We start from the raw sequence: 134,502 nt of genomic DNA on the forward strand, positions 1-134,502 counted from the left end.
CCTTGCTGGCGATGGAAGCAGAGGGAGGAGAGGGCCCCTTCCAGATGATCCTCTCTCCACCTCCGTTCTTCAAGCACACTCCCCTGAGCATGCCCACCACAAGCTGAGCTGAGAGGCACCCAGGGCACCACAGCCATCTCCTTTTTTCCCAAGTCCCAGGGGAGTGGTCGAGGGCCAAGGTCAGGGAACGTATGGCAGGTAAGTCCTGGCTATGAACTCTACCTTCCTCCACCTCTGACCTGTGTTCCAGCTGTGACGTGAGTGGCTTGGCTGATGCGTGTCACGTGTGTGGGATTAGAAGTTTGCCCTCACTCCTCAAACATTTTGAGATCAAATCTGTCAATCGTTAGTGAGATTAACCATTACAAATTCTTCTTTTTCTAAACAAGAAGCTGAAAGCAAGGCGAGCTGGCAGCAGTAAGCTCTTTATTCCTCACAGGGGAACAGACCGATGATACCTTGGAATATAAACTCACAGAAGCCAAGGCCCAGGTCCCGGTTGTCTTGATGTCCATCACAGTCTGGCCCCCTGGCACACTTGACATTGACTTAGTGTTGTTGATTTAACTTCAATTAATTTTAGTTGAATTTTTACTTGGCTTGGGGGAACTCTTGAGAACCTAGTGATAGTTGGTTTTGGATTTCCATCTTTAATCTTTTGAGAGACAGGATCAAAACTGGAAAGCAATCTCAAATGAAATATCTTTTAGTTGGCTTTGGTCCTAGAAGATGGTGAGGTTTTTACCTTTACAGGAAATTTAAAAAATGGTAAGGACAGACTTACGGAAGCATCTCTCCACCAACACAGAACTTATCCCAAAGGCAAACTTTAAAATCTTTCTTACCTACTTGACCTCAATGGAGTCCATCAAGTTGCTTAGGACTTTGAACCCCAAAGCTGAATGATTTTTATGACGTTTATTAATAGGAAAATCCACAACATGGGCTACTGAGAATAGTTTTACAGCAGGGTGGAGTTCCCCTGAACATAGCCCCGAGGAAACATTTATGCTATGGCCACCAGCAGCCTAAACGCTGTTTGCTGTGTAGGAGGCCACAGTGATGACCCACGACCAGTGTTCATCTGCTGGACTCCTGAGAGCATGACCCCCGTAGGGTCAAAACCTCTGATACCCATGCAGGGCGCAGAGTCCAAATCCCACTACCCGCACAGAAGCTCCCCCAGGGTGAACTGACTCGGCAGGCTGAAAGTGGCTCTCCACGACCATGCACAATGCCATGAATCTGCTTTATCAAAGTGTCTGGTCGCCTATGGAGGTCAAAGTGGGTCAGAGAAAAAGTCCACAGGATTCATTTAGTTTAGAGATCTCAGGACAGTCTCTTTGCTCTGTGCCTCTCCCACAGGGAGACCTTGAGATAAATCCAGCCATTTCACTTCTCAGGTTAAAGAGACGGCGAGGGACAACAAACAATCTCTTGGAGTAAGGTAGAGTGTCATTGATGCTTTATTTACATGCGTCACCATTGCTTTTACAAACTAGATTACGGTTTTAAATGGAATACACAAGGCAATACCTACAAACACCAAGGAAAGTTAAGTACTGCATCTCTATTTCACTTGGAAAGGAGAAGATTCCCAAATCAAACTGGTTTTGGATTCTTGAGACAAAAGGTGGTAGAGATATTTCATGGTAACATATGGACAGACAAAATCCTCAGTAAGAATGCAATATGATAGTGTTCGCTTTGAAAGAAAGGATGAGGTGCTTCAAACCAAAGGATCAACTGCATGACTCTCAGGTGTTTGAATACAGCCATGCACCACACTGAGTTCTAGTTTGTATGGGGTATGAGCAAGAAATTGAAACAGATAAGACAGTTTTACAGATACTGTATACAGATTTTTTTTCCATTCATGCAACTTTTTTCTTAAAAAAAAAATGTTAAACATGTGAAGCCAAAACATACATTTTTCTTTATTATCAACTTTTTTTTTCTGGTCCTCCTTCACATCTGTTTACATTTCCTGTGTACATAATGTGCTAGGACAACTATATTGAGAGAAGATTGATTGCCAGGCAATGAGATAATTTTAGAGAAATAAGTGACCAGACACACAGCTTTTTTTTTTTTTTAAAGCAGCCACACAAGTATTTCTGGAGTGTGGCAGAGGCCTCGGAACCAATCATTCATCAAAGTAAAATACATACAAATAAAACTAAACAAAAGGAAAATATTTTTATTCATTCAAACTGCATAAAATGTTACCCACTAAAGATCTAGGTCAAATATAATACACAGTCACCCCCGGTATCCGTGGGGGACTGGTTGCAGGACTCCATCCCCCCGCCTACATCCGCGAATGCCCAAGTCCCTTATATAAAAAGGCAGTACAACTGGCCCTCCGGACCCGCGGCTGGCTGACTCTGAGGATGTGGAGCCCGTGTGTACTCGGGGCCAGCTGCACTCTTCTCAGTCCCTGGGCTCTGACAGACGGGATTTCACAAGGACTGCTCTCTCCCCTTGCTGCACCCTGCCACCCCTGGTCTCCAGGAGAGGCTGGCTGTTTGTACCTCTTTGCCAGCGACTGAATTTCTACAAAAAATTTTTGCTTTTCTTAATTTAAAAAAATACGTTATACATAATCAACGGTTCCCAAATACACCAAGAGGAAATCACAGTTCGGACCTGTCAGGATTTTGTTTCTGCTTTGAGAGAGAAAAGGTAACTTATTTTCCTTCACCAGCCCTTGGCATCAGCACAAAAAAACATGGGCTTTCCAAGAGATTCTAATATTCCTTATTCTTTAAGTTGGGGTTCATGAGATAGACTCCCTTCCATCTTTAACAGGTTCAGAAGCTGCCTGAAATGACACCCTGAGACTGGGCATACCTGTCCTGAGTAGTGGGCCATGAGGTCTTCTCAGAGTGGGGAAGCGACACACACAGGGCTGAAACCCAACACCAAGCCCTGGCCCCCCCACAGTCCACCGGTACACGTGTAAACACGCTCCACCTGCTAACAGCAAAGACGAACTTCTGAAATCTTCAAAGAATGTGTTTCCGCAATAAAGGGAACTGACCTCAGATTCATTCACAGTTAATAGGATACTCTTGAGTCTGGCGGCCTCATGCCAGGACAGGGAAGGCTTGTGATAAAGCTCTTTTCTAACTTTGGTAAAAGGTTTCTGGTTCTGGAACCTTGAAGGTAACAACAGAACCCCAGAGTTCAGGTCATGTTTTCAACATTGTTACTCTTCTTTCTAAATTTCCCATCAAAAAGTGGAAGGCTCCCTAGAGCAGCTTAATGAGAGGCTGAGGGTAGACTGTGCGAGTTTGCATCAGGAAGCAAACATTATGACTGCCAGACCCCCGGAGGCTACTGAGTATTCCACTGAGACGCTCCAGGTCAGAAAACTTCCTGTGAGACTCAAAACTTCACATGGTGGCCACTAGTGGCCCTTCCTGAAAGCAGGGTCTTAACAGAAGATGGCACCTCTACCCTGCCTCGTCTGACTGTGGCAGGACCTGGTTAGTCTAAGGGATCCTGGCCTCCAGGTGAGTGGCCAAGGGTGAGAGCAAGGCTGTGTGATCCTGGACAAGCCTAACTATTCCATTCTTGCCTGACCCTTTCTAGACTGATGCTGGCACCTGACTTTGCCCTGATCTCAGCTGTCCATGATACTCTACATGTAGATGCTGAGTTACTTTTTAAAAAATAAAAAGTAAAGAAAAGATTCAAAGCCCCCCCTCCCTCTCCATTTTCCTGATCTGTTCCATGGCTGTCTTGCTCTCACACCCCAGCTCCATCCCTCCCTCAGCTGTTTTCAATTAAATTATAATCTGGTTCTAGGACATTTTATAAGACATTCTGCCTGAAATCTAACAAACATTGGGGCAGGGGGGAGAATAAATGAGATGCCACAGGTCTGAAAGGAATTCAACATTTTAAAGTTGAAACACATTTGAGGGTTGCCTTTCTACTCCCAAAGTAGTTTCCACGGTCTAGAAAACTGCAAAGGCAAATAGCTATTTTGTTAGTTTTCTTGTTTCTCTGAGCTCAGGAGAGAAAGTCTCAGGGCCCTTGTGTTGGAAGCACTTTGGATTCTCTCCTGAATCCGATACCCCCTGGTCCCTCCCGTCCCTGACCAAACTGTGTCTTCACCGAGGGCAGCATCACTTAGGAACCCAGAGAGCAGCCCCCTCTCACGGACAATGGACAGTCCTCATGAACAGCAGACCACCAAAGACTCGAGGAGGGGGCTAGCCTTACTACAGAGGAATATGGTAAGCAAAAGTCTGTCTCACTGAGAAGCAGATTGCGTGAATAGAATACATATTTTCAAAAATTATACATACTTTCAAAATGAAGATTATAAACTTGGAGCAGTTCAGAAAAGGCAATAGGCTACAGGTCTACTATAACCACAAACTGCACAACAATTTACAGATTCAGTAAAAGGCAGGGTGAAATCAACGGGGCCATCACTCAAACATGACAACCTAAGCGAGGCGGGAGAGACAAGTGACAACACCAAATGGAACTTTCATTATGCTAGGAGCTGTTATCACCACCACCGTCACCCCCAGAGGAATCAGGAAGCAAAGATGCGCAAGGGGGCCCCTGGTGGCTGGTGGTGGGTGCAGGTGGTCGGGTGGCATGTCTGAGTTGGTGGGGGAGTCAGCGCCCACTGCATGGTGCAAGTGTCTGCGAGAACTCATGCAGGGAGGTCTGGGCTGAACTACGAGCCTGGATTCCTAACATCCATGCAGAATGTTCCGTTTTTGTAACTGTACATGATAAAATATATTTATACATTTGTATGCCTAATGCTTTATATGCAAGAAAAGAGTCTTCATATACCTTTTTGGAGAAGTATGCATATGCTGTGCCAATCAGAGCTTCATTGTCCCAGTTTCATATGTACCAAAGGTGTTCCCAACTACTCTGTCTACCAAAGAGGGCAACTAATATAATCACACTTTCTGGGTTAAACAGAAAGCACCTATACAGCACCATAACTTTTTGAAAAGAAAAAAATGAAATCCATACAAGCAGGAAAAGTGGGAGGAGGGAGGTCAAAACGGCCCTATCTTGTACTTCCATTGAGTCACTTGTATAATTAACAACCTAAGCTTATTTATATTAAAAAAAAGAATCAGTTTGTATGCTATTGCCTCTCCTTCATACACGTCTACTAGATCAGATTATACAGAGCAAGGCTAAAAGTAATCAAGGGTGTGCATTTAGAAAAAAGAGTGACTCGGGTTTGTACTTTCCACACATTTCTCACTGCAGGCTTAATGTTTACCTGTAAGTTCACTTCTGCAAAGCAAAACAAGACTACGTTTTTTTTTTTTTCCTTTTCTTTTCTCCTTAAAACTAAATCCATTAGTGGCCTTTGGCAATGAGTGAAGAGCTGAGCAGATTTCTTCTCGAAGAGATCCTAATTTTTAACCAGCGTATGATCACTGTGACTGCGTGAGCTGAGGATACTGACAGGAGACCGCAGGCCAAACCCATCTGGCAACTGCAGGCCAGGGCCAGGGTACTGTCGCCCGACCGCCCTGACTCAGGACCAGCACTCGGGGGCAGACGCTGGGCACCCTTCAGTTTGCAGATGCAGGGCTCTGTCCTGGGCCGCTGTGCACAGCCAACACTCGTGCCACTGTTGACTTTTTTTTTTTAAGAAAACAATAGTTTTCTACCAAAGTAGAGAAGACAGAAAAACCTCCTCTAGTTTACGTAATATGTTAGTTTGGGGAGTTCTACAGGTTTGGACGTTTGTGACACCCAAAGCCAGCGCAGTAGCTGGTACATTTTCTGTTTGTAAATGTGCCAGGGGAAGGATGGTTAACACTTTAACATAAAAAGACTCCAAGTCAATGCATGTGAGAAACTGAAAGTCAAAGGAAAACGAACACAAAACAACGCTTAACACATCCCATAAACCATCGCGCTATTAAAACACCAAAGGATGGCCCGCCGGCTGACGGTGTGCTCTGAACGGGGTGGGCGGTGCTGGCAGGTGCTGTCCTTCGCTGGCAGGTGGCTGTCACCCCGTACAAAGAAGGTTTTGCATACATTATAGAGAGAGTTCTGTGCGAGGGTAAGTGCTTCACCCAGGGGAAGGGGCCGATAACAGTCTCTGCTGGGGTGGGAAACGCGCGGGCTCACAAAGGTGTTAAGCTGTAAACGGTATCACTGTCCACTTGCTGAGAGCAGATTTGGCAAAGGGTTTTCTCGGTAGGTCTTGCGTCAGTTTGAGGGTCTACAGGAGGAGAGAAGAAAACCAGAGACGGTTAAGGACATTCAAACAGCAGCAGCAGGCCCTCTGGGTCACACCTCCTGAGCCTCCCCGGTCTCCTCACCCACCGCTGGGCTGGGGTGCTCCAAGTCAGGCTGTTTTGCTGCACTAGATTCAAAGGTCTGAAAACCTAAGGACAAAAGCCTGAAGATTACTTACCTTACTCCTGTGCTTGATAACAAAATGCTCTCAAGTTCAAATGCCTAGAGGAAATGGGGCCATTCACCTGGGGAGGTTAACGAAGCCAGGTAAACCTGCTGTGTCTCAGCGGGCCCTTCCAAGTTAGGGAGGGCCGGGCTGCGGATGGGGTTTTACTCCAGATTTTTGGACTGAAGGGCTTCCTGGGACATAGGACTTTCATGCTATAAACCAGAGAAGCTGGTCACCCCAAACAGACCAGTTATGCTTCTCTAGTTCTCCCCCGCTGGCTCTGTGGACTAAATAACTTGCTTACCACCCTTTCCATTGATAGCCCAACACCAGAGGAGGAAATGGCCACTTTCCACAAATGCTTCATCAGTCTGCACAGATGGCCAGGGGTAATCTTGACTTCCCTCACCAAAAAAACAAGCAATCTCTAAGTAGACTGTCTTGGGAAGTAGACTTTGTCTTGCCTAAGTAGACTTTGCTTTATATATTAAAAATCTACAGAGGAAATAAAATTATATCACACACAAATGGCTCAAAAAAACCTCCCAAAGAATACCCTTTTAACAATGAATAACAACATTACTGTTGGCATTATTATTATGCCTCCAAGAAATCTTCAAATCGTAAGTCCTCTCAAAGCATCTGAATTTACACAAGTCTTATCAGACATCATATGACCACCAAGCCAGGAAAAGTCAGAGAATTAAAAAATAAACTTATTATACAGACACACACATATATATTTATCCACACACTCAAGAGATGTAGCTAAATGAACTGATGTGACAGGCCTCAAGACCACTTGTTTACGGAGACAGTGTCAGCTGTCATGGTTTAAAAAAAAAAAAGGCTCTAGGCCAAGAAATGGATAGAAAGGTGGGAGGGAAGTAACATGAACTCTGGATCGTCTCACCAGATAAGGTGAACAAGTAATGAAAAATGCATCAATAAGCTCCCCCCTCTCTTACTCATACACATACGTTATTTACATCTGCTTCTCTCTCTTGACTGGACTGCTTGGCAATCTTCCTTTTCACTACCCCTCAGAAAGACAGCAGGGCTTAGTATTTGTGACATTACACACCCACAGTCATAGCTACCCTTGCTACAGCTCCAAAAAGAAGAGCTTGGGTTGTTTATGAGAGGCAGAGATGATAAAGCAGGAAAAGGCCCCTTCTTTCCACCCCTTCCCCAAGTATTGTTTCCCTAGCTGATGGCTTTTTTGGAGGTATTCTCTGCTCTGTAAGGATACTAGATAATATTATCCTGGACTATAAAATAACAGCTTGCTGACTTCAAAGGGAGGAAAGGTCTGACGGGTATCAGCACCCGTGAGACATTTAGCCTGCTGGAACCGGTACTGTTCTAGTGGCTCCACCTGGGACCCCTGAGGCCCGAACAGACAGGGTGCGGATATGGTTCTTTAAGGGGATTTCATTCTTCCCTTCACAATAACACTTAAACCACCATCTAAGATCACTATGCAGTCAGTCATTAGGGGACTCTGGTCCCCAAGTCTGGACCCTGACTTACTGCAAGTGCCAAGAGAGGAGCTGTGAAGTATTTCCTAGCCCAAACCCCATCCCCCCATTCCCTCTGGTGTTAATTACTCAGCCACAGACACCAGTGCATGCTGGGGAGTTGACACACTTCATTCCCCAAGTACAGCGGCAGAGCACGCAACTCGCTCTGATGCTGGCACCGGGTCAACACAGGAGGGAAGAAGGCAGGAGGCACCTATAAGCCCGTAACGTGGCATCGTTCAAAGCAAAAGAGGGCATCGACCTGCCCGCTTTCCTTCTTTGCAGAATGGGCCTGGGGCCCCTCGTGGCACTCTGTCCTGACACGCCCTTGAGGTCGCAGAGCAAACAGCCTGAGCCTAGAAGTTCAACTGGCAGAGGCCAGGCCCAGGCTGAGAGGCGGCCCTCACAGAGGACAAACTGAGCAGAGAAGCCCCGACTCCACAGGATGGAAAGGCAACTTGTTCCTCTGTGGTAGAAGGCAAACAGTTTGTAAAATACCGTGAACACAGAAAGGAAACGCAATCACCCTTCTAAGAGGAACGCTAGGATCAGTATTCACGAGGAAGACCTTACAATTACAATTCATCACAAGGAAAGCAGCCTCTCTAAGGCCCCCGCCTTAAGATTTTTTAACCTCTCTCTGGTGGCTCGATGTTTACACATATTTATCTGACACCATCTGGAAAAATGACTGACTGGAAAAATGAAAGGAGCACAGTAAATAACCGGATTTAACGATACTTGGTTTGGACACAAATTCCCTGCGTTTGAATGGTGCTCTCACTAGTCTTACATTCTTTAAAGTGAGATGCTTCAGTTAACTATGAGGTTTATGTGTGTTTGTGGATGGCCTTATGAGTCTAAAACCACATTAGATTAGGCAAAACTTCAGGAAGGAAAAGGAAGCCTACAGCTGAAGGGGATTACAGCCATCACTTTGCAGTTTCTAGGCAGTGGGCCAACTAACAATAAATAGGAAGACGCTGTCCTGTCCCATCCAGGACTTTCATTAACAGGGAGAAAATCTCCGCCCTCTCCCTCCCTGCCCAAGACTAAGTTTGAAATCAGGCTGTTGATGCAAAGAAAATGAAATAGGGAAACCAAATGATGAGGCCCCTTCTAAAAATATCTGTGGATGCTGTCATCTGGTCTCTGGTGAGAGTAAGTCCCTCTCTAACCTTGGCATCTGTAGGGAAGACAAGTTTCTAACTAATTATCACCACTAAATCACATGATGTTCTAAGAAAGGGCCACGCCTCCAAAAAACTGTACACAAAACATAACCCCCATCAACTTTAATCTGGGAATAAAACATAAACTGTTCCTGCTGCTGTCCTCCCACAACTAACTCCACTGTGACAAATCCGGATTTCTCAGCAGTGTTTTTATCTTCCTGGCAGAAAGGAGAAGAACAGGGCCCCAATTCCAAATATGACAGGGAAGGAAAAAGAACCACGGGGACAAAACTCTCCCATCTGCAAATCCACGCAGGTTAGCCACGCTTTCCTGGCCAAAATTAAAAGACGCTTGGTGGAAAGTCTGCCTGAAACACAAAATTATAGTGAAATACCACTTTCTTTACTCTTTAAACATAAAGATAATTTAAGCCAAACTTGCAACCCCTGAGGCGAGTGAGGGACTACATGTAGAACATTTAGGATGGAAAAGAAATGAATCCATGTTTGCTCAATGACAGGGAAACTTCAGGTGGATTTCAGCGAACAGGTGTGGGTTTCAGAGAATGAATGCTTCTATGCTATGCTATGCTAAGTCACTTCAGTCGTGTCCGACTCTGTGTGACCCCATAGACGGCAGCCACCAGGCTCCCCCGTCCCTGGGATTCTCCAGGCAAGAACACTGGAGTGGGTTGCCATTTCCTTCTCCAATGCATGAAAGTGAAAAGTGAAAGCAAAGTTGCTCAGTCATGTCCGACTCTTAGCGACCCCATGGACTGCAGCCTTCCAGGCTCCTCCATCCATGGGATTTTCCAGGCAAGAGTACTGGAGTGGGGTGCCATTGCCTTCTCCGATGAATGCTTCTATCTGAGAGCAAAGAAACGCCTGCTGGCCACCATCTCTGCTTCCCCCCAAGGAGGGTCTGAGGGACACCCAATCTATCACAGGCCACAACCATATGACAGCATCCAAGGCTTCTGATGGTATCACCCCAGGAGAAACAGCAGGGCTTGGTAAGGTGGCCATGTCCGATGTTGGAGAGTAGAAATGTCAGCAAGTCTTGTGGAGCTCATCTTTAAGGCCCAACTATGAAGCAGCTCAAGAAAACACCTAATGGTGTTGAAGCATAGCATTCTGGCTTAATTTGGTAATTTCTTAGTCTCTTCTGGGTTGGAAGAGGGCAGCGCATGAAAACCAACGTGGTGTTCAGGGACCACAGAGGCCTGGCTGATTAAAATGCAGCCCTCTGCCTGTGAGGCTGGCTGAAGAGAACCACCCTCCACAGCTGCCTGAGAAGGGGAATTATAGGAGGTGCAGCGCTATAAAAACCGTTTGGCAAATGCTATCAACTTGCCATTTTAGACACTGAATAGTTTATGAGGGAAAAGAAAACAGGTATGGAAATTCTGGCCAAATCTATACTCAGTTGAGGAGCCTCCCTAAAGGAAAATCGGGTTTCCAGGAAGGGCAGCCCATATAATACTCCAAAGCTGTGGCTGGCAGAGACCTGGGGGGTTTGGCTCTGCTGACCTCATTCCAGCTTTGCCACCTGATCCGATGCGCCAGGGTCAGTGCCTTGCCTGGCCTGCTCTCCCGATCCAAACATCCAGACAGATCCTCCAGCCCCACCCGCCCCAGGCTGTCCTCTGCTTAACTCCTAAGCCACACCTGGCACTGCATCATATAGTGCCCGGAACGGTTACTTTTTCACACATATTGAATTCCCAGTATACTGAGAGCAGAGCAAAGCCTTCAAATCAAACCACTTACGGACCATCTCATTATCTCAAGAGCACTGTCTTAGACGTGGTATTCACCCACGAGAAGTGTACATTCCAGCAGGGACACATTTTCTTGATGTCCCAAGCAGCCTGCAAAGCTGAAACAGAGGAGAGGCGCACAATAATTGCTGGCTGAATAAGTGAACGAACGTCCTCCTGAAACAGCCCTCTCTTCCCTCTGCCAGTTGAAACACTTACCGCTCTTTTAAGCCTTACAGCTTCCATGAAGCATTTCAAACCTACACCTGCTAAAAGTTAATCTCTGCTGAATCCAAGCAGAACCTACTGCTTGTGGACAAGACCTAGAACCTTAGATTAAGTTTCTAAAACTCACATTTCTTGCAAGATGAAACTTCCTAAGGATCAATACAAGGTGCAGTTTTAACATCCAAATAATTTAATTTTTATAATAGTAAAATTTTAAATAGTAAGCATTTAATGAAGAATTTACCTTCTCCCATCCTACTACACCCACTCTTAAGTCCAGCTCCCTGAATTAAGGGTCATGCTACTCTAGCTCTCAAATTGCTGTCACAGCTAAAGAGATTCACCATTTAGAAACAAAAGGGAACTGTAGTCCAGGAGGAAATCTTAGACCCATAAACCATGACCTGAACATCACACTGTTTATGTTTGCTGGGCAAACAGGAGTCACCCATCCTGTGTGACTCCTCACCGCATTCACTGGCCAGAGGGGTGGGGGGACAAGTGGCGGCATGCAGCTATCCTGCTGGGCTGGGATGCCGCACCTCCCTTGGGGCCGGAGGCAAGAGTAGCTGCGATGCTCCAGCCCAGCTAAGGTTTCGGCCACCGAGCACCGAACAGTAGGGTCTCCAAAGGCTTCTTTCCCTGCTTTAGCTATGCAGGATTTTGCAGACAATCTAAAATTTTCCAAAAGTGACTCTGAAACTGACTGAACAAAATCAGCTATTTTAGTTTCACAAACAGTCCAAACCCCTCATTCACCTATAAGACATGACGAGGACATGCAGGTAACACAGATGGTGGCCAAGAAGCAGCACCCACGTCAGTTCAGCAGAGGAAGGAAGTGAAGGAGGAACCCAAAGGAGGGTCTCCAGGGTGGCTCCAAGATGGACAAGAGGCAAAGGCCCATCCGTCCTGAGGGCGCCAGTCTGGTGGGAGGACAGATCCAGGAGTCAGGTGGATCCACAAAGTGGGCGGCCTGGGTGGTCCTCCTCTCCCCTGACCAGCACTGCAGTGGTACGTGCCGGGAGCTGCCCACCTTGGTGCCCCACCCCAAATAGCAGGACAGCCTGAGATGACCAGGGCCAGTGGGAGTGCATTCTGGCCACAGGGCCACCACCACTAGGGGACACCTCCTAACAGATCTGTCAGTCACACCATGTTTTCTGATTACTGGGCTCCACTGCTTCCCAATCATTTCTGAACATACAATTGACTAATGGAAGTTACAATTAATTACAGTGGCATGTACACAAGTAGAGGCCCAGTGGAAATTCAAAGTTCAACCTCAGAACTTCTGGCCTCTTCGTGGTCATTAATTTCCATTAAGGAGTCAAACTGAACACTACACAGACATGAATACTTAAAAAATGTCACAGTCCAGGCTAGTTTCATCAGAGAGAAAGAGAGGAGAGACGAAAGGGGAGCGGAAAAGAGGGGAGAGGAAAAGAGGGAAGGGGAGGGAAGGAGATGGACACAGAGAGAGAACAGACTGTGGATCAAACCAGGACTTTGCAGTTCAAAGTTTTACCCTTAGAAACACTGGAATTATGCTCTGAGGGCTTCATGACTAAGTATTTCTCGTCCTTTAATAAATGAATATCATAGATTTTAGCAAGAAAAGAGGTTGTTTAAAAAAATCAGAAATCTAGAATTAGAGTAGGGTTCACATTTGTTACTGGGAAGAGAACAAAACACCTGCAGCCTCATGGCAGCAGCCCTCCCAGCGGAGTGCTTCGGCTCTGGGCTTGGTCCTGCTTCTCTGGGAAGAAAGCTCCTGGAGGAGAACAGCCTGATTTCTCTGGGTTTTCACTGACCTTAGATTTGGGAGATCTTAATGACACATCTGACCATATTTCCTGAACCCCAAAATGGGTCACGTTAGCCAGAATGGGGGTAAATCCCTAGCTCTTGGGAAGGTGGGGTCCACGGCCAGGCCCCTGACAGCATCATGCCATTTATTGTGTGGTGATCTTTCTGCTTCCAAGAAGTCCTAGGAGAGCTGAATCAGCTCTTCATTTCTCTATGTGGCTGAGGTGGCCCGGCATGGAGGGGGAAGGTCAGATTTCCAGGCTCCCACCTGACAGGAAGGGGCTCCACTCCGAGGAAGCGGGGAATGGGAGGGTGAGGCTCTCCCTCAGCACAGAGTAGGTATGACAGGCCCCCTAAGGAAAGAAAGCAGAAGCCAGACAGCTAGGATTTCTCAGTCCTTTAAAGATGCTAATGGAACACTTTGGGTACCATGTACAAAACTTCCCTAATCTACCTATGGCAGGAGGTCCTTCCTAGTGAAAAAAATAGCCTTTGTCAGGGACCCCTAAATTGGCAAGTAGGACTTCTAGGGGACATCAAAGGTTTCATACAACAGCAAATTGCTGTACCTTTTTAATGAAAAGAAACCTGATCGATTCTATTTTACCGAGGAAAGTAACTGCTCTTTGTGCCAACAGTGTTAAGACTGGCTTGGGAGTTTCCTTAATTTTGCATTAACCTCTGGAGCCATTTTAAGTAACAATAAACATCAAGGAACTTTTAAAAATGTTGCCAAAGGATATTAGGTCATCTCACAGGTAGTCCTTTCAAGAGCGTCTGTGGAGTAGGTTTCCACTTTAGCCCCATTTCACAGACAAGCAAACAGAGAAATGGAGTGACTTGACTCAATGACACATAGCCATGAAAATGACAGCCTTCTGCTACAGATTCATAGGTTCTCTGTTGTACCACACAGACATTATTTAACATGGGATGGGCTGCAGGGAAGGCTTTTTAAATCTGCAGGTCTCTTCAGAGCAGAGCCCTAGGGACAGTGAGCTTGGAGCGAGTGGCTGGCTCACATCCAACTGTGATGATGAACCAATTCTAGAAAACAAACATAAAAGCAAGTATCCTGCAGAGCTTTCAACAGGAACCAGGATCTGGATTTAGTCTGAACTCTGCCCGATCAGCATGGAGCCTATGTTTTTATCCCCCAGCCAAAGACAGGTGAAATAGACCATATGATAACAGAACAGGACATCTGAAAGCAGGACTGTCCCAGAAAACCAAACATGCAAGGTTGCGACTGCCCAACGGGGCCTTCGCTCCAGTCTCGCATGAAAAGCAGTCTTCCTCCATGACAATGGTCACCGACACCACTGCCCCACATCCCCAGCCAGGGACGTGCCTTGAGGGGAGACCCTACTTCCCCTTCCCCTCTCCACAGTGCCTGGAGTACTGCAGGTACTCTATGAATGAATCCTGTCTAATGAACAGACTGGAGCACCTCCACCAACATGTAGCCTACCCTTTCGCCAGGCAGATAGCTCATTCAAGAGCAGAACCCACTCTGGCTGAGAAAAGCTTGGTATGTGACAGGGTCGAAAAAAAAGCTCCAGTAAGAATCAAGAGGGAAAAAAAGCTAAGAAACAACTATGGCTGATTCATGTTGATGTTTGACAGAAAACAACAAAATTCTGTAAAGCAATTATCCTTCAATTAAAAAATAAATACATTAAAAAAAAAAAAAAAAGGGCAAAGAATCCCCAGTTCTCAGGAGGTTGCTGACCTCTTTCAGGATTTCTTTAGGGGTTTCCTTAGGACGCTGGTCCTATGGTTTCTAGAATAAGGATTTAATTAAAGACGTTGAAAAAACCCGGAGAAGGCAATGGCACCCCACTCCAGTACTCTTGCCTGGAAAATCCCATCAGTTACTTGAGGAGCCTGGTGGGCTGTAGTTCATGGGGTCGCTAAGAGTTGGACACGACTGAGTGACTTCACTTTCACTTTCCTGCATTGGAGAAGGAAATGGCAACCCACTCCAGTGTTCTTGCCTGGAGAATCCCAGGGACGGGGGAGCCTGGTGGGCTGCTGTCTATGGGATCGCACAGAGTAGGACATGACTTAAGTGACTTAGTAGTAGTCGAAAAAACTTAGGAAACGATGAAATCTGATCCTAGAAAGTTTATAACATATATTAAACTTCTAAGGCTCTGAGAAGTCCTACAGGAAACAACCCTATTTCATTTTATTTCACACGGCAGTCCTCAAACATTTGGTCACAGGATCTATTTTCTGCTTAATAACCATGAATATCCTGAGGATCTAGTGTTCTGTGAAACATCTTGAGAAACACCAATCCATGGGACCTCTAAATACCTGCAGTGTCCTGAGTTCACAATACAATGTTTTAATTCATTTTAGTTTTTAAAATTTTAAATTTCAAAACACTATGGAAGATGGAGGAGGCAGTATTTTCAAATCAAATGAACACACCAACAAAACCAGGGTGAAGCGGGTCAAGTCTCTTACAAGGTGGGGAATCTCCATCTTGGAATGAAAATCCAGCGTTAAGACCTGCATCCCCCAAGTCAAGAGGAGAAAGCAGTGTCGGCAAGCATCCTACCAGCCCCGGGCCCAGGCGGACCTCTGACAAGCCAATCTCTCTGGCTACAGCACAGAGGTGGGTCCCAACCCACCGCCCCACCACCCCCATCTCTATACAGAAAGGTACGTCTCTGAGAAGCAGGCCCCTGGGGGAAGACTCCACTCATAGGAAACAATATTTATAAGAAGTTGAATACTGAGCATTATGAACACTCTGAAAAGAAGCACTTAATGGGAACTTAAGAGTGTACAAGAAGTTCCAGGAGTAATTCTGGTGATTTTTACTCCACTTCTTTAGCTTCCGCACAAGCTCTGTGGCCAGAAGACACCTTCCAAAGGCCATATATACATGCTACTGCTTGAAGGGCCAGGGTCACTCAGGCTCTGTCCCATGCTTAGCAGGCTGGTCAGAGGTGAGCAAAGCTGTGCTGAAAACCCAACAGGCCCAGGAAGAGCAGCCTTAGCGCTGGTGTCACTGCTTTCCAGGGAGAAGGGTATGTGCAAGGAGTATACCAGCCTCTGCACAGAAAACCTCTTTCCAGGGCTCTGACAATTTTCTTTCCCTGTTGTCAACATTAGAAAGATCCAGACAGCCATTCTCTCCATGAATGACAGTTCAGACTTCGGGTGTTATAAAAAAGTAAGAATAAAGATCCTTGCAGAGGCATAATTCTTGAGGCTGGCACACCATAACCAAAGACTAGACAACAGTTCACAAGTGTAAGTAACAGGGCATGTTTTCCATGTAATACACACCACGTGTTGCATTCCCTAATGGGAATATCTATAGCAAGAAAAAATGTCACATAAGTAGCCCTGTAATATTGCCTATATTTGGTCAGAATTAGTCCTACATGAATATTTAAAGATATAATGGAATCGCAGCACTTAAACATTAGTCCAACAAGTATCAAAGACTTGCTCCTTCAGAGAAGTAGCCTAAATTTAAATTCTAAATGACCTCCAACACTGGAGCCTGCTGTTTCTACACTGTTATACCACTGTTTCTTTATAGTTCTATATCACTTACCCTTTACTGGGGCCACTTCATGGACAGAATGTTAGGTTTCAGGTTCAAAATTATACATCCTCTGTACCCTTAACATTCTATGATTCTGCTAAAAAATACAACTAGTGAGCATAAGAAAAAAGACGCAGACTCACACATACAGAGAATTAGTGGTTATCAGTGGGGAGAAGAAAGCAGGTAGGGGCCAGATAGAGGTAGGGGATTTAGAGGTACAAACTACCAGGTATAAAATAAGCTACAAGGCTGTTCCGTACAACACGGTGAATACAGCCAGTATTTTATAATAACCATACATGGAGTATAACCTTTAAAAACCATGAATCATTATATTGTACACCTGTTATAAAATACTGTACAGCAACTAAACTTCAATTAAAAAAACAATCTTATTGGTTAAACAAACAAAAAACAGCTCTCTGATTCTGTCCTCTTTTGACAGATGAGAAAGCTACTATTCTAAGAGTCATCTGTGATGTGGCCAGTTGGCAGAGACAGGAAGAGAACTCTCTCTCTCTTCTCCACATGTGCTCTTCCTGGTTAGTATTTTCCAGTCCTTATCATTAAGTCCATTCTGAAGGAGATCAGCCCTGGGATTTCTTTGGAAGGAATGATGCTAAACCTGAAACTCCAGTACTTTGGCCACCTCATGCGAAGAGTTGACTCATTGGAAAAGACTCTGATGCTGGGAGGGATTGGGGGCAGGAGGAGAAGGGGACGACAGAGGATGAGATGGCTGGATGACATCACTGACTCGATGGATGTGAGTCTCAGTGAACTCCGGGAGTTGGTGATGGACAGGGAGGCCTGGCATGCTGCGATTCATGGGGTTGCAAAGAGTTGGACACAACTGAGCGACTGATCTGATCTGGTCATTAAGTTGTTTAAAATGCAACTAAATATGAGGCTGCTCCCTAATGGGGTCTCCAAATGCCAAAAGATGTAGATGAACAAAAGAGCATGTGAATTTAGGCATCTTTTGACATCAAAACTACAGTGAAACTGAAGCTGCTTTCCTGTTGAGAAGAGACACATGACAGTCTCAGGAGGGCTTACTGGAAGCTTAGCCTTGCAGCCAGCAAACTCGCTCACAGACATGCCAGCTGCCAGCCTGTAAGTATGTGCACCAAGCTCCACCAATGCCTAAGAGAAGAAAGTGTCCTTCACACCCCAGTAGCTGGCACTCATAAAAAAGGTACAATTATTTTTTCCTTTTCCAGATAGATCCCTAGGTCAAAGGATTTCACACATGGTCTAAACTGAATGATTTGTGTGAAACACCCAGCCCTCCAGAGAAGCATCTCACCACAGTTCTCAAGCAAGACTGTCTGTCAGCCAGACAGGCCTGCTCAATTAACTCCACAACCAGACAGCACCCACTCGGGCTCAGGGGACCTTCAGCTACCAAGGCAGGGACAGCATCCAGAGAAATACGACGACTACTGGCTTAAAAAAAAAGTCAAACCAAGAAAGTCATCATAGAACAAGTCTTGGGAAGCTGGGGGTGCTTAATTTTGGAAAAGTGGGTTCTCAGATTATACTGAGGCCTGTTTTGTGAATTCAAGAGCATCTTCAATAAAGTGACAGCAACAAGTTAAATGTAAAAGCAAAGCATACATGTCAGGCCACACGTGACCCTGGCTGTTTAGAGGAGCAAATCATTCCAAAGCAAGATGGAAACTCTAAAGCCCTGAAACCAGACGCTCATAGCCCCTCACTGTCTTCCGTATGTTTCTTCTCTTGCTCTGGTCATACTGAGCTGGTTTACTTTCAGGAAAATTTACTTTCAGGTGACTAGTTTTTTTTACTGAAGAAGCTATATTCTCAAAAAACTTCCCCCAAAATGTTTTGAGAAAAAGATGACTAATGGCCCTAAGATTCTAATATAATCATAATAAAATGTGTAATCTTAAAAGTAGTTATCGAAATAAGAATGCTTTAAATATATTTTTAAAACCTAAGTATTTAAATCTCCCTTAAAATATTTTTATATAATCTTTCAGAATTACACACATGCACGTGCGCACACACACACACACACACACACACAAGGAAAGGTCTGCTATTCAACCAAAAGGAAAACATACACTTGAAATATCAGGAAAAAATTGCTACCACATTTTCTTCTCATACTCTTCTCAGTGATCTAGAAAGTAGACTTCTTACAACCAAACCAAAATTAAAACCTACTTGAGTCTTGAGAAGCCACAATCACATTCCTCTTCTTAAAGGAAGACAAACTATCCTTCTAAAAGCCAAATATCTAAATTTCTCAAGGCGAGTCTTCACCAGTCTGAGTTCTGGCAGCATGAAAGTGTGTCAGCCTACTTAGCTCTGTTGCAGTCTTTTTACCATCTCAAGGGCTATTAAGTGACTGGAAACAGATGTCTGAGTGCCATTAGGGGCCTGCTTCTGCCTGGGAAAGTGGAGAAGTTGAGTATCACAACACTCTCGACATTCCCCTTTCCACAACTACCCATGAGCTGGATGAGCTCACCATAGGAGGCTCCTGTGATTCCTGCACCAGGGCAGAGGGTTAAACAAGGCTCAGTTTTTATGGCTTTGAATCTCATTTCTCTTTCACACCACTTAAAAAGTGTTAGTAGCTTGCTGATAGTACAAAAAAAAAAAAAAAAAGGAACTGAGACACAGAACAGAGCCCCTAAACATGGGAGCATCTGGGGGTGCAAACCTGTTACAGCAGAAGACCCCAGGGCTCTTTCTACTACTTGAAGAGGAGAGTTTAGGGGCAAGCTTGTGTATTACCTGCTACTCTGGCTCCAGTTCAGAGTGCTTCCCATTTTTATTATCTAGCCATGATGATGATAAGAACGATGATGGTTCCAGCCATTCCAGAAACAGAGATTCTGGGTTCAGCTGTGTGACCTTGGGCAGACCACTTAACCTCTCTGGGCTTCCTGCTTACTCATCAGTTAGTGTGTGTACCTAGATACACTGAACATAGCCCACTGCAGATTGCAAAGCACTTTCACACCCTTCAGTGTATCAGATTCTAGCAGTAACCCCATGAAGTAACAGGGGCTGTTATCCTCATTTTATAAAACTGGAAACTGAAGCTCAGAGGCTAAGTGATACACTCTAGATGGCAGCCAGAAAGCAAAAGAAGTGGAACTGAGCCCTTGACTTCTGATTCTAATCAAATGCTTTTCTTGCCACATCATGTTGTTGTCTTTTTGGTTCCAAGAGAATTAAAATGCCACAACTTAAAAAAAAAATCTGTCACCATTCACAAATCATGTCACTATTTGGAACCTGACATCATTTATACATTGGGAAAAAGAAGCACATGAGTAATGCTCCCTCACATAAGAGCTTCTGTTTTCAATTTAATTCTTCTGCTTTTTAAAATTGCTTAGATGCTGAGTGCTAATAAAGATGCTTAGTACTACTAGTGAAAAATTGAACAGATGTTGCTTCTGGTGGAAAGAGTCTAGAAAACATAGCCTACAGTGAAATTAGAAGCACCTAAACATTGTTTCTTTGTTGGAATAAAAGACATAGAAACCATCGAAGATGGACCACGGCAGTGCTGGACCAGACGGTCTAAGAAAGTCCTCTGGCAGGGCCCTGAACCGAGGCTTTTGTGTGGCCTAGGGTTCCTTTCCTCCCTGCCCTCCTATCCTCATCCATCCATCCAGTAGCGGGGTCTGCGTCACAGGTCAGCGAGGGTGACCGGATACAAAGAAAAATGAGACCTCTGAATGTGTGTGTTGGTTCTACTGGCGGTAAAAGTCCTGAGCTGTCAGCAAATTGTGGAAAGGGCACCTGACAGCCCTATTTGTTCTGCAGGTACAACTCGGAATGAAGTGGTTGGGAGCCAGGTTACTGCACCATGTGAATAAAGCCAGCATCCCCCACCACCCGCTCTGTTAATACTATGCACTGACCTGCTCTGCCCACTTCCCCTTTCCTCAGTGAGCCTTCAGCCTGGCACCCAGCTCTGAGATGAGGCCTGCTTAGCACCAGTGAAGCTCCCCACGTTCAAACCAACAACGTTCTGTGTGGAGATGAGGGAATCAAAGTTAAAATCCAACCCATCAGCATCCATGAGTTCGCTACGGATAATGGACTCCATGTCACATTCCAAGCTCCCATTGAACATGTCCAGGTCCAAGTCGCTGGGGAACTTCTCGTGACCCATGACTGGAAGGTTCGCACTGGTTGAGTACAAGGAGGAGCCTGAGACAGAGTCCGAGAGGGTTTGCATAGACTGGCTGACGGGAGACTGTTGCTGGTGTTTGGCTGACCCGAGGCTGCTGGAGTCGCTCAAGCCCATGTTGCTGACGGAATTCGACAAGGCACGGCTGCCACCGAGAGCGCCCTGGGTTTGGTGCTGGTGGTGGAGCAAGTTCTGATTGACCAAACTCCCCTGGTTAGGCTGGGCGGCAAAGGACATCATTGGGTCACTGCGAAGCATCACGTTCCGGCGGGAGTTCTGGGCGGACACAGCGGTGCTGGCCTGAGACATCAAGGGGTCCGACTGGGTCATCATGACATCGCTGTGGCTGAGTGAGTCCGATGTGAGCAGGTCCTGGAGTGTCTGGTTGCCGTAGTGGGACATGGAAGAGAAGGTGGCTGGCTTGTTCTCTTGGATGGTCTGCATGGGAGACTGGCGCAGGGAGTTCAGAGACGAGGGACCAAATACCGCGCTGCTGAAGGAGCTGGTGGGGGAGCCCAGGCCGGAGCCCTTGGTGGTGTACGGGAAGCTGGAGCTGCGCTGCATGAGCCCCCCCGGGGGCGATGGCTGGGATGCAGGGAGCGCGATATTGTCCAGCAGGTCGTCCATGAGGTTGTCGGCCAGCCCGTCGTTCAGATTCATGGTGCCCGCCATGTCGGTCAGCCGGGGCAGCTCCACAGTGCACGGCTTGCTGACGGAGGGCGACAGGCTGGCCGAGCTGCTATAGAGCATGGGGGACAGTGGTGCATCATCGTCCTGGACGTCGTCCAGCTCCGTGCTCGCCAGGATGGGGGACAGGCGGCCGCTGACTGTGCTGGCGTTGGAATTGGTGCGCGAGCGGAAGTCGGTCCACGCGTCCAGCTCATCGCTGCTGCGGGATGTGGGGCTGCCGGGCCACTTGGAGAGCTGGGAGGGACTGTCATCTGCTGACTCGGGGGCGGTCTGCAGGGCTGCCTTCTTCTTGGCTGCACGGCCGCGGCTCTTGGTGTACTTGTTGCTGTTGTCCATGGAGACGGCCCGCCGCCGGGGCGCCTTGCCACTCTTCCCGCCGTCAGGGTTGATGATCCACCACGAGCTCTTGCCGGTTCCCTCATTCTGGACCCGCATGAACCGGCTGTGCAGTGACAGGTTGTGCCGGATAGAGTTCTGCAGAGAGAGAAGGGACAATGCAGATGAGCCGCAATGGTCCAACTGAGCACCCAGGAGAAACAGTTACTAATCCGACGCAATTTTTAAAGCAGCCTCAATTTCAGAGGCTTTAAAAATAAGGCATTTGCATGAGTCTCCTTGGCTTGGGATTAAATGACAATACTGTAGATGGCATTTTCATAGTCAGGGTGTGGGAGATGGTTTCATATTCAGGAGATGCGGGGGACTGTAGGACTTCACTGACATTGTTTTTCTTAAATCCCCAGGTTTCGTTGTCCTTTCTGTAATTGTACTTCCTTTACTGAAGTTTGCACTTACAATGTATTACCACATCATCTCCCCCTGCATTGTGCAACAAACTTCCCTGGCTCTCTAAGGGTGATTCATCACCTACAGGGCTATTTTATTCCATTTTGGCCCCTTGCTCCTCTAGTACAGAGGCAGCAGCTACCTTTTCTGAGCCACTTCTATTCAGAACTGGTGTGAATTTTTACCTATCTTTTCTCTGACTCCATCTCCTCCTGCCACAATTTCACACCTGTCTCACAGGCATAAGAAAAAATGGCAGAGTAAGATTTGCTGAGTTGACAGAAGAAGTAAGGCAAGTCTCCCATTCAGAAAAATTCCAGCTAATTTATGCAGACACTCCCTCCTCAAGGCAATGTGATCTGAGCACAGTAACTTCCTTCCAAAGAGCACAGTATGGAAAGGGGAGGTGGAGGAGAGTAACTTTACAGTGAAGAAACGTGACAGCTCAGCCCGGTGATCAAGGTCAACATCAAAGGGCAAAGTCAGATTGATAATGTGCACTCAAACCAACGTGATGAAAACGGCACCCTCCCCTGTGGCCTTCCTTCCAAAACCTATCACCTCATTCTAATCGTGAGAAAAAGAGCAGACAAGTCCCAAATAAGGAACAGTTAAAAATGCTTGTCCAGTTCTCCTCAAAACTGTCAGACCCACAGGGAGCCTAAGAGAAACATGCTGACTAAACACACTGCGGAATCCTGGATGGGATGCTGGACAGAAAAAGCAAAGTACGAGGCAAAAACTAAGGAGATCGGAATAAAGCACAGACCTCAGTTAATACTAATAACGTATCAACATTGGTTTATCAGTTGGGACAAGTGTATCAAACTGATATTGGACATTAATAACAACAGGGGAGACTTGATGTGGATAGCCAACATCAAGAACTTTCTGGGCCAGTCTGGTAACTTCTCTGCAAATCTAAAACCATTCTATATTAAAAGGTTTATTCTTAAAAAAAGGAAAGATGCGGGCAAAATATCCTCAAAACCCTAACAACTGCTCCCATCTTACAAGAATCCTCCTCCTGATTTAGGGAAGCCCAGTTAACAGAGATGACCCTGATCCAGCCCCATCTCTCTCACCGACCAACCATGAGACCTGAGCAAATCATTTAGTCTATGTCCAACAACTTCAGTTCTCCATCTTCATTATAGTCATAGCATTTGAAGCATCCCTCTCTGATAGGGATGACGTAAGGAGGATATATGATAATATACTTCAAAAGCCAGTCACGCTACTAAGTCAGGGTGTTCTTACTGCCATTATAAAACACAGAGTACATGATGGACAGAGCTCATTGCCTGGGGAGGTCTTCTATTCTGTAAAATACCTCGTGTGCTGTGAAAGAGAGAAGCTGATGATGGCATCTGCCACATCTGGAACAGCACCTGCAGGTCAGATGAGTTTTTATTTGCAAGTTAAAGACAAAAGATATTGCCTGCTGCTGTCTATTAAATGCAAACCATCCTAAAAGTTACCGTAGTTTAAAAAAAAACTGGCAATCACCAACTGTATTTATGTAGAAGATACAAATACATGTGTTCTACCAGAATGTTTTTAAAACACAGAAAGTCAGTGGGATTTCACCATACATAAATAACCCAAAATACTCAAGAGTGTTTCTGTGTATATGTTCCCATGCAAGGAAGTCCGACAGCTCTGGCTGGGCAATGAGCGTCACCAACCATGGGTCATAGCTCAGCATCTCTATGACAGGCGTAAAGACACGTTTGAGAGGACATGCTGAGTATCTGATGAGCCAAATGGTGCCCAGGAGACTATATATCCAGCTTCCCTTTCACTCTTATGGTTTTTTAAAGAATAATGGCATCTCTACTCATGGTTCAGAAATTACATTTCTTTAAAAAGTAAAACACTTTCTCCATAAAGATATGAAGCATGCTCTTAAAACTCACTCCACAGGGTTCAAAATGCAGGCAAGTGCACGGTGATTCTATTACTGAGTACCCAGGAGACTAGATATATGAACCACAAATTTAAACTCAAGCTTCTGATTAGGAAAAAAACAGGCTTCAGTTCCTGAAGCCCTGTGGGGGTGATGTGGACACTGACTGAACCGCCCCTCCCATGGCCAGCCCCCGCTGCTCCAGATTTCGGAAAGAGTTCATTCATACCAACACCCAGCAACAACAATGACCAGTCATAAATATCCAGTTATCCACCCTTTAAAAAGCATTTGTGGACAATTTTTTAAATGAATTTTTAGTTTCACCAATTCCAAACCAAGCAGAAAAGAAAATGTTAACCCTTTAGAGACCTCCAAAATGTCCTATATGGATAGTCATCTATTCTACAACTCTAACCCTAACAATGTATGTGTGTAATTTTTCAAAATTATAAGCTACCATTGGTTAGAATTTGGAGAGAGAAGCTAAGCTTCTGTAGGGCCTTGTGATAAAGGGGCTGGAACACCCTCACGGAGGACAGAACCAAGGACTGTCAGACCCGGGCCCTAATTGCCAGGATGACGAACGGAGCCTGACTGACTACAGGAGTCAGTTCCTGGGTCAGCGCTTTTAGATTCCTCATCTCTAATCTTCCTAACAAACCACAGAGTCGATGCCCTCATCATATATATGAAGCCTCAGACTGAGAGAGATTAAATAACTTAGAGAAGGTCACACAGCTTTAAACTGAAATTTGTTTTTCCAACTCCACTCCAATGCTTTCTCTCAACCTTTCCCGGATCTGTCACCAAATTATACAGAAGTCATCATTTAACTTCTCTGAGCTAACATCTAAAGAAAGACATTTAAGAAAGACGAAGGATACAAAGGCATAAACTTATGACTATAATTTTGTGAAATAATTAAGAGTAATAATTTAGTAGGTCTTTCCTAAAAATGTTTTTAAAACAAAGTCTTTACAAAGAGTAATCCTATAGCCTGCATTTGCATTTCTTTACTAAGGTGGCCATCATAGCATTCATCCTAAAGAGAGGGTAGTGGTTACCATACAAACCCATATAAGCTACACTTAGATTCTGAACCAAAACCCAATTTATTAAATGGATGATCAGCTTCAGTGTCAAATCTGAGTTCAACTCTTGCTTTAGAGGTTACTAATGACAGAATACATTCCCTAAGGCATATCACCTACGCGACACTCAGACAGGATTTTCCTCTAAGACAGTGCAAACAAAACTATGTCACAATCATCCTCATGGTCCCTAGCCTTCCATTTATAAAATCCATAATCTGAAGCGGTAGGGGGACATTGACAAAGACCCATCAGTATGGTCCCCCTGGTCCATTTCCAGCTCAAATGCCCCTCACCCTAACGAGGTCAGATATCAGAAATGTAGTCTGCTTTTTTGCCTCACAGGTCATGATTCTAATCACCAGGTTCTCTAAGTTTTGGTGAAACAGGAAAAAGTAAACACAAATGCCAGAGAACGTATCAGAATTGCAGTGTTTCCCCAACACGTTCCCTGATAATGGAAATTAATGGTGATATAATTTCTGTAAGATTTCAAACTGCCCCTCCCTCACCTCAAACCCAGGAATAAAGTGGAATTTATAAAAAGAAACCAGCCAATTATAAAATCCTTTTATAAAGTGCAGTTTAAGTTCTCTGAAGACCTCTTCAGTCGGGGGCTCTAAATTAAATTTCCAATGTATTTTGTGCATGTTAAACTATAAAACTGCTGTTAAAAATATTCTATCCTTTTCCACTAATTCATCTATCATACCAAATAGTCTAAATTTGTAAGATATAACATTAGTTTGAGGGTTGGGAGCTGACAGAGAAGGAGGAACGGTTTGATAGGACAAGAGAGATTTTTCTAGTCACATCTAAACGCACATTTTGGAAAACATTGTGAGGTCCTTAAGGCTAAGGTGATAAGGTAATTATTACCAACCAGGACTCCCGCTGCTAGATCTCAGGCCATTCTGTCATCACATCTGTTTACTAGAGGAGCCAATAAATTACTATAACCCCAACCCAAAACCATGTGAATAGTTCTGGTTATTTAAATCCTCTACTAAAAATTTTTGTCTTCCCTGGTAACTCAGACAGTAAGGAATCCGCCTGCAATGCAGGAGACCCAAGTTCAATGGGGAAGCCCCGTGGAGAAGGTAATGGCAGCCCACTCCGGTATTCTTGCCTGGAGAATTCCATGGACAGAGGAGCCTGGCAGGCTGCAGTCTATGGAGTCACAGACAGTTGGACACAACTGAGTGACTAACACACAACACAACTAAGAAATTCAGAGATTGATGAATTACAGTAAACGAAACATTTCTAGGAACAAACTTTTGTCAGGGACAAAAATATCAGCGTTTCCCCACCAACCCCCAACCAGGGCCCAGAGATGTAGAAAACGCTGAAATCAACTGTAGCACAAGTTGTCTGAACAGAGCAGAGATTAAGAATACCTTGTGATTCACTTTTTATGTCAATCTTCTCTTTTACAAAGCAATTTATACTGAAGCAAGGCCTACTCTGGGGCAGAAAAAAATAGGTGTAGGTAATTAGTAGCAGAGCTGACACAGCTGTCCCGAGTGACTGCAGCTGCCATTGGTGGCCTAGCCCTTCAAGGAGGGGTGCGCAGGTGTGTGGAAGAGGAAGGTGCTGACATTTCACAGTCACGCTGACTGGCCGTGTGGTCCAGAGCCTAAGGTTCCCTTGGCTTGGCCCTCCTTGAAGAAATCAGCATAAAGGTGACTATCCTCATCCGAATTTGGTCATTCTTGTTCTTGCTATAATGAAGACAGTGTTCTAATGCAAGACACATTTATCCTTAATGCTAAAGTGCACAGCCACTGCATTTATGCCAACTGGCTGTGAAGATAGATGGACCCCAAACAGATTAGATTAGATCAGGTGTCACAGAGAAGCTGCCTGAAACAAGTAAGTATTCCAGCAATATTTACAAAGTGGGTAATTCACACATGCAATTTTTTAAGGTAGCCAACGGAGGCAGGTAGGCTTCGATGTCAGCCAGGTCGGAGCTAGAATAGTGGCCTAGGTGTGTGTCCTGCGACCCTGGACAATTGAGCCAACTTCAGTTGTCCCTTTTATAAAATGAGAATAAAACCACCCTCTCTAACTCTAGGATCTTTGGGACGATTAAATGAAAGTATGCATGCAAGTTACTCATCCAGTGCCAAGCACAAGAGCAGCTCTCAACTGTCAAGATTCCACACACGGAAGCAGTGACATCACAAACGTTCACTTACTGTTTTCCGAGCATCATATGCTTTAAACCAGAAGGTGAGAGGGCGGCTCCTTCCAGGAAAATATTTCAAACTTGTAAAAGTATTTCAAAGTGCCGTGCTGCTCAGGAGTAGCTGGTAATTTCCCAACTGTTGCTACCCTGTGTCCGCTCCAACCCCTTCCAACCCATGTTTACCTTGTAAAGACTGTCCACTAACCCAGACACCAGCTGCATGTGCTTCCCCTGGAACACAGAGAGGGTTTTGTCTGGAAGCAACATGTGGTATCAATTTATCTTTCTCAGCAAGGGCAACAAGGAATCCACTGACTTTAAAAATAAAAAGGGAGTTGTGTAATTTAACTCTTAAAGGCCTCTACCTTTCTCAGTCACTCCCTTTTTTTGGTTATCTCAAAATGAGTTATGGCTGTCAACTTCCAAGCCAGACCCACTGATGCCCACCAAGCAGACTGCAGGCAGTGCCCTGGTCCTCGTGAGAGATTTCAGTGGGGATGATCTATAAAGGACTGCTTTTAAATCCAGTGCTCATCTACGCAGCACACAGGACCAGCATTTCAAGTAGGTCCCCTTGCTTTGACTTGTCACTGATAGTTCAGAATGGGACTGCCAAAGACCTGAATTCTAAAATATGTAACTGCTGAACAGTTGACAAAGGTCATGTGAAAAACCCAGTGGAGACCCAGTGAACTGTGCGCCACAGCAGAACAGCGCAGAGACAGCTTCGGGAGAGATGCTGGCTTTGACTTTTGATGATAGGCTCTTTCAGAGGCAGTCCTCTGGATGATGCCCTGACTTCTCTTAGGTATCAGTTCTCCACCCTGGCTGCCTCTTCCAATCACCTTTGGAGGCTTTAAGCACTCAGTCGTAGAGACTGGTGTGAGTAAGGCTCAGGGAGGCACAGTTTGAAAGCTCCCCAGATTATCAGCTCAGAGCTGAGATGCCCTGGAATTTCCCCCTTACGTTTCTGCTGGCTGAGACTCTAAGCTAAAGATTCTCAGTCTCCCCAGGTCTGATGACACAGCACAGCAGATGTTCTTTAAGTCCAAGTTTCCACCATTTAGAAGATAAGGATGAGAATCAGGCTCACAGATTAATGTTGGGTTTATATGCAGAGAGTAAAACGGAGAGTTAGAGCAATCTATCAGATCACTGGAGTCCAGATAGCTTTTTTCCTAAAAAAAAAAAAAATAATAATAATAATAATAATAAGGTGGAGGGAGGAGTTGAGAGGGAAGGTCCTTGACCTTGCACTGCCTTGTGGACGGCCATCCATCCTGCCCTGTGCCACTTCTCCACCAGGCATGGATAAGCATGGACAGAAAAGGGGCAAGAGGACTTTCCCAAAGGTAGGAACTGATACAGGCCACAGAAGGGATGGGCTGGGACTGTAATTGATCCTTATAATTCTCAGCGCTCTCCCTGAATTAGCAATGTAACCTCACATAATCCCTTTTATAAGAGACTGTCCTTCAAATGAAATGCCAAAGATAGACTGCATAAAAATAACCACTGAAAAGGCCGTACCCCAATCCTGAGATACTTATTAGCATCCATTGTTAAGAATACAGCAAAGTATTACTTAATGAACTCCTTGAGATCCAAAGCACATGATTTTAAGCAGATCATCTCAAGAACGTTAATAACAACCACACAGTTTCTCTCCTTCCTCGACTGCAGGAAAGACTACGTCGCTGCACTTGGTGCAAAGACCCTGGACGGAGGGAGGTGGGGAGTGGATACTGCAAAGGGCCAAGTAGTGCTACCATCTGAGGGGGAAGGGTGAGGGCTGGGCCTGCTTATTAGACAGGAGACACTTAGCTGGCTTGCCTTCTTCTACTACATTTTATCGACTTTGGGACTAATTTGTTCGAAAGCAAGTTCACAAAGTATGACAACATAAAACAGACTTGAATTCAGAGCCATTATTTCTGATTCTATGGAATACCAACTAGAACAGCCTTTCAGACACAGAAGAAAAATATTCACACAAAGGATTGCATAATCAACCCTGATGTGTGAGACAAGTTCCAGGCTAGTTCCACTCTTACATGTGTCTAAAACACTAAAAGTTTAAGCCATTAAAGGACTTATTTTTAAAAGATAATGTTCTAAAATAAATATTGCTGGGAATTTGTCTGAAGGATTAAATTTCCAGGTAGAAACAATATTTCCATTAAATCTGCTGACAATCCTCTACCCATAGAGATCTCCTTGGAAAACTAACATTTGTTTCAAGTTTTCACGCAGTAAACACAGGTTCTGGTCCCTCGTTTGGAGGAATAAAATAACAACAACCTGGTGATCAGTAAAACGAACCCATTTCTTACCCAAGACAAATGAGACACATGAAGCTTTCTTGGGAAAGGAAAGGCTTGGCAGACAATTTGCTCTTCCCCTCAACTGAACAAGAAATCCTAGATGGGAAGAAATTTCTCTTAAAGAGCTACTACGCTATTACAGACAGTTTTGTTGGGTTTTCCAGTGTGGGTTTTATTTTCATATTAATTTTTTTTTTTCATTTAGCGATTTTTTTTCAAGCCCTTCCACAGCTGTTTCTGCTCTTGGAGGGCAAGAGGGAACATTCCATTCCTCCCGGCCAAACCTGCACTTCCGGCACACAGAGAACCCTGGCAGCCTTGCACCCTCTGCCCACACCCACCCCTCAGCAGCCTCCCCATCCCCAAACCACGTCCAGCCCCACGTCCTCCTCCCCACCCCCAAGGAAGCAGCAACGAATGCATGCAGTCAACGGAAAGACAGTCTCCAGAAAGTAGGTTAAAGCTGCAGCATTTGGCCACCCCTGCCCTCCTGGCTCCAGGTTTCTTCCTGATGTGACTGAATCCCTTCCCCTTTCCACAAGGGGCTCGGCAAACACATGCTACTTAACTTCTCCTCCCTGGTGGCTCAGATGGTAAAGAATTCACCTTCAATACAAGAGACCCAGGTTCAATCCCTGAGTCGGGAAGATCCCCTGGAGAAGGGGATGGCAACTCACTCCACAATTCTTGCCTGGAGAATCCCATGGATAGAGGAGCCTGGCAAGATGCAGTCCATGGGGTCACAAAGAGTTGGACGTGACGGAGCAACTAACACACACTTTAAGACCGTGCAGGACAAGCCACGCAAAGTCGATGCTTCAAAGGGTTAAAAACCATGACATAAAAGAACATTCCTGAAACTGACTCTGCAAAGTAGAACGAAGTAGAACAGAAATAGCTTTGTTATTAACAAAATTTTCACTTAAGATTAAAAAAATAAAGCTGCAAGTTTTTTCAGTTTGAAAATGTATTGTGGGTGGAAATGGAGAGAATAAAAGGGCATTGGAAATACACATCCAGAATTCAGGAATACAGTGGAGTTTAATCACTTTCACGGCATTATGTAAGTGATCATCAGGGCAGGAAGTTCAGTAAAAGGTAATACTGTGGAAAACGGAGGGCTGCGAAACGCATCTAATAACAAGCAACCTTAACTTTACAGTGAAAGAAACTGAAGACCAAAGAGATACAAGGCATAGCTGAATTCAATCAGCTAGGAGGTGGCAGCCAAGTGGAGACAAACTCAGATCTCCTGGCCTCTAGGTGTTGCAGTAATACCACCCAGAAACACCGTTAGTCCCAGTGTCTGGATTACCATGACAACTGAAAAGGTGAAGTGAAGTGCATGGAGCACAGAGGATGGATAAGATCTACCATCCGTCCATCCATTCAGCTTCAGTCTGCCTTGCTTTACAACTTGGGGAATAGGTGTCTGTCTCCCCTAACACTTACTGAACCCTTTACAACCGGATGCCATGTTTTATTACAGCTTTACTGCCTAGCACGGCAGTGCCACATAGCAAGTGCTCAAAAATATTCCTCTCATCACTGAATTAGTGGGAAGGGGACAGCAGCCACAAAACAAGGCCTGAATTTTATGTTAAAATGAAATGTTATAAAAACATGAGACCAATAAATGATCCTCAATATGAAAAATGGAAGGAAACTTCCATTGCAAAATGTGAAATAGCATTAAGGTTTTTCTAAAGTCAACAAGTCTCAGCCTTGAATATAAACTTCAATTATACAACCAAATTTCCCAAAACAAGATGACATAGTCTAGTAAGCAGGCTTAAGGTTCTCTGTAATAATATTATAGAGATGGGCAGAAGGATGGTACATAGGCTATTCGGGGGAGCAAGGGCTTGGGAGAATGGTCTCAGGTCCAGCCAGGGTGTAGATCCCTACCCGTCTCTACCCATCTTGGGGTGTTATGGAGCCCCTATTACTTGGTAATGCAGTTGATTGGCTCAGCACTCAGAGGCATCCTTGAAACCAGAGACAACATGCCTAGTTCTAAATCTCCCCCAAGCAAACACAGGGATAACACGAGAAATCCAAAATAGAGTCTACCTCACCTGCAGTCTGAAGGAACTTACTGTATTAGTGCCTGCCCAAGCCAAGACTCTGTGCTTCACAAACCCAATCTCACTTTATTTTCATGGAAAGTCTGTCAGGAGGAGATGGGTGCAGAACAGTAACTGTTTACAGGCAGTGGGGCCAGAAATCAAGCCCAAGGCTAACTCCTACAGCAGAGCTCTAACCACTTCGCCGTGCGCCCCTCTCCAGGCCCCGAGCTGACTAAGGACAGAGGCACCATTCCAAGTGACCAAGGAGCTTGCAAGACTACACTAACCCGTGTCACCGAATTAAATGTTTTCAGCTCTAAGTTTCTGTACATGGTTCCTAGGACTATGAAAGGAGAGGAAAAGGTGGAAAAAAATCACTAACCATAAAGCAAGTGTTGTTGGAACTGGATCATTTTTAGAAATGATCCTTTTTTCTCAGACACTCCCCAAAAGGAACACTATGGATGTGTTCTGCCTTGACCTGGGATCACTACTTTTAGGCAATGAACAAATTGGATCACTGCCATAACCTTTTGAGTGCCCAGGCCTTCCTCTGTGCTATCACCTGTGACCGATTCAAGCCAGTTTACCTGGTTGTCCCGGGCAGGCCTATCCCGGCCCCCAAGAGCTGGCACCATTCTAAGGTCCTGAAGCCAGAGACATCAGGCAAATGTCAGCTTTACCCGGGACCTTGCTATTACAAGGCTTAATCTGAAACAGGGACTCAACTCTATACTATTTAAAATATGTAATTAGTTTATTATTGAGCCAGAAATGATTAGCTTGCTTTCAAACTATGTGAATTTTAAAACATGATGTCTTTTGCCTGCCAGCTGACAGCATGATCGGGTTGCTTCTGTTTAGCCTCAATCAAAAACTCTGGTAGAAAACTGCTTTAAGGCTTCATATGCATGCTATTTTATTATTTGTCTTCTGGCATCAAAATCTGCAGAAACAGAAATCACTGACAATGCAAGCACACTAAGAGGGTGGATGCAGAGGTGATGAGTGGGTGAATTCAACAGCTTGAGAGTTTGACATCTGAGATCCAGGAAAACTGCCTTTCTCTTCCCAGGGTACAATCCTTCTCTTCACGTGGAATTCACTGGCTGTAGCATCACACATACAAACACTGACTGTTTCCAGCTCTTCAGATGGTCTAGTTCAGAAAAAAATGGTTCTTTTCTGTCTTGTTATTTCAAGAGCAATGAATTTCTTTTTGGTAGCTCTGAAATATATGCCAATGTGTGGGCACAGTCACATAGCTACACATGGGCCCACACCCTGGAAAGACTGGGAGGGGTGGAGGCACATTTTTTCAGCTAGGGCAGGAAAAAGTTGGGGCTGGTATTTATAAAACAGACATGTGTGTATGCATCTGGAAGCAGGCTCCCTTCCAAGTGTCAGTGTTAATTATTCTAATAGTCATCAAAAATCAAGGTGTTACTGGTGAAAGCAGAAAAAGGAAGCGAATGCCACATAACAGAGTATCCCTGCTGGCTACTGCAAACACAACCACGGATGGACTTTTTCTTTACGGGAATAGAGTACAGCAGTCAACTCCACAAAATGACTCGGGCCTGCACCCCCTCTATCCACTCCACACCCGAGTGAAATTCGGCTAGCAAGGAGTCTCCTGAGGAACTGCTCCCTCTACCTGAGAACCTCAACTGCAAGACCAGCATTTCACAGTACTGGTTTTGCAAGATTTCTTCTTGTTTAAAATCACAGGATGCAAAAGTGGCTGATGACCAATACGATGATGTTGCTAAATACCGAGTGAATCAACCATTTATTCCCGGACACTCCTGGGTGCCAATTACACACACAGATGAGCACCAGCCAGCTTGAAAGTCCACATGAATGATTAAATAAAGATAGGAGATGACATTTCCATGTGCTGAAGAACTAGGCATTCATTCCATTTTTTCTCCTGAAGAAAATACTGATTGAGCCATTTGTATACAAGTGCATTTTAATTTATAATCTAGGATGTTCTCAAATGTGCAAGCTAACCATTAGCACTACCCCTCAAATTATGATGAATGAAGCAGGTTGAATGTGCATGGGATAAATCAGTTTCTATGAAAACCATGACACAAATGCAGTGTTTTAATACTAACACGTACTAGGCTGTCATCTCCTCACGTACACTGCTAGGTAAGCTTGAAAGCACTTAAGAAACTGGAAGCAACTAGCGTCAGTGGTGATACTAATCTATCACCCAAAGGGCAGGAGGGATGATATTAATTGGCAAGGACAGTCATACAAGAGACTAAGAGTCTATGGGACATAAGAGACACTACACGTGTGGTGGAGAGTTGGAGGTGAGACCACACCTCACCCAGCAGGCGTCACAGTGCTCCAGGGCTCCCTGGTTCCCACACACTTGCTGCCGGTGATTCCAAAGCCACGCCTGAGGAAGCAGGACCCCTGGCTTTACAACTACCTCCTTGGCTGAGTCTCATTTGGCAGGTCTGGCCCTCATATTCTCTCCCCCAACTTCCTGGATCTCATCACCTGGACTTTCTGGACTTTCCAATTCTTTCCCCTTAGGTTGTTCATTTGCTAATACGAAATGTGACCTCATAGCACAACCAGGCCCTAGGTCTTTCCCTAAGACTTAAGAAATCATCATACATACAGGGTCCACTGAAACCAATCCCTTTAGGTCAAGACAAGGGAGGAAACACACACAAGAACAGATATTGCTGAGCCATTCTTAGGTTCAAAGGTAGCTTCATGTAGCACACTTCAGACTCTGAGGCATTATGTGGGATAATATCACCCTATATTCCCAGTTTCTCCAGCAACATGTTCATCAGGTTCTTCCAAACTGCCGTGACCTAGGGTCTCCCCAAGTAAAAAAGATAGCCAAGTCCTGATGCTATTTTGTGGACAGAAGAGGAAATCACATTAAGCTTCTCATAAGGTTAACGATCCAAGTTGGGAGACAATTCTCCAGGGGGTCTCTGCAGGTCTTGCAAACAAAGTACAAACCCTTAGTTCTAGACTATCATTCAAAGATGTCTATATTTGCATAGTGAACAGCCTTGAAAAACAGTGATGCCATTGCACTCCAGAGCAAAGGACAGATGTGCTGATTGCTCATTACCAAACATCTAGGATCCCCAAACTCAGGATTCCTCTTCCATTCACCAAACCCGCTGCATGTACATGCATCAACCTGGACTCATCTGTGTCACTCATTCCCATGGGATTTGGGAGCAAGGATGGAGCAATGGAAAATATGTGGCTGCTCATGCTGCTTGCTGGGCAACCAGTAATAAATGCTTTGCCTTTGACCCAGGAGTCTCATGTCCAGCAGAGTCATCTCAGATCCTCCCAGTTCCTGACAGTCTGCTACTTTAGTTTATGAACTGCTGACATCTCCTTAACTATATCAGATAAAACTGGGCAATTCATCTCTAGCTAACTTTCTTCTCTACTCCTACATAAACGAGAAGAAACACAGATAATGGGATGGAGGAAAATGCATTTTGAAGGTTCTGATCTGGCTCTGCTGAGGACCCATAAGGCTTTATGAGATCAAATCATGAATAGAGGGGGAGGGGCAGGGGAGAAGGAAAAGCCCCTCCTGTGGCCACTGTGCAGTGTTTCGTCTGCATGGGTCACCATCTTTGTCAGGGGCTGCTCAACTCTGCGGTTTGCTCATGAAGAGCAGTGAGCAGCAACTTGGGTCTGTCGCTTTTGCCTTGCTCCTCCACTGAACAAGAGAACAGACCACATTATGTCCTCTAGGTAACATCTGTTGAGTTTCTGCAGTGGCCAGATCTCCATCAGGGAGCCCTGGGCCATTCTCAGAGGGAAGAGGCTCTCCCTAGTCCTTCTGACTTGCCTATGAGCTACCCCAAGTCTCACCCTGATGGAAATACTTTCATGGTCTTTATCTCGCCACAGTGACTGTCGGTGCACCTGTCACGTAGGCAGAAGCCTGAGATTCCCTCCTCCTTCTTTGCAAGCTCTTCTACATACATTTGCTTCATTCTTCGGACAGTATTTAGCAGCTTCAGACCTGCAGAAAGGAAGACAGACTAGGCGGTTCCTGTGAACCAAGAGCAAACACACACACATTTAAACACTCCAAGTTTCCAAAAGAGAGTTAATTTTCTAGCTTATTAACTATGAACCAGGAACCTCTACTATGAAATATAAAAACCTTACATGACTTCATGCTCTTCAGTTTCTAACTACTGATTCAAGTCAGATATGTTCTGGTACATAGGAAATTGGTATTTTCTTTTCCCTCCCCTTTCCTCCTGGATAACCTACTTCCATTCTTGGCAAAATGAGGTGTATATTTACTATAGTGTTCACATGTACCTACACGTTCAGAGACTCTGGAATGAGGCTAGGTTGTTGCCACACAGCCAAATAATGTGCCCTGTGAGAAATAATTATCAATTAGAGTGCTATAAAATGGGCTAGCAGTTTTATTCCACTCACACTGTGTGGTATTTTGGCCACCAAACACAACAAGCTTTCTTCGGTTCTCTTTACATCAATCAGAAAATTACATTAATTTGCTCCGATGCTATTTGTGGACATATGTGGAAAGAATGCAGACATCCAGGGGTAAATTAGAGTCAATTCACTCTACTTGGGCAGCAGGTCCCCACACAGACACTTACATTATAAAGGGACCTCAGCCTGGGCTGTAGCAATGGCTCTACAGTAAGGAACTATTAGCAACAACTTTCAAGTAATCAATTTTCAGTGCTTTTGAGTCTAGAGTAGCTGCCAAAAGAATTTGGCAAAAGCCATCATTTTAAAAACACCAATTTAAGCTACAGTAAGGTATTCTTACTATAGCAAATAGGTTTTATTTTGTCTCTTTAAATCTATATAGGAGGTTGAAAAATAGAAAAAATAAAGGTTTGAAATTTAGATACGACTTGGACATTTTAAGTCTTACAGCTTTTCTGTCCTTCTTCCTGACAGCTCTCTTTTATGTGACATTATGTTTGGTGATAATTATTAAAATATTTCCTGGGGGGAAAGACATATTAAAATAGGAAGAAGTTATATATAAGTTCTTAACAGAAGAAAAACTGGGAAGAGTTAAAGAGCAAAAGAAGGCACAACTACATCCCTTGTTCTATCCTGACACACAGAAGACTCTTAACACACCTTTCTTGACAGGATAAATGAATTCCCCCCTCATTTTTTCTATTGAAGTAATCCATGCTGAATAAGGTTAGTGTCTGTAACGCAACGCAGGAAGTCCAGCATTACAGAGGTAGACACTCTTTTCTCGGGTTCTCCATCTCCAAGGAAATCTTTCTCTTGCATTTAAAGTCACAGTAAATAAAATATCAGATTTACGTAAATTTAAGTCATCTGTGGTAAACTTCAGAAACACTTAGAAATTCAAAATGTGGATATTATTCATTTTACTAGAAATCATACTCATGCTTCAGGTGAAGTATACAACTCAAACTACTATAACACAGTAGTAAAGAACATTTTATTTTTAATTAAGATTCATGACTTTTTTAAAACTGAGGAAAATAAACATTTAAATTGATTTGCAAAAGTATTAAATAGGTACAGACTTAAAAAAAAACCAGTATCTATTGATGTTAAAAATGTATATTACCTTTGACTTAGAAGAATTGATCACTTCTCTTACGTGAAAATAGTTCACTATTAATTTTGGGCTTTTTGTCATATATAGCCAAACTTAATCCTACCTGCGATTCATGGGGTCGCAAAGAGTCGGACACGACTGAGTGACTGAACTGAACTGAACTGAATCCTACCTGATACACCCAGAAATTCTATTTTTAAGAATTAATCTTACTAATCCTTCTGCACACACACACACATTCACTCTCAACTTCTGCATATATTTGATTGATAACAAAATATCATTGATTACAAAATTACACTTATTAATAACAGTAAAATTCTCAAAGAGATGGGAATACCAGACCACCTGACCTGCCTCTTGAGAAATCTGTATGCAGGCCAGGAAGCAACAGTTAGAACTGGACATGGAACAACAGACTGGTTCCAAATAGGAAAAGGAGTATGTCAAGGCTGTATATTGTCACCCTGCTTATTTAACTCATATGCAGAGTACATCATGAGAAACGATGGACTGGAAGAAACACAAGCTGGAATCAAGATGCCGGGAGAAATATCAGTAACCTCAGATATGCAGATGACACCACCCTTATGGCAGAAAGTGAAGAGGAACTATAAAAAGCCTCTTGATGAAAGTGAAAGAGGAGAGTGAAAAAGTTGGCTTAAAGCTCAACATTCAGAAAACAAAGATCATGGCATCCGGTCCCATCACTTTATGGCAAATAGATGGGGAAACAGTGGAAACAGTGTCAGACTTTATTTTTGGGGGCTCCAAAATCACTGCAGATGGTGACTGCAGCCATGAAATTAAAAGATGCTTGCTCCTTGGAAGAAAAGCTATGACAAACCTAGATAGCATATGAAAAAGCACAGACATTACTCTGCCGACAAAGGTCCATCTAGTCAAAGCTATGGTTTTTCCAGTAGTCACGTATGGATGTGAGAGTTGGACCATAAGGATGGCTGAACACTAAAGAATTGATGCCTTTTTTCAGAGTCCCTTGGACTGCAAGGAGATCCAACCAATCCATCCTAAAGGAAGTCAATCCTGAATATTCATTATAAGGACTGATGTTGAAACTGAAGCTCCAATACTTTGGCTGCAAAGAGCTGACTCATTGGAAAAGACCTTGATGCTGGGAAAGATTGAAGGCAAGAGGAGAAGGGGACAACAGAGAATGAGATGGTTGGATGGCATCACGGATTCAATGGACATGAGTTTGAACAAGTTCTGGGAGATGGTAAAGGACAGGGAAGCCACACTGCAGTCCATGGGGTTGTAAAGAGTCGGACATGACTGAGCGACTGAACAATGAGAGGTTTCTAATCACATCAGTTAGACAGTGCAATAGAAACACTTAGCAAGAAAGGTATTTCTGCACCTGTTTCCCATCCACCTTGATGCATGTGTCATCAGACAATTCCCAAGTGTTTTTCAACGAATGACTGTATGTGTGGGACACTGCCACCCTTCAATGGCACAAGGCTGGCAGGGCAAGCACTGATTCTCATGGCCTCGTCGCAAGTTTCAGTAGTTCTGATTTGGAGGCCACTAAGGACAGGGACCCAGCACATTTGCGAATGATGAGGCTGTATTTATGGTGAGGCTCTCAACACTTATTGGTTTGGATCCACCTGGATCTCAAGAGAAAGAACATTTTTGTGGTTTCAGACATAAAAATGAATCATACAAATTATGGCTGAGAGACATATGGTCTTAGCTTCTAGGAATTAATTTTACAATAACACAATATATAAAGCTATTTCTACTGATCATGGCAATTATGCAGGGCCATACCTTAGCAATGATTTTCACAAAACTATCAGAAATAACATCAACAGCCAGTGAGCAAAGAATATCTACAACACACCATAATGTTCTAGCTTGGACACAGGCTTGCTCTTCTGACTCTGGAGCAACATGAAATGAGCAGAAAGTAAGGCAGACACAGTGACATCATCAGTCTCCACTCAAGCCCAGAGCATCAAATCCAAAAAATAAAATCCTATCCAATAAGAAACCAACAATCTCCCATGTGGACATCATGGTATAGCATCCACTAAGAGTATTAACAGAAAACTCTGTATTCCCATGGAACCAAACAGTGGTCAGCTATCCATCCCTAAAATGAATTTTCAAAAATCAGGAAATGAGTAAACGAAGAAATCTGTCACAAAGCTATTGCAATATTCTAAATACTGAATGCTATACAAGAATAGAAACTTTATTGCATTAAGATACCACATGACAGTCTCAATTTTTCATGTCTAAAGGCTGGATATTGAAAATTGCATCTATGGAGATCTAATAAACAGAGCAGCATTGCAAATGTTTAAGTGTGCTGTCTAATTTCATCTATATGTAAGAACATGCTGGGGAAAGAGTCTTGAATATTTCAAGTTAAGTTGGTACTATGGGTTGTAGTCATTGACTACTGAAAACAGTCATCTCCAGGAGAAGAAGATAAGATGGGTGATTTACTCAGAGGAAAGATTACTTAGTAACTGATATCTCACATCTATTTCACTGATAAATACTAAGCAGTTACTCTCCAAACCCCTGTGGGATGAAAAGAGTTATTTCAGAGTTTAAATTGTCCCTTGCAACATCTTTTAAACTCTTCTTAATATGCTATTGAGTCCATTCCTGGCACTTCATAAATAAAGCTATAAAGTCTTGGCTCTGAACGGGTTATCGGGGCATCAACACCTCTGCTAGAAGGCAAGGCCACTGGGCCTGGACTACCAACGTCTCTGGTGTCTCCCACACAACTCCTCACACAGGGCTCTGCACTCTTTCCATGAAACTGCAACCACCTTAATTTACAGTCCATGAGGTCACAAGTGTTGGACAAGACTTAGCAATTTAATTTTCCCCTAATTTAAAAAGGGGGGAAAAAACCCTTGAAATCACAATATATGTTTAATGGACTAATAGCTCTTTTGGAAAGTGATTTTTAGCTTACTAATGTTTTGTCCTTAGGAATAAATGTCCTACATCAAGTCTCAATTTCCTTTTGCTTCAGGAATTGAGCAAATCCCCTAGGCCATTCCATCCTGATCACTTCCCCAGATCTAGCACCTAAAGCTGACGTGAGTCCTCTGATTGTTAACTTTGAGGATGCCATCACTTCAAGATGACTGTGGCTGGAGGTAAAAGAGAAATAAGACCTTCCCTGACACAGAGGGTGGATCCAGGGTGGCAGGGGCAGGAAGGAATGACGACCAAGGGGCAGCCTCTCCCTCTCCCCTCACGGAGACTGTCAGGGCTGGAGCAGTGGAGGAAGAAGTAGAGGGGCCTCATGCATACACATTTGAACAGGTATTTACGGAGATCCTTTCGAGCACCAGGTGTACAAACACCAGTGAACAAGACAGCCCTGGTCTCATTCATGGATTTTACAATTCCGTGCAGTGAGGGGGAGATAAGGGATAGATAATAATTAAAACAAACAAATACATACATAATTACAAGTTGTGAAAAGTGCCCTGAAGGAAAACAAGAGTACCACAAGAGAAAGTAACAGGGTGGGTTGGACGGACCTAAGATTTAGATTGGGAAGTCACGAAAGACCTAAGACCTGGAGGATGAGCAACCAAGCAGTGAAAGTCAGCAGGGCCGATGTATTTACCTACAGAAAAAAAAAGGGAGGAGAATCTGAGATGTTCTCCTTGAAGTCACGCAAATGTGAGGTCAGGTAGAGATGAGGACCCAAATGGAGAGGAGATGAGGACCCAAATGGAGAGGAGCCACCAGACAAGAGGGGCCGTGGTGATCATGACTTCGAGAATGCAGTACTTCCAGAAGACACAGCAGGCACTGCTCAAAGGCGCAGAGAGAGGAGGTGGTGAACACTGTCCATGAGCTTTGGCAACAAAGAAGCATCACTGGTGGCCTTGGTAACAGCAGTATTGGCACTGCCAGGGGCAGAAGTCAGGGAAGATACCAGCAACCGATAATAAACAATAAACCATAACCATAAGTCATACTTGGAGAAGGCAATGGCACCCCACTCCAGTACTCTTGCCTGGAGAATCCCAGGGACGGGGGAGCCTGGTGGGCTTCCGTCTATGGGGTCGCACAGAGTCAGACACGACTGAAGTGACTTAGCATAGCATAGCATAGCATAAGTCATGCTGCTGCTGCTGAGTCACTTCAGTCGTGTCCGACTCTGTGCAACCCCACAGATGGCAGCCCACCAGGCTCCCCCGTTCCTGGGATTCTCCAGGCAAGAACACTGGAGTGGGTTGCCATTTCCTTCTCCAATGCAGGAAAGTGAAAAGTGAAAGTGAAGTCGCTCAGTCGTGTCCGACTCTTAGCGACCCCATGGATTGCAGCCTAACAGGCTCCTCCGTCCATGGGATTTTCCAGGCAAGAGTACTGGAGTGGGGTGCCATTGCCTTCTCCGAGGTAACGTTTACTGAGTGTTTATTATGTACTAAGCACTGTTTTAACAATATTATCCCCTCAGGGATATGAGAGCACTGAGCACTCAGGAAATCTGCCCAAGACCGCATGCTGTGTGCGGAGGGTCCAGGATAGAACTCCAGGAGTCTGGCTCAAGTCCAAACACTATGCATGGAAGTGGGTGACAGTGAACAAGGCCCAGGGCTTACGGGTAGGGGCTGGCACGGTCCTGGCCCTGGGGTCACATGCAAGCCTCTCCCAGCAGAGGACATGGCTAGGCAGACTCTACTGGCTACAGTGGCCACAAGGCTGTCCTTCCACCTTGGGAAAATAATGACCGTCTAAGGAAGGGTATGTCTCAGAATACGCACTCTGCAACTTCCCACTATTCGTCCAGTGAGACCCCTAGAAGTTATTTCCACTTAGAGATTCCCTGAAGGGCAATCACAGCTGCAGTCCACACTGAAGTCAGGTGTTATTGCCCTGCCGCATGCCGTAACTCAGCAGCTCAGCTCTGGATCACACGCTTTTCATCGGTTGGGTCCCAGAGCCACAGGGTGAGATGGGGCAAAGCAAAGCGAACACACTGGATGTACCCTCTTCCCCTACAGTTTAGTCAGGAAGGAAAGCTGAGCCATGAGAAGAAATTGCTGCACTGCTCCTGAGCAGTCCTTTCAATCCATAACCAGGAAAACAAATATAGACACAAAATGAAACAGAGGAGCCATGGGTTTCTTTTGAGGTTTGCTCATTTTTCAGCACCTGGCAATCTCATGCTTTCATCTCCACTAAGCATAATTTTTAGGTCCTTGGGAGGATGAGTGCTAGTTCTTAGGTGACCTCAGTGGTCAAAACCAGTGAGCTAGGGTCCTTGGAGGGCCTCTCTAAGCCTTCCCTTCCCCTTGCCCCTTTCTCATCCTTTCTGTCTTCAGACAGTTTAACACAGACCAAGTCTGAAAACACCAAGCTGGCCCGGGGTAAAGAAGTTACTGGTTGTTTACACAGTAAAATTACGAGCCTCAACAAAAAATAAAACCATCCTCTGTGGAACAGCACTACATACAAAAAAAAAATGAGGCAAAATAAAATTCCTCATTCGGTAAAGCTTTCGCAGAGATTACCAAAGGCGGGGAATCAAAGAGGCTGGAAGCCTATTTAACATTTTATGAGTCAATCTCCAGGTTAGGAAGTGGAGAACACAGAAATTCTTTAGCTAGGAAGTTTAGATGCACTTATCAAATCCTGTGAAATACACACTATGTTCTAGAGTCTCAAAAATGAACTCCGTCTGTATGCAGAGGACTAAAAACAAGCTGCAACAACAGTGAAGACTAAAGAATGAATGAGTCTTGGGGCCAGTAGCTAGACTGCCCGCCACTCAGGGAGGAATCAGACAATCCTTCCACTGACTGTTACAGCAACTGTCCAAAACAAGGCAAGTTCAGAGTTCAAATTCTAGTCTCCGTGAAAGGAGTAAAGTAACTTAAGAGTGTAACTCCTGCCATATGCAAATAACTCTAATTTTTCAAATCTTTGTTATTTCCTAGCGTTGAATTGGCTACAAGTTGTTGAGCCTTTTTGTCTTCAACTTTTCTCAGATTACCTAAGTCATATGTGTATACTCTAAAAAAACTAACAAGATTAGAAAAGTGAAGCAGCAGAAAACAATCACGTACTTGGCCTTTCCAGACACAAACTTTGTAGATTTTGCTACTTATTTTCTATAGTTTTTGTTTATGTGAATGGGAACATCTTGCATGCTATCCTGGTGTTTCACCCAAATTGATGTTGAATTTATAACAAACAGAGGCTCTTGTTTATAAGCCCTCTTAAATGTATTTCTTAAAACATCAATGACCTGTATTTTTCTTTATTGAGTTGTACTGCTCTCAAAGTTTGATTTATTAAGGCTTTATATTTCAAGCTTTATATATTCTTGCATTCTTCTTCCCAAATTCCATGCAGAACGTAGACCGTAAGTAAGTATGCAGGATGCTCTTCCAGTTGTCCTACTTGCATAGACAGACCTTAATACAAGGAATGGCATCTGTATTCCAGGTACAATGAAAAGTTTATCCTTTACAGGCAAAGCACAAGAGGGATTTGGGCTGTAGGGTGCTATCTGTTCTGTCTGTTCAGGGACCGCTCTAGACGCCCCCCACACAGCACACCTGAGCATGCCCCCACATCCTCATGCTTCCAAGGCTGCTTCTGCACTCCCCAGTCCTCAGGTCCCACCCTGCTACTATGGGGGCAACCAGGCCACCAATAGGAGGAAAAGACCCAAAAATGGATGAGGCGGAATTATCCTTTACATCTGTACCAAGTAGTCATCACAACTCCTGTCTAGTTGATAAGTTAAATGTTACTACTATCCTGTTAATGCAGGAGAAAACGGCACAAAGAAGTTAAGACAGAATTTTAGAATGGGAAAGGACTTCAGGGATCAACTAACCCAGTGGTGACCAGATTCCTTAGTGGATTCGTGGAGGTTCTGGTTCTTTATGGCCTTAGCCGGGAGAAGTAGACCAACTCAACAACATTTAATGTGGCAAATTTCCCAAAACTGATTGCCGTTGAAAGCATTTTCAGAAATGTTTTAATAGTGTTCGTATGTTTGGTTTTTTTGCTATTTATGGTGAAATATATTAAAATAAATCAATAGTTTAAATTCAAAGGCATCAAAAAGGAAACAACATTAATTAAAACCACTGTACCACACTGAAATTCTAAGTTTTGTTTCTAATCAGTAGTAACTGGGAGCTCAATACCTAGAACAGTGCCCAGCACATAGTAGGGCCAAATAGGTATTTGTTGAATGAACTTATGAATGAATGAGATCCATCAACTTCATAGAAAAACTCCACATAAAAGAGTAAAATCATTCAAAGCAGTAAGTAGAAAGGAAGTCTGGAAGGCATTCATGAGATGGATGATTAATAAACAATTGCATATCTACTAGTTGTACACATGAAATTGTGAAGGATCAAAAACTCAAAATGATTAAATATCTTAAACATGCTACATAATGGATGCCAAAAAGTTTACACAGCTGAAAAGGATAGAAAAAAAAATTAAACATCAGGATAAATGGAACTATATCCACATGAAACTGATGAAGCATATTGTTGTCCCGTCCGACTCTTTGCGACCCCATGAATCGCAGCACGCCAGGCCTCCCTGTCCATCACCAACTCCCAGAGTTCACTCAAACTCACGTCCATCGAGTCAGTGATGCCATCCAGCCATCTCATCCTCTGTTGTCCCCTTCTCCTCCTGCCCCCAATCCCTCCCAGCATCTGAGTCTTTTCCAATGAGTCAGCTCTTCGCATGAGGTGGCCAAATATGTGCTTAAGTATAGTGTATTGTTTCTAAAGCACTTGGTGACCTAACACATGAGGCCTACATGGGGAAGCACATGGCCAGCTTGGGGTGGGGCAGAGGGTATCTCTGTTTCAGTTCAGCCTGTATGTATTGCTTCCCCAATTACTCTCCTGCCAAAGATGACCTTAATGCTTCCTGCGGCACAGCAAAGCCTTTGAGCAGTTGTGCACGTGTTTTCAAAGCCTCCACCTTTCTTACTAACATGCAGCATCATCTCTACCTTCCACCTACAATGAAAACAATCAGCTTGCTTCCTTCCACAAACCTCTCCAGGAGCCCTGCCTCGCCTCCTCCATCCTTCCTTCAAATTCCAGCTTCAAGCTCACTGCCTACAACTAGGCCGGCTCCACCTGATTCAGATCACTGCTTGCACCTGCATCTGGAAGAAGGTACTCCACATTTAAAAGCACAACCAGTGGGTGCTTTGCAGTTTTGAACTCTGTTTCAAACTGCTTCACAGGTGTATGATCTTCTGTGTGCTGCTGTCTCTTCAAGTAGTTAACGTGAGACACAACCAGTAAGTTTTCTATGTTTCCTGTATCTCAGAATGACTGACACAGTTTGATGCATGTAGTATGGTGTTCCATCAATATTTAGAAACTAAAATCTATGGTAAAGATCAATGCTATAGGACAGAGACCACAACATATTGATCATCCAAGTTCTGTCCTCTTAAAATTCACTGTACTTTTCAGGGAAAGTTAGTCCAGACTTCATTCAAATTAAAAATTTTTAAAGGTGCCTAAGTAATTGCTTACTGCTTGGAAGGAAAGTTATGACCAACCTAGAGAGCATATTAAAAAGCAGAGACATTACTTTGCCAAAAAAGGTCTGTTTAATCAAGGCTATGGTTTTTCCAGTGGTCATGTATGGATGTGAGAGTTGGACTGTGAAGAAAGCTGAGCGCTGAAGAATTGATGGTTTTGAACTGTGGTGTTGGAAAAGATTCTTGAGAGTCCCTTGGACTGCACGGAGATCCAACCAGTCCATCCTAAAGGAGATCAGTCCTGGGTGTTCACTGGAAGGACTGATGCTGAGGCTGAAACTCCAGTACTTTGGCCACCTCATGCAAAGAGTTGACTCATTGGAAAAGACCCTGATGCTGGGAGGGATTGGGGGCAGGAGGAGAAGGGAACGACAGAGGATGAGATGGCTGGATGGCATCACCGACTCGATGGACATGAGTTTGAGTATACTTCGGGAGTTGGTGATGGACAGGGAGGCCTGGCGTGCTGCGATTCATGGGGTCGCAAAGAGTCGGATGCAACTGAGTGACTGAACTGAACTGAAGTAATTGCAGTAGCTGGATGGGGGGAGAGGGGGAGGGAATATTAATCAACCTGGGAAGAAACCTAAACCTGCCTACAACAGGGTCAGGTCCACTTGCCCCTTTCTGAAGGGCCCCTGTCATTGCTGTCACTGAGGGTTGTTGCAGCCAAGCTTCAGCAGGATTTTGTCTCAGGGAATGCTTTCTGTGTAGTACAGTAAGAAATAAGACAGTCTCATCTGGCTTTCTCACATTTCAGTCCAATGCAGTTTTGATCGACAAGCTGAGCATTAACTATTATTTACAACTCCATACACGTTATATATATGAAAGCTTCTCCAAAAAGTCAAAAAGCTAGCACATAGTAGTGTAGACACCAATGGAGTTCCTCATTCCTTCCCCAGATGGGTCCTGGTGAAGACATGATGCTTTGCACGGGAAAAGCAGCAGGTTCTGGGCCTCAGTGAGGTGCCTGTGAGAGGTCTGAAGGAGGACCCCCTATCTTCAGGCCAGTAGAGCTAAGTGATGCCAGGGCTCCAGGCCTCTGCAATGAGAAAGGATGGATCCCAATGACGGTTCCTCTTGGCCCATTCATGTGAAAGGTCTCCTGTCTCAGCCTACATGTCAGAGGGAGCATAGCCTTCTCACCCACACCTAAGGCCATCTAGATAGTGTGGACCCAGCAAAGGGAATGAATTCTAGAAGAACACCCCAGACCAGTTAACCAAGATAAGGTGAACATTTCTGGCCTTTTTCCTGCTGTCAATTTGGAATAACTTTAAAGCTGAGAGTAATTACCATTCACTTTTCCTAAAGAGTCCAGACCTCTAATCTAAACCAGTAAATCATCTTTAACATCAGCAATGCACATCACTGTGCTGGCTCCTCTTGCCTCTCATCTTAACCACACATTCCTATCAGAAAAGAATTCACAAGTTAACCCAAACTTCCAAACAGGGGACTTGCTAACGGGGCCTCTGGTCTTCCAGATGGGGGTGGCGGGAAGAGGCTGGGAGTCACAGCACTCTTTTCCTTTTCTTCATCACCTGAATGGAGTCCCAAATAGAATGACCTGAAATGTCAGAGCTGTAAGGGACTTCCAGATTGTTCCTCACCTGAACCCCTCATCTCAAGAGACAGGAGCACCAGCGTGCAGAGAACTGAAGTGACATGCAGAGCCCCCCGCTGCTGATTAAAGGCTTGCCAGGGCACATACCTGGGTTTCCAGGCTCTGACGCCGAGATTTGCCCTTTTCTCTACACCAGTGGTTTTCATATCTTATGTTCAGCAGAAGAATCCTTTCCAAGCAAATGAAATGTTAGGCAAACCTTGATTCAAAGAGCAAATAAAAGTGGCAAAACTCTGGATCAAGTGGAGTCTAGAAGACCCAGCGGCCCTTCCCACAACCCTGACTTCACCTTCACTCAGGGCCCTGCAGCTGCTCTGAGGACCCCAGGGGTCTCCTGGGACTGCATTTGAGGAAGACTGCTCGTATACCCTGCTGTCCCACACAGCGTAAAATGCCGTACGGATGGAGGGGTGGGGTGGGGGTGAATATAAGCACACAAATAATGACACTTCTGAAAATTTAGAAAACAGAACTCAAAGCACGATCTACAAATACAGGAAGTCACACGCGGACTGGAACCTGGGCACAGGGATCACTGCATCCCTGTCTTCCTTCCTGGATGCAGGCAGGGAGGGACAGAGATGCCAGTCACATATTGGAAGCGGGCCATGAACCCAGGCCTCAGAACAATTGATCTTCTCCCTGAACTAAGGGCGAGCCTGCCAGGCCGAGGAGTGACACAGCTTAACACTGCTCTGTGTGCAAAAGCTGACGAGATCGCCATTCCGACAACCAATCAGTAGGAGAACCAGCTTTCTTTCCAAGATGTCTCATCAAGTGAACCAGTTATTATATTATACACAAAAGATACGCTTTTTAAAAAAAAGTCTCCCTTTTCTTTGTTGTCTCTAAACACTTAAGTCATCATAACTAACTTACCCCCCATGACGTGGCTCAAACCTTCTCATGAAGGCAACAAGTCAGCATGTTTCAGAAAAGAGTGTCATAGCTAACCGCCTTTCATCCTGACCCCTCACCTCCATCTCTCCTGACTCATGAGGGCCCCCCACCCCTGCTGTGCAGCTGCAGGACGATGGGCGTGCTGGCCACGCTGTGAACTGCCGTGTCAGGCAATGCGCCTCTAACAGGGAAGAAAGTACCGCTCAGAACCCCTGCAGTGTGGCTCCCCACATGTCTAAAAACACTTCTTGATACAGAGTCATAGCTTTATTATTCTTTTTATTGTGATTTAGTTTCAACAGAAAAAAAAGGCTACACAATATAACAAATACCCATGTATCCACTGCTCAACTTTAACAAATCTTAATATTTTGCCATGTGCATGCTCAGTCACTTCAGTCATGTCTGACTCTTTGAGATGCTATGGACCATAGCCTGCCAGGCCCCTCTGTCCATGGGATTCTCCAGACAAAAATACTGGAGTGGGTTGCCATTTCCTTTTCCAGGGGATCTTCCAGATCTAGGGATCAAACCTGTGTCTCTTGCATTTCCTGCACTGGGAGGCAGGTTCTTTACCACTAGCACCACCTGGGAAGCCCCATATTAGCTTCAAGTAACTTTTTAAAAAAATAAGTAAAACATTACAGATACAGATGAAACACCATGCATCCCCTTGGTCATTTTCCTTCTTTTCCACCCTCCTTGGAAGTAACCATTATCCTAAACTTAGTATTTATTACTTTTTACAAATGTTTAAATTTTTATTATATAAGTATACATGCACAAATAATACATAATATTCTTTGCAGATCTAGAACTTAATATGAATGGTATCACACTGTCGATATTGTTATGCAACTTGCATTTTTTGCTCAATTGTTTTAAAAACCTCTTATGGAGAGTTTCAAATACATGCAAAAGTAAAAAGAATGTTATAATAAAAACCCCTACCTACTCATCATCCAGCCTCTTGAGCAATCTTATTATATCTAAATATATAGAGATTATATCTATCCCCAACCCACTCAATAGCCCTGCTGCCCTCCCCCAATTACTCTGAAACAAATCCTATACATGCAGAACTTTTAATGGTCTAGTTTCCATCAGAGCTGGGGTTTTTTTCTAAAGAGAAACCAAAGTAGAAGGAGAAAAAGTCCAAATGTACAACCTGGTTTCGATTACTCTAGGAATTATAGTAGGCCCTTTCTATCTGTATGTTCTGCATCTACAGATTCAACCAACCTAGATCAAAAATATTTGGGGAAAAAAATTACAGTAAATTCCAAAAAGCAAAACTTCAATTTGCCACACACCAGCATCTATTTATACAGTGTTTCCATTGTATTCACAACTATTTATATAGCATTTACATTGTATTGGGTATTATAAGTAATCTAGAGATGATTTAAAGCATATGTAAGGATGTGCCATAAGTCAAAGAAAGAAAGTGAAGTTGCTCAGTCGTGTCCAACTCTTTGTAACCCCATGGACTGTAGCCTACCAGGCTCCTCTGTCCATGGGATTTTCCAAGCAAGAGTACTGGAATGGGTTGCCATTTCCTTCTCCAGGGGATCTTCCTGACCTGATGTGCCATGGTTATATGCAAATATACCATTTTATATGAGGGGCTTGAGTTTCCACAGATTTGGGGAACTTTGGATCTTGGAATTCCCAGGGGTTCTAGAACCAATCCCCTGTAGATTCTGAGGGATGACTATATAGCTCAAATCATTAGCAAATGCACCGAACTGGGCAAAAAAGAATGCCCAGAAGTCAAAGCATAAGCTGCTCCCTTCATAAGACTATGAGGCCAGGAGAGAAGTCATCCCTGAACCTCTCCAGTGATACTGCCTTCAGCCCCAGCTCAGTCTTATCTCTGAATACTTGAACTGCTCAAGATAATATCCTCTTGTCACCTAGAAAGAAACCCCATCCTTACCTTCCTTTTCTTACTCAATGTCTGAACTGCATCTCTAAATAAATTTACATATATACATGTAACATTAGCAGTTAATGTTTACCAAGTGCTTTCTTTGTGCCAGGCAATTTTTTTTTCATGCCTGAAGTTGTACTATTAACCCATTTTACAGATAAGAAAAATGAGCAGAAGAGTTAAATAATCCCCCCAAGACCAATCAGCTCACAAGTGGAGCCATGTATTGAACCAAGGTAGACTAGGTCCCGGGTCCACGTCACCCCTCCCACAGCCTCCTTAGCAAAAGGACCAGTTCCCAGTGGAATATAAAGAAGCCACAAGCCTGAACACTTGGAGGCAATCAAAACTCCACCAGTAAGTATGTGATAAAAACTGGGAGTAATTGAGCCAGACTGGAGTAACTGAGCCAGATTGAAGGCTATCTGTGGACTGCTCTAGGCAACTGGTTCTCAGAGCCATGACACTTAATATTTCCTTTTAAGAGGTCACAATCAAATTGACTTCTGTGAAGGAAAAGAAAAAAATAAATAAAATCGTACAGAGGTAGAGAAAAGCCATTCATGAATCAGCTTCCCCCTTCAACTTTACCCTCAACAGCCACTTAAAACAGGGAACTAAAGAAAGAGTAGATCACGCTCTTAATGCCTCAAACACGTGACTGTCCTTCATCCTGAGAATGTGGCCGTGCCATATCAAAGAGCTCATTGTGCTACATGCACAAAAGGGGGCAGAATTATAATGATCTTAGTACTTGACCTTCATGCAGCAAATGCATCAAAGCCTGCTCCCTAACAATCTCTGGTCATTCATAACAGAGAGTGGTTTGTAAGGGAGAAATGCCACTTTTCTTTTAAGAACAGAGTCCAGAATTTTACTCAGCAGCTTCTTAAGATGTGTGTGTGTGTGTGTATACATATCTATAAATTAAATGCTATGTTGTTTATAAAACAATCTTTTAAAAAAAATCAGCAGATAAGAGAAATCCTATTTGCCAATGCAAAACACACACACACTCCTCCCTATCCACCCCCTAGCCAAAGTCCCTTATCCAAAATGGACTGGGATTTTCACTGTGATCATATTGTTTACTTGCAATTTCTAAACAAAGTAAACATTACTGCGCCAACATCTCATTTTATTTATTCAATGAGTATTTATTGAGCACTGTGTTAAATGTTCAAACACAACAGTGAACAAGATATCCTTGAGAACTTTAAATTTGAATATACAGAGCAATTTCCTCTTTTGCTTAAGTTCTTGACTTATAAAGCCTCGGTTGAGAGCATATCTTCTAGTTGAAAATTTTACTTTCTTATGGGAAAGAAAAATGTACAAGGGATGGAGATTAGGTAGAGGCAGATAAGAAGATCATAATATGGTAACAGATATTTTTCATAGGTTTTAAAGAATAGTTCTATAAAGGCCGTATAAACAATTTCAAAGTTCCAGCTTCATTCTCAATAAAGTGTAAACCTTTCCATAGTATCCCCTCAAAAAAAAAAAGGGAAAGAAGGAAAAGAAATACAAGGATGTTTGCTAGAAAGTTGAAAGCCCTTTACACTGTACTGTTTCTGTGCTCTAAATTTACATGGGTCGGGCAGGAGGAGGTAGAAAAACAGAGCCACTGACACGGCGATCTCATCAAACATGGCGCCAGCCTGCTTTCTTACCGTGAACTTTACTTGCCTTTCGTGTGTCTCACTGACCAGACACGGAAAGTCAGATGCACTGGAAGGCATCTACAGCAAAGTTACAGTGCCTTGAATAACGCAATGCACAGTGGGTTAGGGAGAGAGAAAAATTACTTTGAAAAGATTTACAGGGAATAAAACTAGCAGTAGAAAAGAGCAGGGACACAATGGGATGGGAGAAAGCATTATGTTTTTGTATTAACTGTTTCAGAGTGCTAAAATTTCAAAGGCTTCTAAGATAATCTCTCTTGATATAAGGCTAACTCTTGACTTTCTGGTCCCAGCTACATTTTACTTATCCTCTGTCATGCTGGTGGTCACTGCCTCCAAAAAGAAATGTGAGGCATCTCTGCAGTCCCCAGAGTGCCTAGTACTGTGTCTAAACCAAGCTTGGGGCTCACTAATAAAAGGTTATCTTTAATTAAGTGAAGGAGGCTTTCTTTCCCTGGTGTGCAGCCACATGAAGGTCACAGCACTACTAAGAAGGCTGAACCTGAATCTGGCCTCTAGAACAAGAGCTAATTTTCAGTTTCAGGAAATTCAGGCGATAGAGGAACAAGATAATGGCACCACAAGAAAGCTGATACATCCAGAATGTGGGACACCATGCAGGACAACTGACCCAGTTGCTGAAACAAGTCAATGGCCTGAAAAAAGAAAGGGGGAAGGGAGGTGGGAGTTGCTTTTGATTTTGAGACATAACATCCAAATGCTACAGGCAGGCCCTGGTTGAACGCTGAGTCCAACAAAATAACTGTTTAAAAAAATTTCTTTAACACACAAAAAATTATTCTAAACTGGGCATTTGATGATACCAATAAAATATAGTAAACGTAACCATGATAATTGCAGCATGGCTACGTAAGAATGTCTGTATCTTTCCAAGAGCTATCCTGAAGTATGCAGATGTGAAATAACTGGCCTAGGAGTTGCTTTAAATTTCTCAAGAAAGAAAAAGGGAAGATTAAGCAAATGAGGCAAAATCTTGATAACTGTTAAGTATGTATTCCGTATTTTTGAACATGTTTGACTTTTTCATAATAATTTTTAAATTAAGGAGACTCAGAAGCAGTAATTTAAAATTTTATGCATAAACGAAGCAAATATTTTTAAACCTCTCTGACCACATTCTCATTCCCATTAGTGAAGTAGTTTAAACTGGCACACCATTCGTAGATCCTCACACCTAAGACTTCGGGAAGGAAGAAAATGGGAGTATGTGTGGTCAGGTGTTTCCAGGTGTTTGCAGATGAGAGGTGGAAATGACCACATACGTCAGGTCCCTAAAGGGAACAATACCCCATTCATCTGGAGACAGTCTGATAAGCAAAAGTGGCAGTTTCTACCCTTATCAATCTGTATTACCACTCAGAATTTACGGACTCACCAACATATTCCCAAGTGCACAGTAGATAACACACCAAGGAATGTGTGTAAATACAGCTACCATCCTAACTACTTCAGTCTCTGTCATCTCAAAACCAGAAGTCTTAGTTTATTATCATTGACATCAATATTTTCTAAGTTCCACAAATGTAGCTTAAGAAAGCAGTACAATTTAATATATTTTAGAAAGACTACTATTAAAATGTCTAAAATAAATGGGCTAGGGCACTTATACTTTGAAAAACACACACACATTCAAAAACCTCTATTCCATGCAAATAAAAGACCCTAAATTTCATGACTATTTTATACATTCTAATCAATTAAGATCTTCACAACCCAGATAATCACGATGGTGTGATCACTCACCTAGAGCCAGACATCCTGGAATGTGAAGTCAAGTGGGCCTTAGAAAGCATCACTACGAACAAAGCTAGTGGAGGTGATGCAATTCCAGTTGAGCTCTTTCAAATCCTGAAAGATGATGCTGTGAAAGTGCTGCACTCAATATGCCAGCAAATTTGGAAAACTCAGCAGTGGCCACAGGACTGGATAAGGTCAGTTTTCATTCCAACCCCAAAGAAAGGCAATGCCAAAGAATGCTCAAACTACCGCACAATTGCACTCATCTCACACGCTAGTAAAGTAATGCTCAAAATTCTCCAAGCCAGGCTTCAGCAATACGTGAACCATGAACTTCCAGATGTTCAAGCTGGTTTTAGAAAAGGCAGAGGAACCAGAGATCAAATTGCCAACATCCACTGGATCATAGAAAAAGCAAGAGAGTTCCAGAAAAACATCTATTTCTGCTTTATTGACTATGCCAAAGCCTTTGACTGTGTGGATCACAATAAACTGTGGAAAATTCTGAAAGAGATGGAAATACCAGACCACCTGACCTGCCTCTTGAGAAATTTGTATGCAGGTCAGGAAGCAACAGTTAGAACTGGACGTGGAACAACAGAATGGTTCCAAATAGGAAAAGGAGTACGTCAAGGCTGTATATTGTCACCCTGCTTGTTTAACTTATATGCAGAGTACATCATGAGAAACGCTGGGCTGGAAGAAGCACAAGCTGGAATCAAGATTGCCGGGAGAAATATCAATAACCTCAGATATGCAGATGACACCACCCTTATGGCAGAAAGTGAAGAGGAATTCAAAAGCCTCTTGATGAAGGTGAAAGAGGAGAGTGAAAAAGTTGGCTTAAAACTCAACATTCAGAAAACGAAGATCATGGCATCTGGTTCTATCACTTCATGGGAAATAGATGGGGAAACAGTGGAAACAGTGTCAGACTTTATTTTGGGGGGCTCCAAAATCACCGCAGATGGTGACCACAGCCATGAAATTAAAAGACGCTTACTCCTTGGAAGAAAAGTTATGACCAACCTAGATAGCATATTCAAAAGCAGAGACATTACTTTGCCAACAAAGGTCCGTCTAGTCAAGGCTATGGTTTTTCCAGTGGTCATATATGGATGTGAGAGTTGGACTGTGAAGAAGGCTGAGTGCCGAAGAATTGATGCTTTTGAACTGTGGTGTTGGAGTTGCAGTGTTGGGAGTCCAAGGACTCTTGAGAGTCCCTTGGACTGCAAGGAGATCCAACCACTCCATTCTGAAGGAGATCAGCCCTGGGATTACTTTGGAAGGAATGATGCTGAAGCTGAAACTCCAGTACTTTGGCCACCTCATGCGAAGAGTTGACTCATTGGAAAAGACTCTGATGCTGGGAGGGATTGGGGGCAGAAGGAGAAGGGGACGACAGAGGATGAGATGGCTAGATGGCATCACTGACCCGATGGACGTGAGTCTGAGTGAACTCCGGGAGTTGGTGATGTACAAGGAGGCCTGGCGTGCTGCGATTCATGGGGTCGCAAAGACTTGGACACAACTGAGCAACTGAACTGATGCTAAACACTTAATACGCATAACCTGGATATAATCCTCAATTGGGATTTTATTTATGAGAAATGGGGGTACAGAAAGGTTACAGAACTTGTTCAAGGTCTTACCAGTAAGTCAGGGAGTTCAGACTGGCACCCCAGGTCTGTCCTAAAGCCCAAACTCTATACCATGAGACAGTGTTAGGCAAAAAGGATCCTCCAAGCCCCTACCCCAACTGCAAAAGTTCAAAACCTTGTAGAGGTCAGAAGACCACTCACACTCATTCTGTAAAAACCTCTTCATCCACCCAAGGGCCCTCCCACCTCCCGCCTCTGCCCACCAGGGCCCAGTGGGCAGGAAGGATGTCCTCCCCACTCTGTCCCAGGGTAGAGTACTGCTCTACCTCTTCCTCATTACAACTGGCAAAAAGTGTGGGTTTAAATGCTTTCAACACTATGGCTCCTGCTTAGAACCCTGATGGAGCCGCCTTCCTCCTACGTGCCCCACCTCATGTTCTGGATAAAGCAAATGGACCAGGGAAGAGTCATATACCAAGTGACACAACTCCATGTTGAAACACCACTATTCCTCCCACCCAAGCCCTTAGAGTGACATTCCTTTGGAAGGACCACCCAAATGTCCTGTCCCTGCTGGTACTTCTCTTATGTGGGAGAAAAAAACTGAGAAAATGGGCTACTGTGGATTAGCCATTAGAAAGCTCCTGCTGAGCTCATGCTTTATCTTAGTTAATGCTTAAATATGCAAGTCAGAGACTTCAAGTTCACCAGGGCTTTTGGAGGAGGGGAGAAGAATACACAGAAGTAATCTTGTTACTTTTCTTAGCATGAGGCAGCCCAATTTAAAAAACACATATTTTGCACTGAAAAGTAGATTCTGAAACCGAAAGAAAAAATAGAGAACAAAAATACATGATAACTTCCCATACCTCTGTGGGGGAAGAACCAAACAAATTTGAACCAAGGGGCAAGTATAAAAGAATAAGACTGAGAACGGTTACTGGTGACTGAACACTTGGGTCTCTGCCAAGCTCTGTGCCAGATGCTTCATAGACAATTTCTCATTCAACCTTCATAACCCTGTGAAGTTCTTATGAAGAGAGGAAACTGAGGCTTATGGACTCTATCTCCAAGGTAATTATATAGCACTTATTGTGTGCCAGGCTCTTTAAATATGCATATATTGACTCCTTTAATCCTACTGTAAAGGATTAAAGGAGCAGGTGATACTAGTAAGAGATGAGCCATCTTGCTGAGGGAGTCACTGGCCCAAGGTGATGGAGCTGATAAGTAAAAGGATTTAAACCGAGGCACTCATGTCTCTACCATCTGTGCTCTTGTCACTGAACTATACTGCAAATATGCTACCTGGGTTTTTGTTTTACTTTTTTTCTTTTTCTGCTGTTATTTCTCCAACGAGACTGCAAACTCTTTGAGAAGAGGGGGCGCTCTTCATATCCTACTCAGCAATCAGTATTGTGAACCAGGTAAGGCAGAGTCATCAGTAAACACAGCTGACCCTTGAAAATGTGGGGGACTGGGGGTTTAATCCATGTACAATGTACAGTCAACTCTCTGCATCCATAGTTCCTCCAAATTCTCAGATTCAAGCAACTGCAGACTGTATTATACAGCAATGTGAGTGAAATGAAGTCACTCAGTCATGTCCAACTCTTTGAGACCCCATGGACTGTAGCCTATCAGGCTCCTCCGTCCGTGGGATTTTCCAGGCAAGAGTGCTAGAGTGGGTTGCCATTTCCTTCTCCAGGGGATCTTCCCGACCCAGGAATCAAACCCAGGTCTCCTGCATTGCAGTAGACGCTTCACCGTCTGAGCCACCAGGGAAGCCATTTACTGGTAAAAAATATCTACATATAAGTGGACAAATGCAGTGCCAGCCCGCCTTGTTCACAGGTCAACTGCAATGAATCTGGTGCTACACAGGGATGGGGCTGACTGCCGGGAGTGTCTCACCCAGCTCCACTGCCCAGGTCCAGGCCTCCAGGTCCTCCCACCTCAGCAGCCCCCAAAGCCCCCTGACCAGTCTGGGTCCATTTCGAGGTGAAGCACAACTGATACAGACTGAAAATGGCCTAGCATAAAGGTCAGATTCTTTTACTCCCCATTTCCAATCCACAGGGGGAGCGAACGCACAGCAACTGGACATCTGCTCCGTCCTGCTCCACCCCCCAACCCGATGTCCACAAGAGCCCTTTCTCCCACCCCAGGAGTGACCTCAGAAGCCACCATCAACCAGCAGGTCAGCAAGCAAGAGGGCATCTACTGACCACTCCTGCCTACAGTGTGAAGAACACACTCTGTCCTGACCTTTGGGTGGACCTGTTCCCTTTCTTCCCACTGTCTACACTTACCTGCGGTTGTTATTCCTTGACAACTGTTTCTGGAGTGCCTACCACACACTTGGCTCTCTGTAAGGGGTTGGGGAAAAGGTGAACTAGAGACTCACAGTCTTCCCTCATGGAGCTTACCCATCCTCTTCACCTCAAGAAACTCCAGGTTTAGCTCACATGCCACCACCTATGTGAAATCTTTCCCCTTGTTTGAAGTAGCTGGCTGTTAAGAGTTATGTCCGTGTGTTTAAAAATCACCTAAAATCCAAATCAAAATATTGGCATGGCCAGTGGGGGAAAATAAAATACCAAATGAAAGAAAATAAGATTTTACTCAGAAAATCTTAGAAAGAAAATAAGGGCATTTTACTCAGCAATATGAAGAATGGTAAAGGGTTAAAAAAAAAAAAAATCCATGAAATCAATGATTCCTGGGAACAACAACCAAAAAATCTGACAAGGCAAGAGAACTTTGATCCACGGTAACCCATAAACTGATTTTATCTTGCTCTCCCTGGCTATCTAGTTCTACATTTCAAAAATCAATGGCCTGCCTGTGCATCTCAGGTCATTAAGTAACCAAGGAACATGGATTAAAACAATGAGGCTTGTGCCTTAAGGTAGGTGACAGATGATTCCAGAAAACAACCACCGCTTGCTAGGAGGACAAGACAGCACAGGCATCTGGACTGGCAACAAGACCAGTTAGCGGCGACAGCCCAGGAAAGAGAGCTGGCGACCGTCCTCGGAGGCACACTGTTAGAAGTGACTTGAACTCTCCCCAGGCCAACTGACACACCTTGTCTACATGCGTGCCACAGGAAAACACAGGGAATACACCTAAGTGAAGTGTCATAAACTAACGTCTGCTTCCCAGTGCCAAAGAAAATGTGAGCAAATTAAAAGAGTGCGCTGGACACACAGTAACGCTTTCTGGACGGGAGGGCCACACTGAAGTGTGCACCTCCAGCAAACCGCCTCAGACTGCTTCCTCTCCTCGGAGTCTGCTTCAAGCAGCTACTTCCCCACCCCAGCCCCACCTCCCCCACACCAGCTGGCTACCCAGCAAGAACTGAAAGGAAAAGCAGATAACTGCGCTTATGCAACACACCAGCTGAATTTAGACACAATTCTAAGTAAACCTGCTCTGGTCTCCCTTAGAAGCAGGCGAGAGGCAGGGAAAGAAGCCATCACGCACTGAGCACCCGTGCAGGGAAGGCACCACTCCGCATTTCATAACTCCAACACAGAGTAAGACCAGACAACTCAGCACAGAGTCATATCATTTCTAATTTCAAGAGAACATGAACGAGCTCTGGCAAGTGGGGAGCTCACCTCAGGTCTCACAGCTGGTAGGTGACAGGATGGGGATGGGTCCCAGCTCTGACCCCAAGTCACATCACCTCTCACTACACCAAAGGTGAGCCATGGGGGAGTCAAGATCTTGCCAGAAGACTTGATACAGATTGTGGAGCTTAGAACTCTTCTCACCACAACCTCCCAGAGTTTCTTTAGTTTTAGAGAAATATTCTTCTTACTGTATCTTTTAGAAGTTAAACTTTATAGGGGAACAATTAATACAGTGAAGACAAGTATCTCATACCAGACACCAGAATGCACCTTTAACTGAGGTGCTATAAACAACCTAGGATCTTCAGTATAGTTTTCATCAATAAACTTACAGGAAGAAATTGTGATGACTATACAAAAGGGGAGACCACTCACCTAACAACCGAAAAAAATTATTACTTCAATCATTACCTTAAGATTGAGCAAACTCACCAAGAAGCATGAAAATATTTAGAAATTGAACTTTTCACAGGAAACTAAACAAAAATTAAGAAAACCATAACTGCAAATATATGTCAGTTCATTATATATAGTTCTATACACTTTTGATAAATTATAACAAATACCAGATAAAATATTTAATCCTCTACACATGGCATGAGTTCAGGGAACACTTTTTCAGTAACTGCAAAAAATATAAACATGAGAAATATCAACACCCATTTCCACTCAGTTGAGGATGTACTTGTGATTTCTTTGACTCTCACTTTTATACACAGAAAAAAAGTTTTTAAAGAAATTAAAACATCTAAAGCTTTTACGAAAATGCAACACAAACCTTTAACCTTTTACACTTTGACTGCTGCTGCTAAGTCACCTCAGTCGTGTCCGACTCTGTGACACCATAAACAGTGGCCCACCAGGCTCCTCTGTCCCTGCGATTCTCCAGGCAAGAATACTGGAGTGGGTTGCCATTTCCTTCTCCAATGCATGCATGCATGCTCAGTCATTTCAGTTGTGTCCGACTCTGTGCGACCCCGTAGACGGCAGCCCACCAGGCTCCTCTGTCCACAGGATTCTCTAGGCAAGAATACTGGAGTGGGTTACACTTTATTTCCTGCCAAAATAAAGTAGCAATTTAAATTCTTCTCTCCAAGCCCACATACAGGATCTACCCTGCAACTACAAATCTTTTCTAAAAGTACACTCATTCTATACACATAGCTTCATTCCTGCCACTATTTATTAAGTAAGCAACCTACAGGTCTGATAAACTTGATAATTTCTCCCTTCACATCTTGAAATATATTTATAAAACCTAATCCCTTCATTTGAACTGCCTTGGATTTGTGCCCAACGAGCTGTAAATCTTCCTAAAGTAAACCAAGAGTTGTTTTTTTTAACCATTAGTTACCCTAAAAAAAAAAAAAAAAAAAGTCTCTTCAAAACAAGGAAAGCAGATACACACCCTATGGGCTTCCAAGTTCAGACACAAATCCCCGGGAGGCACAGGTACAACCTGATCTGGACCTTGCTCTCCAAGCAAGTGAGAGAACTTCTCCCTAGAACATCCCCAAACTATCAAACAGGTTCATAGGAAGAACGAAATTTCCTTGTTCCAATGCTGTCAATCCAAATGTCCAATGCTGTACAATTCAAATGTCAAAATCTTGGTGGCATGATGGCTCCTACCTACTCATTAACTTGGTACCTATTTTCACTGAGAAATACAGATTTCTCCATTACTTCAAAATTCACTTAATAAATGAACCAACGCTACTTATAGGTTGTTCTCTCTTTCTTAAGGAGGGGGGTAAAAGGAGGAAACTTGTATCAACTGTGCCCCAAAGAGGAAACATTAAGAATAGTTAGTATCATGAGAGAAGGAAGACTTTTATTAAGACCAGTGTATGAACCCATAGCCAAAGACCTCAATTTTATTAGCCAACATTCCTTCCTCCTTAGTGAATCAGCACAAACTGGCATAAATACTTGATTTGTTACAACTGTTTTCTACAAAGGTCAGAAGATTGACCGGGGTATATTCCTTTGCCTTCCTGGAAAAAGGCTCTGTAATTTCTTATCGTTAATGACATAAGCAAATACCCAGGAGCAAGAAGTCTGACAAGGTCTGCCCAGGGAGAAAACAGGCTTTTCCACAACCGAAGGGCCAGGCCCAGAGGCCACAATGGGGCTGAGCCAGTGTCTGTCAGTTCTGAGCCTAAGACAATGCTGAGTTGTCCTCAGGGAGGAACCTGGAGGTGGCAAGGTCTCCACCCAAACTGAGGAGGAGAGATATTAAAGAAAGCTTTGCATGTGCAGATAAGTTCATGAAAACCTACTCACCCAAGTATCTTTTACTCACCCACAGAATATCCTACAAGTTCCCACCTACACTCACCAATGACCCAGAAACCATGAAAGATCATCAGCTTATAAGGTCACCAGGAAGACTCCAGAGACACCCAGGACTCTGCCCTGACCCCTCCTGAGGGTTAGCCTGGGAGCACACAGAATCCTCCTTGAACCGGACACTGGAAGGCATCAGCAGGTTCTGGAAGGCTCCTGAGGCATGCTTTCGTCATATGACGAGCCCAAGATGAGAAGGAGCCACGCCACAGAGCGGAGGTGGTGCACAGCACCTGCCAGACTCAGACCTCCTCCTGTGCCTCTCCCTGACCTGGGAAGTGGCGGACCCTCCCGCTGCCTCCACTGCAGCTCAGGCAGGGGAACGTTTCCAGTCTTTTTGTTTTGTTTGTTTTTAAGGCCAACATGATCCTAGGACTCCACAGAAGCACACTACTGGAAGAATGTCTGAATGGGAGATATGGAACACAGGCGGCCCCGGCTCTCTCACAGACATTTGTAAGATGAGTCACTTCATCTTCATCTGCTGCTGCCACCCCTGCTTAGAGCAAACGAGTGAGGCAAACAGACCCACACGGGATCCCTGGAAACTGAACAAGTGACCATCACAGCAGCAGGAAAAGGGTGCTCCAGAAAGGCTCCCCTCCATGTCTGTGCAGTTGCGGGGAGAAGAGGAAACAATCAGATACTGGGAAAGGAGGGGAGAGAGATACTGGGGGAAAAAAAAAGGTGGGGAAAATCAACTCAACTCAACCATGCCCTCATAACTGTCCCAGGGCAGGGACTCTTTCCCCTGACGTGATCCCAAGCAGCAACTATACTGGACAACACCCCTCTTCCCTCCCTCCTCGACCTTCTTCTGGCTGATTCTAGTGGACTCTCAGGAACAGAGTAAACCTCAAGACAGAAAGTTTCCACTCTCTCAGCTCTCCCGTTCTCCAAGAGGAAATTAAGGAGAGCTGCCTTGATCTCTCCTCAGAGCTTCAGATGCCTCTGCTTCCTCTTCCCAAATCTCCAGACAGAACTTGCAATTCACTCCTCAGTGGCATCAGACCCATGATCATCCCTAATGTCATTATCAACCTGACTGCACGAGGGTGAGGACGAATGCAGGAGAGGCCCTCTGAGCATGCCCTGCCATTAGGCATGGCCTGGCTGGCAAGCACTGAGTGGCCTGACTTTAGGGAGCTGAAGACCCGTTAGGCTTAAGGCAAGGCTTCTCAGCGTTGGCGCCACTGACATTTTGAGCTGGAGGATTCTCTGTGGCAGGGGCTGTCCAGTGCACTGGAATATAAGTTTAATGGCCTCCCTGGCCTCTACCCACCAGACTCCAGTAGCAGCCCCTCAGTGGTGACAATCAAAAGTGTCTAAATGTCCCCGAGGGTTACCCCCACCCAACACATACACCCCCTGCTCATGTTGAGAACCACTGGCTTAGGATAGTCAGTTCTGAATAGTCTCTCTGTCAATTCCTGTTTTCTTAGGTGGAGAAGACATGAGCTGCTGCAAGCGAATACAACTTCTATGTGAATTAATCTACACTGAGAGGAGTACAGCCTGACAAGGACGTGATTACACTGAGGGCTCGGCCTCTGTAGCAGGGCTGAGCGTGGAGACGGGAATGGAGATGCCACCAGTAGGAAACACGGTACGAAAAGAAACAGCTGACACCCCATTTGCAGCAGAGACTTGAAGCTGCTTGTGAGGGAACAGAACTGAATCCACATCTCTGTCTCACCCACGGAATACAGACTTGACACTGTAAGAACCTCAGAAAGACTGAACCTCACTGAACATCCATGACGAAAGGGTCAAACTGGACCTGGCCAATGAAAGGAAGACAACAATTCCAACATTTCTGCCTGGGCTGTCTCTAGGAGCCCTTGACAAGGGTCCTGGTGTCCACATAGAGAACTGGAACACACGAGACACGAGCCTGTGAAATGGAGTGACTGGTGGCAGCCTCACAGGCATGTGAAATCACACTGAATAAGCAACCAGCAACTCTATTCTAAGAGTTCAAAATGATATACAAAAGGATAAAACATGGTTTCTGCCCTCAAGTTGCTGACAATCATGCTTGGAAAAGGGTAATTACACATTCATCATCATCACCATCTTAACCATAACAGCTAAAATTTATTGGAAGTTTATAATCCTAAACTCTATGCAGGTCACTGTACGTCCATTATCTCTTTTAATCCCTATAATGTAGGGAGTATTACTATCCCTGTCCTATACCTGAAAAATTGAGGTTCAAGGTGACAACCTGCCCAAAATCACAGAGCTGATAAGTGATGGAGCTGAGTTTTAAATATAGATTCATTTAACTCCAGACTCATTTATAACCAATGTGCAATGAATGTTGTGCTAAAGACCACAACACCACAGGAGAGCAATTGGGCCAGCATGCTGGGGTCTGGCAGACCGCTGGGATTCTCAAGGAAAGCCAAGGACTGGGGTTAGCAAAGAAAAAAGTTCTTCCAAAGCAAAAAGTTCTTTAAAAATTAGCTCCATGTCTCACAGCAGTCTAATCAGCTATTGGAAATACTACTGCCCACAAGGGAAATCAAAGCCATTCCTTAAAAGGATTTAGAGGTTGGGATGAGGGGGATGCTGCAGGCAGGCACAGCTGAAGGCCAAAAGATGTTGGGTTTGCATCCAGGGATAAATATCGCCCTTTCTGTTGGGTTTAAAGCTTTCACCTTCTTTTCACAGCCACACCATTGCTCTAGGTCACTGGATCCTCATTCTGTGGAGTCATGGACTCTTCTGAAAGTCTGGTGAATGCTACACACCCACTTCCCAGAAAAACGCCCATATACGTGGCTTTCTGCATACCATTTTAAGAACACTAAAAAGGCTTTATACTTTACAAGTGCATGAGGATATGAATACCTAATTTGGCCCTAGGTTTGTTTCACTTTTTCAGGCATTTTCTTCCTAAGCAATCCATCTTCTCCTTCCAGAGCAGGTCTGCACGGGACCAAATCTAGCCAGTGTGCTAAGAGATTCACCCCAGTAGATTCATTCCCTGTAGTGGCTGAGGTACACCGTACACTACACATCCACTTAATTCTTACTCCTGAAGGCTGCCTTGCTAATTGTATTCTGAACGTGACTCCTGACATGGCCTTACAAATGACCAAGGAAGGCCCTGAAATGGTTCTGATGTCATCTGATGTCTTTGGGACTCACACAAGCATTTAGTCAGCAAGGCAGCAGGCTTGTTTCCATGAATAGAAGCTCCACTCTGTAACCCTGATGACTACAGCCTGGATGAATTGCAGCTCCTCATGGTAACTCCAAGTTATTCAGGCAGAGCAAGGACATACAAGCTTGCCATCCAAAATGCTTAATGGCAATTATGCTGGTTTGGTGATTCACTGAGCAGTACAGGATGTGCCCAATTACACACTCTATTTTTTTCCCATTCTTATTTCATAAACTCCAATTTCATAAGAACATAGATTCTCCATCCAAACAAAATTATCCTAAGTGAACAACTGAAACACTAGCTATCCCCAAAAGTTTCTTTGGAAGTAGAGCTATAAGACATGATTTTAATAAATATTTTAATAGTTTTGGTTGTATCATTCATTCAAACATTGATGAAGTGCCTACCCTTGGGATGCTTTGGCAGGTCACAGGTACAGGGAGAATCATTTGCTGAATGTTAGTAAACACTACGTGATAAAGACACCAGTTAGGCCCTGTATCAAGAAAAACAACTTTTATCAAGTAACATTAATAATTTTAATTTTGTTTTTTCCTATTCCCACCCCAGATTAAAGACTACAACTTGAAATTTTTAGTAGTAAGCTGCCAACAACAGCTGCTTTTGAAAAATAAAAGATTCTTATTATAAACAAATTATTAGTTGTGTCCAAGATAAATAATAACTTGGTGTTCTCGTCCTCAGACTCAGAAACACAGATTCATAATACAAATGATCCCAGCTCCGCCACAAAAGCATCATGCCTTCAAACACACACAGCCTCATCCATCTATAAAACACTGTAAAGCACTTCCATCTGTAAAGCAATAAAGGGGTACTATCTCCAAAACACTGGTAACTTCAGTTTCTAAGGAAAACATCTAGATTCTGCATGAAATAAACTGTTCTTTTAAGGAAAAGGACAGACCAAAAAATGTACTGTTAAATGTGTTAAGGAAAAATGTTTTACACACAAAAACAAATCAAAAAGGCAACATGAAACCATGCAAGACCTCTAAGACAGGAATCAGTCAATGATACTGTGTATTTCTGGGCTCCTATATACAAGCATGGTCTGTTTTCTGACCCCAAAAATATAATGAAAGGACTTAATTAACTTAAAAATTTAACAGAGGATACTGTTAGAATTGGTTTGGGAAATGAACCATGCTCTTGGGCAAAGAATGTTATTTAACAAACCTATGCTAAGAATGATCTGCAGAGATTCCCTATGGCTCTGTGCAAGCTTAGTCCTAAAATTTAACCTGTAAGAAACCCAGGAAGGTTTAGGAAATGGGGTCCCAAGAGGGCAGTGACATGTCTCAGCTTGGCAAGTTCAGAAGACTCATTTGTCAGGCTTTGCAACCAAGCTTACGTGTGGTTTAAGAGTAAGACACGCCAAATTAAAACTAGTAAGGGCCATTAATCACACCCTCATGACTTCAAATACAGCCATACAACATACGCTTATGTAGGTCTGGTCTTTACTCTTAATCAGAGGTATTAGCTTCCTACTTCAACAGCCTATAGGAGGAACTGTTTCAAAAGTGGGGCAAGCATGGTACAGGCCATTCATTATTTTAAGTAATTAAATAATAAAGATGTGACTATGAAAATTTTGTTATTCTTGGACACAAACAGATGGCTAGTGAAGAAATGAGATCAATTTTACAGCTGAGAATATACCATATTCCACTTCCAGTTTCTCAATATCAAAGCTTAACAGATATATCCAAGAATCCAATTGGTAAACAGAATAGGAAAATTATTTTTATTTGTTTGGCATATTTCAAGTGTTAAGAAGTAGAAATAAGGAGAAGTAATGCCTAGCAGAGCACCAAGTACCTGGTGGGTATTTAATAAATATTAACTTGGATGACTAAAAGGGGCAATCACTCAAACAATGACTAGCACACTGAAGACTCAGGAATCTCTTCCTTAAATCACAAATGCCCTAAGTTAGAAAGTGAAGGTACCATTTCTGTGTATAGGCAGAATGCTTTCTGCCTTGAAGCCACAGTTACACTTACTCTCTTTCTCCCTAGAACAGGCTCTGCTCTAAACAGTTAATATAGTAGCAGATTTTGGCACAGAAAACACATTTATCATGGACTCAAGCCATGATGGAGTAACAGCTAGAAAACTGACAGACTATATGAAACGATTGTTCTCAGACCCTGGACAACAGGCAGCACAGAACTCAATTCCTGAGAAAAGTGAAACAAGTGAGGCAAGCCCTATGTCTGCCTGAACTCCAGGAGGCAGTTTTCACACCACAGAACAGAGAAGCGGGAACTAAGAGGACAGCGGTCACAATGAGCCGAGATCGTATTTGGGGAGGCCAAGATGGCTAGATTTGGCAGGGCGGCAGAGAAGGCGGCAGGCAGCACAGAGGTCCCCCAGAGTCAGGCTGAGTTCTGATCCATGGGAGAGAAGACTACTATCAGAGACTCTCTCTCCGATCCATGTGAGAAAAGCTGGGGACAGAAGCACGGGAAAGTAGTTGGTCTAAAAAGCCCCAAAGCTCACACAGGGCTAGAAACAGTTCATGTTTCCACCAACAAAAATGGAAATAATTCATTAATAATACACATGGCATCAGATAAAACCTTCAGAAGAATATTACCTTAGTATTGGAGAAAAATAATCCCTAAACTACCAACTGCTCTGGACCCACACTAACAAAGCCTAAAAGCTGGCTTCAAAACAATACAACTAAGTCCCAGCAACTCAACTGCACGCCAGAGCAAAGTCCACCACTACTTAAAGAAGTACAACAAAATTTAGCACCCAAACAATATATAGCTCAGTTGGTAAAGAATGTGCCTGCAAATGCAAGAGACCCTGGTTCAACTCCTGGGTCAGGAAGATCCACTGGGGAAGGGTTAGGCTACCCACTCCAGTGTTCCTGGGCTACCCTTGTGGCTCAGCTGGTAAAGAATCTGCCTGCAATGAAGGAGACCTAGGTTCGATCCCTGGGTTAGGAAGATCCCCTAGAGAAGAGAAAGGCTGCCCACTCCAGTATTCTGGCCTAGGGAATTCCATGGACTGTATTGTCCATGGGGTAGCAAAGAGCTGGACACAACTGAGCAACTTTTACTTTCACTTTTCAAACAATATATGTCTGATATCTAAGCAAAAATCATCAGGCGGGCAAAGGAAAAAGAATTATGACCCATAATCAGGACAAAAATAAATCAATAGGTACAGACCTAGAACAGAAGCCCAAGAATACTGGAGTGGGTAGCCTATCCCTTCTCCAGTGGATCTTCCAGACCCAGGAATCAAACCTGGATTTCCTGTTTTGCAGGCAGATTCTTTACCAGTTGAGCTACTATGGAAGCCCAGAAGTGACAGATGATGGAATTAGCAGACAAGAGCATTAAACAACTTATTATACTGGTATAGCTTCTTTGGAAAATAGTTTTGCAGTCTCATAAAATGTTAAACTGGAGCAGGTTACCATTTTCTTCTCCAGTAGATCTTCCCCACCAGGGGAATGAATGTGCATCTCCTGCATTGCAGGCAGATTCTTTACCACTGATCCCTTCTGGAAAGCCAGTGTATTTGGATAAATATAAAAACTTTTTCTTATTTTTATTTTTTTAAAAGATAATGCCTCTTCAAAACAAAGTAACAATAATATATTGTGGGGTTTATAGCATATGTAGAAGTAAAGTAGGACTAAATAGGAAGGGAGAAAAGGCAGTTTATTGTTTCAAGGATCTTACTTACACCCCATGTAAAGTGGTATATTTGAAGGTTGACTGTAGTCAGTTAAAGATGTACAAACCCTACAGCAACCATTATTAAATAAGAAGGAAGTACAGCAAATAAGACTGGAGATAATAGGGATTCATTTAAACAACAGTAACAACTCAACTCAAAAGAAGACAGGCAAGAGGGGAAAGGACATAAAGAACATAAAGGAGAATAGAAAACTAGTAACAACATGGTAGCTTAATTAACAAGTCATAATTATATTATAGAAAATGGTCTTTAAAAAAAAAATCTCAAATAAAAAGCAAAGACTGTCAGACTGGAACAGACAACAGCAACAACAACAACAAAAACCAAGACCCACGTATGTGCTATCTACATACATATAAAAACAGATTAAATACAAAGACACAGGTTAAAAGTGTAAGGAGGGAAAAAAACTATACCACACAAACACTAATCCAAAGACAGTTGAAGTAACTGTATTAGTATCAGCTCAAAAAATACTGTGAGGATGAAAAAGGACATTCCATCATAATATAGGAGTCAATGTATCAAGAGAATATAGCAACCTTAAATGTTTATTTGACAGTAATAGAATTTCAAAATACAAGAAGCAAGAACAGAATTGAAAAGTGGAGACAAATCCACAATTACATCTGGATATTTCAAAATTTGCTTCACAAGAATAAGAGGTCACAAAATGAAGTTGGACATCTTTATCTAACTGGCATTTATAGAACACACCATAGAGCATATAATGTTCAACTACACATAAAGTATTCTCCAAGACTGCTCATATTCTAGGCCATAAAACAACTCCTGATAAATTTTAAAAGGATTGAAATCACATCAAAATATAAAGCACTTAAGGATAAATTTTACAGAATATGTTTAAGACCTGTACTCTGAGTTTAAAACATTGTTGAGAGAAATTAAAGAAGACTAAATCTAGAACAGCCCAAACAATTTTGAAGAACTAAACTGAAAGGCCTATACTATCTGATTTCAAGACTTATTACAAAGCTATAACGATAAAGACAGTATGGTATTGGTACAAGATATGTACATCAATAAAACAGGAAAGAGTCTAGAAATACACTAAGGTATCAAGTAGCTCAATGGATAAATAAATAATATATTAAAACTAACTCCAAATAGATCAGAAACTTAAAATTAACAGTTAAAATTATGTAGCCTGTTGAAAAAAACATAGGGGGAAAAAACCATCATGACCTTTGATTAGACAAAAATTTCTTAGCATAGAAAAAGTACAAAGTGGACTTGACCAAAATTAAAAACCTGTTCTTCAAAAGACACTGTTAGGTAAATGAACAAGCAATCCACAGACAGGGGGAAAAATCACAAATTTTATTTCTGAAGAAAAAATTGTATTGAAAATATATATGAACTCTTATAACTGACAAGTATGAAAACAAATACTCTTATTTCTAAAAAAGGCCAAAGATCTCAATAGACACTTGGCCAAAGAAGATACACGAATTACAAGTAAACACATGAAAAGATGCTTAACACTACTAATTACACAAATGCAAATAAAAATCTACTATTACACACCGTACATTCTACAAAAGATAAAAGTAAAATAGTAAAATAAGTGACAATTACAAATATGGAAAGGATGAAGAACAACTAGAACTCTCATACTTTGCTGGTTTGTTGGTCTGGCAGTTTGGTAGTGTCTTAAAAAGGTGCGGAGAAGGCAATGGCACCCCACTCCAGTACTCTTGCCTGGAAAATCCCATGGATGGAGGAGCCTGGAAGGTTGTAGTCCATGGGGTCTCTAAGAGTCAGACACGACTGAGCAACTTCACTTTCACTTTTCACTTGCATGCATTGGAGAAGGAAATGGCAACCCACTCCAGTGTTCTTACCTGGAGAATCTCAGGGACGGGGGAGCCTGGTGGGCTGCCGTCTGTGGGGTCACACAGAGTCGGACATGACTGAAGTGACTTAGCATAGCATAGCATAGCATAGCATAAAAAGGTGCATACACGATACATAATGTTATGCTGAGCTATTTACCTCAAAGAAATGAAAACATATACTGCAGAAAGACTTGAACACGAACATTTCTAGCAGTTTTATTCATAATAGTTAAAAAAAAAAAAAAAAAAAAACCTAGAAACAATCCAAATGTCCAATGTCCATCTACTGGTAAATGGATAAAATACTGTGCTATTGACATATTTATGGCCACACTTATGGCAGAAATCGAAGAAGAACTAAAGAGCCTCTTGATGAAAGTGAAAGAGGAGAGTGAAAAAGTTGACTTAAAACTCAACATTCAGAAAATGAAGATCATGGCATCTGGTCCCATTACTTCATGGGAAATAGGTGGGGAAACAATGGAAACAGTGGCTGACTTTATTTTGGGGGGCTCTAAAATCACTGCAGATGGTGACTGCAGCCATGACATGAAAAGACACTTGCTCCTTGGAAGAAAAGCTATGACAAATGTAGACAGCGTATTAAAAAGCAGAGACATTACTTTGCCGACAAAGGTCCATCTAGTCAAAGTTATGCTTTTTCCAGTAGTCGTGTATGGATGTGAGAATTGGACTATAAAGAAAGCTGAGTGCTGAAGAACTGATGCTTTTGAACTGTGGTGTTGGAGAAGACTCTTGAGAGTCCCTTGGACTGCAAGGAGATCCAACCAGTCCATCCTAAAGGAGATCAGTCCTGAATATTCATTGGAAGGACTGATGCTGAAGCTGAAACTCCAATACTTTGGCCACCTGATATGAAGAGCTGACTCACTGGAAAAGACCCTGATGCTGGGAAAGACTGAAGGTGGGAAGAAAAAGGGACAACAGAGGACAAGATGGCTGGATGTCATCACCGACTCAATGGACATGAGTTTGAGTAAGCTCTAGGAGTTGGTGATGGACAGGGAAGCCTGGAGTGCTGCAGTCCATAGGGTTGCAAACAGTTGAACACGACTGAGCAACTGAACTGAACTGATGGACATATTTATATAATGGAATATCCATACAATGGAATACTTCATAGCAATTAAAAGGAATGAACCACTGATAAAAGTAATCAAATGAATCTCAAATGCACTATGCCAAGTGATTGGAGCTAATACAAAAAGTTATATACAGTATGACTCTGTTTATATAAAATTCCAGAAAAGGCAAAAAGCAGCTCAAATGTAGCTAGGGGCCAGGAGTAGGGGTAGGGGACTGAATGAAAAGGGGCATTAGGGGACTTTTGGGGTGATGAAAATGTCTGAAATGTTTTATACCACAACTAAGGTGTTACACAACTGTGTACACATTTATAAAATCCAAATTTTACACTTAAATTGTTATAGCTTTAATGTATTCAAATTATACAACTCAATATATTTGATTTTTTTCCCCCACAATTTCAAAATAAACCATCTTAGGATTTTTTTAAGAGATTTTTTTCTTTCTTTTTTCTTATTTTTATTTTAAAATTTTATTTAAAATCACACTGAAATTTAAAATACATTGAAACTTTATTTCACTGTAAAATTATCCAAATACTTCAAACTGTGAGACTATAGGAAAAAAATCTTTATCTTCTTTGGGTCACAAATTGGTGGGGATGGGAGGTGGCATTAGACAACAGGAATAAAAAACACGAGTGCAAATAACCCGTGCAGGCTGTTCTCCGAATTGTTAAACCATGCATATACGCCCAACCCCCACCCTTATCACTTACATCTACTTATAAAGGACACAGAATGGGAGTGTATTTCTTTCAAAAACCAACAAACACACACACACACCCCAGTCCTTTATCTATTCTCTTTCCCTCTTTGACTCAGAGCACAAAGACGGAGAGGCTCAGATTATTACGCTGAGGGGTCCAGTCTCGTGCCTCTCATTTGTACAGAGTTAATACTGAATCCTCCTCTCTTAATTCGATTGTGTTTCTTGTGGGGCAAATTTCCCTGTAGCTAGTTTACTGTGAGCTCCTGTTCAGGAATACCATTAGAACCTTCACAATTTACAAGACTCTTAGATGCAGTCTTTTTATTTTAAAACAATAAAAAACAATAATTATAATATTAAAGAATATCAAAATAAAGGGAAAAAACCAAGCACTCTCCAACAGGGAAATAAAGTATGGATAAAAACAAAAAAAGAATATCTCTTAATGTAGCTAAGTAAATAGTTCATGTGCATATAATCAAATCTGCAAGAAACTCACATAAATGAAGAGGTTATAACAGACTTCAACTTTTTTCTTTTCAAAAGTATACTGTACATATGTGTGTATATATTTTTTCTCTTTTTATAATAGCAGTTTGTACCTCAAACGCCTCCCCACATCGGCTCTCCATCCTTACCTCCACTGTTAAGCACTAATTTGTTCTACCTGTGAATCTGTTTCCTTTTTGTTATATTCACTAGTTTACTTTTTAGATTCCACACATTATATCATATAGTATTTGTCTTTCTGTGTCAGACTGTGTGTGTGTGTGTGTATTTTTTAACTGAGGTGCACATCTCCTCAGCTTAATGAAAGGACTCTGGCCTAAGCAACAAGCACCCCTGTGGTCAACAGCCAAGTCCTCTAGGCATGTTACCACCATGTATGTATGTGTGTTGTCATAAGCTACAACTGAAGGACCTGTGACAATGTGTACCACTAAAGGGGAGTGACATGAAGAAACAGGTGAGAAGAACACTGCCTCCAAATTAAGAAGGTTGCTTGTTGGTCCATGTGGCTGACCCAGAAACGCAAAGACGTCCATCCTAAAGGTGATCCATAGTGTTATTCAGAGAGAGATCAGTGAGACACAAATTCACTTGTCTACCTGGTACCTTTGCCTCCCTTCTAAACAAGACCACCTTCAATCTCAATACTCTATGTCCATCACCACCTTGAAAGAAGCAGACAAAACAGCCAGTGTTTTGGCTAATGTTAAAACTAAAGAGATCAAGGCCCAGTGCTTTACAACTCTGCCCGGGGTCACTCAGCTACGAAGCAGCTAAACCTGGCCGAGAGCCGAGGCCCTTCGGCACCCGGACAGGTAACACCAGGGTGCTCTCCATGAATGGTGGACTATGCCCAGTCAGCACCACCAGCCCCACCCTTCCAGGAACAACTCCAGGGTCCTGTCCGGTCTCTAAGCCCTCACTAAAACAAAATTTTTTGGAAGTGACATAACCATTCACGATTCATTTTGGGGGGAAGGCTAAAAATAGTAAGGTTCAGAGATAATCCATTTACTCAGCTTACCAGTTACAAACCATTGCGGGTTTATACCAACCATTACGGCAGGCTGATCTTAAAGACATTTAAGAACTAACCTCCGATAACCTCTTCCACATCATGTCCTCTGGTAACTATACATTTAAATGAAGGCAAAATCTTGAGGTCTGGCGAACACTCATTTGCAGTTGGAGGAAGCACTCCAGCTACCTTGGTGTTAACAGAAAAAAAGCACACTGTACTGCTGAGCATTAACTGCCGAAGCAGCTTGAGGTAGAAACAAATCTGTCCAGGGAATCCAGGGCCAGTTTTCTGACCCTGGGAGAGTAGGGGTAAAGAAAAAGTTAAGCTTTTTAATTTTTTTTTTCCACTTTGAGAATAGCATGGTTCTCTTCAAACTTTGGAGAAGTGACGATCAGCAATGCTAAATCCTATTTTTTTTAAAGTATCAAGGCCAAAAGAAGAGCTTTTAAATTGTTTTCTGCTTATAACATACACTGGAGTGGTTTTCAAATAAATCTCAAGACAGCTAAAAGGAATCCTTAATGGTACACTCTGTTCAGAACCCTTAGAGTTGGCTAGCAGGTAGGATATTTGGTTTCCTGATTTCTGTCAGGATATTTTTGTTTCTGGATTGTGTGTTTGATAGAGAAAATGCAGAAGCACCAGAAAATGGTGGGCATTTCTTTTTATTCAAGTTCTGAAAAGTTCTTTGAGTAGCCTTCTACTTTGTTTAGACTATGGTCCTAATCCAGTCCATGTTCCATTTCCCTCTGGGGGGAAAAAGATAGTTTTTAGTTAGAATAAGCCTCTTTGGTAGAACTACTTGTAATACCAGAACACAAGTCTGTGATAGCCAATTCTCAATCATCTTTAAGTAGAAGTGTCCATTTATCCACAGATCAAGTTTTCCAAGAGCCTGAACTAAAGATTTCACTCAACTCAAGCATTTTAAAAATAATTCTGAGTATAAAACATATACTTACAATGGAAACAGAGAAGCTCGAGGTGATCTTAAGGCTGACTAGGACTATGCATATGGAATTCTATATTACTCCTGATGAATAGAATGAGGGAACTAGATTAGGACTTTCTACATATATTTCAACTCTGATATTCTATGATACAAAGGTCCTTGGGAAATGGCAGCAAACAGGATAAACAGGATAAAACTGAAGGCCAGACCTGCCATTGACTCTCAAACTGCTGCAGTGATGAACCAAGACATGGGTAATGATCAAATAGTTCTTCCAGGGTAACTCACTGTTAAAGAATATACATTTCAGTGCCTGCCACGTAGTAGGCATCAATAAACATTTACTGAGTGAATGAATAAATTTCTTCCTTAACATTAAAGGTAAAGCATTCAAAGAATTTAATCTGTGAGCCATTAAAGGATGCTTATATATTACTACATGTCAGGATGGCAGACAAGTAATATAGGGCCTCCCTTGGGTTTTGGAGACTGAGTAGAATTTATTCATAGTCATCTGGGCGTCTGAGTAGAGCAAGACAAACTGGGTTAGAAACAAATGCATCTCACAATCCAATCTTCAAGACATAAAACTTTACCAGGAGCAGAAAACCTAGTATTAATGAAACAAGTTTCTGATAAAGGAGTGTAGGAAATGTTATTCTTCCACAGAATTTCAAGTAGTGATTTAAAAAAAAAGAACACTTTTATCTCCTAAGTATGCCCTTTTGGGTATGAAAGACAAAACATACAAGTTAATCAATTAAAAAGTCCAGTTCTAAATTCCATGAGTTTAAGAACCAATGACAATACTTCGCCCCTCAGTACTCTTCTATCTCAGAGGTTCATTTGTTTTTCAAATATAACAAAACAAAAAAACAAACAAACCCAACATGGACACTTGCTAGTTGAACTAACATTGCCTCTTCAACCTGCTTCTGTTGAGCTATCTTTATGGACCCTGCACCCTGACCCCTGTGCCACAGAAGGCAAGAAAAATGAAAATCACACACGTAACAGCGACCAATCAGCCAGCTGTGCAAATCGGTAAAAAGTGATCAAAATACACAGTGTAACCACTTAAAACATAGAGATTGATCACTAAGCCCTTGGTAAAAGTAGGTCTGGCTGATAAAAGCACTGCAAAAAAGTTTCTTGGCTCCCTGGCTTTCTGAACCTGCCTGTTCACAAGGCTGCTTCCTGGGAAGAAGAAGAAAGTTTTTTAATGGGGTTTCCTTGATCACAGCATGGCAGAACTATGTAGACACATCAAATTTGAGAAAACTTTTCCCCCCATGCCCACCCCGTTCTCTTATTGGTTTTTGTGCTACTAGCAGTCATGCCACTGTGTGTGAAGAACCCAAAGAGTTAAGGGTGAGAGGGAGGAAAATCACAATAGTAGAAGCCTGATTACTATGTAGAAACCACCACCCTACCACACAGCGAACCGCCCTTGGGAAGAGGAGCCAGGGTATAGTCCATGGCAGCGAACCAAAAGGGTGATGTACTGTGGGATTAGTTTCAGAAAGAATCCCTCATCTCCAGAGTTTCTGGATTTCTAGGCAAGAGCAGCAATTAGTCATTAACTGAGAAGAACATTACTGACAGCCAAGAAAGAGGCTGTGATCAGCCTCCAAGCAAAAGTATACAGAATTCTGGTCCTCAAACCCTGAATACCAAACTGTGTTCCCATCCTGCTCCACCTCTCTTTTTTAAGGTTTTTTTTTTGGTTGTGCTTGCTCTTTGCTGTTTGAGGACTTTCTCTAGTGTGGTGGCTTCTCTGGTTGTGGAGCACAGGCTCTAGGCACATGGGCTTCAGCAGTTGCAGCACTTAGGCTCAGCAGTTGCGGCTCGCGGGCTCTAGAGTACAGGCTCAATAGTTACTGCACTTAGTTGCTTAGTTGCTCCAAGGAATCTAAACCGACCAGGGATCAAACCCGTGACCCCTGCACTGGGGCAGGTGGATTCTTCTCCACTGTACCACCAGGGAACTCCCCCACCTCTCTTAAAATTTATACTGTTCTGTTTCAGACTAAAGCTGTCCAGATCAAATTTGTTAATGCACAACTGTCTTAATTTACTTATAATTCTTATATTAAAAAATCTAAAACATTCTACCGATGACAATCTGCAAAGCAAATTAATTTTCAAGTATCAGATATTTGCATTATAAGATTAAAAAAAGCCTTTTTTCTGGTCTTTTGAGAGATGTGAAAGTACCACATTTTACAAAATAATTGTATCTTGTGACTTTTCCATTGAACCTGATTTTCTGTCCTACCTCAACCTCATACTACATTTCCACATTCCCCACCTCAGCCATTCTGGTCAGGCCCCTCATTTTATCTGAGCAGGTTATCAAAACTGGAAATACTCCAATATTCCCTGTGCTAAAACAAAAAAGAAAAACAAATATACGTTCTTTTTGTAGGGTAATTCCAATCATCCCTGAGCCATATGTGAAATTAAGATATTTCATTTTGAATTCCCACCCTTTTGTTTATGAAGAGTGTCACCTTCGGCAAACTTTTAATTGATCTAAGCCTCTGTTTCTTGTTTGAGAAATGAGTAACTTTCAAAGTGTGTATGAGAAACAGTGTATGTACAGGATCCAGTGCGGTGTCTGATACATTATGTGTACTCAAAAAAAGTAGCAGTACTTAAACAGAAGGATGCTGATAAAGTGTGACTGCAAACTTCACTTATCTCAATTAAAAAGTTTATTTTGGCCTAAGCAATACCTTAAGTTTAAAAATAAAAATTAGGAAAGCCAGGAGGCCATGGCCTTGTAAAACAGTATGAAAAACATCTATGAAACAGAAGCACTTGGCTTTAAGTACCCCTTTCTCTCTTTTCATTGGGCTGTTACCATCCCCAGGTGAGCCGTACCACAAGAAAATGGTAGATGTCTCAAAATCACCACCCTTTCGGGACGTTCAGAAGTAGCGTGTGAGGGCCTCTCGATGGGAATGCACCAGAGCTAGGACAATTCTCCAGGTGCTTTAAAGAGAAAAAAAAAGGCCCAAACCAAACAGCAAGAAAGCAACAGCCAAAAAAACCATTTAAAAACTTTGGGAACCCTGAAACATCCAGACTGGCTGTTTTCTTTGGCTGAATTAACAGGCTGTTGTTCAATTTCAGTTCAAGCACAGACTCTAAAACTATAACATTTATTTGTTGTTCAAACACAATAATGAACAATGAATGTGAACTGAATATTCCTTGTTCACAAATAGGTCAATGTCAAATATGATGTACTAATAAATCATGTGAAACCTCCACACTCCAATACAGTTTTAGAACAGGACTATTCACTCACTTCAGGCAAAGGCATGGCGCTGTTAAATGTTATCCAAATCCAAAAAGAATTAAAAAAAAAATGTCAGGAAGTTCTTCCACATAGTTATCCCAAAGGTTTAACAATCCACAAAAACTTGACTTGACACTGAAGGGGTCAAAGTAACCCAATGATTTTCACCTTATTTATTCACCAAGAAACATACTGCTGTCTTTCAGTTCCTCTTTATTACTTATTAAAATCACCATACTTCTAGATTTTCATATGCAAAAATTTCCTGAAATATCTATAAAATAAGTCTTGTTTGTCTAAAATGTACGTCTTTCTCTCCTCTAGCATCTTCTGGGGCTTCCCAGGTAAAGGTAAAGAATCTGCCTGCCATTGCAAGAGATGGAAGAGACCGAAGTTCAGCCCCTGGGCTGGGAAGATCCCCTGGAGAAGGAAATGGCTACCCACTCCAGTATTTGTACCTAGAAAATTCCACGGGCAGAGGAACCTGTCGGGCTACAGTCCAGGGGATTGCAGAGTTGGACACGACTAAGCAACTGAGCACATTCACACACAGCACCTTCTGACTTCCTCAGTAAACTAATTTTGCATGACACCAAATTGTCTACTAATAAACACTCAGATTAGAACTAAACATCATCATTTTAGTCAAAATGGTCTGAAAGTCTGATGCTGTTGTTTGCATTTGATCAAATGTAAATCATATTCTTTCAGGGTGGCTTTAGTCACCATTCCTAGTAAATTTCATAGGCAAAGATTCTGCTGCTGCTGCTGCTAAGTCATTTCAGCCATGTCCAACTCTATGCGACCCCATAGACGGCAACCCACCAGGCTCCCCCGTCCCTGGGATTCTCCAGGCAAGAACACTGGAGTGGGCTGCCATTTCCTTCTCCAATGCAGGAAAGTGAAAAGTGAAAGTGAAGTTGCCCAGTCATGTCCGACTCTTCGCGACCCCATGGACTGCAGCCCACCAGGCTCCTCCTTCCATGGGATTTTCCAGGCAAGAGTACTGGAGTAGGGTGCCACTGCCTTCTCCAAAAGATTCTTCTAGGAGTTCTCAGACCTACAGGTATAAATTGTCTGTAAGGTACCATACCAGAGAAAAATTTTTATTTCAAAATAGAACTAAACTCTGAGATTAAAATAAGTTGATAAATTCCAGAGCCCTCATACTGCCATGAAGGAAAATGATGCTACATATTCAGTCTGGGAAAGGCTAAATTAGCCAACACTCCCCCAGCAGGTCACTCTCTGTCCTCCATTTGGCAGAGATTCCTTCCTGTATTATATATACCTGGAGATAAGAACAACCACTTCATGTTCAACACTATATTTTCTTTCCTAGATCAACATGCATATAAATGTTCTAGATACTTAATTTTTTTTTCCAGCCATATCACATGGCTTGTGGGCTCTCAATTCCCTGACCAGGGATTTAACATAGGTCACTGTAGTGAAAAGCCCAGAATCCTAACCATTAGGCAACCAGAGAACTCCCACTAGATAAACTGAAAACCACCAATGCTGTAAGAATCATAAGAAATTGGGAAAAAATGACAATAGAAAGTTTTATCATTCCTTAAAAAATGAATAGTTTTCATGGATGATAGTTTACTTGATTCACTCATTTTGTTACATTCCCTATTACTCTTCAGCTATGAACCTGTGTATTAAAATGCCAAAATGAGTAAGGATTTCTTATAACTTTAAAAAGAGAAATGCCAGATTCTGCTAGCCTCCTTTATTCATTTATTTGTAAGAACAAGGTCTGCCTTCATCATGTCAATTAAGCACCAAACAAATTGGTGGGCACAATCTCTTCTGAAACTGTCCAACCTTCTGTAAGAGTGACTAGCTATTCTAAGAAGAAAACAATTTTTACTGAAATCAGACTGGTTCAGGTTAAATATGGTACCACAGGTAAAGAAGAAAACAAATAACAATAGATCTTGAAACATAAAAAGGAGAAAACATCTTACACTGGAAGGAATGTCAGTTTGTCATATTCCAACCAGAAAGTAATTTTGAAACCAGACTTCATTTATATCAGAGAAACAAAAATACATTCCCCAGGTTTTAGTAAATATATATTCTTAACCTTATCTTAATCCTTGAAAATCACTGCCTAGTCACACACAGAGAAACACTAAAAACTGTAGCATGAGAAAGAAAAGTATCTCACCACTCTAAGTTTCATAAAAAGTCTAAACTTCAATCTCATCTCATCTCTAAGAGCTTCAGATGAGCATAACACACAGTTCACTATGTTGTTTATATTAACCAACTTTTATAAAAAGTGATTCATATCTCAAAGGTTTTTTCTTTTTTAAGGTCTAGTTCTCCTGGGCCAAATGAGATACAACAGAAAACAACATACAGAAATTCAGAATTCTTTGTATCCATCTTATACCATGTCTTCTGAGGTTTTAGCAGACTCCCAAATCTCATGCAAAACAAGATCCTGGTGGTATTCTCCGATTCTAGAAGATTTTCTTAGGCAAGCAAGATTGGAAAACCAACAGTTGAGTCGTACATGTATGCTGCTACTGGGGTAAGGCAGAAATTGATGAAGATTTATTAAAGTAATAATGCTCTTTGTTGTCACGGGCATGGAAATGGGCACTGCTGGTGGGAGTCTAGCAGGTTTTTATGAAAGAAAAAAAGAGATACTAGGGGGAAAAGTTTTAAAATTATGCATACTCTGAGGCATCAATTCCACTTCTAGAAATAAAAGATGTGCATAAAGACTTATCTACAACTCTAAAAGATATATGCACCCTAACGTTCATAGCAGCATTATTTATAATTGCCAAGATACTGAAATAACCTAAGTGTCCGTAATAGACAAACAGATAAAGAAGATATGGTATATATATATAATGTGGTACAGATATACTAAGCCAAAAAAAAAAAGAATAAAATTTTGTCATTTGCAGCAATATGAATGGATTTGGAGGGCATTACACTATGTGAAAACATGCTATGAAAAACACATTATGCCATCATTAAATGTTATACCATCATTAAAACTAAAAGTCATTGGACATTTAGCCCAGAAAATGGAAATTTATGTTCACACAAAAACATGTACACAAATGTTCATAGCAGCTTTATTCAAAATAGCCCCTAACTGGAAATAACCCAAATATCCAGTCAGCTGAGAAATGGATAAATAAAATGTGATATATCCAAATAATGGAATACTATTTAGCAATAAACAACAAACTATTGATATGTGTAACAACTTGGATAAATCTTCAGGGAATTAGGTTAATGGAAAAAGCCAATTCTGAAAGGTCACATACTATATCATTCTTGTATACACTGCATTCTTGAAAAGACTAAATTACAAAAAGGGAGAACAGATGAGGGTGCCAGGGGTCAGGGTGGAGGCCATAAAAGGTGTGTATGGCTATAAAAGGGCAACAAGAAGAATCCTAGTGATAGCAATGTCCTATAGCTCGAATGTATCAATGTTAGTAACTTGCCTGTGGGTACCAGAATTTTGCAAGATATCGCCATTTGGGGAATCTGGGGATGGCATATGGAATCTCTCTGTATTATTTCTTACAACTGCATGTGAGTCTACAATTATTTCAAAATAATATGTTTAATTTTTAAAGTCATTAACAATTGTTAATGATATGGAAAAGTTTCCATAAATCCCACTCCCTTTATGAAAACTGACGAAGACATCAAACCAGGTTTTAAGGCCATAGGTATAATAATACACAATACTAACCAGCCAAACAATAAAAAATAAGCACAATAAAAGGTTAACAATAAACCACAGAATCATAGGTGGTTTTTATTTTCTTTGTTTTTGCAATCTGCAGCTTTTACATTTTCATCAGTGAACACAAATATTTTAATAATGAAAGAAAATATTCAGCACCAATTCATGTTAAGCTTGTCAGTAGTCTCTTAAAAGTGAATGACTTTAAAAAACTGCAAATATGTATGGTGATGGATATTAACTAAACTTATTGTGGTTGCACTTCAAAATAATATACACATATAAAATCATTACATTATACACCTAAAACTAATACACTGTTATATGTCTACCATATCTCAATAAGAAAGAAAGAAAAACATAAAGTAAATGGCTTACTTCTCAGAAGTCTTGAAAGACAAATATCTAGAGGCAAATGTTGCTGGGCAGCAACTCAATCTTTTGCTCAAATGGAGGGCTGGTATAGCCAGGTGGATCTTTTAGGAAAGAACCATCTATGCAACATCTTTTTGCTGGAAAGTGGTTACATTCTGGAAGAAAACCTGAAATGGGACGATCTACATCCAGTCAAGAATAAATGGGACGGAAAGAAGGGATGGAATTTGTCTGAAGAAAGGGTATAAGCCTTAACAGAAAGAACTATATGGTGGATGTGGAGCAAAGCCTACTTCTCAGATACTTACTCTAAAGCATTGCTAAGTTTGTAAATCAGAGTTTAATGGACTAAAATTTGTCACTGGCTTGTTCCCCCACCCCCGCCCCCCAAGGAAGGTGGAAGAGGGTTTTACAAAACTAAGCCCACTGAAATACGGTCAAAAATATTAATGAACTCAGGAAAGTCTTCTGTGACAGTTAACCAAGAAAAAAGACCAACTCTGTAGTAGAAAAGACCATCTTTGTAGAAGCACAAAATCCCCATCAAATTCCAGGGCAAGGCATACACCACATAAAGGATCATTATGAGAAGCCTTATAAAAGCCTATAATTCTAAAATATTTAGGCTTTCTTTTTTAAATTCAATTTATGTATTTATTTAGGCTGTGCTGGGTCTTCACTGCTGCACTGGCTTTTTTCTAGTTGCAGTGTGTGGGCTTCTTGTTGCAGTGGCTTCTCCTGTTGCGGAGCGCGGGCCTTACAGCATGCGAGATTCAGTAGTTGTGGCTTCTGGGTTCTAGAGCACAGGCTCAATAGTTGTGGTGCATGGGCTTAAACACTCTGCAGCATGCGGAATCTTCTTGGATCAGGGATCAAACCTGTGTCTCCTGCATTGGCAGGTGGATTCTTTACCACTGAGCCATCAGGGAAGCCCTATACTACTTTCTAAATCAAACAGTAAACACCATTCAAAATAGGGAAAATAACTGTATTCAAAACATAAATCTACAAATTCCAGTTGTGATAAGTACACAGATACTCACATACACACAATTCTAGACATAGCTGAGAGCATACAGATGTATAGAAATAAAATATTTGGGGGAGGGGTCCTAACTTAAATGGAATTTGTAACCTGTTGCATGAAAACGACATAAATCTTAATCATGTTGAATTGATTCATGGTGCTTTTCAGGTTTACTATATCCTTTTACTTTCTGTATATTCATTCTATTAGTTTTGAGAGTCTGATACTGAAACTTCAATTAAAAATCTTGATTTATCTACATAAAAAACTACTTGCTACATATAGTGGAATTACATGTAACTTTGTTCTGTATTTTCCAAGTCTCCTGTAAATGTGTTATCATACTTCCATAATTTAAATACTAAAAAAAGAGAAAAAAATATTTGGGGGTCCTAAAATAAGCTTAAAATAATACCTAAAAGGATTATACTTTTTATATAAAATTGCCCTGTTTAAAAGAAAATCCCTATTTAAAACGCTTATGTTTTAAAGAACATTCCTAAGCCTTTTTCAGTTCAGAGGGTCATTTACTTATTAACTGGAATAATAACAGGGTAAAAGGAAGATGGAGGGCAAGGAATAAAAAAACACCCTGCTCTTGCAAAGTTATTCTGATCCAGGAATATGCAGACAGATGTCATTCAACTTTCTAATAAACTCAGTTTACATCTCAAGTTTCTTATATAATAACTGTTAATAATCTTTCTATTAATTACACCTAAAAAAAGAAAAGGAGAGAAAAAGAACATACACAGAGGAGACTTTGAGACACCTCTCCCTGGCCATTTTAGTGAAAAGCCAAGAGTAAAACCAGTTATCATAACTTCTTTCGATAGAGCAAAGAGAGGGCCTCTGCCCTAGGTGGGAGTTTTCCAGTCATTACCAGGTTGCAGTGAAATGAACAGAGACTATCAACGATCTTCATCTCGCTATACAAGTCTGGCTGGCATTCCTGGAAGCCATTTGTCTGCCAAACCAATTCCATGAATGGGAGCCTTCCCAGAACATATTCAGAATTCTTGCCCTAAATCTCTGTTTCCATGATGGTGAATTTCCAGTAAGTCAATCTCCATAAAATGTGTAACACTCCTCCCCCAGCCCACCCCCAAATCTGGACAGCCCCAAACCTTTGGAATTGTGCTTCTGACTCATGGTGTACTTCACAACTTTGCTCAAGAGTCGGTTCTAGATTTTTTTCTCCTCTTTCCCAGTAGTCCCAGCACAAACAGTTGGTTCAGAGCATGGCCAGTGTGTCTCAGTGGCTTTTTTTTTGGACATCCTGCTTGCGGTTGCCTTGGTTCAGTTTATCACTCAGCAACTGCTTGGTAATCCCCTGTCATCCCCACCGTGAATGTGCACATCAACAGAGGTGGGGAGCAGATGTGTCAGCAGAACCGAGCCAATCCCTTCCTCCTCTGAAGGCTGAGGTGACATAAGCGAAGATGAAGAAACCACTGAAGAACACAATTCTAGGGCAAAAAGACTGTTTCAAACTGAGAGAAGCAAGGTGGTAGGGGGAGGTCCTTCACTAAACTGGGGGAGACAGAAGACAGGAGGGTCCAGAGGAAGGCAAGAATTAAATCAGAGAGAACCCACAATACTGTATTATTATGAATTGCATGGGAACCAGATCCTTAGAGAGAGACACAAGCCTCACCAAGTATTTGGGAACCTAAAAACTGCACGAAACAAATTATGTCTCTATATTTTATTAAGTTTTTTCTTGCTTGCTTTAGCTTGAAGGTTCACAAATTCTAGCTTAGAATTTATGGGTTTGGAAGAGGTTATTTAACAAATACGGCTGACTAGAAGTAGTTTCAGCAAAGGAAGAAGACTCACTAACTTGAAAAAAATAAAAATAAAAGCCAAAGCACAGATCCTAGTTTTAGAACCTCTTTAGTACTGTAGTAGGTGGAATGTGATGGACTCTGTGATACACCTCAAAAGCCAGGCAGACCTAAGTGCTTATTAAAAATTAGAAGAAACATGAAGTTTGTTCCCAAAATAGCTCTCCAGCTACCACACATGGTACAGCTGGACTCAGCCACATAGAGGTCTACGGTATGAGCCATCAAAGTGTATTAATACTGCAGAATATGTTTAAAAAAACATATCAAAACCATGGGGCACCTAACCAAGTGAATGCTAGGCTCAGGAGACTGATAACACAGGACAACAGGCATAGCAGAATCAAAGCGCCCTTTGCCCTGTACTGCTGGCTTAAATTTAGCCCGCAGAATCCATAATTTCACATAATCATTATCCAGAATGGTATGAATACCACAAGGCAGCAAGGAGACGTCCTGATCTCATTAAACACATCACAATCATTTTGTTTAAGAAGAAACAATTTGTCTTAAGCTAGCATCCTCACAGCTGAAAAGGAAAATCCCTTTTACACCTGGAGACGTAATTTTGTTCTACCTCCGCGTATTACCTGGTCTCAGACTGGTGGGCTTCTGGATTTAACGGGTGACATCATTTCTGACAGCTCAACTGGACACTCTCAGGTCTGCTCTCCTTTTTTTTTCCCTGTCCCTGGTAGGAACTCACGCAACTTCTGGGCTGTGTACCTCTCGACACAGTCCAACGGCATCACTCACATTCTTGCACATCCTGCTTTGGGCCACGGGAAGACACAGCCGCACGGCCTACTTGTGGTCTCACTTAGCTTCTGCCACCTCCACAGTGATATTTTCTAATCTCCGGGGATTTCTTTCTGCTTATTGTGGGTACAGGATATCATCCACACCTCAGAGAGGACAAGTTTCTCTAACCTGGTATTTCATTTCCTAACGTGTGTTCTGCTGAAAACTGTTTTCTGCAGAAAGCATTCCCTGGACCTAAAACTGGGAGATGCTGGATTAAACTGTGTAAAACAGGTTCTTTACTGCAGGACTCCTCAGGGACATGAGCCAGAAGATATGCATCTTCAAGACTCTAAAGGGTGATAGTATATTAAGCGTTTTCCAAGTTCATCTAACCACAAATCTTATAAGAAACAGTATGTGTGATCATGCTAGGGTTTTAGAGTCTCCCAAACACTCTACGATTTTGCCTCTGGACAGGTGCACGGTGACCTCCTCTTTCCCCTGAATAGTCCTGCTCAGCACTCCTATCTTGGACTCTCACTTCCTGCTTAAACTTTCCCACCCTCTCACAAACAAACATTTTGCTTCCCTGCTTACAAAACATACTTGAGATGTTCATCACTCATCAACTCATAACTCTTCCAAGTAATCTGGACATAGGTTTTCTTTCCCCTGTATATCCAAGTCCACATTCCTACTTTTACTTTGAGCAGTATTTTTTTTTAATTAGGGAATTAAACAGAAGTCCATGGATGGGATTTAGAGCATAAATAAGCTCCTAAAATTATATGCAAATCACATGCAAAATGTCTTATGTAACCACATTTTTCTGGACATAGGCAGTACAACTCTCTCAAAGGGGTCTGATAATAACACATAAATAATAGCAAAAATTTTATTATAAAAATATTTTCAATGCTATGGGATAATGGAATGGAGAGGAGACACATAGAAAACAGAGCAATTGACCTTTTTGGTAAAATAATACATACTGACAGATTATAAGTTTAGGAAAAATTCTAAAAAGGGAATATTGTAGGAAGGAAAAACAAAATGGTAAGCTTAAACAAAAACGACAGGAGAAAAGAATCAGGGTCTAAAGCAAAGCTGGACAGAATGACAGGGAACCAGGCTGCCACCACTAAAATATTTCACTGGAATACTGAAACATACTATTGTTGCTGTTCAGTCACTCAGTCACGTCCGACTCTTTTGTGACTCCCATGAACTGCAGCACGCCAGACTTCCCTGTCCTTCACCACTTTCCAGAGCTTGCTCAAACTCATGTCTTGAGTAGGTGATGCCATCCAACCATCTCATCCTCTGTCATCCCCTTCTCCTGCCTTCAATCTTTCCCAGCATCAGGGTCTTTTCTAATGAGTTAGCTCTTTGCATCAGGTGGCCAAATTATTGGAGCTTCAGCCTCAGCATCAGTCCTTCCAAAGCAATATCCTATGCTTGACCCTACATATTTTGCAATAATGCAAAATCAATTTCCAACTGAACTATGAAGCTTATCACTAACAAGATAAAGTGGCAGCTTCCCTGATATCTCAGTTGGTAAAGAATCCGCCTGCAATGCAGGAGATCCCAGTTCGATTCCTGGGTTGGGAAGATCCCCTGGAGAGGGATAGGCCACCCACTCCAGTATTCTTGGGTTTCCCTTGTGGCTCAGCTGGTAAAGAATCTGCCTGCAATGCAGGAGACTTGGGTTTGATCCCTGGGTTGGGAAGATCCCATGGAGAAGGGAAAGGCTACCCACTCCAGTATTCTGGCCTGGAGAATTCCATGGACTATATAGTCCATGGGGTCGCAAAGAGTCAGACACGACTGAGCGACTTTCACTTTGGCATGATAACACCAGCAAGGCACTCATAACATGTGGTCTTACAGAGGTCATTATGATTTCATGTGTACACAAAAAGTTCCCTTAGATAGCAATTACTATAAACATAAAAACAGCTTTTATTATAAAGTCTCAGAAACAGGAGACGTAAGAAGGCAGATTCTATAAAGCTCCTGCTTTCATTATGCCTTTCTGTCCTGGAGTAAATAACTAATCTTCAGGAACTACATTAACAAACTTGCCCTCCCCTCTAGAAAGGCATGTTTCTAAGAGAAAACATCGAACAATGAAACAGCAAACGCATCCCCTGTACCCAATAGCTTTTTGTAGAGTTTTTTAATAATAAAAACATATGTGGTATTTCATATAAAACAATAACAATGCTTGGGAAGTAAATTCAATATAATAAGCACCAAAGATTTTCTATATCATTAGTTAAATTCTGCTCAAGTTGAAGAGTTAGAGCGGTGACAGTTATATTGAAAAGTATTTTCACCCTAACTCCTTCTTCAGAAATACTTCCAGTATTCAATCAGCATTCCACAGCACTACCTAAAAACACTCTATGTTCACATGTTTCATAAACTCAACAAAAATAAGCAGTAGGCTTTTGACCTCGCCAACTTGTGGCTTGACAAGGGTTTGCAAAATACAGCTGCTGGGAGCAGAGGGGAGTAGAAAAGATGGAAGTCATGCCTCTTAAAAAAAAAAAAAAAAAAAATCTCTGCTTGAGAACATTAAAATACCAAAGGATAAACGGAACTCTTAGTTCTTGCCAGGGTTGTTTGGGGAACCACCATGAAAATACTCTGGATCACAAACATCTCTGCCCAAATCACGCATTTTCCCTGACACTATAAGCCCACTAACCCACATTCTGAAATGGTTTCTATACAAAGGAAGGGGGAGACGCCCCACGAAACTGCTCAGGTGAAGCCCATTCTTATCTCACAGCACAAGGGCGTCAGGAGGTGGTTTGGAAAGAGCTGGGTTTTTGCCAGAGTCAACAAAACCAGATTTGGGGACGAGGGCCGCTTGTGCCAACCTATCCCAACTCAGTCACTGCGACAGGACAGCCAGGCCCTGAGGCCACTGGGGCGTGAGGAGGCATGGAAGACCAGGGTCACCACCAGGGACGCAGAGCCCGGCTCTGTCATCTGTATTCTTAAAGAGTTCGCAGCAGGAGAATGAAACCAGCAGGGCCAAGCCCACAGAAGAAGGGCTGTGATGGGGTGGTGGGGGCACAGAGGGAAATGGGGCCGAGGCCACCCACCTGACCCTAAGGCCAGGAGGCCAGTACCTTGATTCTATTAATAAGAAGCCAGAACTCCAGTAACTCTCCTGGAGTTTTCTTTATCTGGCTTTTAACCAGAGGGGCGTTTAGATAAGCTTTAGATTTTCTAACAACTCTCCTGAGAAGGGGAAGGAGGAGGGAGATAGGAATTCTTCCTTCTCTAAAGTTTCATAAACTTCATTTGCTTTATTTTGTGAACAAATAGCTCACACCCATATAAAAATCTCAAGTGGTCCCCATCAACTTGAAATTAATTTACCAACAACTTTTTGGGGAGGGAAAAACCAGAAAGAGTGAAGAGCATCTGCATACAGCTCTGCGCCATCTCTCTGCTCAGCTCTAGTCGTCCTAAGGAAGCCAGTTTACAGAAACACAAGCACACAACCAAAAGATGTCCAAGAGAAATACAGAAAAGAAAAAAAAATTTACCTTCCCCACCCCCAGCCCCAATTATTTAGCTCTCCTGGGCACAGCTTACCTTCTGACACAATCGTTTCTCATTCTTTCGAGCTCATCTATTTTAAAACAGTAAGATCTAAAATATCTGCACACCCTATTTCCCAATCAACATCTTTTGATAAACTAGGAAATAAAAGAACATCTTGTTACTATAATGCGAAATCCTCTCTTCTAAGAAAAAACACTTTAACCAATTCCAGCTAACATGATCCATTAAGAGCCAGCCTGTTCTTTCCTAAAGCCTAACTCTGATTATACATGGAGGACTCGAACTTTAAGACCAAACACTCAACAATGTTTCCAATACCTGGATGCTTCAAATTACCCACTAAATTATACATTCCTGAGCATGCATTCACTTCTCTGTGGACACACTAGACAAATAACCTCACTAACTTCTAATGGGATTGAGATTAAAGACCAGGTGCAGGGGGCAGGGAGCCATGAAAATGCTGAGGACCATCCTCCACCCCTTACCCACCGAATTACCACCCGTGCAACCATTCTCAACAAATGGCTTCTCAGAGACTCTAAAACCACAACAAATGTGCGCCCCTAGGCCCCAGCTGGGCCAGAAGCGGACTTCACAACATTCTCTTTTAAGTATTCACACAGAAGCTGAGGCAGGTGTGAGGCACCATGGCACCATTTTCTGAGGACACACACCCTCTTCCCACACACACACACTCACACTTCCACCACACCTCCATTCCACAGAACCACTAATGCTTAAAAGGCAGCCTACATGAAAAATAATTTCAGGGGAATTTAATACATGTTCTTGCTGACGACTAACAAGGACTCTAAGTTCCCAAAAGGAAAGAATTTTCTAAAGCTCAAATCACAAAAACAGTGGGCAAGCAAAAGAGATGGGCAGCTTCTTAAGCAGTCATGAACACAGGAATAAATGAAGAACGTCAAAGCAAAGGGCCAGGCTTACTGTGCTGAAAAACTGGCCAATAGGCATGATTTGCTCCTCGAGCTGCACAAATTCCAATCATAGCCTTTCTAAACCTTCTCCTCTTTTTAAATCAATTTTATTGATGTATTATTTACATACCAAAACTGCACCCTTCTTCAGCAGTTAGATGAATTTTGACAAATGTATACACCAATGTAACCACCACAAAGATACAGTACAATTTTCATCTCCCCAGAAAGCTCCCTACGCCCTTTTCGCAGTCAATCTCCTATCTCCGTAGCCCCTGGTAATCACTGATTTGCTTTGTGTCACCATAGATGAATCTTGCCTTTTCTAGAACTTCATAATAAATGAAATCAAACAGCTTGCACTTTCTGTATGTTTGAAAATCATTCTTTTTTTTTAAATCAGTGGCTGTTCCTCTTTATTGCTGAGTAACACTCCTTTTGAATCAAGATACTACAATTATTCAAATTTTTAAAATAAAAAGGCAGCTGTGGTTAACTCTAAAAGGTACATAAAACTTCTTAAAATTCATTTTTTTTTAACTGAAGGATAATTGCTTTATAGAATTTTGTTGTTTTCTGTCAAACCATAAAACTTAAGAATACCATTATTTTCTTCTTTCAAAGTAATTGGAACCTGTAAGTAACTGAACTGTGGATCTCAAAACCTTTGGCTTCAGGAACACAGGTTTTGTTTCACATCCCTACACAATAATTTGTTCAATTAGATATAAAGAAAAATGACAACCTGAGATTTTTGTTTACTGCCAGCTCAAGATGATATTTCAAGCTGCTGAAGAACTATGAGGAAACTGTATCCAAGCAAATTTTTATGTGCTGCTTCCTGAATGCCTGACCCAAAAGTGAACTTCAGGGCTATGTTTAATTTAGTTCTCATCCTTCTGCTTCTGCCTGATTATCGTCAGAATTTGGGGTTTCATGCTGACTCCTGAGTTACTTTACCACCAAAAGGATATGATGAGATTGCCTCAAGAAGTCCTGTTTAGAAAATAAACTAAAATATACCACTTAAACTGTGTTCAACCTAATTGCCTTAGAGACCCAGGTTTGATCGCTGGGTCAGGAAGATCCCCTGGAAAAGGGAATGGCTACCCACTCCAGTATTCTTGCTTGGAGAACTCCATGGACAGAAGAGCCTGGTGGGCTTTTAGTCCATGGGGTCGCAGAGAGTCAGACACGACTGTGGGACTAAGGCACTTTTAACTGTCCAAATCAGGAAGCCTATTACTATTTAGAGGAGAATACAGTTTGGGAAACATTGTTCTAACAGATGCAAAGAACATCCCTAGGAGGGCTGCCCAGCTGTAATGGGTATGGTTGTCCTGAATGTAAATGGATCACCCTTAGCCCCACTGTTGGGTACAATGTCAAAACCTGAGGTTCTAACAGAGCTCCCAGTAGTCCCAGCCACACCTGGGCTGGGAATGAGAAACTCTAATGCCCCAGAGGCAAAAGCAGATCTCTGTGTCCCCATCCCCAACTCCCTACCTGCACCTCAAGTAGGTCTTTATACTAATAACAGTCACAGAGGCAAGCAGCAACTTCTTTTAAAGGAAAATCGTGGAGTGAGAATTCAGCTTCCTGCCTACTCTGCTTAACCTACTAGCTGGGTGCTGAGTCCACTCCAAAGTGTGGGCCTCTATTTCTTCTATCGAAGGAAGAGGCTGGCCTAGAATGAGCTCTGTTACTTCCTCCAGTCTGAAAGCAGTAATATGAGTCTCATAAAAGAGCAATAATGTTGGGACTTTCCTGGTGGTCCAGTGGCTAAGAATCCATGCTCCCAATGACCCCCTGCATGGAACCTGGAACCATCTCTGGTCAGAGAACTAGCTCCCATATGCTGCAACTAAAGATTCTTCATGCTACACTAGACCTGGTAGAGACAAAGAAATAAATCAACATTTAAAGGAAAAAGACAATAATGCCAAGATTAAGATGAGAAAAGCTGTACAATTTTTGAACCATGACAGAATTTGTAAACATGGCCATTCAAAATTCTGACAGAAACATAAGCCTCAATTCTTCATTCATAATTTTTGGCCAGTATAGTCTGTAAATAAGACTTTTGTCTATCTATTATCTCTTTCCTTTCCTCTAAAGTATTAATTACCCTGTCAAAAAAGGGGGGGGGGTGTGATTTAAATTAAATCCTATTAATGAGCTGCAGTCTTCACATTTAACTTTATACGTTTATATGCCTGTTTTCGTCTGGAATATTAATGTTTAACAGCTTTTATTATGACTTATTGTATAGAAGATGATCTTCTTTAAGAATAAATCTCTAGAGGATGAAAAGTTCCCTGGGGGGAAGGGAATATATATATATATATATATATATATATAAAACTTGATTTTGCAACAGTTTCAAACATGTGCAACATCTTTTTGCATTTTGATTATTCATGAAGTTGCAAAGGATCACCTAAGCTTGACTAACATTCAGTATGAAACAGTTTATACACTTGTAATTAGAAGGCTGTGTCTTAGAATCCACATTAGGCAACAGTGTATAATCCAAAAGCCCCTCAACTTTCCCATCAGCATCCAAGGAAAGCACTCCTTTTCTAAAGGTTAGTCACAGGATCCCATGCCATGCAGATGACCATGCAGCTCCAGCACGATCTACCTAGCCTGACTCCTCCTACTGCTCTGAAAGTTCACAGCTGCTAAAGCTGAGGATTCTGTGGGGGTTCGGCTGCAGGGGAGAGAGCCTCTGGGTCTTCTCTGGAATCTGGGGAAGGGGTGTGTAGCCAGGGTATAAAGCCTGCACTCGAAGAACAAAAGCCTGCCTTGCGGATGGAGCGCTTTCCAAGACAGTCAGGAACGGCAGGGCTGAGCGTGCTGGCAGGAGCACTCGTGTGCAGGCGCGCAGTCCTTCTTAGTACTCGATGTCCCAGCTACGAGAGGAAGTAAACAAGGGCCCCGGCTTGTGCATGCGACTATGTGACCCAGGCTGGCCAAGGCCCGGGTGGTCAAAACTCTTGACCCTCCAGGCAAGGGTGTTGACGTCACAGAGCTCCAGAATGTGGGCTGTGTGTAACCAGGAAAAAATTACAAAGGCCAGCTTAAATACAGCCTAGATTTCTCTCCACCGTTTAGATTTTCTTCTTTCAAAAACAGTAATTTTCTGAAGAAGTTCAGCAAAGCTGGAACATGGAAAGAGCTACATGTGGAATGGCCCGCAGGAATCGTACCAGGCACCGTGCATGGTGCCACCCCTTCTCCTCAAAATACAGCTCCATTGAACTACCCCAGCCCTACCAGACCCAAATAGGCTTAGCTATTTTATGTCAGCAAAGACCCTCAGAGATGTCCATTTTTAACTTCTCTACTGCAGAACCAACATCACAATGTTTACCTACAAAATATTAAGGAACTGAGATCCTGTCAGGACCTCTCATCAAAAATTGCCCGTATTCCTTCAATCTTACCCATTTTCCAGTCCTACCAGAGCAAACTACCTTTCTGGCTTTCACCCAGTTGCAGAGAATAAACCCAGCAGAGCAGAAAGCATCCTGCAGAGGCACTGCATGCAAGCACAAGGCACTGTCAAGCTGGTTTGTTTCTTCAGCCCAGACCACTGCCTCCCCGAGCCAGCAAGACACCACCTCTTCAGTCACCACTAAGGCAGTCTCGTGTGTCCCAACAGTCAGTTTCTTCTTAGCTTCTGCCTCTTGGGGAGGGAGAAAGCAAGAGGCTGGGAGAGCTGGGTCTGGGTCTCTGCACACACATCTTATTTTGTACAACACGTGCATTGCTATAAAGCTGACTCTAATTGCACTTCTGGAATCTGATTTTTTTTTAAATGTAACAGCTCATTAATTAAACAACTGTAATTGTACAACCTCAGTTATGTCTTTTTTGTAAATCTTAAGTTTTCATACAGTTCAGCTTTAAAAAAAATACTATGATATCCAGTCCATGGTCCATGCCAATGAATCAGCATGCTCACAAAGAGAGTGACACATGTCCCCCACAAATGTGGGGGAAAACCATGAGTAGACTTTTTTAAAATATATAGCTCTAAAGCAATTTACTTAGCTCACACTTCTCATCTCTACCTTTGCTGAACTTATCAATTTAAAGATTTATTTATTCTTAAATAAAACATCACAGGCAATGCAACTAGTTAGCAGACTGTCACAAGAACTTCAGAGCTTTTAACTCTGTTAAAGTAGCCTTAAGAAGCAGCTTCACTTTTAAATGGGACCTTACACTTAGAAGGCAAGTCCCTTTGGCCTTACTGCAAACAAGAGGTAACAGGACAGGCAGCTAGCCTAGTGAAAAGCTAGGGCAGGGAAGAGAATGGGAAGCCCTTCTCCAGCATGTGTCCCAGTTAATTGTGTTCCAAACTAGTAACAGTTTGGAAACACTGGTCTGAGTCATCTCAAAGTGCAGGAATCCTTAAGGTTTCTATAAAAATACTTGTGTGTCCTATGACGGACTTAATGTAACACGAGCAGGCAAGAAGAAAGTTCCAGGTTCTAGAACCAAATGTATTATCGGGCAAGTCAACTAAGTACAGATAACCTCAGAGAGAAATTAAACATTTCGTCAAGGGTTTCTGATGACAATGCAAAAGAAGGCGAGTACACTGTACTTTAAACAATGCCTTGTCTGTTTGCAGGAACATGGACTGGCCTAAAATGGAGGAGAGAAGGACAGCACCGAGGCCCAGCTTCCACTTCACAGGCAAACTGTGGAACTTGTGTGTGTGTGTGTGCTCGCACGCATGTGCATGCACACACACACACACACACATATTCATTTTTGTAAGAATTAGCATAATCTGTGTCCCACCGGTGGGCACACAGAGCTCTGAGCGCTGCCGGACACCCCACTCCCATTAGCCCCTGTATCTGATGCCTCCACATGGAGCCACAAGACTCCCATGAGTGGTCTGGGGACCAACTCTGCCCAGAGAAACACAGTCTCAGGGTCCCTTTATCTGTCACCTGGAGGATGATTCCAGCCCCGAGCAACTGTTCTAAGTAACAGGGGCCTCCGACAAAGGAGGGGAAACTAGGAGGCGGAGCAGGCAGGCTAGGTATTCCTCCACTGCCACTCAGGAGCCAGCTGGGCTGGGCCCACTGGGTGCACCAAACACCACTGGACCCAGCTGGGGCAGACCCACCCCGAGCTTCAGATTCTTCAGCAACTAAAAAAGGAATCGTCTTATCTTCAGGTTTATCCGCAGGATGGTGCTCAATAAACTAACACACTCTCCTTGCTGACTTCCTGGCCCTTCCCTGAGACATCGTGAAAACCAATCTGGTTTCACAACCCAAATCCTGGTGGAAGCCAGACACCCCACCACATTGAGCTAAACAACAGCTGACCCCTAACATTCCCCTTCTGCTGAGCCCTGGACTTCCTGGTAGACACAATTCCTTATGCAAAGGCATTCACCTTCAGCCACATTGTCTCATTCCTCAGTTTCCCTACAAGCCTCAGTTTCTGCCCTGGGCTGCTCCAAGACCTTTCCCAAAGAACCTGATTCACACTGCTTCGTCTGTGCAAGTCCCAGTTGCTCCCTAGGTCTGGAGCCACACACACCCAACCAAACTCCTGACATGTCAGAAACGGATTTACAAGGCTAGATAGACAGACAAAATACAATGAGGAGAGAACGCTCAGACTGGCTCACGAGAACCAAGTCCCAAATAGGAGCGTGTCACCCATTAGACCAGTGTTCTCTTTATGATGTCCTAGGAGGGAAAAGTTCCTCAATAACAGAAAAGGCCATGCCTCTTCTGTGAAACTGATCTGTTTTTATTTACAGGCAATTACAAATCTGGAAGCTAGTCTTATGTCCCTCTTCCCTTCAGCTGCTGTGAAACTCAAGAGCCAGATCTGTGGGCTAACTCAGCACCTGTCGACTACTGTATTGTCCTCTGGCCTCAGGTTTTATCCCTTCACACTGCATGTGTCTTTCTAAGTTGCCGCTGTGGTACAGAGGAGCATAAACAAACTTTCATTTGAAATTAACACCTTAAGGGAAAGGTGGTCTTTACTTTTCCGCAGGTTTGAGTCCACCTAGGAACAGCAGACTGATGTCTGTTTTTAGACCAGCAATAATAAAGCACGGAGCCTCTTAAGAACGTGGGATGGAAATGAGGTAGAAGCAAACTCAGGCCTGTGCCCCTCACTTCTCTTCCAGGTACCCCTGAAGGATGCATGAAGGCAGCAGCCTGTACAAGGGGTACGGATGCCTGGGGCGGCACACCCTACCACTCTGTGCAAGCCAACGTGGGATGATACCATTTCCAGTGCGTATTTAAAGCAGTTTAGATTTTCACTGTAGACTAATAGAATAGTAATAACAGTAGCTTTCCCTAAGTTGCCCTTAGAAGCACTCTAATGGGAGGTAAAAGGCATCTCTAAAATGGGGAGAGCACACGGAACACCTTGCAGAGGCTCTCTGTCGTGCTGGCGAAAAGAACACAGCAGCTCCCCGACTGAAGCACCGAGCAGGGCACGGGGCGCTCCCAGAGGGCGGAGGAGCCATGCATGCGCTGCCAGCGGCTCCAGATCCAACAGTCAGCAACTGGTCCCCAAGCCGGGGGGCCCACGGACCCCATCCCACTCTGAGATTGGTCAAGCTTCGACAGGCACTTTCAGCAGAATTCAGACTCCAGATGGGAAACCTTTGCTCCATGGGAGCCGGGAAAATACGATAGCAAAGATCCTTCATGGTGTGGAGACTCTGCAGATAGCAATTCCTGGCAGCAAAGCATAAGTCAAAGCTGTAGGCACATGAATTTAACTTCCTGTTCAAAGGGAGCAGCTCTATGACCCTGTGCAGGCTACCATGTATCAATTTCATCACTAACCAAACAGAATAAAGAGTCCTGCCTTTCACCTCCCATCAGAATGCTTCTGAGGCTATTCAGGGCTCCTTAGGAGAAGCTATCATTATTATTATTCTATTAGTCTACAACCTCCTAGGTTTTAGCCAAATGAAAATCTAAACCACTTTTAAAGTACACGTTGGACTCAGTACCATCTGAAATTGGCCCTGCGTCCTAGTAAATGTGAGTTTCCAGATGGCACAATTCTAGATGAAATCATCAAAAGACTACGTAAGTGCTGCGTATTATCGTGCGCCTTCCACTCATCAATTCACCCAACACTCGGCACTTTAGGGGTGAGCCGAGGTACCTCCTTTACAAAAAGCAGACTCAGTCTTCTCTTGGGGCTACACAAACAAATAGCCAAGCCAAAACAAGAGGAAGAACTCCCTCCCCCATACCCTGTTATCTGTCAAGTGGGTCTGTGTTCTATCACTTTTCCTTGAGGGCTGCAAAAGTTGTGCAAGAGTTCTTTGATGACTGTAATACTTTTATCAACGAATGAAAGTGAACTCCAACACAATGCACTGTGAGAAGTTTCATTATCAGAGGTGAAAGTGAACTCCAACGCAATGCACTGTGAGAAGTTTCATTATCAGAGGTGGAGATAATGAAGGATGGGCAGAAATACAAGCCGGGATGCAGAGCTCAGCAAGACTGCCTTATTTTCCAGGTGAGACAGACTCTGGGCCCAGAGGGGCCTTGCTCAGTGCTGCCTCAGCAGACAAAGGTCAGCATCCTGTGCACATCCCTGTCATTCAGCCGACCAGACACTCACTAAGACGGTGCCCACTTACTTCTACAACCATCGCAGTCATCCACACATCACCCTGTTGGCCGAGTGACAGCAGATGAATGAATAATCATGGCTGCAACTCATCTCCTGTCCCCAAAGGACCATGTCGTGTGAGCCCTGGGTAAGACCTAGACCCTGGTGCAAGCTACAGAAGCCAGTACCACTGCCACCAACCTGCTGGGGAGGGACCAGAGCTTCCAAAAACTTGTGTGGCTGGAAAATCTTACGTTCACGTGAGGTTTAGTCAGATAATTTGCTATATTTTTAGTTCACCTTTAAGGCACATATGGATTCCTTCACCACATTAGAAATCCTATTTGCTACAGACCTGTAAATAATCAGCACCAGGTCTGAGAGTTCCTGGTAACATTAAAAGTAACTAGAAGTGGCACTCTTCCTCTCAATGCCAAAGCCGAAGAAACTGCTTGTTTCAAAGACTACCAAATTTCTCCAGTGCCTACAAAAGAGCTTAAACATTATCAATCAGACTTTAATAGTTACAGAAAGCTGCTTTGGGGACTTAATTCTCAATAAAAGACTCCCAAGTCTACCCAAAAGATGTAATGTACAGGCTGCCCGGCACTAAGACCAATGGAACCACGAATATTCCTTGGAGCGATTCGCTGCCAATTAAAACCACTGACCCAGGCAGCAGTACCCACTCCTCCCGCACAAAGTAACTAATTCTTGGAAACATTACATGCAGTGCAACTCTTTCCCATAGTCACACACCTCCAAGTTACAAGCACTTAAGAAAACTTAGGCCCCACCACTCTGGATTACACAGCTGCCACCAGGCCGTCATTCTTCAAGGCCCGGAGGTCTATGAGCAGCATTTTGGCTGCCCAAGGGTCTCCCACGGGTGCACTTCCACAGAACGCCTCCACACTGGCTCCACCTTGCTCCTCCCTGGAGAATAAACAGTGTAGGGCTGTCTGAAATGAGGCATCTGTCCAGGCACGTATCAGCCGGTGCAGACCCTCGTGAGATGGTGGGGCAGGTCATCCTCTGTAAAAATGACTGAGCTGACCACTGAGGCAGCTCACAACTAAGAGTGGCCTCCCTGCGTGCTTTGTATCTCTCACCCTCAATTTCCTCCTCCAGAAAATACAGGGAGAGATCAGACAACATCCGAGGCATTCAGTCCTGGAAGTCAGAGGTTCCAGCATCAATTTAGCATCAGTTTGTTTCTCAGATTAGTCCTTTCTCTAGAAAATCCCTAAGGAAGCAGGGTCCAGGTGAGATGAACAGGGCAATGCTGGGTACATAACGCGGGGGTGCCAGAAGGGTGGTCTAGCTACCAAGAGTCAGGAGTAAAGGGCTGGCAGATGTGGAGTCCGTCACACCTCACACAGGGCTGGAGAACAGAATCGAGGGCTGGACTGATCTACTGCACTGTTGGTTTTTTTGGTTCCTATATGAATATCCAGGAAGAAGGGGAAAACGAAATATCGAAAGTCCGTCCTAAAAACTCTCTCGTCAAAAAAGAAATAATCCCATTCCATAACATCTTCTGAAGGAGTCACTCACCATCTACATGATGAAAACCTTAACTAGAAAGTATGAGGTTAAATAGGATAAATGCATTACCTTACAAACACCTCCTGTGTTTTCTATTTACATGCAAAATGCAAATTTTTCATTTTAAACACTCCTTTTAAAAATATTACTAGTTCTACAATATTGTAATTAGCCTCCAATTAAAATAAGTAAATAAATTTTAAAAAATACATTACTAGTTCTGACTTCTTACAACTAGATATAAAGACTTCCACGTGACTTCTGGGATGAAAAACTATTTCCCTCCAGCACCTGGGGCTGGGTGTCGTGGCCTTTTTAGCACCTGCTTCCCCTCCACCCCCGGAGAAGGCAATGGCACCCCACTCCAGTACTCTTGCCTGGAAAATCCCATGGATGGAGGGGCCTGGAAGGCTGCGGTCCATGGGGTCGCTGAGGGTCGGACATGACTGAGCGACTTCACTTTCACTTTTCACTTTCATGCATTGGAGAAGGAAATGGCAACCCACTCCAGTGTTCTTGCCTGGAGAATCCCAGGAACGGGGAAGCCTGGTGGGCTGCCGTCTATGGGGTCGCACAGAGTCGGACACGACTGAAGTGACTTAGCACTCCCCTCCACCCCTACTACCAGGAGAAGTCACAAGCCTACTGGGCCTGCCCCTCACATCTGGAAAACAAGATGTTTAGGATGAGCCCTGTGTTTAATCTAAATGAAGCTGGTACACACTTGCTTCTATGGCTAGGAAATAAATGGCCTATATCAAACCAATAAAGAAAGGTGATTTATCCTTTTTCCTGGGGCTGTGTGTGTATGTATAACTTCACTTAAATCTGCTTTGCAAGCAGTTTGGAGAAAACAGGCAGTCTGGAGAGGTCCCATCCCTAGGCCTAGTCACACTCCACAGGAGTGCAAGTCTTACAAGGCTTCTGTGCTCACTGTGGATGCTTGTCCACAAATACACACTCAAGTCTGTTCCTCTCAGGTTCTGAAAGAGTGACAAGCCAAGTGTAACACATCTGCCTCAACTTTAATAGAAGATCATGCAAACTCCCCCTCCTTCCTCTTTTAAACCAAACTGAGAGAGATGGTAGGAACAAACAGCCCAGTGAGATCTCAGGCAGTTCTATAAAATCAAAATCCCTAAAGCTTCAATTACTGGCTGTGGAGTTTATTTAGTCAATGCAGAGACGTGTTGATAGAGGTATCCCACCTCTATCCCTTTCCAATTGTATGGCTTTGGCTCTATCCATCAGTTTCCCCATCTTAAAGAAGAGCTAATATGTATAAATCCCACAGCAGTGTCTGGCACATAAATAAGTGTTCAATTAATAGCAGATTTTAGTTACAGCATGAAAATGATGCATCAACCTAAGGCTATGCCCACACACATCACATCCATTCACACCAGTACAACTCAAAGGTACAACTGTTGGGGGAGGGGGATAAAAACTTTCTAGCTTCACCTGCAACTTCTTCCATAGAAGTCAGGACTCAGGGGCCATATCCTCAAAACCAGAGGCCTCCATTACCACCTGGCAGAGGGAATTTCTGAAGAGGGGTTGAGCAGACCAACATCCCTTACTTCCATCTTCAGATCTGGGCCACTGGAGCTGAAGACTCACACCCCTCTGGTCCTTGGGTTGGGAGTCACGCCTTCTCCATGGCTGCCAGGCAGTCTTTTTCTTAGGAGCCTGGCTGGCCTGGCTGTTCCTTAAGGCACTGTACTCCTCTATAAATGCATCCTTAATATCAGGTGTTTTTTCCAACATACACCACCACCAGCCCACTCGCCGAACACGCAGGCAGCAGTCCATTCTTTAGGGAAACTAAAATGGAAGTGAACTAACATGTGTCTCTTCATCTGTGAGCAGCAGCCACTTTGGGAAGCATCCCCGCATGTGGGACACTCAGGTTTCCACCAGCTGACTAATGTGTGACTTCTTTAAAAGGCCTGAGCACTCTCCTGGAGTCCAACTTTGAATGCTGCTCACGGTGTTAAGGGCACCATATTCAGGACTCTCTGTCCAAACTCTGGCCCCAGACATAAGCCTCTCAACACAGCGTTCCCCACTGCTGCGTGAATCTTCTGATGTTCCAACAACTGAACCTGCCTTCTTGATCCTTCCCAAGAATCCTGGTGAATCTGAGGAAAGTAACTTGCCTGCCCTCCCCATTCCCAAGAAGAAAACCCAGATTACTGTGCCACTAAAGCTCAGCATCCAAGCTGAGTCATCTCGGGTAGAGCTTGATACAGAAAATGGTATCTACTCAACTGCAGAAAAATTGGTAATCCAAACTAATCCTATTTTTTTTAATGTGTCAGATATATGAGTATTTCTGAATCTCAGGCAACATTCTGAAGCAGCTGCTAAGCGGTCCTGCAATGAACTTCTAAGACCCGGCCAACCCCGTTCTTTGTACTATTTATATTCCTAAAGCCAATAGCTATGTTAGATACAGCTGATCGTGAGGCCCTGTTTAATGGATGACAGAATCCAATGATACTGACAAGCAGCGAATAGCTAGTTTGGTCTCTACCTAGCTTCACCTTGTGGTAGGAGAGGCCGAGATCCATGCCTCACCTCTACCTCAGCACGGAAGCAGCATCACTCTTCACTTCACTTGCCCTCTCACACTGATTACACCCAGCACATTTTAATCTTATCTCTCCTCCACATGTCCCATGTCTGTCTGTGGATGAGTCAGGCTGGTGTCTGATGCTGGTCTTAAACTAGGAACATTCCCCAAAGACCCAAACAAATAAGCATGGGAAAAGATCACCGAACAACAAGAACCCAACCTAAACACAGACCTCTGAACAGCGTATATGCACTAGGGTGAGCACGTGGCCTCCTCTGTGCACTGGAGCGGGTACTTTATTACTGTTGTCTGGGGGAGGGGAAAGGATTTCCCCCGTGGTTCAGTGGTAAAGAATTCTCCTGCAAAGCAGGGGCCAAAGGAGACGTGGCTTCGATCCCTGGGTCAGGAAGATCCCCTGGAGGAGGAAATGGCAACCCACTCCAGTATTTTTGCCTGGAGAATCCCATGGACAGAGGAGCCTGGTGGGCTACAGTCCATGGGGTCAGAGAGAGTCAGATGTGACTGAAGCAACTTGGCAGGAGGTGAGGGGGGGGTTGGTGACCTTGACCACACAGAAAGCTACACAGCAAATGAGGATCCGTGGAAAGTCTATTCTAGGGCCAAGAACTCTGTTACGTCTCCACAGATACCACTGCAAGCTCTCTGTTCATCTTTTTCAACTCTTATCAGGCCTCTGAAGTCAAGATGGCATGAAAAATTTGACTGTTGACTCCTAATCTGGACTCAGCGAATGGCTAAAAGCAGTGGTTCTCAAACTTGAGCTTGCAGCAGGATTACTTAGAAGCCTTGTGACAACACAGATTGCTGGGTCTAGAATGTCTGAGTCAGTATGTCTGAGGTGAGCCAAGAATGTGAATTTCCAGAAAGTTTCTAGGTGATGCTGCCGCTGTTGGTGTGGGGACCGTGCTTTGAGAAGCACTAGCTTAATGCATCAGAACATGGTAGAACCCTCTAGTACATCAGATTAGGCTGCACAAAAGAGGAAGAGTGAGTTTATCTGTCTCAGACTTCAAGAATCATACCATAACTTGAACTATCTTCTTACAAACTCCCTAACACTTAAAAATTAGTTAAATAGGGTCCAGTGGAGGCTAGAAAAACAAGTGGGAGATGGAAAACTTTAAAGAAACCACATTCATTTACACAAAAGAAAGTAGAGAAGAAATCCTAGTTAAGCTCAGTTTATTAAATAATGATGCCCTTGTCTTAGAAGTCAACTGTTCTCTTAGATCCCAATTTGACAGCACTCCTCCCTTTTTATATGGAACTTTCAGGGAGTAAACTCACCTTGTAACCTCCCCACAGAGGAGAGGGTGGAATTAGACGTAAAAGTCATCACTAAATTGGCTGATAACTTCCACAGTCAAAATCTCGCATTTTTTTCTAAAGCAATGTTCTCAACCCTAACTGCCCACCATAACTATCCGGGAGCTTTAAAAAATATAGATGCCCAGGCCCTACATCGAGAGATTCTAACCTAAATGATTTCAGACTGGACCTAGACGGCAGTGTTTTTAAAAGCTCCCTGTGATTCTCAAATACAGCCAAGGTTGGAAACCACTGATGCAGGAGAAAGGTCCCAGAGAGATCATGGGTGATGGGAAAGAGGGAAGAAGGACAGGAAGACCTCTTCAGCAAATGTCTAATGACACAAAACAGGAAAGAATGGGACAGCAGCTGGGAGCAATCAGGACAAGTGAAACTGGGGCGCTTAGATTCTGAGACGGCCTAAGGCTCAACCCAACACCGGCAGTCTCAGGTTCAAAAAGCAGAAACAGCTAGACAATCAAGGAAGTGCCCTCACTGGTCAAAGACAAGGCTGCAGTCCAGAGGAAATACCAGGAAACCCTTTTTTAAAAGTGTACTATTTTTTTCAGAAAAGCTAATGAATAACTGAACTTGAGGCAAAGAGCTTTAACGTCTCACAAGGTCCAACTTTGAAATCATTTGCCTGAAAAACAATAAAATGTATCCTTGAGCAAAATTAAATTTTTTTTTTCCCAAAAGGGTGGCAAGAGGGAAGAGATGACAGCAGTAACTCTCAGAGCCCACGGTAATCAAAATTATCTCCCCAGTAACCACACTGACAAGTGAGTATTCAAAGTTGTAAAATCATGTGATGCAAATGATAAAACCAAGATAGAGTTATTTTCTTCTCTTCCTTCTTGACTAAGCACAGAAGCATGAGGTAACAAGCTAGAAAAGACATATGAAAGCTTTATGATCCTGTTTAAGATAGAATGATGAACACAAAGCAGTTAGAAGAACGCAGTGTTGCTGGTCAGTGGACACAGCAGGAATCTCAGCTCAGGTAACACAGACAGAAGTCAGGTGAAAATTATCTGTGCTCACAGCAGGATAAACACTGGGAGCCCAGAGAGAAAAGCCCAGATGTTATCCCACTGTGTTAACAGTTAAAACTTATCCATCAGTTTAAAGCCCTGATGTGATTAGAAAACCAAGATGTGGGGAAAATATACATCTTAAAAACGAGCATGGTAATTTCTGATAAAAACATTCATTTGTGAAGTCATTATGTTAAAAATCAATTTGGAGGATGGTAGTTTTCACTACCTCAAGTTGCTGTTGTTGCTAACTCAGTTGTGTCCGACTCTTGATGACCCCATGGACTGCAGCCTGCCAGGCTCCTTGGTCCATGGGATTTCCCAGGCAAGAATACTGGAGTGGGTTGCCATTTCCTTCTCTAGGGGATCTTCCTGACCCAGGGATTGACGCTGTGTCTCCTGCATTGGCAGGCGGGTTCTTTGTGGCTGAGCACCAGGGAGCCCATAACACCACAAGTTAGCTCTCCTAATTTGACACATGGTGCTTTACTTAATTCAGTACTCCTCCTCCTCCAAGTCGCTTCAGTCGTGTTTGACTCTGTGCGACCCCATAGACGGCAGGCCACCAGGCTCCCCGGTCCATGGGATTTTCCAGGCAAGAGTACTGGAGTAGGGTGCCATTGCCTTCTCCAAATTCAGTACTGACTACCCACAAATTAACTCGGAGCATTCCCCGATATTATGAGATTATCAGAATAAATCCCTCACCTCCTCCCAAAGAACATCTACTAAAAGATACCTACAATCAGATGCCAGGGAATTCCCCTACAGTCCAGTAGGTAGGACTCCATGCTTTCACTGCTGAGGGCCCAGGGTTCAATCTCTGATAAGAGAACTAAGACCCAGTAAGCTGAGCGGCATAATCGGATGCCAAATTTCACCTTGGTGACTGACACGAAGGTTGACTGTGGTGAAGCCTAACATGTGGCCCAGATCACCTAGACTTCCAGCCTGGAAAAAAAGGATCTTTCATGTAAAGGAAGGAGACTAAACAGGACTGATTTAGAAAATTCAGTTCAGCACAGGGCACACATCTATTCAAAGAGGAGGCAGTAAGCTTATCTATACTGGACAGGGTTGGAGATAGAAGGCTTGATCGAGGCCACTCAAGAAACAGCATACTAGCTCACCTAGGAAGCTGCCTATCAGGAGCTTAAGAGCCCAACTGTGCTGAAGCAAGCACACTCACACCTGTGTCAGCCGGAAGACAACTCTGAAAGAATCGGGCCCATAACATTTCTAAGGCTCATTCTGGGTTTCTCAGGATTACACAAACGATGCCCCCCAAAATAACTGATCACTGTTCTTTAAAAAAATTCACAGGAATGTCTGGGGCTCAGTGTCAATTTTTACTTAAAAAAAAAAAAAATTACCTTGCTTAAAATGTAGTCTGTGGGCCATGGTTTATTTATAATCATAGGTATATTCATAAATGACAAATTAATGCTGTTAATTGGACTGTTCTAACAAATAGTGAATAAAGGCATGTTCCTTCTTATTCTACCAGCTGGGAAAAGAAGGGAAAAAAAAAAAAAAAACCAAGGTAATACAGACCAAGATGCAAACGTATGATGGGTGCGATTAACAAGTCCTTGATTGGAAACAAATGCTGACAGAAAACTCCAGACCAGCTATCACACACGGTAAAAATTCTAGAAAAAATAAACAGCAAAACTGACTTGTAAATTACGCTGAATTTCAAAAGAATTACCAACAAGAAGTTCTAATGGAAAGATGTCGAGAGAGTGTTTTTACTTTATGAGACCATTACAGCATTAGAGGTAAAACTGCATTAAAAAAAAAATTGAGTAAAATAGAAGTGAAAATTAAAAAGAGAAAGGAGAGGAAGGTGAGAGATGGCTTTAAATATCATTCAGCCAAACTTTATGTGAAATATGGAACTGAGGCAATTATTTAGATAATTTATGATGAAGGAACTATCATTTTTTAGAAATTATGACACTTTGGGGGAAAAAAAGCAGTTCTGAGATTTGAATTAGGTGAATTAATGGCTTAACTCTCCATTTGCTCTTTTTAATGTAATACCAATTTTCAAGGAGACATCTAAGAAGCTGTACTGGATATAATTCTATGCCCCCCTTCAACTTCAGGTTTATACCCAGAGTTGTATCTTTACAAGTCCACAAGGCCAAGGCCACCTTCTCTGTAACTGCCTTTGGCCCCACCACGCTCCCCACACCCGGGCCTCACTCAGTTATCAGGCAGAGCCCTTCTGCCTGCTCCACATTTATCACAGGGTTTCAGTCTATCTTCTGGACACTCTCCAGACACTACTCACCTATCTTTACTCTGAAACTGAGAGTTCTAAAATTTTTTCCAGCACACACATGGGATTAGCCTTCTGCAAGCTGTATTTTATCTCAGGGCACATGGGTGCTGTATTCCTGTGGCCAATTAAAACCATCATTTTAGGTCCAGTCATACATATTCTACCTTGAAGACAAAAGCAGTAAGTGCCTTAATAAGATAAATCCTTTAACCTGGCCAGCAGCTTGCATTTTGCAAGATTTTCTGTGTCTGTCTTGCTTTAAACCTGTTAGTAACTGCAATGGAAAGGGTCAACCACCTCACAAAATATGCTTAATACCTTTAATTTTGAGATCTCATTGGGCTTCGACCACACTTCTGCCACAAACCTTTTATAAATGTCTTTTTTTCCCTGAAATCCATCTTTCTTGGTGGTATTATCTCCATCCATCTACCTACCTGAAGCCTACAGAAGTACAGATATACCCTGTTCTCCCAAGGCAGAAATTTCTGAGAGATAATAGCCCAGCCCTAAGGATTTCCACACACTATAGTATCACTCTTTTTGTCCTGAACACTAGTACATTATCTGACCTATAGTAAACCATGGTTAAACAGTGGTTTACTAAAGCAGCATCCAAACAGAAATACAAATCCCCAAATTAAATTGCTCCACTAAGAGCCCAGGCACTGATTAGATTCTTAAAATTATTCACTCAGGCAAAATCAAGGGCAGGAGCCTAAATCATGGGTCTGTGTCTACTCCCCTCCAACACCGAGAGGTATCAGTTACCCCAAGTGAGCCACAGTCCAGAAGATAAACATTCAGGACAGCATTCTGAAAGATTTCCATCAGGACTGATGGTAATACATACAAAGAATGCGGCACACAGTAGCAACTTTTTCAATGGCAGCTATTTAATTTTATTGTTGTATTCACCCCCAGGCAAAGTCCCACCACACTCAGGAGGCAGCAAAGCGTAGCAGAAAACTGACGTTCAAAGAAACCTTCCTCTGAATCCCAAGCAATTAAATTTCTCTGAACTATTTTCTTGTCTCTAAATTGGGTTTATACTTAAATGCTTAACATGTAGGATCAATATTAGATGTAAAAAATCTACCTGAGTAATTGGCATATGATAGTGTTCAATAAATCATAGCTACTATTATTATTATAACTAGGCCTCAGAATATCTTGTGTCAACTCCTCTTTTTATCATAAAAACCAAACTGTGTTTCCAATTGATTTATAACCCTGGCTCCCTTTTCCCAAAATACTATTTTGAAATATGAGCATAAACAGATGCAATTCTAATTCTGAAATACTTCTGAACAATTCAACCCAAACACCTTCACGGAACCTAGAAAACACCTGTTGCTACCTGAATGAGGACTACCACTCTATGCTCCCTCAGGATGGCTGGGTTTTGTAGACATAAATGTATAGAGGGGATGGGAGCCTGAAGGCTCGAGTGTTGACACTTTGAAAGGGCCTGAACTAAGCACAGGAGGAACCAAGGAGACTCCAGAGACATTCTGATTACCCTTACTGCCACCATGGACGGCAGTGAACCTGATGGGGCGATACCTTCTCAAGCCTGACTGGGCTGGGGAAGAGAGAATTCTTCAACCTTCTTCCGCTGAGGACCCAGGCTGCTCCCTCCCTGAAAGACTACCACAGACCAAAGCTCTCAGCTAGACCTTGGCCTTAAACCTCAAGTCCACACTCCCCGAGTACAGCCATTCCACCAGCTTCACGAAATAGGCCACGAAGTAGAAAGTGAGTAAGAAGGGTGGGAGGCTTAGGAGCGAGCCCAAAATACACGCTAAACGGAGGGCGGAGGGCTCGCTGAAGCAGCTTGCACTGGGAAATCAGGGGAATTCACACCTCCCTTCTGTGCCTAACAGCAGGATGAAGAAGAAATTTAAGTTACCAGAAAGTAGCCTAGGAGTGATTACATTTTAATTTTAATCTAAATATAACTTTGGAGGGAGAGGGCAAAATGGGTGAAGCGGGTCAAGAGAGACAAACTTCCAATTACTAAGTCAGTCAGTCCTGGGGATGCAATATACAGCTTGGTGAATACAGTTAATACCTAGGTATCTGAAAGTTGCTCAGAGAGTAAATATTAAAAAGTTCTCAATATAAGAAAAAAAAAAAAGAAAAATGTTAACTAGACTTACAGTGATGATCATTTTGCAACATGTATAAATACCAAATCATTATGTTGTACACTTGACACTAATATTGTTATGTCAATTATATCTCAATTTTAAAAATAAAATAAAACCTTCTTTTCCTCTTCTGCAACCCTTCATGTTCCTCTCTTCCATCCCTGTGCGCCTATGTGTTTCCTAGGGCTACCATGACAAATTACTACAAACTCAGGGGCTTCAAACAATAAAAACGTATTCTCTTACAGTGCTGGAGGCTAGAAGTCCACATTCAAGGTGTGGGCAGCACCATGCTCCCTCTGAAGGCTGCAGCGGAGGGTCCTGCCCGGCCTCTGCCCAGCTTCTGGTGCCCCCAGCAATCTGGCACTCCCTGGCTTGTGACTGCACTGCTCCACCTTCTGCCGTGGCGTCACGCAGCCTCCTCATAAGGGCACCAGTCACTGGACCTAGGGCCCACATGAATCCAACATGACTCCACCTTAATGTAACTAACTACCTCCAGAAAGATCCTAGTCCCAAACAAGGTTACACTCTGAGGTTACAGGTGGACCTTAATGAGGGGGTTGGAGGGGTACTATTCAACCCACTAGAGCTCCCCAATTAAAATAAACTGCTACCACCAAAATACAGGCAACATGAAGAGTGTGACAAACTACAGAACACAGAACTACAGAATTTTAGATTACAAAACTGCAAAGCTGTCATCTCCAGTGGGTCCATGACTGCTAAATCTGAATTAAGAATAATGTAGGTTTTGCCTTTCTTTCACCTACAGGAAAATGACGTCTTGGGAAATATCAAGAGTCTCAATCAAAAGAGCACTAACACACAGAACCCACTGCTCTTGACACACTGCGGCGCGTGCTATCAGGTACAGATGAACATTCACCTATGTTTTCAAGAGTGAAGCACTGCAGCTTCACTGGAAGCGGCTGATTCATGTGGATGTTTGGCAGAAACCAACAAAATGCTGTAAAGCAATTATCTTTCACTTAAACAATAAATTAAAAAAAAAAGTGAAGTAGCAAAAATATGTAAAGCAAAGGAGGAAATTTTTCAGTTCAAAAGGCTTTAATTATTTGAGGATGGGAATTAGACTATAAGTCTCAGAACACCGAAGTTCCTTTTTAAAAAAGTTATCTTAGGTTTTTAAACACTCTCTCCTCCAAATTATCCTTTTCTAACAATGACATAAGCCTACACACAAACACTCTGTATTACAGACCTTTTTTTTTTTTTTGGTGTTTTAACCAAGGTATTATTTTAGCTATGTGGGGAAAAGAACTTGAGATCAGTTTAAAGACATGTGCACTCCCTCTGCTGGCTCTAAATTTAAAGAAAATTCTCAATGGCTGCAAGAGCCAAGTTATTAATTTCACTAGACATCCAAAACACAAGAAAAAATACGATGTGGATTCTCCCACACATGCACACTCAAAAGTCTTCACAGAAATAAACAAGAAATGACAAAACACGTACTGAGAACTGTCGAAGGCGTCTGCTGGTATTATTATGGGCTCACTCCAGAGGAAAGCGAATGCATTTTGTTTGTCTGTGGCAGGGGCCACTTCCCACCTTAGCCTTCCCCCCTGCAAGTGAGCCACAGCTTCCTTGCTCTAAGCTCACCTCTCCATTGTAGAATGGGGGTGCATTTGGATACCCAGGCACGGTGAGCCCTCAGAAGATAAGCTGGCTTCTTCACCACACACAATCATGAGAGGACCAAATGAGTGCAAGTACCACAGGCCACCAGAAAACTTTATCTACTTTGTACCGTTATCTCATAGTAGGGACTGACACTGCAGGGAAAAAGTCTCAAGATTAAAATCTCCCAAAAAGGTCCAAGTGAAAATACACATTCTGGGGGGGCGGGGAAAGCCCAGCTTGAAGCACACTCCATACAGTTGTATTTCACCAGAAAGAAGTGATACGTCACAATATTCTACAGATGCTTTCTATTTTACTTCTTTTTCCAACTGGGGAAATTGTAATACTGAGAAATGGAAGTCGTTCGATCAAGAATAAAATGGTGAGAGATAGTGAGCCTGTCTGGACACTGATTTGATTAGAATTGGGGTCTTCCATGACAATCAGTAGCCAAAACACCTATTCAGAAAACCATCTCGGAAGAGAGGCAGACTGGCCCTGGACAGGTCTAGCTCAGACTGCTCACTATCTCTTCTCCTTCATCTGTGACTTACATTTACCAATCCATTATGTAAAACTTCAAGTACATCTGAGACTTACATCTGCAAATGCAGAACATTATGGACAACTTAATTTTACACCAGAGCTCTGCTTCTGAAGTGGATATGTAATATTTGGCGACTCTTTCTAGAAGTAATACTGATGCTGCATAAAGCGGGGTCCACACACAGAAGGAAAACATGATTTCAACTTTCTTTTCAGGAAAGGTCATCCCAAGATGAGGTTTCTCTCCGTTTCTGTGATGGGTAACAGCTGGCTCTGATGAAGTTTTCAGGGACTTCTACACTAGGAAACAAGACACTGTAAGAAATGCCTTAGATAGTACAGCACCATTTCACAATTACATGACATCATATCGATACCAACACTAGGAGGTCTGCGCCACCTTCGTAGCTACAAGTATCCAAAAGATTCTACACATGACATCACTCCACTCCTGAGTCACATCATCCCCTTTCAGTATCACTGTCCCAGAACAAAGCTAAGCTCATGGGCTGAGGACAATCAGCCCAAAAGCAGCTCCAAGTTATCAGAAATGTTTTTGTCTGGTAGGTACCTTCCTTGCTTTCAAGGTTTTTACGCTGTTCTTGAGAATATATAGGAGTCACAGAAAAATGACAAAAGGAACAGACAGAAGTCAGGAGGTGGGCAGGGTAGGGCGACATTGAGAGAATAGGCTTTTCCAGCAAGGTGAGCTGAGAGTGCTGATAGAGAATGCAAAAAGAGAAACACAGCTACTCTCCTGCTAGCCAGCCAATCTAGAGGATGGGGGAGGGGAGCAGAGGAGAGAAAATGAAGTAAAGAGTTTGCAGAAATGGAGGCACTGGCTCGAACAGCTGTGAAACCACAATGGTTAGCAACAGACATTACAGAACACTGGTGCCCTGGGCTCACATGGACACATTAACTCCACCCCTGCTACTTGTGGGTCCCTGAGCTACTCACTCACATGCTCCTGCCTGTGTCCTCACTTGCAAAATGAAGTATTTAGATAATCCTTAAGACTTCATTTAGTTTTTAATTTGAGACAAGAAGTCATGCAGACAATTCGACTGCATCAAGGCTCTACATCCACTCCAAGAGGCTGGACCTATATCATGGCGCCACAAGACAGAACTGGGGACCCAAGGTGAGTCCAGGGCTACCAGCGTGCTCTATTTCCAGCTTCTCCCCAAAAGATCCAAACTACAGGAGCGTGTGACAGCGGCCCTGCATCTCCAAAGCAAGCTAAAAATTATGACCTGCAGAGAGCTAAAGGCCAGCTCCAAGCCAGGGCCCAGCATCCACTCTGCCATTTGCTGGTGACTTCGCAGAGAGCTGAAGCACTAAGGAAAGCAGAAGTACAGATGGGAAAAAGGCAAAGAGAAGGGGCAACGATGACAAGTTTACAGGGCACAGATTTGCATGTTTATTTTCTGTCTTCCCCCAAGAGAACACAAACTCCTGTGAACTGGAACCTTATCTGCCTTGTGCTACCACTACATCCCTGGGCCCGGCAGAACGCCCTGCACACTGCATGCCTTTGATAAATATTTGCTGAATGAATGAAATGGCATGAGATGCAAATGAGTAAAAAGGGTTTTCTCTTTTCAGTCTTTTACTCACTCACTGTGCACCAGCTGCACCGTCCACTGACACAACCCACCTGCGTGTATGTCATCCCCAGCTCTTTCACAGCAGCAGAAAGTCCAAGTGGCCCTCAGGGCTCCTCCGTTTGTGATACAGGAAAAAGTGAGGAGAAAAACGAGGAGTCAAAAATAGGATTGAGCCTGTTCCTCACAGACAAGACAAAAGAGTATGAAAACAAAATAAATTTCATTGTCTCCAGCCCAGGGAATCCAAAAACTGATCGACAAGGGGTAAGCTGGGTATCTCCTCAGAAGGCACTAGCTTCAACAGTCTTATCTTTGCATTCTTATAAAGATCTTTAGATGAACAGTGTCTGCTAAATTTTTGCAAATCAGGTAAACGATTTTTTTAGTGGGACAAGGCTTCTTCACAAATTTTCCAAATAAAAATACGTGCTTGTTTTAAGTAAGCATCATAAGTAGAGTATTAAAAAGTTTAACTACAGATGTTCTTCTATGGTATCATTCCCTTAAAATAGAACCCTCCCAAAAACTCCTAAAAATAAGTCTGCATAGTTTCATTTCATTTTCAAAGGAGGAGATAAACATATCAAAACAAACACTTAACTTCTTTTTAAAAGAGCCTCTCTGCTACATGGGGCTCACAGATCAAAGTCTAAAATGGCCAATTTCTTCACCTCATAGGTCGATGACACAGCTTTGAAAAAGAAGAAAAACAGTCCCCCTAGTGTACTGCCACTGTAGAAAGAGGAAGTATGTTAGTTGAGAATCACTGACGAAGACAGTACTGCCGAAGGAAATTACAAAACAGTATTTCAGCAACAGGGGCCAAGCTAAAGACAGATTCCTCATACAGCACAACCCTAACCGGCCCTTTAGTGAGTTAGTCCAAAAGGTGACTGGGGTCAAAATCAGAGCCCAGTATGAAACTATTATGCCTCTGTTGTTTTGAAATTGTCGAAAAAAATATTTTTAAACATCACACTTGCAGTTAAAATAACATCTTTTAAAAATACAGTATGGTGAAAAGGAACTGGGTGCATTCATCTAAAGAGCTAGAACTGTAAGGACGTGAGCAAGTATTATGTGGCAGGCCAGCCCTCATCTTTTAACCTTGGGAAGAATCGGTACGAGGACACATTCTCACATGAAGGAAGACTCGGTCACTTGCAGCAGCAGAAGTCCTCTCACATTTGTGAAGTTGTAGGAACCACCACAGAAACCCATAGCTGCCTAACGTTATTGTGCCCTGACCCCATGGGAAGCACAGAGGAGTGGGCGTGTGCAGGAGAATCAGTGAAAATGGGCCTCACCAGGTAAACCCTGGAGTTCTAGAGACAGGAGGAAACATAGACCTCACCACCTCAATTATGGGTGCAGTGCAAGTAAGCTTAATCTGAGTTAAAGGAAATGTAACCTTTTCCCCCTTTAACCACATCTGATTATTCATTTCTACTTTAATGCCCGAGGTAAGGGAACCTGCAAGATAGCTATCACCTTTCTCCCTGGCACGGTTTGCATCTGACAAATTCAAGTTAACCAAGAGCTTCCTCCTTTTGTTAAAATGCTCCTTTTTTGCCACCTTCCTCACTTCACAGTTCCTAGGTACCCTTCCTGATAGGCACCAGACAGCTTTACAGACACTGTGTGCTCACTCAGCCTCTACCAATAATCATTCATCTTCCCGATGCTGAAATAACAACCAAGAGTTTTAGATGGAGAGACAAATATGCTTTTTAGGAAAACAACTTCTACTTATGTAAGACTACTCAGTGCTTAGTACATAACCTTTAGAAAGGATCAATTTAAAGAGAAAAAAATACTGTGATAAAGATCTCTAGAGCCACCGGCTGCTAATTATCTCTGTACTAACCAGCTGTGTGATCTTAGTAAAGTCATTAACTTGAAGAATCAAGATCTTCACCTATAAAATAAGGGGACTGAACTAGATCAGCAAACCTCATCCTGGCTGTACATTAGAATCACCTAAGACACTTCAAAAATTAAACAAAAACAACCTCACCAACCAATACACACACATCGGCCCAATTATATCAGGTTCTCTGGGTACTGATATTTTTTAAAAGCTCCCAGATAATTCTTACATGCAACCAGAGCTTTGATTCACTGGTCTTGATTCTGATCACTAAGACCTCTTTTCTAATTCGCTCTGTGCTCTTAGGGTGATAATTCTAGTTACAAGATCTCATAATACAAAGGCCCAAAAAGCTACAAAAGGCCTCGATGTTGCATACTGCGCCTATGTGCACACATGACTGGGAGAGGTGAACCTGAATTCTAGACATTTTTAGAAGTTGAAAACCTGAATGTAAAACTCAGAATGAGAGTAGTGTGGTTTAAAAGCACACACCTGCTTCCAAATGACTAATCATGATAGGAATCAATTCCTGAAACTTGGATGCATGGAAATAGGTCACAATTAGCTCCTGACCTCTCCCTTTTCCCTCTTCTTCCACCTCCACTAAACCACAAGCACAGAAAAAAGCTTGGCTATTACTCATAATTGGAATGTGAAACCAGCAGCCCCAGTTTCAGAGGGCCTTCTCCATCATCAAAGATCTGGAAGTTCTTGCATGGCTGCATCTTTTGGTAAAGATCATCTTGCAAAAACTCTAAATTAGATCTCTATAGTCTTCAAGGATTAGTTATCATGTGATAATCAGAAATGGACCTGCTGTAAAATTTTAAAGATAAAATATTCATAAAATATTCGCCCTGTATTAAACATATGACTGCTGGACAGTTTCAATTTACAATGCTTCATAAGATTTTAGTTAAAAATGAGATAGCAGAGAAGAAAAAACAAACCATGAGACCAAAAAGAGTTAAGATATAAAACCACGAAGTTTAAGACTAGGCCCCAAATCTCTATTGCAGATCCTGTAAGCTACATGAAAATATAATTAATTCAGTATCAATTCATGGCTATTTTTGGTAGCCACACTTTCCCACATAAGTCTTTAAAAAAAAGTTTCAAATGCCATAAACTGGTATTATCTTTAACCATAAACACGATGCAAGAAATATTATTTGTGATGTTAAAATTACTTTCATAATCCTAAAAATCATAAAAAAGGTGAAAACCCTTGCTATGTTAACTTTCTAACTAACTTAAAGCTAACTTTTAACTAACAGATTCTCTGCACCAAATCCAAAATATGTAGGACTAAATTTCAAGTGTGAAAAATTTAGAAAAGACTCCACACCCCACCCAATCCATCTTCTTAGATCCCACAAATTCATCCCTTCCTATAACTATATACTGAGATTAACCCTTGCTATCCACTTGAAAACTCAATTTTTAAAAGTATCACATCAGCACTGCTTTGAAACAGAATTCTCATCCTTTTCATAAATATCCTATTATTACACAACTGGCATTCTTTTGCAAAGCAATACAATTGAATCGAACCTAAGATTCATAACAACAGCGTTTGTTCAAAGATGAGACAGATTTGTGGAACAATATCAAAGCACTTGTTTTGCTTTTAAAGTATCGAACCCCTTCCCTATACTAGCCATAAAAAAATTTTAAAGCATATTTCAAGATTTTTTTAAACCAAATTAAGTCAATAACACTAAATTCTTTAGTTTTTTCATGTACTAGCTCCTCTCCAGTGCTTCAGTTCTCCACCTAAGGCCAAACTGTTCTTATTCTATACACCCACTGGAACCTAGCAAGTACAGGGCTCCCCAAAGACAACAAAGGAAGGGACAGAAGGAGGAAGCAACCACCTTTTTAATTAAAAAAAAAAAAAATCCAACTTGTTACTAGAAGCAACTGACAGAAAGATATGTATCTACAGCTGCACAGGGCTCCCTTTAGCCTGGTATGCATTCCTATCTTAGGAGATGGGGCCAGGAGGATGAGGTGCAAGAGCAAAGCCGCTGGGTATCAGCGGCCCAGCGGGGGCACAGGAGTTAATCTCCTTGGATGCCCAACTGCAGGAAGTCATTACATCATATGCCTTTCCACACCTCTCTCCCTACCACGTGTCCAGTGCCCCAAGAGGCTGAAAACGAACAGTAGAGAGCCTCTCTTCAGGTTCACTCATAGGTAGAAGCCATTACGGTCCAGCCCTGCCAGCAAACCTCCCTCCCCAAGGCCCAGGTGAAGCGCCAGGCGCCATCCTGCACACCTGGAGCCCCTGCCTCAAACAGCGCCAGAATCCGGACCTCAGCGCGGAAGCAGCAGGTGCAGCGAGTCCCCGCTGAGGCAGAAGGGCTGGCCCGTGCCAGGCCCAAAGCATCTCAGAAGCTACCTGCTGTAGAGACATCTCTGAAGAACAGAGATGTGGACACAGGCAAGAAAAGGAAACCGGCCAGGGAAAGGTTTACAACCACCGCTTTTTGTAATGGGATTGATGTGCCTGTGGGAGTGAACACCCACAAGCCCAAAAACTTGGACACAGGGCTCTCATCCAGGTAGTCAAAACACACCAGGCTCCCGCGACCGACGGAAAACCACAAACCCATCCCTCCCAAACCCGTTCCCTCACTCCCCCCGCAGTGGCCTCGCCGCACGATGGGGGACTTGTACTCCAAAGTTGGCCGCAGACCTACCTTCTCTGCGATGACCCAGGAATCCGGCAAATTCACTCCGGTCCGTCTGTCCTTCCCTCGCCGGTGTCCCTCAACCCCTCGCCTCACCTGGCCATGCCTGAGGTTTCCCCAGGAGCCTTCTCTCCCCATCCAGCCACCTTCGCGGCCGTCCCCGGTTGCCCCTCCTCCGGGATCACACAGAACCCCCAAAACCTCACAACGGAGGCTCTCCCTGCCAACCCCTCTCCCCCGCGCCACAGGAGCGCTCCGTCGAATCGAAGACGCGCCTCGCACTGCGCAGGAGGCCCGGCGGGTCCGGCCGCCCGCCCCAGGTGGGTACGCACCTTCCAGCCGGCAGAGCTGTTGCTGTCGCCCTTATCCTTGAAGTAGGGCACGCAGCGCACCATCCACTCATAGATCTGGGACAGAGTGAGCCGTTTGTCTGGAGAGCTCTCGATCGCGCGAGTGATCAGATCGGCGTAGGACAGGTTCCCCCAGGCGTTCCTCCGCGACGAGCATTTCCTCGGCTGCCCAGAGCCCCCAGCCGTCCCCGGCTGCGGCGGTGGCAGTGGCTGCTGAGGCTGCAGCGGTGTCTGCGTCCCCCCGCTCAGCGCGCCCGCCGCGGGGGCTGGCCCGGACCCGGGGTCCTGCCCTCCAGGAGCCAGCAGCCGGGCCGAGTCCTCCAGGAGCAACCCAGAGCCCAGCGGGCCGCCCCCGCCGCCGCCGATCGCCATGGCCGAGCCGGCCCTACCGCCACCGTCCTCGTCGTCTTCATCGTCCTCCTCCTCGGGGATCATGGAGTCAGCAGCCGCCTCCCCAGAGGGCTTGGCCGGGCTCCCCTGGAGCTCCGGCCTCTGCAGGGGCCACGTACAGGAGCGCGGCCGGCTCTGGGGCTCGAACTCCGGGTCTAGCTCCACTTCGAGCGGAGAGATCGGGGCCGGGGAGGCCGGCGCCTCTGCCATCTTCGCCGCCCGCCCGCGGCTCGGGCTCTCGCGCTCTCCTCTCGCGCCGGGGCGGGGTGCGGCGGGGGAGGGACGGGGGCGCCGAGAAGGCTCGGGCTCCCAGGCGGCGCCGCCGCCGCCGCCGCTACTGCCGCCGCCTGGGGAAGCACGAGAGGAGAGAGAAGGAGAGTTGGTTATCCCGGGCTGGAACCCAGTCTTCGGCGAGTCCTCGCCCGCCGTCGCCGCTGCCACCGCTTCGCGACCGCACCGCGCCCGCCTCCCAGGAGCAGGCAGACCTGGAGACGTGCGTCCCGCGAACCTGGCGCAGCAGACGCCGCCCCCCGACCAGGCCGCTGGGGAGACGGGAGCGAATCGACGGGCTCGCACGGGGCACCCCCTCCCCCGCCGCCGCCGGAGCTGCAGGTCTCTCCTGGGCTAGGTGGCTGGGCGGGGAAGAAGGGGGAGGGGCGGGGCGGGGGAGGGGCGCGGGCCGCGCCTTTAAAGCGGGCAGCAGCCGGCGCTGGCGCAGCCCAGTGGCGGTCCGAGCCGGAGTCCAGGCGGGTGGGCGTGCGTTTGTTTATGTTTCGCTCGGGCCCGCTCAAGTGCTTCCCGCGACGCCGCCGCCAAAGTCTGTGGCGTCTTCGGCTCGTCTTCCAGTGCCCGGCCCTGCTGCCTCCGCGCCCCCCTGCCACCCCCTCCCAGCGGAGGTCTCGAGCCCGGGGACAGCGCGGGAAGCTCCCTATTTCCCTCTCCGCCCGCGGGCTGAGAGGGCAAGCGTGGGTCCGAGCGCAAACGGGCCCTTGTCACTTCCAGAAAAAAGGGAAGCCGGGAAGAAGGAGGGCAAGCAGCTCGGTGGATATTTGCAAAGGGTCGAGCCGAGCGGCAACGGCCACTTTCGGGGTTTGTGAGGCTTATTCTCCCACGGGCGTTGTGCCCTACACCCCCTTCCCAGTGAAGAACGGGAGAAGGGAGGCAAGTCGGAACGTAAATCTTCCAACAGGTCAGGAAGCACCAAGTCTCCCGGGCCGCCAGAAAGCCCAGACCAGCACGTTCTTCACCTCCTTGCTCCCGCTGCTGCCATCTTGACAGTTTCCCCCCTTCACTCAAGTCCTTTAAAAACACTAGCGGGAGAGAAGAGGGGCGCGCACACCGAGTCACGGGGAGGGAAAAGGGAAGCGCCTGGCCCAGCTCAGAAGCAGATCCGGAGTCGCCGGGAAGGCGGTCGACCCGCTCACAGCTCCGGCGCCTACCTCGGTTCCTTCCCCTCAGGGACGAGGGGGGAGGACGCACAATCCCGCGCGGGCCTGGGGCACGGTGAGGAGGGGGCGCGCAACCTCGGCCGAGGAGAGGCGCTCCGGCCGCCGCTGCAGCCCGCCTGAGAAACCGCCTGTCAGCCTGCGCCCCGCCGCCTTCCACATTCCTCCTCCTCCCTTCCCCAAGCAGAGCGGTCGAGGCAGCAACACAAAGTTATAGACACACGCAGGGTGCCTCAACCTAGACTGACGGCGGGCGGGCGGGCGGGTCCCCGCCCAGGGGGAGGGCTGGGCGGCGGGCCGGGGTGTGCTCGCGTGCGTGCGTGTGTGTGTGTGTGTGTGTGTGTGTGTGCGCGCGCGCGCGCGCGCCTGCGCGACCCGGTTCCGCGGGGCTGCAGGCTTGAGTGTCAGGGCGCGCGCCGGGGCCGAGACTCGGCCGGCTCCTCCTCCCTCCTGGGAGCCTCAACGACAACAAAGCACGGCGCTGGCTCAGGAGACGAGGGAGGGGGGCCATCAGAGCTCCAAACGCTCAACGAGCGCAGTCGCGTGGCCTCCCAGACTCCAAGCAGGACGCCTGGCACCCTCCCCAGCGACGAAGGGTCCCCGTCGCTCCGCCAGGCTCTGGGCCCGCCCTGGTGTCCGGTTCCCCATTAGAACCCGACACCAGGTAACACCCGAGATAAGATGCTGACCGCAGGCGGCAAGGGTTACCTCAGCGTGAAAATACTGGCAAGCTAAGATGTTGGTGTCCTCAGGACTTCGATAAGCTGATGCTCTCAGATTTGATCAGGCACCAGGAGGTTTGCAACTGAGTCTCTCACGTAGGACACTTGACTGCAGTCGTGTTTCATTTTGCATGAATTTCATGGCCAGCGAGGGGAGAAGTGTAACTAACTCGGAAGAAAAGCAAATTATTCCATGTTCCTAAATGCAAGAACAAATTCTGAACAACTGTGAAGAGGAAATAATGAGTCTAATTTTTAAATGACGGCAAAGCAGCTAATTGTGCTTTTTTAAACTTTTAAAAAATACACTCCTTCGGGTTTAGAAAAAGATCTTCACATGTCCTTATCCTACGACAGTACCCAAGTCGTTCATTTGTGCGCTAAGAATGCACTACATGCAACACACCCCGAGAGTCTACCAATTTTGATTTATAAATATCCCGCCCCATCCTTCCAAGCCACTATAAGTATCTTAAGCGGTCCAGAGCGGTCTCGGCAACAACCCCATACACAAAAAGGTCCAACTCAGCGTAGGCAGGAATGCGCCCATCCACCCGACTCCATGCTCCGGGCTTTGCGCAGGACCCGTCACTCAAGTGACGCGCGGCCCCGCCCCTGCACCAAGCTAGTTCGACGCGTACAAACAGATGATGTCATTGTATCCACAAGCGCGTGACCCGGGATCTCTGCGCCGCATTGCCATTCGCTGCGCCGCTCAATCGTCAAGCCATGCCGCGCTCTGACTGGCCGCGGCCACCTGTCTCCAGGCCCCAGACACCCCTCTCCGCCCCCGGCCTCCGCCCCCCCTTCAAATAATAAACAATCGAGTAAAATTCGATGGAAGGGAGGAGAGGACAGAGAGACGGCGAACCCAGAAGCCAATCCTTCGCGTGCTGACGGAAGGGAGAGTTAAAAGGAGGAGGGTTTGAAAGGACCGGGTTGTGGGGGGAAGGAGCAGACCTGAGGCGATGTGTCCCGCCTCGTTGAGGTGGCATCAGGGGAGGAAAGTTGGAGAGCACTCTGCGGGGCACGCCTGGTAACGCAGGGGGGCTCTAGGGCCCCGGAGCGGCCGGGCTCGGGACTCTGGGGTGGTGCGCTGCCAGCCGAAGGGGCGGAGATTGGGCCTCGCTAGCGCTGCGCAGGCGGAGCTGGCAGACACGTGCGGGAGGAGGGCGGACGCGCGCCGCACGGGCTCGCCCTGGGCACGCGGCTCCGGGAGACGCGCGCGCTTGTTTACCAGCGCACGTGGGTGTTATTTTTAAATGGAATGTTGTGCTGGCAGCTCGGTTGAGTGGCTGGCGCGTGGGGCTGCCCGCGCCTGCTGGGGGACGCGGCGGGGCCGCGCCGCGGCCTTTCTGAGCGTAGCTCACGGGACAGCAAGGCTGTCCCCGCTACCTGCTTCCTTTGCAGACGGCCGCTTGGGCCTGATTGCGAGTTTCGCGCGCTGTTTCGTGAGAGTTTCAAGCCTCTACGGAGACAACGTGTTCTCGCTGCAGAATACTGCCTTTTGTAAACCCGGGCTCGGCTCCCTCATTCACATTCCGGAGCAAAGCCACCTGTTTCTTTTCATCTTGGAGGCCGAGCCCGGCTAGGCTCCGTGGCTATCGGCTCCGGAGCAGATTTCAACACACTTAACTGGCACTAAACACCCTGTCTGTGCCTTGCTCCCTTGCTTCGAATGTCCCCAGTCTATCTGTACCCGTCTCTTGGGTGAACATCTCTGCCCGCGAGCAGCTGCGCTTCGTGTGCGGAGGTGGAAGTCTGGAGTAGAGCGGTTTCTGCTTCCTGGGCTTGTTCCTCTGAGTGCGGCTCCTCTCCTCTCATCGTGGGCCTGCCCTGCTGAGAAGCCCTGAGTGTACATCTGGTTTATAGCCTAGCAGTGTGGAAGGTGTGGTAGAATTTATTGCTCTGAGTCTGGTTTTCTGCTTTGCACGAAGAACCAGGAGGCCTCATCACCTAGGCTTTGCCCTGTGGTACAGCATAAAATCCAAAGAACTTTCAGTTGCTTCTTTTTAATACTTTCAGTTCAGTTCAGTCGCTCAGTCGTGTCCGAGTCTTTGCGACCCCATGAATCGCAGCACCCCAGGCCTCTCTGTCCATCACCAACTCCCGGAGTTCACTCAAACTCACATCCATCAAATCGGTGATGCCATCCAGCCATCTCATCCTCTGTCGTCCCCTTTTCCTCCTGCCCCCAATCCCTCCCAGCATCAGAGTCTTTTCCAATGAGTCAACTCTTTGCGTGAGGTGGCCAAAGTACTGGAGTTTCAGCTTTAGCATCATTCCCTCCAAAGAACGCCCAGGGCTGATCTCCTTTAGGATGGACTGGTTGGATCTCCTTGCAGTCCAAGGCACTCTCAGGAGTCTTCTCCAACACCACAGTTCAAAAGCATCAATTCTTCGTCGCTCAGCTTTCTTCACATCACCCTCTTTCTTCTCTAAATCTAGGCAATTCTTTGTCTTTAAGACATAGAATGTGTTTACACTGGCTGCGATGTCGGCCATTAGAATTTCACTAATGAAAACATGTTGAGTGTGTGTTCATTAACAGAATGCATATCCCACGGACCTTCCCCCTAAAATGAAAGAATTAAAGATTCCTAGATTAATTGAGCTCATTGTGACTCTCTTGGTGATTAAAGGAGGGTAGGGACATAATAAAGCTACTTTCCTCAAAAAGCTTTACAGTCATAATTGTGAGGGTGAAACGTTTAAAAGTTCAGTATTTCAGTTGTTTAAAAGCAGTACAAGGCAAAGAGAAGAGGTCGTACATACAGTGTTGGGTAAGTTTCTAAATGAGTTGAAGATCAAAACTTCAAATGACAGTGACTATAAACATACAGACTGGTAAATGTGAATCTACCCAAAGAATTAACACTTGTAATGTGTCCCTATGGGCAAGCCTTTGAAAACTCAGAGTGATTGTTCCCTCTAAGTCAGAAATTGCTTTGACCTTTGTCTCCCCCTTGAAGGCTTCCTTGGTCCTTCATTTCTTCGTGGTTTAGTATAGGAAAGCTGAATAAGTTATGGTTGTTGATTGGGAAGGAATGCCAACATTACCTTTGCAATATAATTTTTGGTCAAAATTTTCCCTACTTATTATACCTTGTTTATTTCTACAGATGATTTAAGGTAGTAACTGTCCACTCCAATTTGTAAATTCAATCACTGGAGGAACAAACATTTAAAAAATTTTTTTACCTGAATAAGCTAAGTAAATTCACCATCCCAAACACCTAATTTGTTGGGGTTTTGATGGTAGATGCCAGAGTTCTCTGAGGAGTCATGACTAGCACTGGGTCCCTGCCCAGTCCCTTTGCAGCTGGATACTCCCTCTAATGCCAGAGCCCAAACACAGGGACTGAGCATGCTGCCCATGAGCAAAGTGCTTATTTTCCTCTTGGATTGGCTTCTGTGTCTATTTCAAGAATGAAGACAGGAAACACAAACAATACAGCCTCCAAACAAATATGTGACCCAGCTAGAAAGAAAGAAAGTAAAAGTGTTAGTCACTCAGTCGTGTCTGACTCTTTGTGACACCATGGACTGTAGCCCACCAGGCTGCTCTGTCCATGGAATTCTCCATGCAAGAATACTAGAGTGGGTTGCCATTTCCTTCTCCAGGAGATCTTCCCAACCCAGGGATTGAACCCAGGTCTCTCTCATTGCAGGCAGACTCTTTACTGACTGAGCAACCAGGAAAGGAGCCCCTGTGTTCAGGTCTACAGTGGCTTCCCATTCTTTGTCTGACATCTTCATCAGTCCCTCCTCTTCTTCCCCACTTCTCAGCATACTACTCCTCTGGAAAACATACTGAACAGTATGTGCCAAAGAGCTTGAGCTTTGGCTTGTCCTCTGGGGCATCACGGAGAAGGCAATGGCAACCCACTCCAGTACTCTTGCCTGGAAAATCCCATAGACAGAGGAGCCTGGTAGGCTGCAGTTCATGGGGTCGCTAAGAGTCGGGCAGGACTGAGCGACTTCACTTTCGCTTTTCACTTTCATGCATTGGAGAAGGAAATGGCAACCCACTCCAGTGTTCTTGCCTGGAGAATCCCAGGGATGGGGAGCCTGGTGGGCTGCCATCTATGGGGTCGCACAGAGTCAGACATGACTAAAGTGACTTAGCAGCAGTGACTTAGCAGCTGGGGCATCAGCCCAGGCAGGTTTCACCACCATTCTCTCTAGGAGTCTGGAGCTCTTGTCCTCTCTCCTTCTCTTCTCCCCCTTCAGGTGAGACATACCTTGGCAGAGTCTCCCCCAGGTCATTACGACTGTCCTGTGGTTCATTTGGAGGGCAAGTATGTATGTTTTCAGGGAGAAAAAAAGTTGATCCAAAAAATGGTGAAGATTTACCTGAAATGGAATTGCATAGACAAGAGAAAGTGGGAAAGGATTCTCTGTGTTATGAGATAATGATGATAGCTAACATTTGTCACTTAATATGCTCCAAGTCCTGAACTAAGCACTTTATTGTCAGTGTTTAATTTTAGCCTCACAAAACCCCTATATGATATGTACAATAGTGCTAAACGGCATGGGGTTTGAGAATTCAAGTTCTGAGGTTTTAAGTCTGATCCTCTTCCCTACCAGTTGTATGACTTTGGGCTGTTATTGATTATTGAGCCTCAGGTCCTCATTCATAAAATGAGAAGAATACTATCTAAGATTGTTGGAGTGGGCTAGGTAAAATGAGATGATGAATCTAAAGCATTTAGGATTAGAATCTGAGGAGAAGGGGGCACTTTTTAAGATAATGATGCCAGGCTTCTTGAATCAACTGAATTGGAATCTTTAACAGGAGGCTCTGGCACTGATATTTTTAAAATATTTTCCGGGTAATTCCAAGGCAGTGAAGGTTGATAAGAGTGAGCTAGAGGTCTTTCTTCCACACACACCAATGTTTGCCTTCAGCTGTGACTAACTGGCTTCTGCTTAAGAATGATGACAGAGCCTTAACTAACTCCACACAGGGGGCAGGTTCCCTACACATAACATCTCGGGTTATCTCTAGAACAACCTACTCAAACAAGGACCATCGCTCTCGTTTTACAGACTTTCCCCAAGATCACAGAGTAAGCAGCAGGCTCAGGATTTGAAATCTGAGGTCTGTCTGAATCCACGGCGTGTGCTCTTCCCCCAACCCTCCACTGTCTCTCTAACAGCATTTCTTTACATGGGCCATTTGACCTAGAGAAATAAGGCTAGAACTAGATAAGCAAGCATAACCCCAAGCACTAGCCCAACCAGTCCATAGCTGGTGGATATCTGGCCAAATCTGTCCCCCGTCAGGGTATTTTTTTGGCTCTTTCACAGATTTTTAAAGTTTGTGAGTCAATGGCCAACATTTTTAAAAGATTTCACCTAAAAGCTAGATTTCTAACTCTCCTTGAAAATTCACATCTGGTGACACTGGCACAATGCCCACATGGCAACAGGAAGCTGGTGCGTGCCCTCCAGTTCCCCTCTTCCTCATCAGGCCCTCTCCCCTCACTCTGGAGTCCTGACTGGCCTCCAGGCACCCGACTCAGCCACCCTGTCCTGCGTCTTCTTGTGCAGTAGGGAGAGTTAGTTCATTCCAGTGCATGAGGAACAACTGTGCTCATCTCTTCCCAACTCTTTGTTCTGTGAGTTGACCCGGTAGCTTGAAGGCAGCTGCTTGGGAATATTCAACCCCCAGAAATGGCAAATGCTCATAATCAAGTCTTCTGTGTTTCTTTCTGAGAGCCAGTTTGCTAGCACACCATTATCCCTATTCCACTCAGCTACCGTCTGGCATTCTGAGGACAGAGATTTGTTCCAAATAAAAAGTGAAGGCAACAGAAATACTTGAGAAACTGTACTTCAGCTGTGCTTAGCACCTGGTTATACATTTCTAGCTTTGTTTCTATAGCACTTCAACTTAATGTGGTGGGTAGATAACCGGAACAGACCACTCGATGAAAACCAAAGCTGGATAAGATTAAAAAAATTTTTTTTCAATGAATCATTGAGCTGGAAAGAGAACCACAGAAACCAAAAACAAAGTTCAAGTGGGACTCCTGGGAAGTGAGCAAGCTCCTAGGAAATCTGTCAAACGATAGTGTCATAAGTTTTCACACTGTCAAGGTACAGGGGCTGAGAGAAGATAAAGCCTTAGGCTTGTGCAAGATCATGAGCAAAGTAAGAAATCTCTCCCAATGTAAATTGATATGATCACTATGGAAAGGAGTATGGAAGTTCCTCAAAAAATTAAAAATAGAATTACTATATGATCCAGCAATCTCACTTTGGGGCATACATCCAAAGGAAATGAAATCATTATCTCAAAAAGTTATCTGCACCCCTACATCCACTTACAGTAGCCAAGACATGGAAACAAGCTAAGTATCTGTGAACAGATGCATGGAAAACGTGGTATGTATATATCTGTATATATGTATATACACATGCTGCTGCTTCTAAGTCACTTCAGTCGTGTCCAACTCTGTGCGACCCCATAAACGGCAGCCCACCAGGCTTCCCCGTCCCTGGGATTCTCCAGGCAAGAACACTGGAGTGGGTTGCCATTTCCTTCTCCAATGCATGAAAGTGAAAAGTGAAAGTGAAGTCGCTCAGTCATGTCCGACTCTTAGCGACCCCATGGACTGCAGCCCACCACGCTCCTCCGTCCATGGGATTTTCCAGGCAATCCAGGTTTTCACAAATGGCAGAATTTCCCTTTTTTATGACTGAGTAATATTCCATTATATACACACACATATATATGATGGAATATTACTCAGTCATAAAAAGGGAAATTCTGCCATTTGTGAAAACCTTGATGAACCTTGAGGTCACTATGCTAGGTGAAATGAGTCAGATAGGAAAAAAAAATATTGTATGATCTCATTTGTATGTGTAAACTAAAAAAGCCAAACTCACAGAAACTGAAAGTAGATGGTGGTTGCTATAGGCTGGTGAATGAGGGAAATGGGAAGATGTTAGTCAAAGAGTATAAACTTTTAGTTATAAAATGAGTAAGTTTTGATGACTATAGTTAACAATACTGTTGTATACATGAAAGCTGCTAAGAGAGTAAATCTTAAATATTCTCACCACATACAAAAAAAAGTAACTATATGAGGTCACAGATGTGTTAACTAACTTTATTGTGGCAGTCATTTCACAATATATATGTAATATCAAATCATGAAAATCTTAAACCTATACAATCTTGTATGTAGGTTATCTCAGTAAATTTGGAAAAAAATAATTTTATACAAGCTAAAAATGTATACATTTAAAAAAGAACTTCACCCATAAAACTGGGACTCCAAAGAGCTGAAGTGAAGGTGCCCATGGATTTGACCTGCAGAGGAGAACCCCTAAAATTTGGTTGTCTTGATTCTGGTGCTGGATGAATTTTATTTTATTTTATTTTATTTTTTTAATTCTAAGGGCCAACCCCATGGAAACAACCCGCCGCCGCCACCGCCGCCGAGCGCTGAAGGATCCGCCGGCCGCCCCGCCGCCCCCGTCAGCCGCTCGCCTGGCCGCCCGCCGCCTCGCTCCCTCCCGCGGAGGACCGCCGGCCCGAGGTGGCGCCGGAGCGCTGGCAGAGGGGCGGCGGAGGCTCAGGGGGAACTGACCTGGATGAATTTTAAAAAGACATCTAAATCTTCCTTGAAAGTTCATAACTATGGTGTAGTCTACATATAAAATTGTGACCCAAATTCATGATACCAGACAATTTTAAAATGTTAATAAGTTCAAGTTTGGAGTCCTCCAAACAACTGGCAGAAGCAAACACAATGCCTCTCTGAAGTAATATCTTGAGCCTAGGCCCCAAAGGAGGCAGATAAAGTTTCAGGAGCAAAAGCTCACAATCAGAAAACACAAAACATACAAGAAAGCAAGCCTCCATAAGTAAGAGCAGATGGAAACAAAGTGTTGAGTCAAACACACGAAGATTTGGTGTATTGGAATAAGCAGATGCAGAAATCAAGTGTGCTTAATATATTTCAAGAAATAAAAGAGAAGTTTGAAAATATAAACAAGGAACAAGAGTCTATAAAAAACAACTGAGTAGATCTGAAAGTACTTCTGAAAGTGGCTCATATACTCCATTTTTCAACTTGGGAAAACTTGTGAAGTGAGCATGTGACCATGTCCCCTTGGTATGAAATCTATTTTAAATGACTAGGATTGGCATCTTAAATACAAATTAGTTTGAAACATTGATGTGGTACTTTAAAGAAATCAAGGCCATATGGAACCATTCATTGCTCTTCAGAATGTATGGCATCTCCCTGGGGTAATGTGGCATGTCCACTAACGTGTGAAGTTTTCTGGAACACTCTGATACTAAATCCCCTACAGGGTATGATTTAGGACTCAAGGGATATCAAGTCTGATTTTTGCCTCTGCCAAATCCAGACCTGGGAATGGAGCAAACCTGTAAAGCAGGAAGATGTCGGAGGAAAAACTTTACAGTTTGACAAAGTTTGCAAGCATAATTTAAAGTTCTCAAGCTGACAGGGTGTGAGGCCTGTGTCTATGTTATAGCAAACCCTGGCTGTAACATAGAAAAGTACCACGCAAAGCCACTCCCACAGTCAGTGTGAGGATGGCGTATTTGAGCTTGAATGCTATTCATGAACAAATGTTTTAAACATCTTAAGAGAAAGTGTTTCCTTCGTTGGAAGAAATGTTCTCTGAGTTCGGTCCTCTGTGGTGGCCTGCTAACGCAGGGGCGCTGTGGGACATGCTCTGGGAACTGGCTCGGCCCACTCCAGGAGATGGAGTTTAAGGCGAGTGGCCTGAGAGCACTCAGGTCCTCACCAGGGCAGAAATTCTGGTCAATGGTTCAATCCCCTCTTCTCAGAAGGTAGCTCTTCTTCTCATGTTGGAAAGGGCTCACCTGAAGGTTCCCTGGAGTAGTTCACATTTTTTTCAACACATTTCTCTGCCCTCTTGTGGACTACTTGTGCTCATTTCTGGAAGGACAGCTGATGCCACCAAAGCAGGTGACAAAATCACTAAGTGAAACATATGTGAGGAGGAAGTGTCCAGGCCTACAAACAGTGGTGATTTTGTGAAAGCATTAAATCTGAACCTCACAGATTTGCATAGCATTTAGAGTCCTTTTGCTATTTCATTTCTCAAATGTATAATTTGAAGCCTTCATATTTTATCACTTAAAATGGTTTTCATGAAATCTGTATTTGGGAAACAAATAACTAAGCCAAGTGAATAATTCCATAAAAGAACACAATCCCTCCTTTCATAATATATGCTAACATCAAATCACTATGTAGCACACCTAAAGCCAACATAATATTATACTCAACTTATATTTCAATTAGAAAAGCAAAGGGAACATAAACCCAGGGTACCTGTCCTGTATGGGGAACTGACCAAACCCATTGCTTTTGGTCAGGCTTTCCTATTCTCTGTGAAGAGTGAAACTCCCTTTGGAATTCTGGGAGTGGGAATTTTGCCAGCCAACAAAAGGATGAGGTCTAAGCTGGATATTTTTTTTTTCACTTTTTGTGCCATAAAAATATGTCGTTGACATGAATGGACCTAAAGACTGTCATACCGAGTGAAATAAGTCAGAGGAAGACAAATGTCATATGATATCACTTACATGTGGAATCTTAAAAACGGTACAAGTGGACTTACGTATGAATCGGAAGCAGCGTCATAGATGTGGAAAACAAACTTACAATTACCGTGGGAGTGAAGGCACGGGATAAATTGGGAGATTGGGATTCAAATATACTGTATATAAAATAGATAACTAACAAGGACCTACTGTATATAGCCCAGGGAACTCTACTCAGTACACTGTAATGACCTATATGGGAAAAGACCTAAAAAGAGTGGATATGTGGATATGTATAACTGATTCACTGTGCTGTACAGCAGAAAGTAACACACCATTGTAACTCAGCCCCACCCCAGGGACTTCCCTCATGGTACAGTGGCTGAGACTCCACACTCCAAAGCAGGGGCCTCGTTCCAATCCCTGGCCAGAGAAGTAGATCCCACATGCCGCAACTAAGAGTTTGCATGCCGCAACCAAAGATCCCGCCTGCTGCAACTAAGATGGAAGATCCCATGTGCTGTAACTAAGACCCGGCATAGCCAAGCAAATAAATAAAAATGTTTTTAAAGAAATCAATTACACCCCAATACAAAAAAAAAAAAAAAATTAGATGTTGAAAAGTGAATGGGCTATCATGACAACTGACTGGGAGGGTTGTGACATGGAGCTTTAAGATGGGAGGGATCGTGGGCTGCACAGGAGGCCTTTCTCCAGTGAACAGGCAGTGGAGAGGAGGGCCCAAAAGCTAAGGGCAGGTCAGTAACCTCAGGAACCACTGCCAGCAGGCCCCCAGACCTGCAAATCTCTGGGTTAAGTGGTAAAATCAAGTCTGCTTACCCACTGAGTAGAGAATCAGGCCTGATCTGGGGAAATCAGAGGCAAAAGAATTCCATGAGGCCCAGACTAAAAGAAGTGACTATTTTGACCCATTTCCCCTGTAAAAACTCCATGTTGTCAATAAATTGTTCTTCTTAAATTAATTGATCCCCTAGTGAAAAATAAGAGTTGCATTCCTATCAATCATATAAGACTTGTTTGCATATATAGGTTTTAAGTTATTCCCCTCCATTTTTTCATAGTTGTATGTTAACACTGAAATTAGGCCAGATTGAAATTTATCTATCACTGTTACTTAACTTCTGAATCCAAGAAATACTCAGAAGATGAAAATGTTAGATGGCTTGAAAAATTCCTCCTGGAAATTCTTAATGTGATCCTACTCATGCTACTGCATTCTGTCAGATATAAAAATTGACAAACCTTGAATGCCTCAACTTATCCAATATGAATCACAGGCACTTAAAATGTTTTAAAAGACACATTTTTTCTTGTCCTATATCTCTGAGGGTGGTTGTCCCATTTTCTTCAGCATATTTTTTTTTTTTACTTTTTGTCGAGAAATCTAACCTGCTTACAGAAAATCACAGAACAGCTGACAGTTTATGTTAACAGTGCAGTTTAATGAGTGGTTACAAAGAGAACACTCATATTAAAAAGAGAAAGCGAGCAAGAACACCCATGTAAGTAACACCTGGGTCAAGAAATAAAATATTACTAACACCTTACACATTCCTGGGGTACCCTTCCCCATGAAAACCCTCCTCTTCCTGCCTCCAAGTAATCACTCCTAACTTGTGTGGTAATCATTTCTTTGCTGTTCTTCATAGTTTTCCACCTATGTTTGCATCCCTTAACACTATCATTTAGTTTTGCCTGCCTTAAAGAGATGAGAATACCAGACCACCTTACCTGCCTCCTGAGAAATCTGTATGCAGGTCAAGAAGCAACAGCTAGAACGAGACGTGGAACAATGGACTGGTTCCAAAATGGGAAAGGAGTACATTCAGGCTGTATATTGTTGCCCTGCTTATTTAATTTATATGCAGAATATATCATGTGAAATGTCAGGCTGGATGACTCACAAGCTGGAATCAAGATTGCCAGCAGAAATATCAACAACGTTAGATATGCAGATGATACCACCCTAGTGGCAGAAAGTGAAGAGGAACTAAAAAGCCTCTTGATGAAGGTGAAAGAGGAGAGTGAAAAAGCTGGTATAAAACTTAGCATTCAAAAAACTAAGATCATGGCATATGGTCCCATCACTTCATGACAAATAGATGGGGCAACAGTGGAAACAGTGACAGATTTTGTTCTGGGGGGGGGGGGTCCAAAATCACTGCAGATAGTGACTACAGCTGTGAAATTAAAAGATGCTTGCTCTTTGGAAGAAAAGCTATGTACAAACCTAAACAGTGTGTTAAAAAGCAGAGACATCACTTTACTGATAAAGGTCCATATAGTCAAAGCTATGGTTTTTCCAGTATCCATGTATGGATGTGAGAGTTGGACCATAAAGAAGGCTGAGCACCAAAGAATTGATGCTTTTGAGCTGTGGTGTTGGAGAAGACTCTTGAAAGTCCCTTGGACAGCAAGGAAATCAAACCAGTCAATCCTAAAGAAAATCAGTCCTGAATATTCATTGGAAGGACTGATGCTGAAGCTGAAACTCCAATAATTTGGTCACCTGATGCAAAGAACTGATTCCCTGGAAAAGACCCTGGTGCTGGGAAAGGTTGAAGGCAGGAGGAGAAGGGGACGACAGAGGATGAGATGGTTGGATGGCATCACTGACTCAATGGACATGAGTTTGAGCAAGCTCTGGGAGTTGGTGATGGACAGGGAAACCTGGCATGCTGCAGTCCATGGGGTCGCAGAGTCAGACACGACCGAGTGACTGAACTGAACTGAGCTGACCTTCAATGAATAGAATCACACCACATATATTCTTTTATGTCTTGCTTCTCCTTGATATTATGTTTGTAAAGTTCACCCATGATGCTGTGTGCTGCTGTACTTAACTCATTTTCGTGGCCACATTGTACTGTTATATGAAGAGTTATCTGTCTATAACCTGTATATGTGTGTGCATGCTGAGTCACTTTAGTCATGTCTGACTCTTGGTGACCCTGTGGACTGTAGCCCGCCAGACTCCTCTGTCCATCGGATTCTCCAGGCAAAAGTATTGGAGTGGGTTGCCATGCCCTTCTCCAGGGAATCTTCCCAACCCAGGGATCAAACCCACATCTCTTGTGTCTCCTGAACTGGCAAGCGGATTCTTTACCACCAGCACCACCTGGGAAGCCATAACCTGTATATAGAGATATCGATATTTATCTGTTGTTATGCTGATGGCTAATTGGGTTGCTTCCAGCTGGGAAGCCATAACCTGTATATAGAGATATCGATATTTATCTGTTGTTATGCTGATGGCTAATTGGGTTGATTCCAGTTTAGGTAACTGCAGACATTGTTGTACTGAGCATTCCTTGGCATGTGTGCATGAGCTTAGCATGTACTTAATAGAGAAACTTCTAGGTCAAAGCCATGTGCATTGTCCACTTCATTGAATACGAGACAGTTGTCTAAAGTAGTTGTACAATTTACACTCTCAACCACACTGTATGGACATGGTCCTTCATCCACATTCTCACCAGCATTTAGAATCATTGGATTGTTTAATTTTTTAATTTTCTTTTAATGACAATGGATTTAAACAATTTAGATTTAGTTAAGACTTGTTGAGCAATTGCAAAAGAGCAATGCCTGAACTGAGAGTTTATATATATATTTAATCATCATTAATCACCATAGTCCTATAAAGGAGATAATGTTCTCTCCATTTCAGAAATGAGCAAACTGAAGCCACAGCCTGGAGTTTCCAAGCTGAGGCCCTGACATAGCTGGGACTTGAACCCAGTAGGTTTGGTTCACTGTGAAGACCAAGGCCTTCTGAGCTTTCTAGCACTTTCTAGCACTAGCGTCTGTGACAGTGCTAATTTCTCCAACAAGCACTTATCCAACATCTTCAGTTTGTACCCTTTTACAAACAAAGCTTTGGGCCCATATCACTGATACTCAGGTAAAATGCCAAGGAACTGTTTTGTTTTGCCTTGTTTCCTGTTAGTTGGTTTTTGTTATATCTTCATGGTTTACCAACTTCTAACCATTGGATTTAGCTCTTTTTTTTTTTTTTAAGCAAGGGCCATCTTTGCTGTTTCCCCAACTGATTGTGAGGCCAGGGACTATGTCCAGCTCATCTTTGTCTCTCGACAAATGGAGAAGGAAAGGAGACAGGAAAGACAGGAGAAAGGAAGGCAGGGCTGATCTTTGGAATCTTCCCATACCTCTGGTATCACTGTGCACAAAAGTAGTCGATATTTAAACTACAGTCCCTGCTCATAGAGCTGCCATTGGTAGCAGACTCTGACCTCTTACTGAATCAGCAAATGATCAGAGATACACAAAATTACATTACTTTTATCAAAGCCTTTTGCAGGTACCTAATGTAATCACAGCCTTGATGAAGGATGCCAAGTGCTCCTGAGTGTAAAGGAGAAGAGAAAAATATTATAGTACAGTTACCAGACTCATCTAGCTCCCAACCACAAATAATCTGCCCTGGAGGATCCTTATTTCTGCTGAATTGGCATTACTGTAAAGCAACCTGGTTTCTATCTGCTTGCGTTAGTGTGTTTTAGAGATGCTTTTTAGGAAGGTCTCATTTTCTCTACCTGGGTCCAGCTCTGGAGCCTACCAACTTCCTGGTGACCCTTGGTTTATTATGACTATGTCCCAATCACATCTTCTTCTTGCCACCACGTCCCTAACTCAACTGTAAAACACAAAATTCTTGTTGGTTCAACCGTGTTCTCTCATGCTGAGTCAGGGTGCCCTCCTGCACTCACATGACAACCCCTAGCCCCTGGAAAAAGAGACCTATGGACTTCTGGACCTGCAGGGGGGAGAGGGGACAAGGGAAAGGGGGAAGGGAGGGGCAGACTTGCCAATCTCAATCTCCCCACCCCCACTCACCAAAGTCTAACCACTCGCTGGTCTGGGAGCATCAAATCAGGCTACTGATCTATTTTTTCTTTAACCACTTAGCTCTAAAGTATCCAGGGAAGGAGGACTAATCTCTGGGCAGAAAGGTGAACTTTTTAAAAAGCAGTAAGGATCATGGTGATGACC

The 134,502-nt window shown here is 43.6% G+C and overlaps 1 protein-coding gene across 4 annotated transcripts; it reads right to left on the reverse strand.

Moving 5' to 3' along the window:
- Positions 1 to 1,448: 1,448 nt before the first annotated feature.
- On the reverse strand, positions 1,449 to 119,426 carry FOXO3 (forkhead box O3). 4 transcript variants are annotated; one of them, XM_005210804.5, is made up of 4 exons: positions 119,173 to 119,426; positions 117,326 to 118,080; positions 20,399 to 21,834; positions 1,449 to 6,232 (listed from the first exon to the last, which is right to left on the reverse strand). In XM_005210804.5, exons 2-3 carry the CDS (start codon positions 117,941 to 117,943, stop codon positions 20,434 to 20,436), a joined length of 2,019 nt encoding a protein of 672 aa, XP_005210861.1. In that variant the 5' UTR covers positions 117,944 to 118,080; positions 119,173 to 119,426; the 3' UTR covers positions 1,449 to 6,232; positions 20,399 to 20,433. The 4 variants fall into 4 exon arrangements, with proteins under 4 accessions (XP_005210861.1, XP_059745763.1, XP_059745764.1 ...); XM_059889780.1 differs by lacking the exons at positions 117,326 to 118,080; positions 119,173 to 119,426 and adding an exon at positions 27,354 to 27,503; XM_059889781.1 differs by lacking the exons at positions 117,326 to 118,080; positions 119,173 to 119,426 and adding an exon at positions 26,550 to 27,335.
- Between the last annotated feature and the right edge of the window lie 15,076 nt (positions 119,427 to 134,502).

The sequence above is a fragment of the Bos taurus genome, chromosome 9, assembly GCF_002263795.3.
Source record: "Bos taurus isolate L1 Dominette 01449 registration number 42190680 breed Hereford chromosome 9, ARS-UCD2.0, whole genome shotgun sequence".
NCBI lineage: Eukaryota > Metazoa > Chordata > Mammalia > Artiodactyla > Bovidae > Bos > Bos taurus.

Bases quoted from the DNA above. Each gene is read 5' to 3' on its own strand.
- FOXO3 (XM_005210804.5), bottom strand. From the start codon at position 117,943: ATGGCAGAGGCGCCGGCCTCCCCGGCCCCGATCTCTCCGCTCGAAGTG. The intron at 21,835-117,325 runs GTGCGTACCCAC...CTCTCTCTGCAG, and splicing joins ACAGCTCTGCCGGCTGGAAG to AACTCTATCCGGCACAACCT.